General features: G+C 36.7%; 12 protein-coding genes, 1 long non-coding RNA gene and 1 other non-coding gene across 16 annotated transcripts in view; 8 read left to right on the forward strand and 6 right to left on the reverse strand.

Moving 5' to 3' along the window:
- Positions 1-1,403: 1,403 nt before the first annotated feature.
- On the forward strand, positions 1,404-11,143 carry LOC145219124 (leucine zipper transcription factor-like protein 1). 2 transcript variants are annotated; one of them, XM_080086508.1, is made up of 7 exons: positions 1,404-1,580; positions 2,678-2,802; positions 4,813-5,007; positions 5,907-6,180; positions 8,811-8,954; positions 9,988-10,115; positions 10,576-11,143. In XM_080086508.1, the coding sequence occupies exons 1-7, from the start codon at positions 1,545-1,547 to the stop codon at positions 10,592-10,594; spliced, it is 921 nt and encodes a 306-aa protein (XP_079942634.1). In that variant the 5' UTR covers positions 1,404-1,544; the 3' UTR covers positions 10,595-11,143. The 2 variants fall into 2 exon arrangements, with proteins under 2 accessions (XP_079942634.1, XP_079942635.1); XM_080086509.1 differs by lacking the exon at positions 1,404-1,580 and adding an exon at positions 1,611-1,900.
- On the reverse strand, positions 11,113-15,815 carry LOC145219125 (uncharacterized). Its single transcript, XM_080086511.1, has 5 exons — positions 15,633-15,815; positions 15,188-15,301; positions 14,504-14,609; positions 13,648-13,746; positions 11,113-12,702 (listed from the first exon to the last, which is right to left on the reverse strand). Exons 1-5 carry the CDS (start codon positions 15,736-15,738, stop codon positions 12,546-12,548), a joined length of 582 nt encoding a protein of 193 aa, XP_079942637.1. The 5' UTR covers positions 15,739-15,815; the 3' UTR covers positions 11,113-12,545.
- Positions 15,816-17,234: 1,419 nt separating this feature from the next.
- On the forward strand, positions 17,235-24,142 carry LOC145219123 (ankyrin repeat and SOCS box protein 1-like). The gene is made up of 6 exons (XM_080086507.1): positions 17,235-17,388; positions 18,062-18,264; positions 18,712-18,995; positions 19,661-19,939; positions 23,475-23,598; positions 23,691-24,142. The coding sequence occupies exons 1-6, from the start codon at positions 17,269-17,271 to the stop codon at positions 23,704-23,706; spliced, it is 1,026 nt and encodes a 341-aa protein (XP_079942633.1). The 5' UTR covers positions 17,235-17,268; the 3' UTR covers positions 23,707-24,142.
- Positions 24,143-24,396: 254 nt separating this feature from the next.
- On the forward strand, positions 24,397-42,102 carry LOC145219121 (sodium-dependent proline transporter-like). Its single transcript, XM_080086504.1, has 13 exons — positions 24,397-24,504; positions 29,706-29,982; positions 31,585-31,739; positions 32,420-32,565; positions 33,442-33,580; positions 34,535-34,669; positions 34,731-34,834; positions 36,041-36,278; positions 36,992-37,123; positions 38,022-38,121; positions 38,769-38,884; positions 39,966-40,142; positions 41,637-42,102. Exons 1-13 carry the CDS (start codon positions 24,490-24,492, stop codon positions 41,796-41,798), a joined length of 1,896 nt encoding a protein of 631 aa, XP_079942630.1. The 5' UTR covers positions 24,397-24,489; the 3' UTR covers positions 41,799-42,102.
- Positions 35,723-35,796, forward strand: Trnas-gga (transfer RNA serine (anticodon GGA)). Its single transcript has one exon. It is a non-coding gene; the product is annotated as a tRNA-Ser (tRNA).
- Positions 42,103-42,511: 409 nt separating the features above from the next.
- LOC145219122 (acyl-CoA-binding domain-containing protein 5-like) lies at positions 42,512-55,098 on the reverse strand. 2 transcript variants are annotated; one of them, XM_080086505.1, is made up of 11 exons: positions 54,938-55,098; positions 53,429-53,622; positions 52,627-52,662; positions 50,583-50,703; positions 49,641-49,712; positions 48,216-48,431; positions 46,088-46,133; positions 45,525-45,595; positions 44,936-45,063; positions 44,417-44,521; positions 42,512-44,109 (listed from the first exon to the last, which is right to left on the reverse strand). In XM_080086505.1, exons 1-11 carry the CDS (start codon positions 54,999-55,001, stop codon positions 43,933-43,935), a joined length of 1,230 nt encoding a protein of 409 aa, XP_079942631.1. In that variant the 5' UTR covers positions 55,002-55,098; the 3' UTR covers positions 42,512-43,932. The 2 variants fall into 2 exon arrangements, with proteins under 2 accessions (XP_079942631.1, XP_079942632.1); XM_080086506.1 differs by lacking the exon at positions 52,627-52,662 and having other exon boundaries at positions 54,938-55,096.
- A 4,350-nt stretch (positions 55,099-59,448) lies between these two features.
- LOC145220205 (uncharacterized) lies at positions 59,449-63,769 on the forward strand. The gene has a single exon (XM_080087481.1). The coding sequence runs from the start codon at positions 59,720-59,722 to the stop codon at positions 63,365-63,367; it is 3,648 nt and encodes a 1,215-aa protein (XP_079943607.1). The 5' UTR covers positions 59,449-59,719; the 3' UTR covers positions 63,368-63,769.
- Positions 63,770-67,468: 3,699 nt separating this feature from the next.
- Positions 67,469-68,210, reverse strand: LOC145218768 (uncharacterized). Its single transcript, XR_013857729.1, has 2 exons — positions 67,843-68,210; positions 67,469-67,765 (listed from the first exon to the last, which is right to left on the reverse strand). It is a non-coding gene; the product is annotated as an uncharacterized LOC145218768 (long non-coding RNA).
- Positions 68,211-70,053: 1,843 nt separating this feature from the next.
- Positions 70,054-81,102, forward strand: LOC145219449 (4-aminobutyrate aminotransferase, mitochondrial-like). The gene is made up of 9 exons (XM_080086813.1): positions 70,054-70,104; positions 71,314-71,431; positions 72,078-72,127; positions 72,358-72,600; positions 73,032-73,230; positions 73,579-73,757; positions 78,564-78,735; positions 79,651-80,004; positions 80,835-81,102. Exons 1-9 carry the CDS (start codon positions 70,054-70,056, stop codon positions 80,960-80,962), a joined length of 1,494 nt encoding a protein of 497 aa, XP_079942939.1. The 3' UTR covers positions 80,963-81,102.
- Positions 81,103-84,810: 3,708 nt separating this feature from the next.
- LOC145219450 (protein FAM200C-like) lies at positions 84,811-85,140 on the reverse strand. The gene has a single exon (XM_080086814.1). The coding sequence runs from the start codon at positions 85,138-85,140 to the stop codon at positions 84,811-84,813; it is 330 nt and encodes a 109-aa protein (XP_079942940.1).
- A 6,932-nt stretch (positions 85,141-92,072) lies between these two features.
- LOC145219451 (receptor-interacting serine/threonine-protein kinase 1-like) lies at positions 92,073-93,664 on the forward strand. Its single transcript, XM_080086815.1, has 3 exons — positions 92,073-92,093; positions 92,431-92,603; positions 92,823-93,664. Exons 1-3 carry the CDS (start codon positions 92,073-92,075, stop codon positions 93,550-93,552), a joined length of 924 nt encoding a protein of 307 aa, XP_079942941.1. The 3' UTR covers positions 93,553-93,664.
- A 259-nt stretch (positions 93,665-93,923) lies between these two features.
- LOC145219452 (uncharacterized) lies at positions 93,924-96,057 on the forward strand. The gene is made up of 3 exons (XM_080086816.1): positions 93,924-95,202; positions 95,378-95,460; positions 95,920-96,057. The coding sequence occupies exons 1-3, from the start codon at positions 93,924-93,926 to the stop codon at positions 96,055-96,057; spliced, it is 1,500 nt and encodes a 499-aa protein (XP_079942942.1).
- Positions 96,058-97,350: 1,293 nt separating this feature from the next.
- Positions 97,351-108,948, reverse strand: LOC145217968 (4-aminobutyrate aminotransferase, mitochondrial-like). Its single transcript, XM_080085359.1, has 11 exons — positions 108,788-108,948; positions 108,103-108,185; positions 106,534-106,563; positions 105,946-106,063; positions 104,971-105,020; positions 104,507-104,749; positions 103,544-103,738; positions 102,851-103,003; positions 101,016-101,183; positions 98,983-99,241; positions 97,351-97,727 (listed from the first exon to the last, which is right to left on the reverse strand). Exons 1-11 carry the CDS (start codon positions 108,867-108,869, stop codon positions 97,600-97,602), a joined length of 1,509 nt encoding a protein of 502 aa, XP_079941485.1. The 5' UTR covers positions 108,870-108,948; the 3' UTR covers positions 97,351-97,599.
- Positions 108,949-130,110: 21,162 nt separating this feature from the next.
- The window catches only part of LOC145218246 (stAR-related lipid transfer protein 3-like), a 16,706-nt gene continuing 4,043 nt past the window's right edge, over positions 130,111-142,773 (reverse strand). Inside the window, exons 4-12 of the mRNA XM_080085647.1 lie at positions 142,266-142,412; positions 139,334-139,454; positions 136,520-136,648; positions 135,601-135,773; positions 134,479-134,577; positions 133,716-133,775; positions 132,183-132,370; positions 131,595-131,688; positions 130,111-131,079 (exon numbers count right to left, since the gene is read on the reverse strand). Coding sequence (XP_079941773.1) covers positions 130,984-131,079; positions 131,595-131,688; positions 132,183-132,370; positions 133,716-133,775; positions 134,479-134,577; positions 135,601-135,773; positions 136,520-136,648; positions 139,334-139,454; positions 142,266-142,412 — 1,107 coding nt within the window. The 3' untranslated portion in view covers positions 130,111-130,983. The remainder of the gene's footprint in view (positions 131,080-131,594; positions 131,689-132,182; positions 132,371-133,715; positions 133,776-134,478; positions 134,578-135,600; positions 135,774-136,519; positions 136,649-139,333; positions 139,455-142,265; positions 142,413-142,773) is intronic.

Below are 142,773 nucleotides of genomic sequence, written 5' to 3' on the forward strand. Positions count from 1 at the left end.
CAGGGCGTTCACTAAATTTGGTGATAAACTGGAAATGGTTGCATGTTATATGTTGAAAGAGCATCAAAATGTTAGCTGGTAATAATTGCTTTTCACTTCTTGAATATCGGTTTTAAAGAATTGTGTTTCAAGCCCAAATGGCTGTTTCCTATGCTTACTTCAATCTTGCTCAAAAATTAAATGGTCCAAGGAATTAGTTTTACTGGGCCGGTGGTCCATGGCCTAAAACGAGTTGAGAACCACTGCACTAACCAAAGGTTGCAGTTTTTAGGAACGTTTTGATGCTATTTCGCCAGCACGTTATAGCTTGAAGCATTTTATTCCTATTTTTCATTAGATTTGAAGATATTTCGCCAGATACCGCGTAATAAAACAAAATATTCACACCACCCCGCCACCACCTGTTCGACGCGCATGAAGGACCTCTTTGAGTTCAAGGTAGTTTTGCCCATTTTCATTAACAAGCAACCAAAGCATGGTGCACAAAATAGCAACCGCATTCGGTCTAGGACCAAAAATCCAATCCCATTGTTTGGGTTGGGACATCGTGAAACTACAAGAAAGACCCATTTTATTGTGACGTGACGTTATTTGCTGCTAACAATCTAAGCCTGTTTCATCACAATAGGGTTTAAATATTACAATGCATCTTTTTTTGTCGACTATGAAGAATGATTTTAAACAAGTTTTTTAACAAGTCAGCTAATTTGAAACGTCGAAGCGTTTTTCTTTTTTTTTAAATCGCGATTTCCTCTTGTTGTTCGCGAAATAAGAAGTTGGGTAGCCTACTATAAATTTTAAAATTTAATTTATAATATTACGTTACCTAACCCTAAAAGCCCCAACAGTCAGCGTACCATTTTAAAGAGATGTTTTTTGCTCTTTGCGCTACCCGTATAAACGAACGAACGTTCTAATCTAGAGCATAGGTGTGCAGCCTTTTGCATGCTCTGGCCAAAAAGTATTGATATATTGCTGCGGCAGGCCGCAACGATGATCATGCAAATGCAATAACATAGCAGTGCCAGGCAAAGTCAAACACACAATGATTTTGTCTTTGTACGTAAGAATGCCTCTTCTTAGTAACAAACACAACTATATCATGTTTCATGTAACATCCCTTTGGTATAAAGATGGGCTTTAACACATACATTACGTCCGGCCGACCAAAATAAAATACGAGTCGCGGGCCGCTCAAATGTTTATCCCTGTTCTAGAGTAAAAACAAAGCTGAAAAAGTGGTGTATATGTGCTTTAACGTTATTTTTGTGTGTGTGTTAAACATTTAGTAAAAGTATTAATAAAACCTAGAAGTAGAAATTTCTCTCAATCAAATGTATGTGGTAGAAATAAATTAACACATACTGACTGTTTAAAAGTTGCCAAAAATGTTAAGTTTTATGTTGTTGAACCATTCTTAAAAGTTTGTTAGTATGTTATACTGGACAGTAGTTTTTAAATTCCTAAGTCAAGTCAAGTCAAATTTTATTTGCATTACCACTATATCCAATTGTCATTGATGAACAGTGTGGAAGTAGGAGGTGATGGCTGTTCTCGTCCCAGGTGGCAGATCTAAAAAAGTAAATCCTACGGCAGTACTCATTTTATGTGTGACTACGTAAATAGGTCAAGTGTATGAAAAATCGGAATGTATGGAGAAGGAAAAGAAACCAAGGCTATGAATTAATTGTTCATAGCCTAATTTTAGGCTGTTATGGAATTAACACTGTTTTCTTTACCGAGAAGAAAAAAATCGAATGTTTCTCAGTACAAAATCGTTCTCTTGTAGTCTCCTTTAAAGTGTAAACTAGCAAATAGTTTGTTAAGGAAACCAAAGACGCCGGTTAAATTTGTTAAATTTCTTGTTCATTGAAATTGGTTGTTTTTTTGACTAAAAATGGTAAGTAATATTGTTTAATAGTGTGAAACGAGCCAAATGTTATTGTTAATTTGTGTTTTTGCAACTTAGGAGTAAAAATACCAATTTGATTTGTTATTATGTTGAATGAAAACTATTTCAAACAGAAATTTATCCCTTCAAAAACTTAAAATAGGCTAAAAAGTTTCAGGTCAATATTCGAAATATTGAAAATGCACAAAGTAGTGATGTGCGGAATGAAGTTTTGGTTGGCCAAAACATTTTGGTTGAATATGCTGTTTTTCTATGTTTTGGCCCAAACTTTCTTGAAATTTTGGCCGAAACCTGATTTCATGGAAATAGTACCTGAACTGTTATTTTTGGCAAAACAAAACATCATAAATTAACTATTTGTAGTATCTATAAAATAGCCAAGGTTGTCTGCAGAGTATGGTAGCTGCACGCGCGATTTAAAAAAAAATACTTTTGCATGCCAATTTTTTTGGGTTGCACGCAGAAATTTTGCCCCAAAAGCATTCAAGTGTCCTGTCTTGACCTATATATATCACTTGTTTTTCACCTGCTGAAAAAGGTCGTGTTGGTCCTGCACGCGCGAGGGGGACATGTCGGTCCTGCACGCGCAAGATCTCATCGGGAACTGCCATGTTCTGCAGACTGGTGCATTGTGAAAGTGATTTTGGGTTTGTCATAATTGAGTTCACTTGCCAGAAAATAATAGACTGTGGCTAAATTGTGGCCTTTCTTGCATGATAAACCTAAATTTTCAGCTGAAAAATTATCACAATAACATTTTTTCAGTCGGAATTAGGAGTAAACGATCACCACCATCAACATGTTGTCAACTTTATACGATTTTGTCGATTTAAACGGGTGCAACGGTTGAAAGCTGTGGATCACTGTTTTCAAGACCTCAAAGACAGCAGGTATTTTACCATACTTTATTAGTTGTGTAATTGCTAAAGAAGCTAGCTAATGACTATTCATAATGTGAGTCCCTGCCACATATGGCTTGTAGTAACTGTGTAACAACGTTTATTATCAATTCACTAATTAAGCCCCCCACTTTTTCAATAATAATAATAATATATGTTTCAATAATGTTTCACCATTGCACAGCTATTTCCGGCTTGGTGATTGTTTTAGTACAGGGGTGTACAATCCAACCACCAAGCTATTTAGTGTGGCCCTCACCGACCCACTGATTCAGAGAGAAATGCAATTCTTCTGAGTGTTCAGCAAAATTTTCCACTAGTTATGGGTCCCCTTCCCTGAAGGGGACACATATTGATTTTACTCGATTTTTTTTTTTTTTCTTTTTATTCTTTTTTTTTCTTTTTTTTTTCGGCCTAAAGTTTGTCCACCTCGTTTTGCCTTGAAATGTTTGATGGATTTGGATGAAATTTTCACAGATGGTAGATATAGTTATGTAGATGTGCCATTTGTTTAGTTTGACTCGATAGCCCCAGTGTTTACCCCACTAGCCCCCTAAAATGGGTAAATTTTGAACAATGTCCGAATTGGATGAAATTTGAAAAGTTTGTTCATTGTGCCATTTTAGGGCATCATTTGTTGTGTTTTACCCTGTAGCCCCAATATTTACCCCACTAGACCCCTAAAATGGGTGATTTTTTAAACAATGTCCGATTTGGATGAAATTTGGACAGTTTGTTCATTGTGCTTTTTTAGGGCATCGTTTGTTGTGTTTTACACTGTAGCCCCAATATTTACCCCAGTAGACCCCTAAAATGGGTGATTTTTTAAACAATGTCCGATTTGGATGAAATTTGGACAGTTTGTTCATTGTGCTTTTTTAGGGCATCATTTGTTGTGTTTTACACTGTAGCCCCAATATTTACCCCAGTAGACCCCTAAAATGGGTGATTTTTTAAACAATGGCCGATTCGGATAAAATTTGGACAGTTTCTTCATTATGCCATTTTAGGGCGTCGATTATTGTGTTTCACCATGTAGCCCAATATTTACTGCTTAAGCCACCTATTTTTTAAAAAACGGCCGATTTGGATGAATTTTTGATAGTTTTTTTGAATTTGGCATTTGTAGCTGTCGAATATTGTGTTTCACCCTGCAGCCCTATTATTTACCCTACCAACCCCCCAAAATGTGTGAATTAATCAACAATACATTTTGACAGTTTGTATAATATGCCATTTTGAGATAAAAAATGTTGGCTAATATAGGACCCAATATAAATAAATATAGAGAATATATTACAGTTTGCAGAATAGGTTGTAGTGTATATGCTATAGTAAAATGTGCTAAGCCACCCTTCTAGTTTTTGTTAAATCTCTTTTGTAGTTAAATCAGCGTTTTCCAACCAGTGGGCCATACAGCAGTTTGCAAGTACACAATAATTCCCTTTGTCCAGTAAACTATTTTGTTCCCTAGTAAATTATTTTGTTGTGAAAGTCAGTGTTGTGGCAAAACTCTGTTAAAAATAAATGTATTGGTGCTTAGGAAGAATTTCAAATTTATTGTGTACATGAAAAAAAATTGTATGGTCCTCACTTAATGTTCGAAATTTCTTATATGGCCCACAGACAAAAAAATTGCATACTCCCGTTTTAGTGCAATTGTGTTACTATGTTGTCTTTTACCAAGTAAAATGAACTCAAAGTTTATTTAGTGTGCAACAAAACCAATTACATATAAGCTATTGCTGACAGGCATAATATCAAGTTTGTAGAGCTCTTCTGCCAGCTGTATTTTTATTCCAACTTTTCGACGTCCTATACAGGTCGCCTCCATTTGTTTATCATGCACTGTACTAGTCGCATTCAGTGTTGTTTACCCTGATGAAGGCGACCTGTATAAGACGTCAAAATATTGGAATAAAAATACATTTGCCAGAAGAGCTAAATAAACTTAAAATCAATTATATGTGCATTAGTTGACATTTGTGTTTGTTTTTTTAGATTATATGAAGACACATACACCCAGGATGAGGTCACCGAAATGTTGGACGGACTTCTAAGCATGGTTCGGGGCGAAATGGAAGTTGAACTGCTCAACGGAAGCCATACAAGTGTGCTGTTACTACGACAACTGATGACGCAAGCTGAAAAATGGCATTTAAAACTCGCAGCTGATATCTCTGAACTCGAAAACAGGTGACTTTGCAAAATATGCCAACGTTAAAAGTCACGTTGGAGAAACTTTGGTATGAAATTTGGTGCTAAGACTGCAGTGAATATTTTTACACAACATGCAAAACCACATACATTTTGCTACATGTTTTAATCTTTGATTTGAAAGGGTATGTTAAAGGATGCATGTAAAAAATATAGGATCCCTTGATGCACTATTTCCTCATAAAGAACTACAAAATTACGTAAAGTGCAGCAGTAATGGTATGGTACACTAAATGGTGGTAATATACATATACATTTTTGATGCATTGTATTAGAGATGGGCCAAAACTGCAAATGTTTGGTCGAACACCGAGTATCTCATTTTAATACCCGGGGCTCAGCCAAGCATGTCTGATGCATTGTGCTGTCACAAACATTCCCAAATTCATGCTAGTTTGGTTGCTTTTCAAGGCCCCTTACTTTACCAGCGGTGTATCAAGTTGCACAGGTCCAAAAAGTTTGTGTTTTCACCATCTAATACATTAAAAAAATCTTGAACACTAGTTTCGTATGTTAGCAGGGCATGAGTATGCAAATGTATTGCTTGGGTTAGTTTGTGCAACTGCTCGGCCGAGCACAGAGCAACAAAAACTGCGATGCTTGGTACAGAGTACTCAGGTTCTGGTTCGGCTTAGCCCATCCATCTGTCATATGTTGAAAGTAAAAATTTCATGCATTAAATACAACCTCAAGGGTGGTTTAAAATACAAACTCATTTATCCAGTTATTTTGCATTTTACACACTTTTAAAAACTGGTCCCAGCTAGATTAAACAATCCAGGTTTCAAATTACAGAACTAAGTAACACTTTTATGCAACTATTAATTTGAAGAAACTGGCTACAGAGACGCCAAAAATTGTCAACATTGTATTTGTAGAGAGCTGCTTGATCAAATTGCAGACTTTGAGGAGCGTGAATTAAGTCTCGGCGGTGCCTCTGACCCGTTATCATGGAAACAAAAACTTGAACCACTCAACGAGCAAGGAGGCGTCGCATTACTGCAAATGGAAATTGAACGCTTGCAAAAAGAAAATGGACAGCTACGAGAAAGAAGTCAGTCTATAGAAAAACATGTCACCAAATGCTTGGAAGATAATCAAATTTTGCAACAGCAGATAAAAAGCTTAGGAGCAAAACCTGCTGTTGTTACGGTAAGTACAAAACTCCTATTTTATAAAAAAAAAATTCGATTTTTGATACACCTTTTTTTCGATTTTTTGTTACCATAATGGATGATTTGTGTAGTCCAGGGGTCAGAACACCTGGCATGTGACATGATATGTCATGGCATGCCAACAGATTTGCATGTGCTCACATAATTTAAACTCTTATGTTGCTCGAATTTGGTTTGTTGTGATGCAATTGTCCTAAAATGAAGGAGACGCATATTGTTTTGTCAGTATTTTTTCTGTCTAACGCTGGTTTGTTATACGCGTTTGGTAAAAAAAGAGTGCTTTAAATTTATTCAAATTTACACAGATGTTAGTTATTAATCCAAATCTAATCCTCCTGAAGTTTGATCTCATGACCCAGCGGTTCACCCACAGGCCCCCAAAACGTATTTTTTCAAAAAAACAGCTGTACTGAGTAAAGTAAATGGTCTATGTGTTTCATGCTTTATTTCTTTGTGCTATGTAAGGTATTCTGAAGAATTTTATAACTTTTGATAGTATTTACCCATTTTTCACCCCTAAACCCTGAAGTATTCGTTTTTAGCTTTTCCAGTTGTTTGGGTCAGAAATACAAAATTTTAAACAAACTGGCCCTAAGTGGTTGCCAAGCGCATCATGTTCACAAGATTTCAGGTTCTAATTCCTACTTGGCCATTTGTTTTTTCCTGAGCAAGAAACTCAAACAACATTTTGAACTGAATTGATAACAACCCAATCTAAAAAATTTAAATAAAAAATGATGAAATAAAACAGGTACATCAACAACAAACTTATTGCCACTATTATGCATTCAGGCATTGCCCACCCAGATAGGGCAAAATTATAACAAACAAACAATTTGACCGCCTTATAAACAATTTATGAGGTAACAATGTAGTAACACATGGACTGCAAAGCCTTGTACTTTATGCCACATTTTTCATTGACAAAAAAAAAACCTTTATCATATTTTTGAGTTTCAGATTCAAAACCCAATGATATGACTAAAATTGATGATTTTAAAACGCTTCGAATACTGATATTTAAAAGGCATTATTGACAACTGGCATTGGACTTATTCTTTACTGGACTGTAAGTCTTTTGTTAAAACATGGCTGAAATGCTTCACTGAGCGTGAAAAACAATAATATTTTGGCTGTTCTCCATTGTGCCAGTCCTAAGTTCTGTTTTAGTCCAATTTTCTTTTCTTTGTATACTGTAGGTTTGTTTCACATAGTTGATCAAGAAAATATCTACTTTTAGATGATTTCAACATTTTCTTTATCACTCCACCATTACACACAGATATGCATTTGTTTCTATCTTTACAAGTCAAAAAGGCTGAAAACCGAGGGTGCTAAAATTTCAAACAATGTTGGTTGTATGACCAAGTATCCAGCAGTTTTATTGTAAACAATCGACGTTTTGACGTCCTATACAAGATGCCTTCATCAGGATAATGACATAACTTGCAAGACAAATTTCTTTTAAAGCGACAAAATGCAAAACACACACATGTAAAACAGCGATAACGAGAATCCAGTTCGGGTAGCCATTTAACCGCAGGGCCTCATTTACCCTGTGCAACTCCGCCTGAAGCAAAACAGATGTTCTAATGCCGATAAATTATCGGTCGCTTTTACACCACTGAGCTTGTTTTATCGCTACGGTGGTGCGAGTTTGCAGCCGCGCGATCTCGTTATCGCTGTTTTACATGTGTGTGTTTTGCATTTTGTCGCTTTAAAAGAAATTTGTCTTGCAAGTTATGTCATTATCCTGATGAAGGCGTCTTGTATAGGACGTCGAAACGTCGATTGTTTACAATAAAACTGCTGGATGAGCAATACTTGGTCATACATTATGCCTGGCAGCAATAGCTTATTTAATGTTGGTTGTATGTTGTGACATTCTAAGCAGTTTGCAGACCGAGCATCAAAAACAGCAGTGCTCGGGCCGGCCATCCCTATTATTGATCATATAACAGGGAGGGGCACAATTGGTACATCATGACTGAACTAGAACAAATTATAAAGTGTTAAATAAAAATTAGTTATGCTATTTTGATAGAACTCTTGTCAATTACATTTACATTAAACCAGAGAACCTTTGCATACTAATAGGGTTGAGAATACGTATGTGCAAATAAATTATTAAACCTTTTTAACCGATATGAGCAATGCACGCATATAGGTATTCTGTTTTTTTAAGGAGTTTTCAAATTTCTCCAGTGGTTTCCCAAAATTTGGAAATGGCTATTTTTTGGTATTTAAATGAAACACTTGCGGTCTCTTAAAACTACTTAGCGGTCACCCAAACCAAACCTTAAAAAAAACCTGGATTCATACAAACAAACAAAGTTATTTGTGAAATAACTATACTTTTTTTACTCAGAGGAATTCAAAAAATACTTTAAAACAGTAAAATAGTAATTTAAAAACATTTTCTTGTACTTTTGTACTAAATTTTTGTACTACAAATAATTTGGATTTTGTTTTCAAATCTGCAAAATATTTTTTTTTTTCTTGACTGTCAGTTTTGCACTGCAAATAATTTAAAATTTTAGTTTAAAATCAAACTTGGTTAAACCATTGCATCCTAATTTATGTTTTAAAAATCGAGTTATCATTTAGGACAAAGCATCTACAAACGAACTGGAAGGTCAACTTTCGCAACTAAGAGAAGAATTTGATTCCAATCTACAAGTAAAATCAACAGAAAACGAAAATCTTTTGAGCAGTTTAACTTCAACGAAACACGAACTGCTTAAAGTCCAGGTAACATTCTTATTCTGACTTCCGCAACTAAGACACCAATGTTGGAAAAATATCACAAAAAAACTATTATTTTAACTGTAGGACTAAAGTATTTTCTTAAATCATTTTTGAAGTGCACAATTAGTGGATAATGGCTGAACGTGCTGCAGCTACACCGTATTATAAAGCATTATGTGACTGGGGCTCACAAGAAAGCGAGGTCGGCGCATTGTGAGTAAACATGACTGGGGGAACACTGGTGGTACCAGTCCAGGGGGGCCTAAAACTAACTAACCACCTGTGGTAACCACTAACAATTTTAGGTAGGTCAAGTAGATTTTATTTTTGCTTGGTGAAAAAATCCACCCCGACACAACAGCATTGAACAATCACCAAGCTGAAAATAGCTGTGCAATGTTTAAACGTTATGGAGTGCAAACTGTGAAAGGCACAAAAATGTGGATAATTGCTGAACGCGCTGTAGCTACACTGTATTACAGGAGTCGGCAACCCCTGGCATACATGCCAAAGTTGGCATGCGATGGTTTTTCAACTCGCCAACGGATTTGCATGTTTATTTTAAAGTAACGATTTAACCTGTTACACTGCTTGTTTATAGTTTTTATCAATTCATTGTCTTAAAGTTGAGCCTTGCATGCAACAAACACTCTGCTTTCTTTTTATTATTGATATCTGCTGGTACCAACCACTATTATTTACAAAAATCGTTGGCACGCAAGGTCATTAACACATGGAAATAACAAGTAAATTTGAATTTGTTGCCTAAAAGGTTGCCGACTCCTGCTGTATTATAAGGCCCTGCATGACTGGGGCTCGCAAGAAAGTGAGGTTGGTGCATTGTGGGTGAACATGACTGGGGTTAACTTTGGTGGGACCAGTTGAGGGGGCCTTAAAACTAAAAACTCAAATAGTTTTAATGATAATGCACATAGCCAACTCTTTTGAAATTGTACACCAAGTTTCTTCATAGGTCCAATAAAAGGAATATTTTGTTTAAATTTACAAACATAATGTTATGTGATGATTGTTGCAGGAACAACTTGATCTTGCTGAAAAGGAATTGGACAAGAAATTTCGAGAAACTGCTGCCTACAAAAATCTTAGAGACATGTTGGCTAAGAAAAATGAGCAACTCAAAGAATTAAGAAAAAGGATTGGAAAGTAAGTAATTTTTTTTTTAATTCTACTGTTCGTTTGAAAACATTTTTGAACCTATCTTTAAGACATTTTTTCCAAACCTTTTTTTTGTTATAAAACAAGTAACTCTTGTGTATGGGCAATAATCTGTAAAAAGGTTTTTTTTTTGCTGTGCAATAGACACAACAAAATGTACCCATTTATTTTGTTATGAAAAATTGTGTATTTTTTTACTTATAAATATAGGTATATGGGTATTTTATCCCCTATTTAAGTAACTTAAATCGATTTTTAAGGCATGGCTTTCCAGCCTGTTACTCCCAACAAACTGGAGTGCCGTTAGATGGCTAAATTAGCTAATACCGCCTATCTCTTGTCAGAAGCTGGACTGATGAGACCTTACTAGGTCGAAACAGTGTGCACTGTCTACAGCTTACTGGCTTGACACTTTTCAAAATCTAAATTCTTTGCAACTTTTTTTCAGGTATGAAACCACCGATTGATCTTCAGCAAGAAGTTGCCATCAGTCCGAACCAAAGTGTATATAAAACACATAAAAGTTTCATAAAAGAGCCATTTTGTGTCCAAAATAATACAGCGCGTGTAAGAAAAACACATAATTGTCTGATTTTTACACAATTACAGACATTATTGCAAATTTGGCCCAATTAAAAAAAAAACATTTGGGTTAAACGTGGAAAAATTAAAGATTTAGCTTGCAATATTAGGCTGAAATGTTCGAACCAGATTTTTTTGTCTAATTTGGCAAATGAAATTCAGGTTTAAGCTCTCCAGTTTGTAAAAATCAAACAATATGTTTTTCCCTGTAAAAGCTCTATTATTTTGGACACAAAATGGCGTCCATGAGGCTGTATCGCAAAAAATGGGTTCGATATTTTGTGTTTTATATAAACTTTATTCCAAACTAGTTTGTTGTATCGTTCACTTGCACATGTTCTTTTTTGTTCCGTAGCAAATTTGTAGATATATATACCACCTGCAGTATTGTGGTGCTACTGCGCAACAAAAACAAATAAATTTTATTTGCCATGTTTTCAACACAATTTTTCAAAACAAAACGCTTCATAGAAATGTAGATAATAGGGGACTGGATATTAGATTACAAACTAAGTTGGAAAATAAATTAGCCTGACTAGCCAGTACAGACTACATCGGAAATGTAAAATAATGATAACAGGATAGATTTGAAAAATATGTTTGTGTGTCATGGCTAAACAATGAATAAATAGCTTTTTCAGAATGAAAATCATAAAACTTAATCACTTTTCTGAGAAATAGTTGCATTATGTCCAAATTTTGGCAATTTGACATGATTTAGAGTGAATATAATTGTTCCATTTTTCTAGGAGACACATGTAGATTGTTTAAGAAAATTTTGGGCTAACCTGTGAAGTTGATAAAATACCCAATTTTATATGTTATGGTTTAGCATCTACTATGTAGTATTATGGAGAGGAATGAAAATGTTTTGAATTGTTAATGGAGGAATTCATTAATAAAGGTTGGGAACCACTGTGTCAAGGTTTTGAATAAAAGAGAAAAGGTTTAAAGCCGGTGTACAAATGTGTCAAACTTTGCCAAAACAACAATCAATAAAATTGCTTTTCATTTTGCTGAGACATGGACTTGAAAAATCTAATTTGCTGTGGGAATTCAAACCCATGACAAGAGCCATTTTATGACTTTACTATGTAGGCCAATAAAAAAGAAATGATTTTAAATCTGAACTTTTTGGTTTGCAAGCGTACACTATGTTACTCAAAGTCTAGATAAAACACAAGTTGTTCAGTTCAACCCATTGTTATGCGATAGAGCCTCATTTATGCCATTTTGTGTCAACAATAATACAGTGGGTATGGGAAAAACACAAAAATTGTCAATTTTTTACAAACTCAAGAGCTTGAATATGAAATCAATTGTCCTAATTGGAAGAAACTTTTGAGTTCCAACAATTTAGTTGATCAAATTTGCAGTAAAGCTCTTCAGTTTGCAAAATCAGACAATTTATGTGTTTTACTCGGTATTATTTTGGACAGAAAATGACGTCCATGAGGCTCTATATCGTAACAATGGGTTGGACAACTTGTGTTTTATACAGACTTGTTACTGCCAGCAACGTTAGAAATTTAGACTGGACCACCATATGAAATAAAGAACCATTACTTTCTGTCAGTGGTGGGATTCAGTTGGTTCGCACCGGTTTTATAGAACCGTCTGATGAAATTTTGTGAGATCAGCGAACCAGTTAGCATTACTGGTTTCTGTCAATGGACTTTTTATCATAGAACCGGCTGAAAAATATGACTTTTGTGATAGAACCAGCCGACAAAAAATTTGAATCCCACCACCTCTTTCTGGCAAAAAATAGTTAACAAACAAATTGACACAAAATAAAAAGTTCAGTTTCAAGAAAAGAATTAAAAAATGGGTTGTTTATGTCGTTGAAGTCTTTTGCTGAAGAAGGATTTCATCATATGCATCTAAATCCCCATTTTTTGCAAATTGTTCTTTAACAGCCTTGTAATATAATACTTGGTCTTCTTCAAGAATATCTTCTATCGGTTCATTTTCTCTAACCATTTCCTTAATCCTGTGGACAATATACACAAAAATATTCATAAACTTAGTTTAAATCATACGACAGACCCTTTGAAAGCGTTAAACTGAATCAGCCGGTCACCAATTATTCACATAAGGCAGTGGTTCTTAAACTGTGGTACATAGACCATTAGTAGTATGTTACAGCTTTTCAGGTGGTACATGATTAGCTTTCTGCTATGCTTACTAAATTCAAAAATTGCAGCTCAATTGACCCAACTGGTCAGCACTGTTTTTTTTGCAGAACCAATGTGTAGGACATTTTTAGGAATTGCTAACATGCTGGTTTCATAAATTAGCTAGTGTAGTCAAGAAGAACTCTTGGTCTACCCATTCAAACATGATTTAGGTGGTACACAGCGATAGAAAAGTCGCCAGGTGGTACACAATCAGTATAAGTTTGAGAACCACTGCCATAAGGCATAGGCTAGAACAGAGGTCCCAACCTTTACTATTCAAAGAGCCATTCAGACCAGTTTTGCACGGTAAAAAAACACTGGGAGCCACAAAGCTATTTTAAAGCCACTTTAAAAACGCTTTTTTGTCTCGACTCTTTGTTGCTAGTTTGTCATTGCGTATTAGGCAGACTTCATGTTTCTTGGCATAGAGGCGGTTGTAGTACGGTTGCACTAAAATTTTATTTTCGACTTTTGTCTTTGGCATAATCGTCACAGAATTCAAAATTAACTGTTGTAAACATTTGGTAATTTCTAAAACTGAGTCGCATGTGGCTCCGGAGCCGTGGGTTGGCAAACCTTGGGCTAGGAAAATCAAGCTACTGACAGGAGTCTTTCCGGGACTCTCGCTATACCAACTGAGCTACAAAGGCTCAATGGTAAACCCGTCAAAAAATAAAGACAAAAACAACCAAACAATATCCCTCCTACCTTCGGAAAAAAAGACTTTTGCAAAATAAATATAAAAGTGTTGTTCTTACTTTTGTCTTGATCTTCTTTTCACTTTACATTTTTCAAAAAGAGCTTTGTCGTGGAGATAAAGTGCCTTACATAGTTTGTAGTAATCCTCGTCCAAAAACCTGAAACAAAATACAGCGTACAGTTACAATCATGGTTGCAACTATAGTAGGGTTATCATATCTGTGTGAGCAAAACTCCGGACAGTTTTAATAACTATGTTTGGTGACACCAAGTTCCGTTACAATGCATTATACTGTACAGCATGTTGTTACATGTTACCAACCTAAGCAGTACCATCATAGATAAAATCATTACTATCACAGAGATAAAAGCATAGCTTTGTATCAAAATAAGTTACAAAACAGAAAATTTTACAAGATCAAGGCCTTTTAACAAAATATTGTTAGCTTACAAGAGACTTAGTTTTCCACGAATCTACTCTTTAGGGTGCATTGTATATCAAAGTTAGCACAAACAACAGTTATAATGTAAACCTTCTAGCCCTCCCACAAAATTATGAAAACTACTGGAGGTTAAGCTACTTGGTGTTAAAACTCCGGACATTAGAGTGTTTTTGAAAATTATTTTCGGACACAGCTTTTTTGTCAAATTCCGGAAAATGTCTGGGAAATTCAGGACGTCCAGTAACCCTAAACCCTAAAAATTTTGCCTTTACAAACATAAGGATGGGCACCACATACTAACAAGCAAAAATTAAAAAAAAAATTTAACACTGTAAGCTTGGATTTTAGCACTACACAATTGACTAAATTTGTTTTTGGATTTTGGATATTTAGCGAAACATGCATTTCAAAGGGTCTTTCAGTTTCTTTAGCTAATATTGTTGTCCGTCATCTGCTGCACAGTCAATCTTACTTGCTATTCATGCATTCCATCATAATGTCGCTTTCTTTCTTGCAAGCCCGGAATGCCATCAAACTATGACCTGCTTTGTTTTGAGCCACACAGCAGTCGTTAAATGCTGCAAAAAAATGATCGACTTATGCTACTAACTTGGCATATTATTTAATATTAAACCAATACGCTTGCAGAGTTGGCCCGAGACCAGTACCCGATTTTTCACACAAAAAAGACTGTGATCCGATACTTTATTGGATACATATTAAAGTGCATTGTTGACTTTACAAATCTCATTCACTCTCTGTTCAGGGCTTTTCCATGTTGTATCAGCACAAGTAAATCACTTTTAACTTTATATACATGTGTTAAACATCCAACTAAGGTATCATTTTTTCGCCACTACTGCCATGTACAAAAGAGTACCAACACTGCAGTAGGTATCAGTGCAAAAATAATATAATCAGGTCAACCCTACTTGCAAGATTAAGTTCGGTGTGCTGACCATTCTACCACTTAGTCAACAATGCAATAATTAAAGGTTAAGCACTAAATAACTATGCTAGACAGTAGACTCTCAAAAAAAGTAGAAAAAATGTCAAAAGTTAGATTTTTGTTTTTGTCCCCAAAGTTACAAATTTAATATGGAACAGTAGCATTTCTTGAAACTACAAACGCAAAGAACAAACAAACTTCTCTTACCATCAGTTTCCACTTTACATTCAACATCTCGCATTCGATCTCTCATATATTTCGGAATCAAAACATCTTTTTCAATTTTTCTCAATGTAGGGTCAGGATCTTTTTTGTGAAAACCTGGCAAAAATATAAATAACTTTTTTTTACCAACAAATGGTGTCAATCGATAAATTCACTTGTAGTTTTCACTTTTCAAGTCAAATCTGCTTGAAATTTGCAAAATATTTGGACAAAAAAAATCAGCTTACAATTAAAAAAACAACTGTCCTTTATTATTATGGGCTTCACCAAATCGACGAACAACTGGTGGAAATTGGTAAAAACGTGTTGAAAAAACCCAAATTTTCACTTCCAATCGTCTGGTTTCAGTCAATTTGTTTTTTTTACTTTTTCATTGCAAACCAAAAAATCAAACTCTCCATATTTTTGTCAAAACAAAGTATATTACCGGTTGATTCTGTTTGTCTTCTTGCGTGTTCATAAACACCAACTCCGAAAAGCACCATAGCACCCGTTCCAGTCAAAAAATATGGGTTTATTAATGTTTTTAACATCGCTAAGTTATTAATTTCACCTTTACATGATCAAAACAAACAAAACCAACGATGCGTAACGAACCATGTGCTTAAGTTGGCCGCTAGGTTGTGCTAAAACTAAGAGATATTATTTTTTGGGTGGGAAATGTTGGGACACAATTTCATTTGCACTAGGGAGACGAGCCGCTCGTCATATAGGTTTAGTTTCAGTTCAGGTTAAAAAATATCGATTTTTTGGTTCGGATGTTGTTCCGTTTTGGCAAATTAGTTTGTTTAAACCGCATTTTGGTCCGGTTTAAATATTCATTTGTTTATTTATCATTCTACCTATTATTTGCACTGTCTTGGACAAAACAAAAGTAATTTTTGCCAAACACTGCGCGACCCTTTAACCCTATAGTTGAAATCTCACATATTATTTAGTACGTTTTCTAAAAAACAATAATTTTTGTATCGGCAATCCCCAAAAAACGCTATAGAACAACCGCAAATATCTGCGCAAAGTTGAAACGTTATGGAGTGCAGAAAAAAGTGCGAAAAGTGCACTGTAACTACACCGTTTTACATTAGAGGGCACATGCAAAGGGTTGGTGGGAGAGAATATTCTTTTAACTTACTTTCGCCACTGCTTATATGGTACAAAACATCCAATTATTAAACACAGAAAAAAGACGATGTTAGGAAATTTGCAGAAAAAACTTTTCTGAAAAAAACTAATCTTAGTCTTAAGCATCCAACAACTACAGAAAATATTAATATTAGCATTTAGAAACGAAATCCTAAAAAATTGAACTAGATTCGATTGTATTATTTTGTTTTATTTAATACTGTTGCTTTTTGCAAAAATATTTAAGATTCCATGGTGTTAGTTAGGGTTTCTTTTTTAATAATCGCTGTTTAATTGTCATTGATCAACCATCCAGGTTTTCAAATCCAGTCGCGTTGCCTTAAGGTACAACTTTTGCGCATTTTAACATTGTTCCCTGCCCAATTTGTGTTATTTTTGCTAATTTACAACCGCTAGATTTTTGCAGCTGTGTCATATATTTTCCATGCCACATTTCCATAATATATAAACGATCTATTGTTCTATAAATTAAGAGCAATACTCGTTTATACTTTATACAATATGTCTGTACGTTAGCAAAATACAAAGCATTTTAATACAAAAGATTCCATTACACTTAAGCACTTTATAAAACATCCTAAAATATTAATTAATGTTTATGTTTAAAGTTTTGAGGCTTTAAAGCATTAGTTGGCTGGAAAAGTCGTGTTTCAGAACCAAGTTTATTTAAATAAATTGATTTGTTTCATTTTACCCAACATCAGCTGTTGTATTTACACATTTGCTGTTCGACATAATTTGTTGCACTTTCGCAAAGAAGGCAGTTGTGCTCACTCGTCCGTGACCTTGCTACAGTGACGAGACTGTCACTTTCGTTCTGGAAAGCGTCAGCTGTCATTGTGACGTCATACACAGCGTACAGCTGGCTGTCAGCGAAGATAAAATGGGAAAGAGTGGATGGTTTGGTGGTTTAGTACACAATGGAGACTTTGAAAGGACGGTTTGATATTGCCAGCGCTTTGGCTGAAACTTTTAAAGGAATTTCCACATCGGTTGAAACGAATTTGCACAGGGCAAGTCGATGTGGAGACTGCGAATGGGTGAGTATTATAGCTATAGTTTTTTAAGGCAATTTTATCGAGCTCATAAAATGCTTTTGTACCTAAAATCTTTGTACACCTAAAGCGGGTTTCCTTACGAGCTTCTTGCAGAAAATTATAGCGCTTGTTGTATACACTAAAAGTGCTTAAAATAGGCCTTTAAATAGCTTCATGGTGCCAACCACATAGTGATTGCTACATACAATATATTCGCCTTAAGTGGGTTTACTAGCATTGTTAATTCATTCATATAGCTGGTTACATGCATAAAATTCAGGTTTTGTTTTCCCCAAGTTTGACCGTGAATAACCCAGCCCTAGCCCTAGGCTAGGCCCCCAAAACGTACAAGTCTACAAACAATTAAAACCAAAAAACTCTTTTGGTGAGCTATGGTTCCGTAACGCTTTATAATACGGTGTAGCTGCAGCGCGTTTAATCATGATCCACCAATTGTGCCTTTCCACTATTTTGTGCTGCATAAAGTTATAACGTTGCGCAGTTATTTCGGGCTTGGTGATTGTTTTAGTGGATTTGTGTAACTATATATTCACCAAGCAAAACAAACTCAACTCAATTACACAATATACACTGCCAGTGTATCAATATTTTTTCTTGTCGAAGCTTTGGGACTTTTTCTGTTAAAATTTTCATAACCTTTTATTAAAACTTATAGATGCGGGATGTTATGGAAGGACGCCGTCCTTTTTACGAACCCGCAGAAGACCAAAAGTGTAACGCCAGAATTAAAGCGACGAACACCAAGGCAACAATAGAAATGATCAACGAAAGGAACAAGCTTGGAGCAACTGCTATTTGGTTGGCTGCTGTCATGGGTCACGTGGAAGCAGTCAAGCTTCTTATCCAATCAGGAGCCGAGTAAGAAATATTTCAATTAAAGTTTTTTAGGGGGACCGTGAAAAGGTTGAAGTAATTCTGTAATCTAATTTGACGTCAGTTTGTGCCACTAATTAAGTTTAAATCAAAGTAGAATTGAGAATCGACTGTCTCCATTGCTAAACAATGGCCTTTATTGAATGACAACTATCAAAAATGCAATTGTTCGCGCACAATCGTAATGTTTTTTGTCCTGTTTGTGATGTCACATGCTGTCTTTAGATGATTGTTATGCGCAATTTTGCATAACTAGGTAAAATCCTGCAATCAACTTTCGTTTTTATGAAATACACATTTACGCTTAAGGACCGCGAGCCCTCGAAATAATGGCAAAGGGACCGTTTTGAAAATAATATGAAAACGATTGGGAACCACTGGTATAGAGCATATAAAATGGAAACATAAAAATATTGCAACATTTTTGATCAGTTTGGAAATATCGGACATAAAATCCCAAACACCGCTTTACGCCGCAACGAAGTTTAACCACTTGGAGTGCGCGAGAGCACTTCTGGAGGCCGGAGCCAACCCTGAGGGGTGTGACCGAAATTTGACCACGCCCATTTATATTGCCGCTTTGGACAATTATCCCGATATGATGGAAATGTTATTGCGTCATGGCGCTGACGTCAATGGACGACGCAGGACTGACGTCAGAAGTGATAAGGGAGAGAACGAGTTTAGAGGAAATTTGCCAGTGTACATGACTTTAGGTAAGAAAAAAAAATTCGTGTTTTTTCATTTTTGTTTAATGTGTTAAGTACAAAATGAAATTAAGATATCAAAAATGTTGGAAAAATTTGTTTTTGAATCAGCTAAAAATTTAAAGAATTCAGAATGTTTTCAACACGAAAATCTTACTTTTATGTAAAAAAAATATGCAAATGTCCTAATTTCATCACTTTTTTAAAGGCAATGTTACCAATATTTGGTAATTATTTTTTTTAAAGCTAAAGAGATTGTCTAAATGTTTTTTTTTAATTTCTTTACTTGGTAAATAGTGACAAACAAAGTGAAAATGTGGAAAATTTCTAATTTTTAACGTTAAAAACGTTAATATTTTGTTTTTAATGAAAAAATGTGATTAAAACGGCCTTAATTAGGAACGTACCTTTTTTGTTTTTTTTCGCTACTGTCTGTTTTTGCATTAATAGATAAAACAAAGAGAAAATTATGCTTTTTTGAAAAGTATTGTTAAAACAACTTGCAACCATATTTTTTGCAATTTTAAAACTATGATAATCATTTTTAAAAGTAACATTTTTTTCAAAAGTGTATTTTGTACAAAACATTTATCCGTGTTTTATTTTTTGGGCAAAATTTGTTAAAAACACAAAAAAATCCTAAATTTGAAAAAATATATTTTATTACGTCACAGTGTACCGTCACTTCGAGTGTTTCCGCCACCTAGTGTTAGGGGGTGCAGACCTTTGTTTACCCCCTAGCATTAACGGCGCCGGGTGTTCTACGTCACTCCTTAACGCCGTATTGCGTTACGCCTGTGACGTCAGATACATGGAGCTATTAATCCTGAGCGGAGGAATTCTGGAAAACGAGAGAAGAGAAGTTGCTGAATTTGTTCAACTCTACCAGAATAGAACGAATGGATTTGTTCATGCTAGAGAGAAATGCTTAAAGTTTTTGACTCAATGGAAAGGTGAGAAATTGTTTTTAGATAAGAACAAACAATTTAGAATTTTTTTTTTTAAAAGGGAAAAAATTCGTGAACTACGTTAGCACCTAACAAACAACTCGTCTTTGACAATTAACTCAATTTAAAAGCATAAAAAACAGAAATTTCTTGAGAGAAATAATCTTTCTACCTAGCCTACTTTGTTGCAATAAAATTGAATTTCAAAACAAACACCTGTTGTCAAAAACATACTCAAAAAACGAATCTTTGAGGCAAAAATAGTCTAACCACTAATCCAATGCTCTATACTTTATACCAAATGGTTCTCAAACTTTTTCATATTTTTTTCAAAACGGTCCCTTTGCTATTATATCGAGGGCTCGCGGTCCTTAAGTCTGAATGCGTATTTCAGAAAAACGAAAGTTGATTGCAGGATTTTAGCTAGTTTGCCAAATTGCGCATAACAATGATCCAAAGACAGTTCGTGACATCACAGAAAAGACACAAACATTACGATTGTACGCGAACAATTGCAGTTTTGTTAGTTGTCATGCAATAAAGGCTATTATTTAGCAATAGAGACAGTCGATTCTCAAATCTACTTTGATTTAAACTGATTAAGTGGCACAAACTGACGCAAAATAAGATTTATAGAATTATTTCAACCTTTTCGCGTTCCCCCCAAAAAATGCCTCACGGAACCCTGAAGGACCGCGGACCCCAGCTTGAGAACCGCTGCTGTATACCCAAGTGTATACCACATCAAAACTAGGGTATACAACAGAATAGTGCGAAGGGAATACAGCTTGGTTCAGTGAGTTTATGATTTCTGTCAGCAATTCAGGCAACGTAACCTGGTCAATGTGAAATTGACCTGCTTATTGTGAACATTGTTGCGTCAGTTTGGGATTGTTGCGTTAGAATCATGAAGCATAAACTAATGAAACCAATTATGATGCAATAGGCACATGCACATGTCCGGACTTACTGAACCTAGCTACGTTGTTGTGATGAAATTGCTTGATAGAATTAGCACCTGATGTCAAACAGTTCATTTTAAACATAAGGTTACAAAAATCTTTCTAACTAACCTAGCTGTTTCGTTGTGATAAAATTGCTTGTTCAAATTAGCACCCATAGTCGAACAGTTTATGCTATACCAGTATACCTGATAGACAAAAAAGAGTCAGAATTTACTATGTCTTTGTGCTGCGCTGCTATCTTGTAACTTTTTGCTTATGAAGTGTATTACGATTACGTCATGGAGGACGTCACAAGTATTGATGGAAAAACATATTTTGTATAGTATAGGCTTACAACTGGGTCTAAATTTTACCCCAGAGGATAAAAAAAAAATTTTTTTTGCGGGGTAGTTCGATACTGAGAAATGAAAAATAGTATACCTGACTCTAATTGTGTTGTTTTCACAATTCCACGCCAGCAAGCCAAATGTATATTGCCCTACAGGTCGTTAATTAGTGACTTAGTTAGTATTAATTTTGCAACTGTTTTGGTTAATGAATAAAAAAGCGACAACGTTTTCAAACCAGTAAGTCCAAATGACTCTTAAAACCGTGAATTTAACCCTTGAAAAGCAAACTGTTTTTCCAATAATTGGTGGTAATAAAGGGCTTAACAGTATTTTAAATACCGTTTAATAGACCATAAACACTATTATTAGGTTTGAAACGGCATTGTATTTTGACAAGCCGTTCCTTGTTAAACATTATAAAATTCGTTAAAAATTTGCAACGTAAGGTCACGTGATAAAAACCACGGGGTTGTTAAACTGGTGGCAAAGTTTTCAAAATTTTCCATCAGTCACCAAAAGGCATGGTATTCGTGTTCAAATAGTTTGGTCGTGTTTCAAAGGGCTTGTTTACATGAAATGGAAGCCACACGAAGTATACATCCAGCGCCTGTTGGGCTAGCAATTTGCTTACAAGTGTTACATAATTTACCACAAAAAGCATAGCATTCTGAACTAGTGTCGTTTTCTATGTTATATCTTAACATTGGAATTAGGAGTTTGACACATGATGTTTTAACCAAACTATTTGAATGCTTGCAAACTGTTGTTGTTGTTTTTTCTCACAATAACAACAGAAGCTTGCAAAACTTCCTTGAAAACGTTTAAACATTAAGTTTTTTCGAACAAAATTTTTGAATGATTGCAATATTTTATTGTTGTTTTAGTGTGCAAAACCTCTTGAAATTAAAGGCCCGTTTACACTATGCGTATCGCCCTCGCTCAAACCTGCGTAAGTTTGTTTGTTTCATTTTTTCTGTCTGGTTTCGCGCTTGACTGATTTCGGGCGCTCAAGTCTCGTAGAAATGAGCGAGCGATCGCCTCCCGAGCGTTTTTCTGCGTATCAAGCTGCTTGAACCTGCGCAAACGGTTTGTGTTATCGCTGCTTGCGGGTTTGTAATTGAAAAAATTTGGTTCATTTGCCGAAAATAAATGATGGTGCGCTATTTGCCTCAAATTTAATTATTTATTACATTGTTATGATTGTATGTTGTGTTTTTTTGTGTTCAAATATTGTAATTAAGTGCATTTAAAATGTACATTCTACCCAGTACAGGGGACTACATGCTATAAAAACATGAAAGTGAGATAAACATGCCATAAATCTATACAACAACATACTAAACAATCCTGTATGATTACCGAAATGCAAAATCATGTTTACTAACAAAACATCATTTAATTTAGATTCATAAAAATCTTTTTCGAATCTAAAATAGGTAACAATGAATTTATGTGATGAATTATGGTCATCGATAGTTGCTGTGAGCTAAAAATTACGTCGGGTATGTTATTTAGTACACTTAGGCACGCGCCGAAAATCGTAGTGTAAACGGAAGGGGTCGCAAGGTTAGGTTAGGTTAGGCGCCGCTGAGCACAGTGTAAACGGGCCTTTAGCCTCATTGCTTGCATTGCCATACACTTCGGTTTTGAGTTCTAATTATGGTTTTAAACTTCAAAACGTTGGACCTTACACACAATTTGAAATAAAAATGCAGTTTGGTTTAAAGTCAACAATTATTGTGGAATTTCATTTATGTGTGTGTTCTTTCTTCAGGCGCTTAAAACTATCCGGCAGGGTTCCTTTATTTCTTTATTTTCCTGTCGAACCCCATCGTCTTTGCTAGCACTGGTTAGGTCCCACCAACGTCAATACCTAGCTATACTTGAAGTCTTTTAGGAAGAAAAGGCCAAAAACGTTCAGAATCTCCAAATTAATGAAAATTCCAAACAAATTTTGCGATTTTGGCACAAAGTTTGTGAAACTCAGATTAGTAAGTTGGTCGAAACCCAAAAGTTTAAGCCCTGTTTTAGGTTTAAACATTTTTAAAAGCAATGTCCTAAATTAGACCCGTTTATTCAAGTTTAAGCCAAAAATCGGCATGGCCTTCGGCATAACTTTGGCCGAGGAAACTGTTTAAAATCTGTCTGTTTTTTTTCGTGGCTGTCAATTTGACTTTTAACATCAACGATTGAAGATGTAGATTCTACCGCTTCAAGCGCAGATTTTTCAAAACTTTTTTTGTTCAGATCATCCAATGCGTTTAAGTGACATAACGCGAATTCACATTCGTCGCAAAATCGGGCAGAAGAGAATTCGAGAGATCCCAGAAATGGAACTACCGCGCCGGATTAAAGCTTTTCTCTCTTTCAGGTTTTTCCTTCTTCCTTTTTCTCTTTGTTTTACTTTAAACCTTTCCTTTACATTTCTAACTATCCTTGTCTGTTTTTCGCTTTTCACACAAGGCTTCTGGAATTATGACGTCACACGAGAGGATTATGACGTCACACGAAAGGATTATGACGTCACAGTGACGATGACATGGATACCAAAAAGATTTTAAAAAAATTGAAAAGAGTCTTTCAAAAGATCTTGTTTTGTCAGAACTAAGTGATGACGTCACATATCATCGGAAATGATGACGTTAGATCGATTACGTCAAAAATAATGCCTCGTTTTTTAAAATATACTCTTTTTCTATTTATTACTAAATTCTTTTCTGTAAGGTCGAAATAACTGTGTCTTATACTTTATTACGTCATATTGACGTCAGAATAAAAAAAATCTATTTTTTTCTGCACATAGCGATCAAATTTTTTAGTATAGTGAGTCGTTTTAATGAGTCATCGCTTTGCGACGTTTTGTTTGAACAAACTTTTATCACCTTTCAGTTCGCAAATAAACAGAAGTCAACAAATTTCGTGAAGTTTCCAAACCTATTTGACCCAAATGACTCAATCAAAATGTTTTCCCAAATCGAATTCCTCAACGAATACGAATTTTACAGTCGAAATTGCAAAAAAAACACTTAACCCAGTACCAACAAGTCTGCTTTTCATCTAACTGAAGGTCGAATGCAAACAAACAACTTTAAGAGTTTGTTTTTCGTGGCTTTAGGGGCGAATGCGTTTCATGAGAAAAAGGCAAACGAGCTATTAAACCAGTTTGGAAGGCACTAATTTCAACATTCGTTACAATTTGCTCAACTAGTCAATTACTAAATGTCAATACGTTTATCAGTTGTGTGCAAGTAACTTATTCAAGATGGACAAAAAAGAGGTAAGGCATATGTATTTTAGTACAGTTTTTGTACTACATTGTTTACAATGACATAAAACATTATTCTACAACGTTATTAAGTTGTATAGAGAAAGTTTAACAGGTTAACGCCGTTTTTCGGCGAAAAATTTATGTTTTGTAACTTAGAAATTTTGTTTGTACTTTATCCAGTATTTAATAGGCAAAAATGTAATTTTAAATACAAGAAGCCCTTTTAATATAGCTTCATTTTGAATTGCAAACACATTAATAAGCTTTATTGAAAAAGTTATAACATCTTTGTAAATAGTGATACTGCTATCATGAAATTACCAAAAAGTACCCAAAAATAATTTGCTACCTCAATGGGCTAAATTAGACGGCCTTTTCAAATTTTTTTTTAAAGTCAGGACCGAATTCAGCCTATTTTAGTCAAATTTAAGCCTTTAAAATACCAACTTTTGCAAGTTTTGACGAAAAAAGGGTCAATAATGTTAAATACTATAAGACTTTTGTTGCAAAACCTACCATATTCGAGAGGCCAAATTACAGTAATTAAACAATACAGTATTATTACGTAGTGCTGTACAGGAAGCATTAAAAATTGAAATGCGTTCGTTTCAGCATAAGCGTATTATAGCTATAGCGTGTTTACAAACAGCTACTACATCGCTATAACTAAAAACGTAGTGACAATGTCAGTTAAACTCTCAATCTGTGATAAAAAAAGACTGCAGTTATAAAAGCGTTCAAGAGATGGTATATTTTATCTAGTAGTTTACAAAGTTTTAGGCTGACTTTAATATGAAACCAGCCAACAAGAGTTTGACAAATTAGAACCCGAACCCGAAAGCACAAGCCCGAAACCCGGCCCGAACCTGAATCGTTTTTGAGAAGCCCTTTTAGGCCCGAAAGTTTGATTGACAGGCCTACATATTGAAGTGTCGGTAAAGACCAACACAACAAACACAATCGACAATTGGTCTTGAACAAGGCGTTTTAGGGTTGTTTGACATTGGGTCAGGTCTAGCATCTAGCTAGTTAGCTAGATAAATTTATGTAAAAAAAACTGACACAATGTGTAAAGTCAGGCCCGTTGTTTTTTCGAAGAAACCTAAACCCGAACCCGGCCCGATTTACAATCCTGTGACACACAGCAGACATTTTCACAGCATTACTAAGATTGTGGCTTTAATTCGACAACACCGGTTTCCTATTTAAACAAGTCAGGGCTTGTAAGAGTTTTGACAGAAAGCGCACTTGACTTACAAAGTACACAGGGCCCGTTGAGTCATGACGTTGTGTAATTACAATCTATGCCATGTATGTTACGTCTGTAAATTTGAATACATGAAATAGTTAAGTGGTTTGATCTGCATGTGCGTTTATGTTGAAAACAAATTCATCCCAGTTTTGTGAGGTAAATGCATTATACATACAGTGGTGGGATTCAACTGGTTCGCACCGGTTCTTTAGAACCGTCTCACGATATTTTATGAGATCAGCGAACCGGTTAGCATTACTGGTTATTGTCAACGGACTTTTTGTAACAGAACCGCTGAAAAATTTGACTTTTGTGATAGAACCGGCTGAGAAAAAAATTGAATCCCACTACTGTACCTTATGTACTAAAAACACTGTTTTCCTGAAAATTTAACCGGTGTATCTTTAAAATACGCGTTTTTAATGTGTTACCACACATATATGTGGCAATACCAACCTAGTTTATATATAGACTAGCGATTCTCAAACTGAGGTCCTTATATCAATTTGGCGAGGACCTCCAATAGCTTAAAGTATTTCTACAATCTTAATTGGTGCCAATTCGTGCTACTGCATAAGTGAAAATCAAAGAAGTATTCAAGAAATGCAGTTTCAATTCCTAAACATTTTTGTGTGAAATGTTTTAAAGTGTACGATTTTTTTATTTAACACTTTTAATAGATTTTAGGAATATCTGAGTTGCTTTATGTTGGCCTTTTAAGTACCTTTTTGGTGGTTTGCCACGAAAAAAAAATTGCAAAAATGGCCGCAATATATAAGTAAGGTAATTTATCATGTAAAGGCAATTGCTTTTATTTCGACTTAAATTGCTACAAGATGTTGTTACGTCATATTTTGTGTGACGTCATTACAGCGCTTGCATCTTAGTTAAACAAAAAATACCTAAAAAAATAAAAACCGTTTTTTTGCAAAATATTGTTGTAGATTTTCTCCGAAAATTAATGAAAATAAAAAAAAACTTTTTAGGCGATTTGCAGGTGTCTTTATTCAACAATTTGTCACGCTGTGGGCATTTGAAAGACGCATTCGTTTGGAAATAACTTTTAAACACCTGCTGAAAGGCACAAGAAAAACGGATTACCTTAAAGCTATGGGGGGGGTCCATTTGTCAACAGGCAGCACACATTGAATGGCATTTTCTATAGAACTTTCAACTTTTGGAAATAGGTCATTTTGATTGATGGAGTTTGGACCTGTTTAAAAGCTCACAGCAGTCACCTATTGTGACATCACAATCACCTTTGTTAAACCTTTTAAAAAAGTTTCTGGCAAATTAGGAAAGACAGCTAGACGCATAGTACTAACATACAAAATATGTTTTTCTTATCGATTAAAAAGTCCTTTCAGACCAGTGGTTTTCAAAAACTTTTTCATTATTTTTTCGGTCCCTTTGCCATTATATCGAGGGCTCGCGGTCCTTAAACCGGAATGTGTATTTTAGAAAAAGTAAAGTTAATTGCAGGACTACGCATAACAACGATCCAAAAACAGTTTGTGACATCACAGAACAGACAAAAAAAAACATTACGATTGTGCGCGAACAATTGCATTTATGTTAGTTGTCACGCAATAAAGGCTATTATTTAGCAATGGAGAAAGTCGATTCTCAATTCTAGTTTGATTTACACTTATCCGGTGACACAAACCGACGACAACTTAGATTATAGAAGTACTTCAACCTTTTCGCACTCCCCGCAAAATTGCTTCACGGACCGGACCCTACTTTGAGAACACCGGTTTTAGACCAGTTTTGGAAGTCAAATAAAGAGAATCAAAGTTTTTGTCAATAAACCTTTAATCTATATTTTTTCAATGTATTTGGACATCCAACACCACATAATGTATAGCAAAGCCTTAATTTATATACCTTATTTATTCTAATGTAAGTCGCGGCTTACAAAATTATTTGCCTACAGGTTTTGCGGTTTAAAATTGAGGGTGGCTTACATTTTTATGTCATCCCAATATTATTACTACACTCCTGCTTTTTGATTCATTTCGCATTCCAAATTCGTTAGCATATTTGCTTTACACGTCAACATACGCTCTGCAGGGGTACAATAATTATTTTCGTGACTAACAATTCTTGACAAATAATTGTACTCAATGGTGGAATTCAAATTTTTTATCAATCGGTTCTATCACAAAAGTCATAATTTTTACCCGATTCTGTTACAAAAAGTCCATTGACAGTAACCAGTAATGCTAACCGATTCGCTGATCTCATAAAATTTCGTGAGACGGTTCTATAGAACCGGCTGAATCCCACCACTGGTTGTACTCAGTAGCAACATAAAGAAGTATTATTAAACAATAGTACTTAAAACCATCAAATGCGGCTTACAATCAAAGGGCGGCTTACATAATTTTATTTTTCGGTTTCCCATCGAGTAAATGCAGTAGTTGATTGCTTAGAAGGCGTTACACCAACAAAAAATTGAATAAAAAACTACATTCTGTAGCCACCCGTTTTCACAAATCTGGCTATAACCCTTTACAACCAGATACTATGACGTATAGGTCGAGTTTCTGACGTCATAAAAAAGGAATGAAGTGCATTGTGTTTTAGCAATTTATCATTTTACAATGCAAAAATTCGATTCTTTTCAAATGTTTCTGCTTCATTTTTCAAAACTACCATTCATATAGAGGTTAACACATTAAATATTGTGGGTTTTTAAAAGTTTAAATGGCCTTTTCATGCGTCAGAAGGTATTTGTCCTTAAGTGAAACCACAAAAGGTACAAAAAACCATCCATTTTTACTGCTCCTTTAAAACTGTCAACAACGAAAGCGGTTTTAACAAACAACTTTTGATGGTTTTGTTTGCTTAGGAACAGAATCAAATAGAACCAAAATGATTGATGTTTACAACCAAAGCCCAAACAGATGGAATTTAATTGTTTAAGTCTTAAAGCCTGGACAATCAATCTACTAGTGTAAACACTGTATAAAATTCCAATGACAAAAGCATTTAAATCCCCTTAACTTTTGACTTTGTTGACATTTTAGTAGGTGAATTACGGCTTAGAATAAGACTATAGGATTGTGTACAAATTTAAACAGAGTTTTGGAATTACACATCTCAAAAGTGTATTTAATCTTATTTAAACTGCTTACGACACTTTATTTCTATTGTTACGTCATATAGGTCAATGACGTAACAACAAAAACAGAGTTCGAATCTTCTATGCATTGTACAACCCAAAATAAAGAAAAATGGGCTGTTTTACGGCGCTGTTAGGACAACAAGATTAGGCAGAAACACAAAATTTTCGGTACTCTAGGCTTATTAAAGAAATTATACCGAATTTCAGTTGAGATGAACATAAATTCATACCTGGGATCAACCTTGAAGCGTCCATGTAGACCAGCGATCACGGGACACTCATATATATAAATCATATTAAATCAGGCCTATTGAAGACGTCATACTGAATCAGCCGGTCACCAAGCATTCACCACTATATGGCAAGGCATAGGCTAGAAAAATTTAGCCTGCGGTGGGATTCGAACTCACGACACGAGCCTATCCTAGCGCTCTACCAACCAGACTTTTATGTTGGTTTGGTCACTGGTCTGCTTAAACGCTTTAGGACTGATCACTGTGACAAAAACCTATTTACACAAATCATAAGAGAGCACAAGTTCCGTAAATGCACTTGTTGTAGGTTCGAATCCCACCGCAGGCTAGATTTTTCTTTTCTACGTCTTGCTATATGGGAATTCTTGGTGATCGGCTGATTTAGTATTACGCCTTCAATGGTCCTGGCGTACTATTATTTATTTTTAATTTAACCAATCTTTAAAGCAAAGGCATAAGCTAGAAAAATCTAGCCTGTGGTGGGATTCGAACCCACGACAGAAATTTATCATAGCGCTCCCCCAACGGACATATTTCGATTCACATTTCAACACTGTTTTCTGTGTCTTTTTAGGTAGAAGCTAACGAAAAAGACGACGCCTTAGATGGGCGTGAAAAATGGGGTGGTCAAGTCGAATTCCTACTTTCTTGCATTGGTTATTGTGTCGGCCTGGGTAACGTTTGGAGATTTCCTTATTTGGCATACGAGAGTGGCGGCGGGGCGTTTCTTATTCCTTACGTCATAATGTTGATATTGTGCGGGATTCCGCTTTTTATGATGGAACTCTCGTTTGGACAGTTTGCCGGATTGGGCCCTGTCACCGCCTGGAGAGCCGTGCCGGCGTTCAAAGGTAAGCGTGACGTCATGATTTATGACGTTTAAAACGATTTTTAAGTCGCAACTTAAAAATATTGCCATTATAATTTTCTAATAGTTTTCAGAAAATGTTTTTTTTGGGACACCTAAGGTAGCTTGTGACGTAGAAAGATGACGTCATCGGTTACGTGAACAATTCCATGTAGCACGAACGGTCAATAGATAACTACAAAAAACGCCATTTTTAAAAGTTTTTTGATATCAATCTTTTACGCAAATTTGTGGCTATTTGAATTTTAATGTGACATCGTTCAATGCACGAAGCTGGTTGGTAAACCATCTTTGAGCACATAATTGAATCAATGGTTCTCTAAAACGTCCGACGAAAATGGGTGATCAAAAATGAACATTGCAAATTTATTCAGAAACATGCCTCAAAGTGAACCAAACGGTCAATTTTGTTCAGTTCAATGTTTCCATTAGTAACAAAATTGCCACTCAAATTTGGAACTTTCAAATTATACATAATAAAGTACGAATTGAAAAGCACTATCATATTTCTCGTCAGACAGAGACTCGGTGTGACTCATCGGCGCTCTCTAGCGGTCACATTTATTGCTTGCAAAATCTCGAAAATAGATGTGGTATGTTGAAACTTGAAAGGGCACAAAATAGAGAAAATGTTGTATCTGATGCAGAGTTGTGAGTTGGGTCGGGATTTTGGGCTCGGTTCGAGTTTGGGTTTTTGCAAAAAACGGGCCTGACTTTACACTCTGTGTCAGTATTTTTTAAAAATAAATTTAACTAGCTTAGTAGCAAGTTGCTGGACCTGACCTAAAGTCAAACGGCCCTAAAACGCCTTGTTTAACGCCATTGTGGGTCCAATGTGGGTCCGGAGGTCCAATGTATAGGTCGGTAAATAGAACTTTCGGCCCTAAATGGATTTCTCAAAAACGATTTGGGTTTGGGTTGGGTTTCGGGCTTGTACTTTCGGGTTCGTTTGCGAAGGCTAAATTGGCTGAAGCTTTATGTGAAAAAGCGCGCTTTATGTGACAGGAGCTTACAAAAGAGCATATTCGGCAAAAAATTACCTATTTCGACTTACTGCAAAGTTGGTAATTCAAGACATTTCCTCAAGACAGTTGATCCGAAAATATAGTGTTTAATGGTTCAAATTTTGAGTAAAAAATACTTTTTGGCTATTACCTGCAAATATTTGAAAATCTTTACTATTGTACGGCTACCAGCGATTAACAGCTTAATTTTGTCAAATAATTTTTAGTTCAAATGACTTGTTTTTATGGTCTAAAACTGGAATATAGCTCCCGCCTGGGACATCCCTTTTTCCCTTGTTTTACTCTTTAGTACTGTTTTATTCCCTTGTTTTTTTAATACTGTTTTTATTCAAATTTGAACATGCCATAGATAGGTATCTGAAATTGTGTGCTGTAAATTTAAACCTCCTTTGGCCCTTCGGTTCAGCCAGTTGCCCTTTATGTCATACTTTTAACACGGTAATAAGCATGACTTAAGAACCTTAGGCACAAAAAAAGAAAGGTCTATGTCACTTACTGACAATCATTTACCAGGGCCAATCAAGGGGAAATGTAATTCAATTAAAATGTATTTAATTTAGGAATTGGATTCGGAATGATAACAGCATCTTTGCTGGTCTGCATCTATTATAACGTGATTATAGCGTGGGCTCTGTTCTACTTATTCGCCTCATTCCAAGCTGTTTTGCCGTGGACTTTATGTGATCAATGGTGGAATGTCGAATCACGATGTGTGGTGAGCAGTTCGTGATTTGTAACAGATTCATATGAATGCATCCTTATTTTTCACATGAATAAAGCATTTTTTTGCAAAAATCGATTATCTGGGCAAGTTCATTGCAATATTTTGAAATGACATGCTACGTGAAATGACTAGTGATTAGTCGTGAGGCAATCACGAGATTGTGTATGATTTTCATGTAAATTGGAAAAAAGATTTATATTTTTCATAATATCTGTACACTTAGTAAATAATTTGTTTTGTAACATGAAAAAAGAAGTTTAATTGTGAGACAATCACATGATTGGAATTCTCTTTGTGTTAGAGGTCCTATTTCTCGTCTTGTTTATGTATTATTTTAAATCCATGTAAATTTGTAAACAAAATAATGTAGCATGGAGCATTCATATGATAGTAAAATATATGAAATGTCGGTTTACTAACAGGAATACCATTGAAAAAATAATTTCGTGAAAGATGGGCCAGTCGTCTTGACAACCATGATTCATGAGACATTCATATGATCGTATTTTCAACCGAACGTTTTCATATTCGCATAAGTATTTTTTTTCAAAACCAGATTTCGTGAAAATTGTTGTGAAAAATTACGATTCACAACATAATCCCGATTTTTTGAACACCATTTAAATTACTCGTTTTTTCTCTTTTTTTTTCTACTCTTTTTTTCTCCACAGAACGACACCCTTTCCAACTCTACAACGCCTCTAGTGACAACCGCTATGTCAACGACAACTGCTGACGTCACAGCTGGCACTACGTCGTCACCTAACGTCACAGCAAATGCGTCACGACTGGTTAGCACGTCAGAGGAATATTGGAAGTAAGTTATAGTTTTAAAATAACATTTATAAAACAGATAAAGTAAAATAATACTAAATACAAAAAAGGCATTCTTAGTTTCCACTTTCCACCTTATTCAAATAGAATAGAGAAAAAACTATTTTTGTTTTAAAATTAAAACAGAGTTGTAAGTCGGGCCGGGTTCGGGCTTAGGTTTCTTCATAAAACCAGGCTTGATTCGGGCCTGACTTTACACATTTTTTGAATAAATTCAATTAGCTAAGTATAGCCAGCTGCTTGACCTGACCTAATGTCAAACAGCCCTAAAGCGCCTTGTTTAAGACCAATTGTCTATTTTGGTTGTTGTCTTGGTATTTCCTGTGGCTTTAATGTACAGGCCAGTCAATCAAACTTTCGGGCCTAAACGGGCTTCTTAAAAACGTTTAAGGTTCGGACCGGGTAACTTTGGTCCAACACTTTTTTAAAATTTCGAAATCGCAAGAAAAGAAAAATCAATTAATGCCATACCTTGCGGCAGGCCCATGTTCAGAGAATTTCCTATTGTTGACGATCAGGGTTTTTATGTCTGTATGAGGGTGAGGCGCGCCAGACCGTTCGGCCAAGTTCCTGCCCCACCTAGCCCTCTTTAGCTGATAAATAAATGATTTAGCTTTTTGCGCTACGTATCGAAATTTAGCTAAATGTGGGTGTGCCGTGAGGTATGGTGTTGGCAGCTCTACCTACAAATTGATGCCATTTTTTAAATAATTTAATACTAATCTTCGGTGGGATTCGAACCCACGACTGGAGCCTATGAAAAAATGTCAAATTCATAAAAATACACAAGTCAACCTTAAAAATCAAAATCTACTAATTTCAAAAACTAGGTCAGTAACTAAACGTTGCATGTTTTTAGATACCGAGTACTGCGAGTAGACAAGAGTAGCGGAGTCGGCGACCCGGGTGCTGTGTTGTGGGACTTGGCATTGTGTTTGCTACTCGCATGGATCATCGTATATTTGTGTCTCATCAAGGGAGTTAAGTCAACTGGCAAGGTAAGACTATATTAAAGCAATAGTGGTTATTATACATGTCTTAAATATGGTTTTCCTAACGAGCTTCGTGAAGTTAACCATAGCGCTTGTTACATGTACGACTTTGTACGCTTAAAGCGGGTTTCCCAACAAATTTCGTGCTGTCAACCATAGCGCTTTTTTCATGCACAAATTTGCTTACTTAAAGCGGATTTCCTAACGAGCTTTGTGCAGTCAACCATAGCGCTTGTTTCATGCACGACTTTGTACGCTAAAAGCGGTTTTCCTAACGAGCTTCGCGTAGTCAACCGTAGCGCTTGTTACATACACGACTTTGGACGCATAAAGTGGTTTTTTCTAACAAGCTTCATGCAGTCAACCATAGCGCTTTTTTCATGCACGAATTTGCTCGGTTAAAGTGGGGTTTCCTAACGAGCTTTGTGTAGTCTATTATAGCGCTTGTTACATGCACGAATTTGCACGCTTAAAGTGGTGTCCTAACGAGCTTCGTTCAGTTAACCACACCGCTTGATTCATGCACGACTTTGCATGCTTAAAACGGGTTTCCTTACGAACTTTGTGCAGTCTATTATAGCGCTTGTTACATGTACGACTTTGCATGCTTAAAACGGGTTTCCTAACGAACTACGTGCAGTCAGTCATATAATTTCTTTTTAAAAAATCGACTTTAAACAGTTTACAATTTTCAGTTTGTGGAAAGTTTTTTTAACCCGCCTTTGTGTATGTGGCATAAATTTGCACGCCTGAAGCGGGTTTTCTAACAAGCCATCAAATTAAACAAAATCGCTTGTATTATGAAAAAACATGTTTAAAATAAGCAATTTCCGTCGTATAAGTGTAAAAAAAATCATTTTTTGTGTACAACTCGTAACACCCAGTGTATAGCAAAAACGTTCAGGCATGCATTATACGTAATAAACCAACAACAAAAAAATCAATTTATTATTTTTGCAGGTCGTATACTTCACCGCTACGTTTCCATACATAATCCTTATAATCCTTCTTATCCGAGGTTGCACATTAGATGGGGCTCTAGACGGCATCATTTTCTACGTGAAACCGGACTTTAACAGATTAACCGATTCAAACGTACGTAACAATTCTTATGACGTCATAATGGTGACATCATCACCTATTTTGTGCCTTCTAGGTATGGAGCGCGGCAGCAACGCAGATATTTTATTCGCTTGGTGTAGCCTTTGGAGGCCTGCTTACTTTTGCTTCGTATAATAAGTTTAACAACAATTTGTTCAGGTAAGCAAAATTTAAATGGTTTCATGTTTTCAAGAGTAAAAGCATCAATTAACGTTTTTTTCTTGTTATAAATCCTAGTAAATTGATTCTGGGAATTATTCCCTGTGCTTTTGCTATTCTTGCAACGATGACCAACTTTCATCATCATCATCATATATAATATATCACAAAGTTGGGAAATCTTTATTTCCAGGTTAAAATCATTTGACAATCTAATAAAAAAAAACGAACAAATATATTTCGCTTAAAAGCACTTCCAGAGAATTGTTCAAAAAAAAAATAAGTCAAAGGGATCGTATTTGTGTGTTACATCTATTTGAAAGATGCTTTTTAGCAAAATATATTTGTTTTTGTTAAATTGTCAATTGATTTTAATCTGGAAATAAACATTTTCAGCTTGTGATTTACGCTAGTTACAAATAAATAAACGTTGTATAATTTATTTGCTCGTTTTGATTATATTCGAATCCCACCCTCTTTCCCTAACACGGATGGTTAGACTTTCGGCCCCTTCGACTGGTCTCACCACAATGCGCCAACCTCACTTTCTTGTGAGCCCCAGTCACATAACGCTATGTAATACGGTGTAGCTGCAGTGCGTTTTGTCATGATCCACCAATTGAGCTTTTACTGTTTTGCGCTCCAAAACATTTCAACGTTGAGCAGCTATATTTCAGTGCAATTGTGACGCTATGTTTTTTTTTTTTTCACCAAGCGACATAAACTCAACTTAACTATTCATTATGACACTGACATTGCGCATTATGACACTGACAAGCGTTATACCGAATCAAGCCGGTCCCCCAAACATACTACAAAACTGACATGTGTAACATACAAGTCAGGCAACGGTGCTAATGATTCGACTTTCGGCGGGTTCACCACGGAGCCTGAGTGGCTCAGTTGGTAGAGCGCGAGTCCCGGAAAGACTCCTGTCGTGGGTTCGAGTCCCACCGCAGGCTAGATTTGTCTAGTCTGTGTTTTGCCAGATGAGAATGCTTGATTTAGTATTACGCCTACATTAGGCCTGGCGTAATATGATTTACATACGAGTGTGCCGTGATCGCTGGTCTGTATGGACGCTTCAGGGCTGATCCCAGTTATGAATATATTCATCTTAGCTGATTTTTTGTGTTTAAGTTTTAGAGCACAAACTAGTTATGTTTGGTCGTTTTTTCTAAAACCAACTTTTTTCATTTTCCACAGAGACACATTGATAGTCTCAATCGGCAACTGTACTACAAGCGTTTTCGCCGGCTTTGTTATCTTTTCTGTGATTGGTCACATGGCTAAGACTCTGGACCAACCAGTAAGCAGTGTCATCGACCAGGGTCCTGGCCTAGCGTTTGTTGCTTATCCACAAGCCGTAGCCCTTCTACCAATACCACAACTATGGTCCATTCTATTCTTCTTTATGTTGCTTACTCTTGGTTTAGACAGCCAGGTAAGAAGGTTTCAAACTAAAGGCATAAGAATACCGGTTTTGCAGTTTATGTTTGATGAAAAGATTTCAAAAGTAAAATTAGTTCAGTTTTCATGCAAATAATCATATTTTGTTTTTTAGCGTTCCTAGTTTTTCTATAGGTTTACAAAAAACGCATTTTTGCATGGCAATTCGTTTTGGTATGATTTAGAAATTAAAGAGAGACTTGTCAGTTTTGTTTTACAAACCACTCAATTTTGTTCAGTAAAGAAACAGATTTGTAGTTTTAAATGTGGTGAACCAAAAACAATTATATAGTTAAAAGACCATTCAAACATGTTTTGAAAAATGTTTAATGCCGTTAAGTAAAACAAATTATTTGTAGACTTTTTAGGCATTCAGATTTATAACTTTACCTTGGATTCCTAAGATAATAAAAAAGCGCTTTTCGAAGTTTTAAATCTGTTTGACACACGAATAATGTCTAAAAACTGACGAATTTGGTGATAAGAAATTTCGTTTTATTCCAATCTCAAACTGTTGTCGTTTATTAGTAAGATATATTTCAGATCAATGCATACAGCTTAATTACAACAAATAGCTTAGTAAAATTTCGGGTAAGAGCAAAATCTGTTTTATGGCATACCAAATATCAGGGCATTTTGGATAAATGCATTTTCTGGGTAATCCTAATAAAAAGCTTAATACACACTTTTTTTGTTTCTGTTTTTCAGTTTGCAATGTTGGAGACTGTGGTAACTGGTTTAATCGACGAATTTCCAAAACATTTGAGAAAACGAAAGTCTTATTTGACTCTGGCCATTGCAATATTTTGTTTTCTAGTCGGCTTAATTCTAGTCACTGAGGTAAATCCTATAGTCATAGAAAGTTGTTTTTGGATATTTTTAAAATAGCAAACAAATTAGCCCTTTTTGTAATTTTGTAAAAAGTAAAATGCATTAAAATTTGTTGAAAATTTATTTTTTGGCGAAGCCTGTTTATGAAATTGCAGACAGTGCACACTGTTTCGACTTATAAGTTATCATCAGTGCAGCTAAAGAGGCATCGCTTTTTAGCCTGTTACTCCCAACAAACTGGAGTGCCGTTGGATGGCTACACTAGCCACTACGGCCTATCTCTTGTTACCAGCTGCACTGATGAGACCTTATAGGTTCAAACAGTATGCACTGTCTGCAGCTTATGTATCATTTATTTGCTTAATCCATTTAGGTACTTTGCATGAATTTGTTTTGGGAATTGGTAGTTTTTTCTATTTATCATCACAACTTCTTAAGGTGTAACATAAGACATAGGGACAACAGAATTTTGTAGTTTCAAGATATTTTGTCATTTATTCCCATAGCTTAAAAATCTAAACAACATCATTTTATGAACAGCTTATGACTCCTATAGTGTACTGCAATGAAAATGTTAAAACTTGTTTATGTATGTGCCGTTAGATGGCTGCACTAGCCAATACAGCCTATGTCTTGTAACCAGCTGCACTGATGAGACCGTATATCTATATATAGATCGAAATATTGTACATTGTCTGCAACTCATTTATGTATCATTTGCAGATAAGGCAAAATATGTAAGAATAATATATATTACGGTATAACAGCTTCAATGGGCCTGGCGTAGTATAATTTATATATTAGTATGTCGTACTTGCTGGTCTGCATGGACGTTTTAGGGCTGACCGCAGTAACGAATATGTGTTCATCTTATATGGTTTCAAAAACATCATGCTTTTTAATACAGGGTGGAATCTACTGGTTCAACTTGTACAACTATTACTCAGCATATTATGGAATACTTGTACTTGCACTTATGATGTGCCTTGCATTAAACTGGGGCTATGGTAAGTTTTCAAGTGTAATTTGTTCCTGCACAGCCTACTTGAGGGCTCGTTGACTTAAATTGATTGACAAAAAACTCGTTTTAGGCTCATTCAGTTCATTAACTGTATATTTTATTTAATTAGCCTGCGTGTAGCTCAATTGGTAGCTCAAGTCCCGGAAACGCTCCTGTCGTGGGTTCGAATCCCACCGCTGGTTAGATTTTTCTTGCCAACGCTTTGCCTAAGAATGCTTAAAAAACGGCTGATTCGGTATACGCCTTTAATAAGCCTAGCGTACTGAGCTTAAAAGTTCATGCTAAAAAGAATTAGTATTACTACAAACTTATTATTACCACAAAACAAATAAGGGATTACGACACTTAGAGGTGCAGTCGGCTAAGAACTAAAACGGTTGAATTAGTATTAACAAAATATACCGTCTATAAAGTTATTAGTAGTTATCACAATTCGAAAATCTAGGTTATTTTTGGCTCATTATGACGTAACAAAAGGTAGCAGTTGTTACAGAATGTTTTAAATCGCCCGGAATATCAAAAATTTATTCTGTGTGCCACGTTAACTGCAACTGAAAAAAAAAAGTTAAAATAAAAGCACTAGAAAATTATATTATATATTTTGTGTCTAAAAATTGATTTTTCTATTTTTAGGATATTTTTTTACCACTCCATGGAGATTCAACAAAGACATTAAACTGATGTTAGGTTTCGAACCAAACTGGTACTTCAAGATAGCTTGGTCCTTCGTAACCCCTGCAACCATACTGGTACATGGAAATCTTATTATTTTTTGTTGAAGGGGTTTAATTAATGACAACATTACAGTTAAACACAAGAAGCTTTTAAAGAAGAGATCAGAGATTTTTTTTTATATATTTAAAGCAGATTAGACAAAAAGCGTTTAAATACATCAAAATTAAAATATGTCTTTTGCATTAGAAGCAACAATTTCTCAATTAATAAGAGTGTAATGAATAATGCTAGTTTAAAAACATGTTTAAATAATCAAAATAGTAATATAGTTTCATATAGGAGTCATAAGAGGGTATTTTGTGTAAAAAAACATACTTTTGTAGGGTTTAATGCATTAAAAAAGTAAAAAGAAAACCGTTTTAAAGTGTAAATAGTAAATTTAGTGTTCTTGCATTTTAAGATAGGCTACACGTCTTTTACTAATTACAATTTTTACGGTTAACATACTTTAATCTAGTTAGAAACCTCTAAAAGATATGATTTGTTGCATTTTGAGGAAATACCACAAAATTAATTACTTTAATGACATAATTTTACGGCATAATGCTAAAATCTACTTAGGAAACTTTTTAAAGCTTGCAAAAGGGCATCAACACTTCAATCTAATTAGAAAACGTATTTTGGCATAGACACAGGGCAAGAAAAAAGCACTTTTTTAATATTTTTTATCATAATCTGGTTAGATAACTCTCTCAAACATGTGAAAAAGGTTTTGTTTTTCACTTAAAGGACAATTTAGATTATCACTGAAAATCACATAATTTAAGCTTTATGGTTGATTTTAGTTAGAGAATCCGTTTAAAGAAGAAAAAAATGACAAGTTTGATGATGAAAATAACGGCCCAAATAGATGTAAAAAGCGACAAGCTTTATTGTTCAAACATTTCGGCAAATGCTCATGCCATCATCAGTGATACGAATGCCACATCAGCTCCCGTTTATATTCACAAAAAAAAACAATTTCATGCATATTAACACATAGGGCCAAAATTATTCCGCAATTTTTCGCAGTACAAAAAAACGCACAAACAATATATATGCGATCCTCAAGACAGAAGACGAATTCAAATTTAAAAACAATATGTTTTTTTACAGTTTATCTTGATCTATTCTGGGATGTACGCCACCACCATTACCTACGGCAGTTATGTGTATCCAAAATGGGCCGATGACTTGGGAATTTGCATGAGCTGTGCATGCGCAGTTACTGTGCCAATCTACGCCATAGGACGACTGGCTTATGGTTATTTCAAAGGCGAAGATTTATGGCAGGTATGAATGATTGTTTATGCTCAATTTATAACACTATCATGGCCATGAGTTTTGTTTATTTCGCTTGGTGAAGGAAAACATAGTGACACAATTACACTAACTAAAACCAAGCATAAAGTCGGAAATAGCTGCGCAACGTTGAAACGTTACGGGGTGCAAAATATTGTAGGTTTGGGTGTTGGGCTAGGTTTAGGGTTGAGCCTTAAAAAATGCTTTATTTGGGCCTCACTTCACACTAAAGGCTACGAACATGAAAACCTTATTTAAAAGCTTTGCTTGTTTCAAATAGGGGGCGCAATAAGCACAGTTATTATAGATTTAGGAACTAAGTAAAAGTCAGGACTTAGTTTCGATCTATAAGGTTTTTAAGTTAGTTTTAATGGTATTTTCATTATAAAACCCCACCCCAACCCAAACAGCCTTAACCGTTAGCAATTTCACACATTTTTAAAAGAAATATTTGTTGATAAATTAATTAAGCTGAATTTTTGAATTAGCAGTTAAACAGGGGTACAAATATGAAGTAATTTTTTTTCTACAATTATGCCCACTTTTGATGATTTTTCTGTACAAAACCCCACCCAAATGATCATCATATCATCATATCGGGCTAGTTGCCCGGGCCAAACTGACTATGCTCCTCCACACCATCCTGTCCGCCATTGCACCGCTCAACCAAATGAAAAATCCCCAAATAAGCTAAAAATGCCCCATAATGCAAAAAGGGCTTTTATGAAATAATACACATAGAAATAGTACACAGCATAGAAATAATAATTAAAGATGTACCGAATATTCGGTTTGCCGAATTTATTCGGCCGAATCGGCCGTTTTTTTAAAGATTCGGTTTCGGCCGAATATTTTGTTGCGATTCGGCCGAAACCGAATCTTTTACGAACACACATTTATAGCGTTAAACATGACTTTTCTGCTTTGTACCAACGAAAATCGCGTTAATTATCATATGTTTTACCACATTATCGTTTTTCCCACTCCAGACGAAAAATCCGTAATTCATTGGCAGGTTGGCAATCATGCTTGAAGCAATGTTAAAACCCACAGAACTAAAATAAGTACGAAACACAACCATTCTGCACTAATTGTCTGGTACATAAACTTATGTTTTCATGTCAAACGCGTTGAATGCGACTTCGCGTGACGTCATAAAAGATTCGGTTGATTCGGCCGAATTTATTCGGCAAAACTGCCGAATATTCGGTTTCGGCCGAATCGAAATTTCGCCGATTCGGTACATCACTAATGATAATGCAACAAAACGAATAGAATTATTTATGAGCGTTTTCTGGTGTATGATACATTGTTAGCATATTTACAAATAAAGGTTAATAATTTTTACGGTTATAATTTCGCTTCAAAAACCTGGTGCAAAAAAGTCTTCTTGATTTTTTCTTAGTTCTCAAATGGGTGCATGTCTATAACATCCATATATCACATAAAATTGTTTTTCATAAATTTGTATTTAATTTATTCTAGCTAATTTTACCGAGTGAAAAATGGGGTCCATCCGACCGTTCAATCAAGTACGAGCAACCACATCGACACCAAATGGATATTTCAGCGGTTTATACAAACCCTAACTTTGCTGGAGACGATATGCCGAAATTCAATATCACAGAGCACAAGACAAGACTGTAAACATATTTTTTAGCACTTTTAGCACAGTTGCGATGTTTAAATGCTTGATAGTTTGGCCAATATTTGGCTATATGTGTGTAGTGTTTTTTTTAAGGTGTTCCCAAAATTTGCCAGTAGCCTAATAAATAATTCGTAAATCGTAATAAATAATTGCAAATATGGCTATTTTTTGGTATTTAAATGAAACACTTGCGGTCTCTTAAAACTACTTAGCGGTCACCCAAACCAAACCTTAAAAAAAACTGTTGTGTGTAGCAATAACTTATAAAGTGTACTGTAGAAAAATAAATTTAACACCAAACAAGTGCATTTTTGTTTTTGAAAGTTTGGTCCTTAATTTGTTGGTTCAACAAACCAAACGTTTTTGTAATTGGTTTAACCTTGGGTTACCAGATGTCCGAAATTTTGACGTAACATCCTGTCTGGACGATTTCGCTTGGTGAAAGAAAACAGTGACACAGTAGCCCTAAAACAATCACCAGGCCGACAATACCCGCGCAACGTTTAGTGGAGGGCACAATTGATGGATAATAGCAAAGTGGGCGGCAGCTACACCGTATTATGGAGTGTTATGTGACTGGGGCTCACAAGAAAGTGAGGTTGGCGAATTGTTGGTACGCACGACTAGGGGAAATTTCCGTGACATCACAAATGACCTGAGTGACGTCATAGTTCAATTAACCTCCTAAACGGCTGGCATTTTTGAGATCAAATGAAATTTTTGATAAACTTTATTGCAACATTTTCGCGACACGCAAAACGACAATTTCTGGCACAAAAAATTACTTAAAATTTGCAGTTTGTTCAAAAGCACATCAATAAAAACGCAAAACTATGTAGTTTTAACACTGCCTGATAAGATTTATTTGCTTCGTTCATAGGTCAAGTTTTTACAAAACAATTTTTGCCTCCTTTTAAACGAGTTCGGTGTATACAAACATTAAGAGTTTTTGAAATAATGATATGCAAGAAAAAAAACTCGAATTTACCACTTGTATGCTTCACTAAAACGAAAGTAACCCACTTTTTTACTGTATTTTAGGATGTTTGTTGTATAATCAGTAACAATTACTACACATAGATTACCTTTGCATACTTAAGCATCGAAAAAAAATAACAGTCGCAAAAACTATTTAAGTATTTTGGCTTCAATTAAAATTTACATCACAAAATAATACACCCTAAATTGGAAACAATTTTACCCTTTTATTGTTGACACAGTAGTAATAAAATTTGATATTTAACCCCTAGGAATAAGGGGGCACAACTTAGGGGGGCACGATACCCCCCCCCCCCAACCCAATTGATCCCGAAATGTAGATAATGCAAAACAACAATTAGTTTAGGCCAGAATTTTTCTTAATTAAAATCCCAATATTTTGAGGTACATTTCAATGCTAGGTACCGTTGGTTCGCTCGGTGCATTTTGGTCCAGGCTTTTTAACGGTGGTTGCAAGACTACGTAGAATTTAACAAACTTTGAATTATAGCTTATTACCAAGTGGACCGAAGTACCTGTCGTATGGTACGGGCGGTCTTCATTTTATAAATTAAATGTCGGGTGCATTTTACTCTATTGGACTGAAAATGTGGCTCCAAACAAAGTAAGGATACATAAGCTATTGCTGCCAGGCATAATATCAAGTTTATAGAGCTCTTCTGGCAATTGCATTTTTATTCCGACGTCTTATATGCGCATAGTACAGTGCATGTTGCGTTGTGACGCGGTTGCGGGCAATTCTTTTTTTATCGTGCACTGTTCTAGTCGCACTCAGTGTTATTTACCCTGATGAAGGCGACCTGTGTAGGACTTCAAAACGTCGGAATAAAAATACAATTGCCATAAGAGCTCTATAAACTTGAAAATAAAGGTACCACCGGTCCATTTGGTGGAAATGCAGTAATGTAACACAATTACTCATTTACATGACAAAATGGACTGTGCGATTCGATGGTAGCTTGGTTCTACCAGTTCGTTCGGTACAAATGGTGCCCATGTGTTGCAGATAAATTAAATTAATTTAAACTATAATTTCGACAAGGTTCCGAGCGAACCGTAGGTACCCAGCGGCCCAAAACCATTTTAGTTCAAAGTAATAATCAATACCTCTTAAAACGAACAAAAATTGAATCTCTAACGGCGTCTACGGGCATAACGCCTCAAAAACATCATAATTATTCTTGCCAGAAACGGCCAAATAATAAAGAACAATGCAGTTTTCGGGTGAATATCTGAAAATGGCCACCAAGAAGGCTGAGTTGTTTTGCCGTTGCTTTGGTGTAGACAACAGTGGTGACGATGCTGAGAGTCCTAAAACGAGAAAAAATCGTTTTAGTTTAGTTGAAACTGACAGTATACGAGGCAGGCAACGGTGCTTGTGATTCGACTTCCGACGGGTTCACCACTGACCCTGTGTAGCTCAGTTGGCAGAGCGCGGGTCTCGGAAAGACTCCTGTCGTGAGTTCGAATCCCACTGCAGGCTAGATTTGTGAACCCAATATATTATGCCTTGCCAAATGGGAATGCTTGGTGACCGGCTGATTCGGTAAAACGCCTTTAATGGGCCTGGCGTGTTACATATTGTCCAATAACCAATGTTTTTAGTCCATTTAAATACCTGTTGCCTTGCCATGATGATAGTTTCCAATGTAGTAAGTCTGTTTAACACACTATGCATGTCTCGTTGAAGTTGGAGCAGTACGACAGCAATTCTTTCTTCAATCTGCAAGAAATCAAGTTTGCACATTATGTGGTGACTTTAGGGCATTTTTTTAGTTTAAATGGCCCGTGGGTGAACTGTTGGTTTAACCCAAATTGACTGGGACCAACTTTAAATAGGTATCTATTACATATCTAAATTTCAAAAAGCTTGGACCACTCTTTCGTGACCAAACAGAAAAAAAAATCTTAGACGGTAAACAAGAAAAGGGAAAAGAATATATTGCCTACATGTGATTTACTTCTATTACTTTCACAACAAAACAACAAAATTTGGTCTCAGGTCAAGTAATTTTTAAAGGATTTTACTCAAGTGAAGCCCTAATACTCAAGTCAAGTCATTTTTAAGGATTTTACTTATATTTATAAACTATGACTCAAATTGAATAAAGATACAACACTAAACCAAAACAATTACCTCAGCGTGCTTGTCGCCATGGTTACGCCATGGTTCATCGCTCCCACCAGCCCCACCTTGGAGGGGTAATCGTGATGGGGTGTCATGTATTTGAGGGTAAGTTGACTCGCTTGGGGTTGACGTTGTACCTGTAACACCAAAAATTGTGTAAAACTTGTTCATGTAAATTTAGAACATTTAGAACCTGAGTACTCAGTACCGTGGGTCACTGTTTTTTATGCTCGGTGCTCGGACCATTTGCACAAACCGACCAGAGCATTAAATTTGCATAATATAGTGCTGCTAATATATGTAACTACTGTTCGAAAGGGTATCCAAGAACAAAAATGACTGTCGTTATAAATGCTTAGATTGTGGAAAACATGAACGTCTGGGGCCTGTACAACTTAATACACCGCTGGTGATGTAAAGGACCTTGCAAAGCTAAAATCAGCAAAGAATTGGGAATGTTTGTGACGGCACAATGCACCAAGCGTGCTCAGTCTAGCATCAAGTATTAATGTGAGATGCTCAGTGCTCGATCAAACAGAACATTTGCAGTTTTGGCCCACCACTTACGATATAAATGTCTATTAACAATCTATTTCACCTTCAGTATGTGTTGATTTTAACCGATCTACTCCTCTAGCACCTCTTTCTCCGCCGTCCATTAAAGGTTGGCTGAAATATTTAAATACAATTTAAACCTTTTGCGCAATAGAGTGGCTGCTAGATATAATACAAGCAGTAGTGGGATTTAGCCGATTCTTTTGAACCGTCTCACAAAATTTTATTTTATGGTTACTGTCAATGGACTTTTTGTAACAGAACCGGCTGAAAAATATGACTTTTGTGATAGAACCGTCAGACAAAACAATTAGAATCCTGCCACTGAATACAAGTGATACACTGATTGAGCTATACTAGCTTCAGCCAAAATCAAATACAGTACACATTGGTTAATACAGATCTAAGTGTAATTTCGACAAAACTTGAGGTACAAATGAGATGTTATGTGGTAAGGTTCAAACTAATAGACATTGGTTAATCTGGATCTTCGCCTAATCCAGACAAAACTTGGGGTACAAATGATTTGTAATGTATTTGAACTAATTGACATCGGTTAATCCGGATCTTCGCCTAATCCAGAAAAAACAAAATAATAGAGCCTACCTTTCATCAAATCGCAAAAGCTGTTCCACAGCAGACACATTTCCATCTAAAACAAAAAAGCATTTTATCCTTTTTCGGTTTTTGTAATATATGTTCTCCAATCAGACAATATATAGGGAAGTAATTATATACAGTTGCATGAACAAATTGCTGGGTAAAAATTTCTATATATTTCCTATTTATATTTCCATGTCCTTTTCATCAATTTAGAATACACACCATTTGACCAACTAACGCGATTGTTTTTACAAGCAAAAATAAAAGGGAATTGGTTACATACAGTATAAAATAGTCCGACTATTTTTAGATTCTTTAAAACAAATTAGTAGAAAGCATCAACCCAAACTTAAAAAGGTTATATTTCTATTTTTTTACATCATTATCTTGAAGAAATACTCCTAATTCTCTGAGAATTTAATCTTGCTCTGACCTCGATATTGCTGTCCTAAGCCAGTTTTAAAAAAGGTACCCAGATGGTATCACAAAACCCGGACAGTAAGGAAGGAAATACCGTAATTTTCCAAGTATAGTGCGCCCCCGAGCATAATACGCACCCTAAAAATGGCATGTCGATGCTGGAAAAAAGACTGTACCCATGTATAATACGCACCCAAATTTTTACTCTTAAATCCGTAAACGTAAAATTATTTCAGAAAAAAGATCATCTTTTGAAACAACCGGATGTTATTCTGCCGGTCAGTATCACTGCGCATGCGCTCGCAAACTCGATAGCGAAAAATGTTTAGGATATGTGTAGGGTACATCGTGACAGCAAACGAGATCTTACTGGTCACGTTTAAGCGGAAGCGATCTTAATACTTGCAGAGAACATTTTTATTTTTAAAACACAAATGAAGTTTAATATGTATCAGATTAAAATACCTAAAAATCAGAATAATTAAATTCAAACTTATATACAAAATTTTAGTTCGATCCGTTGCATATCGGCAATGATATCACCCCATTTACGTTGTCGCTAAATGGGCAGTGTGCAGTATTTGACAATAACACACCATCAAGGATTGCACCATCGCATCAAACGATGTGTCGTCAATTATGAATTTTACTGACTAAGTGTGCTGGGCAGGATGGCTAAATGTGATGCGCGATTGACAACAAACAAGAAGAAAGGTCTGATTTCAAGTTTTATTTCGAGGCAGATTTTCTTCAAAATTTTTTGTACCCATGCATAATGCGCACCCTGGATTTTAGGACAATAAATTAATTAAATTTTGCGCATTATACACGGAAAATTACGGTAGATTTTGAAGCAAGTACTGATACTTGTACTAAGTATCATGTGTATATCCCTTCGATACAGAGTACCGACTATGAGTACTTAAATATAGTGTTGGACTTAGTTGTACATCACTGGCTAATTTATCTGCCATCGCAGAGTACATGTGCGCACACTGACATGCCGAAGCATGTAGAAAATTGTGATTTCCACATGATAGTGAAAACAATATACGTAACCTGGCAGAACTTTTTTCTAATTTTGTGCTGTCCGAAGCAAATATTGTAAACTGGCCTTCGGTATTGAACGCTGGAGTTGAAAACTGAGGCAAATATTTTGATTAGTGATGGGACGATACCAGGTTTTGAAGCGAGTACCAATACCAAGTACGAGTACCACATGTATATACCTTTGATACCGAATACGATTACAGAGTACTTAAGTGTAGTGTTGTACTTGTTGTATATCACTGGCTAATTTATCTGAAATAAATTACAGGCGTGCACACACACATGCCGAAAAATGTATCTCCATGTGATAGCGAAAAAAGATATACGTAAACTGGCAGAACTTTTTTCCAATTTTGTGCTGTCCGAAGCAGATATTGGCATGAAGTTGCCCGTATGGTGTAAATCTGCCTTCGGTACTCGCATGTTGGTATCGAAAACTGAGACAAAATATTTCGATACTGAGTACAAGTATCGATACCACTGAAATCGTTCGATACCATCGATACCGAGTACCGGGTACTCATCCCATCACTAATTTTGATACCAAGTATGAGTTTCGGTACCACTAAAATCATTCGATACCATCGATACAGAGTACTGGGTACTCAGCCCATCAACAGAAAGGCACTATAAAACCTTTTAAAATGTATCGTATTTTCACCTTTGCTGGGAGTTCCATTTAAACTTTCAGTACTCAGGGACGAAGCCTCAGAATGGCTCAAAGAATAATTTTTCGTTACGACCGCAACATCAGTGGAAGTGTCACAAAATTCATCATCACTTTCACTACGTACTTCTACTTCTTGTTGAACGCGGTCATCCGCAACGATGACATCATCAGCGGTGATGTCATCATCTGCTTCAACATGATTGTGACCTGACTCAGAAAATTATTTTCATTAACATGTTTCCTGTGACTAAAATTTCATGACATGATTCATGTAGTTAAGGAATTTTAGGCGTTGTGCATAATTTTGCTGTTTTGTTTGCCAATAGATTTGTTATTTTTTGTTTGTGGTAGTTTTGTAGATTTTTTCAACCAAAATTGAGTTTTATATTTGCAATTATGTGACTATGCCTCCTGTATTTCATCCCAAACCTATTGCCATCACAGTCTTTATTCCAATTTTTAAATGAAAAATAGATGAATCAAAATAAAAAATCATTGAAAATAATTTGCAATGTACCAACCAACAAAGTATGAAACTCCCTGGTCATGTACTTTAGTAATTATAGCAGTTTGTAAAATTTCACTTTTTGGGGGCCTGTGGGTGAACCACTGGGTCATTCAGGGTCAAACTACTGGAGGATTAACTTTGGATAACTACCTAACATGTGTGTAAATTTGAACAAGTTTAAAGCACTCTTTCTTGACCAAATGCAAACCAGACCAGAATTGGACAGAAAGAAAAAAAAAAAAAAACGAACAAAAACAATATGTATCCCCTTTTGGTAAGAGGGACCTTCAATTAACTTGTGTAGGCCAATGTTTTAGGTGATATATATTACAGTTAAATGGAAAATTCATTTTTAGTGAACATAAACAATGGATCCAGGCTTTCAAAATTGTTTTATAAAAAGTCAAGCTATGACAACATTTAACATGCTTTGAGTCATTCAAAATAAGAATTTAAAAAGCCTATGGTGCAATAGACTGAACAGCAATTCTACTGTTAACAAAGACGATTTCATTATCCTCTATCCCGAACTGTATACCAGATATTTTATTCAGTCTTTTTTATTCCCTTTCGTTTTTACAAAAATCTATACCTTGTTTCTTGCCGATTTTAAAATTTTAAGGGTAAATTTATTCATTAAACTTTTTCCAATTTATTTAACACTCGGAAAAATGATTTCTAAATCTATAGCTTTTATCGGCAGAAAAGTGAATCAACAATAGTAGATGTATATAGTTTATGTTAGTTATAATGTTGGCAATAAACTTTTGTCAACAAATATAAGCATGCTTATCACCTGGTTGGCCTTCGAATAGTTTACGCAAACCAAAGTTTGCCAACAACTGTTTTGATAGTACAGTCCAAAGTACAGTGTTTTTTATAGAATTTAATATCAGACTAGAACATACCATTGCTCTGCACATGATTTCCATTGACTTTGGGAATAGGTGTTTCATCATTTTCTTTGTCTCCGGCATTACCTAAAAAATCGCAAAACAGTAAGAATATAATAAATGTTTATATTGGGGAAAATAAGAGGCATGCCAAAAAACAATAAGGCAAGTAGATTTGCAATACACAGAATAGGCTTAAGATTTTTCTCTATATATACATATATCACACATATGTGATATAGCTATATACTTGTCAACATAAAAAGTTTTTAATTTCGTTTTTAACAAATTCGCAAGCATTCCCACCGAAAAAATATTGCCCTTTTTGCCAAATATAGACAGTTTAAAAGCTGGGGGTGTATGGTAAAAAACACAGCAATCAATACATATACAATATGATGTATGGTTAACTAACAGCCATTGCTTTGGTAACTACTTTTGATTATCATTTTTGTTTGGTTCATGGTGCACAACCTGCCCGAAATAAGGACAACCAAAAAACTAATTTTTATATGAATTGAAACTAACGCTTTTGAGACATGACACGTAACCAGAATCAATCTGTTTTATAGCAACTCCTAGTTTGAAAAAAAATACTTCATACATCTCACAACAGCTAAGGTATAAAGGTTTACTTTTACTTGTAGCAGGGACTTGACTTGTAATTGTTGAAAACAAGACAAAATAAGGACATTAGTCAAACAAGGACATTTCTTAGGACAATAAATTCTTGTAAGACACATCCTTTAAAAAAAGGACAAATCTTAGAAATAAGGAGAGTATGGCAATCCAGGATATAGGGCTTTTGGACTCTTTTGAAATGGCTATTATGATGTTTTGTTTTGTTACAAGCCTTACTAGTCCAGCTGCTAGACTTCTTATTTGGGTCAGTGGCAAAATAAAAAAGGCTGTTTTGTAACAGGCAATACAGAAAAAGGTCATTATTTTAATACAAACCTGCAGCAAGGCGTTTTAATTTTTCAACGTCTTGGTTTTTAACGTCAACAACTTCATAGAAGTTTCCAAGGGTTTGAATAAAATTTGCCGATTTGTCACTCGCTGGTAGCACTTCGATGATCTAAATAAAGAAATCATAATATAACGCTCCAAAACATGCGATAAGTCAAACATTGTGGAAGCTATGAGTTAATTTTTAAGCAGATACTTTGTTTACACAATTTTGCACAACTGCAAACACAATTTCCTAAATGTGGCATGGACATTCTTTGTGGTATCAGTATGAATTTTGCAATAACTTAAACAGTACGCTTAACACTTAAAGGGGTATACACACTTTTCCTAATTATGGCGCGGTTTCTAACATTTTTTGTGTGTACAAAAATTGGAAAATGAACCTAAATTAGAACCTTATGCATAAAATACAGCTAAATACAGCTAATTACAGCATGAAAATTGGCCTAAACTGTAAGTTCCCGCATTGCCATTAACATAATGGTATAATTGTTTTACCATGCTGCACATTTTTTGATGTAATATAACAAAATATATATATGTTTACTACCTATATTACTACTTTTTGTCCTAAATTATTAAAAAGACCCAAAAAATATTCTTGTGGCATTTAATCCAGTGGTTCCCAACCAGTGAGGAATTTTAAAGCTTTACGAGATGAATTCACTTTTAATTTTTACATGTGGTTGGTAAATAGACACTTCAGCTCTGGGTATATGACCTGTGAAGTTGATAAAAGACCCAATTTTTAATAATCTTTATGTGGTTTAGCATCTACTACAGGGGTGGGCAACATACGGCCCGCGGGCCGGATCCGGCCCGCGACGGGATTTTGAGCGGCCCGCAGACGGTTTCTGGTCTTGCATGATAATGTGGCCCACGGCCACAGTCTTCCGCAATCCCCTACTACTTGCTTACTGCGTCAAATTATAGTTGTAACGGACAGTAACGCTCCCCACTAGCAAAAAAACTTTCCCGCCGTTGTAACCATTGCACCATACGTCCATTGTTACGACATAACTGCCAACCTTGTTTGGCCTGCTTTCTCGGTTTTCTTTCTTTCCACAGGTGTAGCCTAGTTAGTGTTTCAGCAGTACCTAAGTCTGTGGTGTATGCATTAAATTTGCTGTGGTGAATAATTTTATGTTATATCAGTTAGATTGTTTGGACTTTATTGTATTTGTGATGTTCTTGAATGTATTTGGTTAAGGTGCTCAAAAATCCGTTTTAAATCACTGGATAAATACGCGATTAATATATCGATTCAGGAATCCGGCCCGCCAAGTACTTCATTTTCCCATATCAGGCCCGCCGACTGGAGAAGTTGCCCGCCCCTGATCTACTAGGTAGTACATTAGGGAGGAATAAAAATGTTTTTAATAGTAAAGGGAGGAATTCAAAGTTGTTTCAAAAAAATATAATCACTGCAAAAAAAACAATCTATAACATGCAAAACTTCACAACTAACAAGCAAGTTATGTAAATTATATAACCCTATTTTCACACTAAATTCAAAAAACTGTAATTTAAACAGAATAAGGAATAGTTGAAAAATTGAATACTGTAATTATTAAATATGGACAAAAAGTCAATGTGAAAACCAAGATTTTTATATCTACTTAAATATTTTGTTTTTAATTTGCCGAAAAAATTCTGCCTGTTGAGTCAAGAATTAGAAAACACACTATCTGGCTTTATAAATAGACTTTTATGTTCTCACAGATAAATTCTACATTTTTTGCTAAAAAATTCTATGTTATTTTAAAGTAGATTTACCTACATAAAGGGCATTGCTGTTAATATTCATGTTTTTACATAAGCATTTCTTATTTATTATGAGGTACTGACAAAAATTGTGCAATAATTTTCCCAGAAAAAAATTATTCAGATTTGAAATTATTGCATTCGCGGTACCATAATCAAGCATGCAGACTTAAGTAGTATTAACATTCATTGTAATCACATATAAGCATGGATTAGTCTAAATACAGCATGATTATTGCCAAATATAATCACAAAATCTACTGACTTGGTCATCTGGTATTCGCGGTGTGTCTTGCATTACCTGACATTATGATATGCAGTTTAAGTACCAGATTTAAAATGGCATAACATTTTATGTACATATGTAAACTACAGACAGTGCACACTGTTTTGACTTATAAAGTCTTATCAGTGCAGCTGGTGACAAGACATTAGCTGTATGGGCTAGTGTAGCCACCTTACAGCACTCACGTTTGTTGGGAGTAACAGGTTTAAAAGCCATGCCAGCACCATGGTTGCTTGTCATGATGCTTTTATATTATTTATAGTGATGGGACGATACCAGGTTTTGAAGCGAGTACCGATACCGAGTACGAGTACCACATGTATATACCTTCGACACCGAGTACGAGTACCACATGTATATACCTTCGATACCGAGTACCGAGTATGATTACCGAGTACTTAAGTGTAGTGTTGTACTTAGTTGTATATCACTGGCTAATATATCTGCCATGGTCGGGGTACAGGCGTGCACACACACATGCCGAAAATTGTAATCTCCACGTGACAGCGAAAAAGATATACGTAAACTGGCAGAACTTTTTTCCACTTTTGTGCTGTCCGAAGCAAATATTGGCATAAAGTTGCCCGTATTCTTATGTTGTAAATCGGCCTTCGGTACTCGCACGTTGGTATCGAAAACTGAGACAAAATATTTCGATACCGAGTACGAGTATCGATACCACTGAAATCGTTCGATACCATCGATACCGAGTACCGGGTACTCATCCCATCACTAATTATTTACATGAATATGCAAATGACCACATGAGAAATGAACTTACTTTGGTTAACTCCTTAACATAGTTGTCCATGGCTGTTTCTTGAGTCATGTTACCAAGTTTATTCCATGCATCCCATTTCGCCTTGTTGATAACATCGAAAGACCAAGGCTTCGGTTTATTGCATGGGCCCTCAGTTGCTTGTTTGTAGTAAGCATAGAACATAAGTAACATGTTCGGTGCTGGTCTGTATGGACCTACACAAGCATTGAAATAAAAACTGTTTGTGAAATGATGCCATTGTAATGCTGCTGCAACTACGCATAACATAATAATCAAATGCTTTTGTTAGATGAATTGTAATATGTTTTTTTACCCAAATTCGAAGAATAAAAAATCAAGAAAAAGAAAAAAATCTAAAGCTGTTGTTCTTTAACATAATATTCTGTTCAGTTTTCCGCATAGTTTAGGTAAAAACTTCACATGCTTTTCCAATTTCCCATAAGTGCTATTTTAAGTGTATCACAGTATCTTGGTTTTTTTCATCGTGAATATAACAAGCAAATAAGCCAGATTATTGCTAGGCTATTTGAAAGTGACACATAAAATATATATACCAAGGATAATTTGTTGCCAAGAGAGTCAAATGAATGGCGCAAATGCTTTACAAGGACCTACACAATCCTGGCAAGCAGCAAAAAACGGCTCCAGCAACCACACAAAACATAGCATAACTTTTGTTGTGGAACAGGTAGAAAGGTGAAATTTTTGCATCTGTACTAAGTCAAACATGCAGAATTCAAAAATGCAAAAAAAATTCTTTCTGTGACAAAACCCAAAAAATCGCATCTGAATTTAATCCCAATTTGTCTGCAGAGTATAGCAACTGCAAACACAATTTTTTGTTAACCTATAGAGCAGTGGTTTCTCAAAGTATGGGTAGCACTGGGAATGATAGGAGGTTCATCATACGAAACTGAACTTAGCGTTTAAGGATGATACCTATTCATAAAAAAATACATTTTTGTTGTTTGAGTCTTGGGTCGCAAGATGTTCATCAAGCTCAGATTTGGGTCGCGGTCAAAAAAGTTTGAGAACCACTGCTATGGAGGCTGGCCATGTGCCCATGTGCCTGACCTGTAAGTTTATGGGTAAGACCAATTTCAGCAGGCGTAAAGCAAGTACAAGAGGTCAAGGCAGGACAATTAAATGACTCTGTGCGAAATTTTCGCTTGCACCCACCAAAAATGGGATGCAAAATTTTAAGCAATTCTGCTGCAAACCAGCATAACTTAAATTAAATAGGTTAAACTAAATAAAGGTTAACAAGTGCAAAATTAAACACAAAACAATCACATTCAGGCATTATTCAACATATTTGAGATAATACAAAACAAACGTTATAAACCACACAAAACAAAATTATAGAAGAAAAGGCTCTACAGTGTATGTTTCTATTTTAGAACACTCTCGTTTAGTCCATAATTGACTGAAAAAGCGACTAATAAAAAGTAAAAGTCTTTTTTTACATGAACTTTTCTTTAAAAACTTTATCTAGGTATTTTAACTTACCATCTTTGGGTAAACTTTGTATTACATCCAATGCAGCTTTAAATTTCGTCTGAACATCCGCCATTTTGATCAATGGTCGTTAAATTGTCATTTAACAATGGTTGTTCATTGCAGAAAATCGCAATATTGCAAAATTTCACTTTCAGCTCAATTAGTGTTACGAGTATAGAAATCATAAATATAATATTTATTTTTTGCCTTTCCAAAGGACCAAACAATATTCATTTCTTATAAGTCGAAACAGAACTGTCTGCTGCAGATAATCATTTATTGCCTTAATGCTTTTACATGATTAATTCAGTTTTTTAAACAAACACTTGTTGGGGTTTAAAGTGCCATTAAAGTTTATTATTTTTGTTGTTTATAATGTCAAGTAATAGGACAAATTGTTATATAAGTATCATTTCAAACTTTCTAATATTAAAAGCGCCAAGCTCACTTCTTTGTCACCTCCAACATATTCTTCATCTCCTTTATAGAAAGTTATTTACAGATCATGGCCATTTGTTTCACTGGGCAGAGAATAAAATGGCCATTTGTTTCACTGGACCAAAATTAACTCAAATCAACGGGAATTAAATTTAAAGATTAATATGTTGATTTTATTTTAGAAAATCTTGGTTTTACACCTGTTGTAAAAACAATGCCACATAATGTGACGTTTTATTTGCATATGAGCAACTTTGTTGCATTATTACTGTGACGTAATAATGTCTATTATGGGCGAACATTGTTTTTGGAATAAAATTGTTCACAGACTTGAGAGAAGTTTAGTTTATTTGCTGTACATCGTGGCAGAATAAAGTGCTTTTAATGCTGCCTTTTATTGTTGTATATGACAATTTTGGAGACAACCAATGTTAAAATTAATGCCGACTTGTACAAGCAAACTGAGTATCCTGTATTTGTCGGTAAGTGTTTAATTTAGACTTATAGTTCAAGATTATTTTAGGGTTCATTTGTACGACTTACAGGGCTTGTTTTTTTCATCAGTCTGCATTGAATGTTTTATCCGTAGTGCTTATATTCTAATGCAATAAACAAATGTTCTGTTACTGACCCGTGTAGCAAAATACTTATTCAGTTGGTTATTGCTACTTTTTGTCAATTGATGGCCCGTATCAATTTAATAGTTCGAAAAAATCGGACAATTTAAGCGTTTTTTTCCATACCCGATGCATCATTTTCATTTTTGACATAAAATGGCGCCTATACGGCTCTTTCACGTATAACGATGGGTTGGACAACTAGTATTTTATGCAGATTTGATACCAACAAGAGCCAACTTGTTTAGGATAGATCGGATGTGTGTTACAAAGTTACAACCCCTTTTGCTGGGTCAAACCTTTCAGATCTGTTACAATTGTATTTGTTTGCAACTATGTGCGGAGAATCCCTGTGGTTTTTGCCCAATCTTGACAATTCATAAAGATATAAAGTGCGAAATTCCTACAAAAATGGGCCATATTGCAAAAAAGAAACCCACATATCAATCAAAACAAACGTTTTTGAAAGTAATGGAAAAGTGTCTGCAATGTACGGTCAAAATTCTTTTGGAGTCAAATAACGCCATGCAGATGATGGACAAAACCCAAATTAATCAAAAGGGGATTGAACCGGTTGAAAAACCGCAAGCCAAATATATTGTTTCAAAAACAAGTAATCCTGTTTACAAACCACAGCCTGTGAAATAGTTCAATCTATTAGCCATAATTTGGTAAACTTGAAATGCCATTCGTATTCAAATATCACATCCTATGTACGTGCCTTTTGTTTTAGTGAAACCGTGCGAACAGAGTTTAAAGAAAGGTCGAAAAATTCCAGCATATTTATAATTGTATAGATAGGATATGGTAATCTGTGAATAAAATTAGCATTCGCGGTATAAAAGCCAATAATGCCTTCGTAAAATTTCGAGTTGTAATGTTGAGTTATTCTGCTGTGAGATAGAAACATAGCAACTGGATAGGTTATTTTCCAAAATATGTATAGGCAGTGGTGGGATTCAGCCGGATTGCACCGACTCTATAGAACCGTCTTCCGAAATTTTGTGAGACCAGCGAACCGGTTAGCATTACCAGTCACTGTCAATGGACTTTTTGTAACAGAACTGGCTGAAAAATATGACTTTTGTGATAGAACCGGCTCACAAAAAATTCGAATCCCACCACTGTATATAGGTTGATATGTTGGTTAATGTCTTGGCAAGACAGATGAAGTTTAAAATCTTCCATTTGACGTTAGGCAATTAGAACGCAATGCTGGTTCTTAATTGAAAAAAAAAGTTTTTACTAAGGCGTTGAGTACAGGTTTTTTTTAAGGTTTGGTTTGGGTGACCGCTATGTAGTTTTAAGAGACCGCAAGTGTTTCATTTAAATACCAAAAACTGTAGTTGTAGTTGCAAGTCCAAATTTTGGGAAACCGCTGGAGAAATTTGGGGGACCGCAAAGTTAACATGTCATCGAGTTTGATTTGAATAAAATTAGTCCAGAAAAACTTGTTTCCTCCCAAATCATCAGTGAATAAAATATTGTTTGGTACATCAAGGCGATATACTGTATGGAAATAGTAAACATGTTGTGGTTATTGTTTCTCCTGGTTTTCGTCGGATGCGTGGAAGGTGAATGTCCGGGTGAGGATCTCAATCTCGCCCCACGACCTTATACAAGTAAGTTTGCCTATTAAAAACAATCTAAAGGTTAAAAGCACAGGCCTTTTGTGAGCCTTCGACTTCCCAAGGCAGAACGAAAGTTTTGACACCAATAAGATGCAAAAAAATACCCTAATAAAGGTTCACGCGAAAATCGTATGCAAATTTTGAACCTAAAACAAAAAGACTGACTGTAACTGCTTACCGCATATACCCAGAGTTTAAGTCAAGTAGCACGGCCTCATTATGCACTGTGCTGTTTTCGGAACTAAATTCTAAAAAGTCCGTAAAATTCTTAAAAAATGTGCAACTATAATCGTTTAATAAAAAAAAGCAGCAAGAGAGGTTTAGGTTGATATTATATACATAGCGACATAATTGCAATGAACGATCACCAAAAAGGAAATAGCTACGCAAGGTCATAACTTTTTCGGCGCGCAAAAAGTGCGTGGCAGGTCTAGTGAATATAGCTACTGTAACAGCGCTTTAGCTACACCTTAAAACCAAGACTTCGTTGTATTTGTAAAACTCGAAGTAAATTAATACCTTTTTGAAGTAAGATTCATCCCTTTTGCAACACAACAGGCGGTTATTGTGTACAAATTGTAAGAAAAAGAAATGTTAAGACAAGAATATGACCATCAACAGTTTTGCTTGGGTGGCGGTTTTCCCGCCCAATTAGACTTGTTTTGGACATCGAGTTGCGAGTCCATTACATAGATGTTGTTGCCTTTTTAGCGGATTATCAAAAAGATACACACGTCTTTGCAAGCAGTTGAATGACCGTAAAATTGCGTCGTTTAAATTTACTTCGCAGTTGCGGTTTTTTGGCTGGTTTTGACAAGCAGACTGCCGATGTTTGAGAATTTGACCGGATAATACTAATCCTAACCGGGCCCGACGACTTTTCTGAAGTCTTGTATTAGGTCCAGACGTTTTCCCAATGTGAAATTACGGTTAAGCTCTTTTATAGATTGTTTTCTTTTCAATTTAAGCCCGAACCGAAGTGTCAATAATTTAACTATTACCATTCAAAAAGTCACGTAGCTTACTGTTATGGTTACACCCAATAAGACGGATGTAGACTATCAGAGTTGTAAGTCGGATCGGGTTTTGCCACTTTCCCCTAGTCGTGTATTACTCACAGTGCGCTAAACCCACTCTCTGGTGAGCTCCAGCTATACAACGCTTCATAACACGTTGTAGCTGCAGCGCGTCTAGTCATGATCCACCAATTGTGCCCTCCACTATTTCGCGCTCCATAACGTTTCCTTGCTGCGCACCTATTTTGGCTTGGTGATTGTTCAGTGCCGTTCTGTTGCTATTTCACCAAGCGAATAAAACTATCTCAACTTAACTCATTAGATCCGTGGAGGCCATGCAAAAGAAGACTACGGAGTAGCTAATTACTAAAGCGTATTGTTACGTTATAAATTCACTACATTTTCGGGCCTTTTCGGGCTATATTTAAGAAAACATAATGGGTTCGACCTTGTACCTTCGGGTTCGAGCCCCAATTTGCCCCCAAAACTCGAGTTCGAGCCCCAAAGTCTCTGACAAACGCTTTTACTGAGGAAAACTACTCTCAGAAAACCAGGTACACTCTCGTAACAGCTGGTGGCAGAATTTGGTGACTTTGGGTCGGTTTAATGAAAACTTGTTCGTGATAATTTAATGAGCTCCCTGTTGAAAGTCATTTGTATAAGTTCATGTGCTACGTCGAGCATCGTATTTCTGGTTTAGTAAGATGGGTGTCCTTCAGATGTGTCCGTCAACTGGGCTAATGCTAAACAAAACACTGGTTGCTTTTTGAAAGAAGGGGGTTTTCGCTTGTGTGCTCGCAAATATTCACCTTAATTGCTCTTAACGAGCCTTACCGTTTTGGATGGGCGAATAGCTCAGCAAAATAGGTTACTAAAAAGCAATTAGATTTTGTTCAGCATCACACCAGTTGAAGGACACATTTGTTATAAATGCAACCTGGTGGACGAAACCAGACATATACCGAAATAAAATATTGTGACCAGTGGTAATAGTTGTCCATTCAACTTGCAATATTATTTACAGAACCAGAAAATCTCTCGGTGTGCGACTTTCCCTATATTGGCCCCAACTGCACTTGTCCTTCTCCAATGTTCGAATGTGCTTGTCACAAGTTCGGTCGGTGTGGGGTCTATCCGGGATGTATACCAAAGTTACGGGTAAATAATGGGTTAAGCGAATGTGGTGATTGGAGCGACGAGTTTAGTGAAGGATGTCAGGAAGACAGGTTTCAGTGTGACTGCTTCAACACTACTTGTAAGGGTTACTTTGGATGCATACTATCTTACGAACAATGTGACGGTTTGATAGATTGCTTAGATGGAAGTGATGAAGCTCATTGTGCAGCACCGGTCAAAATGGTGAAGTGCAACTCTTACCAAACAAATAACACTTCTAAAAATGCTTGGCGCGTACGTATAGATGAAATATGCGATGGAAAAAATGACTGTGGAAATTGGAGTGACGAAGTTAACTGCACTTGTCCAGCTAATACGTATGAATGCCCATGTTACAGAACTAAAAACTGCACATCTGGCTACGGTTGCATTAGAAACTTTGCTGTATGTAATGGAGTAAACAATTGTGGAGATTGGAGCGATGAGTATAGTTGCTCTTGTCCAGCTGATAGGTTAGAATGCCCCTGTCACAGAACAAAGAACTGCTCATGGGGCTATGGTTGCATCCACAAACACTGGCTATGCAATAGAATTATTGACTGTGGAGATTGGAATGATAAAGTTAATTGCACTTGTCCAGCTGAAAAGTTCGAATGTCCTTGTTACAAAAGAAAAAACTGTGTCTTTAATAGTGGTTGCATCAACAAAAAATTTCAATGTGATGGAGTTAATGACTGTGGAGATTGGAGTGATGAAGTTAATTGCACTTGTCCAGCTGATAAGTTTGAATGTAACTGCTACAAAACCAAAAACTGTATTTCTCGAAACGGTTGCCTGAACAAAAATTTTCAGTGTAATGGAAGGATTGAATGTGGAGATTGGAGTGATGAATTAAACTGCTCTTGTCCATCTAGTACGTTCCAATGCAAGTGTATTGGTGAACAAATATGCGTTGTAATGTACGGAAATTGCATTAATCCATCTTTATTGTGTGATGGAAATCGTGACTGTTTCGACGGCAGTGACGAAACATATGAAACATGTAACAATACTGGCCTTTATGCAAGATGTCCATGTAGTTTGAATGACACTAAATGTCTTTCTGTGGGTGGATTTATAGATTTTGACAAGCTGGGTGACAACGTTAAAGATTGCTCTGATGGGAGTGACGAACTTTGTTCAGTTGCGAATTTCTATTGTGGATATTGTACAATGTTTGCCACAATTTGTACGAGTGAACAACTTGCCAGGTATCTCATACATACCCCAGTTCCAGCAAAGTGCAATACAGTAATTCAACCATCGTGTGCTGAAGACACTAATAACTGTACTGCTGGGAAAGTTATTTGTGTTTCAACTGCATGCAAAGCCCCAGAAAGCTTTTGTTGGGATTTGCTTTTTTGTAAAAATCAGCAACTCGTTAAAAACATTGATTTCTGTAATTTTGTTCCAGACTGCAATGACACCAGCGACGAAATAAGAGAAGGATTCGGTTTCAAATGTTCAGGATCCTCAAGACAAGGTGTTTGTGTTTTGCCTCAAGCAAACGTCTTCGATTCAGTGGCTCAATGTTCTGATAAATCTGATCTTTGTTTTGTCAACGGACAGTTTAGATGTTTTCAGTGCTTTGATAAAAAGATTATTATATCTTCCAAGCAAGTTTGTGAGGGAATAGTGGATTGCTTTGATATGTCAGATGAGTGTTTGTGTTTAAACCGAAACTTGTGTGACAAAATAATGAAGAAAAATAGCTTAAGCCGGAAGAACTGTAAAAATAATTCTATCTGTGCACAACAAAAAGAGATTATATTCAATTCAAGCATGATGAATGTCGACAAAATGAATAAAGAACATGGTTTATTTGATAATTACTTGGAAAAAGATCAATGTGTACTCGATAACCGTAGTAGTTTCGGGCTTGACGAAATATTCAAGTGTGCAAGAACTGACAACAAATTGTTAAGAACACGATTTCAAAATCGTTTGAACCATGGTGAGGAAGTTAAATCTTTGTTGAACTCGATATGTGATGGAAAAACCTCTAACAGTTTCAAAATGCTCGGTGAATTAAATTGTCCAATAATGTACTATTGTTTCTCACAGCAAGAAATCAATATAAAATACACTCAGGTGTGCGACGGAAAAGTTGATTGTGACGACAGTTCAGATGAATTTTTAAACCTTTGTTACAAAACTAGATATTATTGCAAAACAAACGGTCAAATTTCCATAGACAGGAAAACTGTTTGTGATGGAATTATCGATTGTGACAATGAATCTGATGAAAGCAGATGCCGCTGTAAAGAGGAAAGGTTTTTTTGCACAAATAAGGAACCATTGTCAATAGAATGGAAACTGGTACAGAATGGAATTCAGGATTGTTCAGACGGAAGTGACGAATGTGTGAACTTAGCTAGGGACGCGTTTGCAGATGTCAACGAAATGATTGCTAATCCAATATACCGAGCAATTTTCTGGATAACAGCTTTTCTAGCTATGGGAGGAAATTCGTTTGTGTTTATTGCAACTGCTCAGAGCTTATGGAAAGCCGACAGAAACCAAAACGTGTTTATCAACACCAATGTTTTCATCCTTAACCTCAGCCTCTCTGATTTCCTCATGGGTGTCTACCTGTTTGCTATTATTATACAAGCAACTCAAGTTTCTGGATCGTATTGTCTTCACGATAAGGAATGGAGATCAAGTAGTTTGTGTTCAGGACTTGGAGCACTTGCAATTGTATCGTCAGAAGCTTCAGCATTTACTATGACAGCAATGACCACCTTTCGCCTTGTATCAGCCTTTAAACCATTCCTTATTCGAAGTGTACGAGTAGGTAGAATTGCACTTGCTGAATTGTTTTGCTGGATTTTAGCTGTTGTTTTGGCAACTGTTCCTTTGCTGCAAGTCACTTCGGAATATTTTGCAACTGATGTTTGGTTTCCAAACAACTTTTTCGGAACCGATTTTGTCTCGAGAGAAAACATGTCACTTCTTGCAGAAAGAATTGTAAATGCAAATCTGGCTAGTTGGAACGATGTGAAATTAACTATCAATAAAGCATTTCCTCGTAACTCAATCAAAGGAGAGTTTGGATATTATGGAAAAACAAGTGTCTGTATGCCACGTTTGTTTGCCACAACTGGTGAATTTGTTTGGGAATATTCAACTTTCCTAATCACAATCAACTTCCTCATGTTCATTTACATGGTGATTGCATATGTTCTTGTCTACAAACAGAGCAACCGGATGAAAGGATCTAGAAGCAATGACATCAGCTCCAAGATGCAAAAAAGAATCTCGAGGTTGATTTTGACCGACTTCTGTTGCTGGATTCCAGTTTGTGTAATGGGGTATTTGAGTGTTGGAGGAATCGAGATGCCACTAGATGCTTTTGTGTTAAGTGCTTGTCTGTTGCTTCCAATTAACAGCGCTCTAAATCCTTTGCTTTACTCGAAAGTAATAGAAGATCAACTTACCAGGGCAAAGAAATGGCTAGTGAAAAAATTGTCCTCCTTACGGGCATTTGGGAATCGCTCATCAGATTTAGCTGTTAGATACAACGCTCACCGAGAGGAAGAAGCCGGCAGAGTGATTGAGATTGTTGAAACAAACAACTGATCCACGTATTGGTTCTGGCCAATTTACTGTATTAAGGACAAAAAAAACGTTTTTAACCAGATTGATTTAATGTGTTTTCAGCTTTTTCTTTTAAATGACCTCATTTCAAAATAACCACAGTGCGTTTGTTAAACTAGAATTTATACTAAACTTAATTGTGTGTGTAGTGTGTATTGTATACAGTTTCTCTTATTTATATGAACTAGTGTTAAAAATAACCACAATGCGTTTGATTAAAAAATATGAAGTTGTGTGCAAGTTTTTTTTTCTTGTTCTGTATAAAGTTTGATCGATTGTGAAGCAATTTGAAATTATAACTTACTAAACCTAATTGTGATTGTATTATATACAGTTTCTCTTATTTATATGGACTAGAGTTGAAAATTATATGACTAAACAATTTTCGGTGTCAGTTTCAAATTCAATAAAACACTGAGGTTTATCAGGTCATCGTTTCGATATTTTGACAAAATAAATGAATACTGTAACAAAATCAAGTAATTAAGAATCAAAATTTTTTTTTGCATGGTATGCACATACTGGTATTGGTAAAGACTTTAATTTCAAATTGGGGTTTTAAGAACATGAAAGTTATATATATATATATATATATACGGCAGAATTTCGTTTTACGAAGATAAATAGAAGGCAGTGCAATAGCAAGATTAACAGTTACAGTGGCAAACAAATACAATAAGTACATAAATTGAATCGCTGCTAACAACTTATGACGCAACAATTAAATTTTCAGACAAACAATAACAAAGGGAAAATTTGTAATTTTGTTCGTGTAATTTGTTTTACGCTGTTTGACTGTACTGGTTTCTTTTGTTATATTGCCATGTTCCTTTTTTGGTACTATCTTTGTTGTTTATTGCATTTTGTGTTTTGCCTTTTTACAAAATTTCGTGAGACGGTTGTATAGAACCGGTGCGAACCGGCTGAATCCCACCACTGCCTGTATGCCATAAGCCTATTGTCACATTCCGGCATTTTCTTTACTGTAGCAAAACAATAGGGGAATTTGAAACGTTTGTCCTATTCTAGCAAAACAGGAAACAATTGAAAATTTAACCGACAGTGCCTATAAGCTACGCGCAATGCACAACAATTACTTTAGGTGAAGCGTTTTGCATATATTGCCTTTCGCTGTACATTTTCGTCTCGCCAACTGTGGTTTGGCTATATTATCTATATGTATGTTGAGTTGAGTTTACTTCGCCGGGCAAAATCGTAGCAGCACAATTGCGCTAAAATATTCACCAGGCCGGAAATAGCTGCGCAACGTTCGGACCTTAAAAAGGGCGACAATAATGAGGACACAATTGGTGGATAGTTGGTAGACGCGCTCCAGCTACGCCGTTACTACAAGCGTTATGTGACAGAGGCTCACATTGGAGGGTGAGGTTGTCACCTTTGGACATAAGTTGTGTTCAATTAGTTCGGGAGAAACGAAAATATTGCATTAGAACAGTTACCAAGCCGGAAGCAGCAGTGCGACATTAAAACATTGCGAAGTAAAAGGTGGAGAGAGCACAATTAGTGAATAAGGTTGAATTGAACAGGCTGTAGTCACAAAGTTATTACAAGAAGAAACAAGAAGTGATTAAGGTCGCATGGGTTAACTTAAAAGTGAATTTGAATTACTTGCCGGTTGCCGCCCACCTTCGTAACTTGGTGTTTTGGTTGATTGGCGCTTCCACACTGACCTCAAATAAACCATTGGTTGTTTGGGTAGTGACTGAAAAAAGGGTTTGTCTTAAAAAAGGATGGTTTGCATTCTATTGCACTCAATTAATTGTTAGAGTTAATTTCAATTGGCCCCAAAAAGCTGCCTAGGAAACCCTGCATGCATTTAAGTTGGTGCAAGTAGTAAGCATTAATCAAAAGTGTTTTTATAAATGCTCGAAAGACATTTTTATGAGTCAAAGCAACAAAAATATTGCTAAAGTTTTGCTTCTACGAGCACGTTTCATTGCTTTTGTTGGTTTTGTTCAACAGACAATTATAAAAGTGAAGCTGATATGTGTCCAATTACTGGCCTTTATGTTAATTTTGCTGAATTTTTTATCTGCTTTTAAGAATTTGTAAAATACCTTTAATGTCCAACTTTTGCATTTGGGAGATGTTATGTCAAGCGTGACGCTTGGTAAATATTGATGCGCTCGGCCAACTTTTGTTTAATTTATAGCCAGACTTTTTAAAAACGCATAAATTTTTATCCAGCGATTTAATGCGAAAGTTTTTTTACGAATTTAAAGTGGATTGCGTATTTTAGAGTAAAATACATGCGTTTTTCATTTCTTTAGCAAGAAAAAAATTACAAATTCAGTAAAAATTGCGTTTTGCATGAATTTTAGCCATTGCACTGAGGCGTTTTGTTGGAATAAATTCAATTGCATGGTTCGAATGGTGCATTTCTAGTAAGAAAGATTCGGGTATTTTGAAGCAGTCCGCTTTTTAAACGCATAAATTTTTGTAAAATTGTATTTGTATCAATTACAGCGTAGTTTTGTTTGTAAGTCATATGGTAGTGGTAGACTCTACCAGGTAGAGGGACTAACAAGAACTCAAAACAGACAAAGGCTACATACTGATAGATAGCGTAAATAGCACAGTTATTTAATTAACAGTGAGACTGAGACAGGATTAGGAACTAAATGTAGGGTTTAGAGCTATGTTTAAGTTGGGTTTATTGCTATTTCTATTATAAAATCTCACCTTAACCCTAATAGTCCTAATCGCCAGCATATTTACACAAGTTTATTTTAAATATTCTTTAAAGCTCTGTATTTTTTGGAAAACTAATATATATTCGTGCCGTGTATTAGATTTCCTAAGTGATTAAAAACTCATTTTTTCTTCGCCGAAACAGGACTAGATTTCTGTGCGTATTTACTGACAGCATCGTGCGAAAATGTAGTCCAAGATGTCTCATGGAGTGAAATACGCAAATGTTTTACGCCGTGGGAAAGCTATTTCGCAATCTGCAACTAAACGTAAGTTGTTTTTTTGGTTTTTAACCTGGAAAATTAATAACTTATAGACGGTTTTGGATTCTAGCCGAAACTGAATTTGGGTAGGGTTGCCGACTTAATTCGGCAGTTCTGGTTGGCGAAACGTCAGCAAAATTAAATTTCCTGAAGAACAACTAGTATTTTGTTTAGCATTACTCCAGTGAAACGACGAATTTGTGAAATATGCCACCTGGTGGACGAAACGCTTGTTCAGTATTTTTTAATTCGACAGGATACCCAAATCCTTTGCATCGTAACGTAAAATCCTTAGTTACACTTTTGACACTAAAACGTAAGTTTTGCAGTGAGGCAAACAGTGATGTTATCACAACAGGAAAATTGTGTTACATTTTCATCATAGTTCTTTTTTGTGTGTACGTTACTTTGTTGTTGCCTGACATCCCTTACATATATGTTTGAAGTAGTAAAAGGGAGCCCGATATTCTGGTCGGGTTTGGGCATAATTTGAAAAAAAAATCGGGTTGGTTAGGGTTTCGGGGTTGGGCTTGCATAAACTAGTAAAAGAAGGCATGTTTTAGCCACGGAATATCAGGTGTTCGTTGGCGCTTATTGGACAAAAAACACAACAAAAACAAAAAACATCTGGTTGTTTAATTCAATGGTCGGCAACCGCTGGTCCGCGGCCTGGTACTGGTCCACGAGGAGTTCGTTACTGGGCCGTGCAATTTTTTTTTAAATGCTACAAAACAATTTGCCCATGTATCCCGGAAAGGCCTTTCCCAGTCGGAAAATTATCCCCGAATCACACATTTAATATATAAGTTCATGTTTGTGTTACGTACGATTTTCTGGTGACAATCATAGATATATAGGGTTGTTTTACACGGAAAGTTAACTTCGGATCATACATGATGCTAAGGTGAAGTTCTTACATGATTTTCTGAGAATATACTCGCATAATCCGTACATATACCTGCGGTTTTCTGATGTTAAACTATGATAAACCTATCGTGATTATCTGAGAATACACTCTCATAATCCCTACCGAATGTATAGTTTTCTAACATTAAACTATGATACCCCTATCCTGGAACGTCATCGTTTCACAAATTTCACACTCATAAAGAAAGAACATATTTTTATGAACAAAAAGCCATCAGAATATATAGGCGATTATAAACATGTCGCAACAAACAAGTTGTGGGTGTTCACATTAGGTAATTTATGGGCGACCACAAGGCCCAGTTGCACTAAGCCTCGTCCTCAACGAATGATGCAATATAGGTTCTGTTACAAAACCACTTCCGCTGTCGGTTTAATTTTGCCGTTGTCCCATCGGCTGCGTCCACCTGAACAATGTTGATGTCGTAAACGATTGTTTTGTTCTTTTTATTCTTGCATTCAATGAGTGGAGTAACATCTATACAAAGTCAATTAAGTTGTTATTTTGTTTTGAAAAAGCTTGTACACGTCTAAAATAATGTAAATTCTATTTACTGCGATGAAGTGAATACATTTTTTTAATCCTTGATGCAGATTTCGAGTGCTGTCGTTTGGGCCCCAATCGTCAGTTTGTTGCATCAGACTCAGATGAATCACTGTCTATATTACCAACTTCTTGCCTCTTTTCTGCCATATTACTATTTTTCATCAGCTAGGCTTTCCGTCTTTTTTCATCAAATGGTTTGTTACATACGCTAGTAGGATCCGGCATTCTTAATTCCATTATTTCAAGTCTTACCTTAATCCACCTAATGCATACAGCAGTCTAAATTAACCCAAATTTTGCGTCAAAAACGCTGATAAGTTTAAACCCGTCTTCAAATCGCTTGAACGTCTGTGTGAGCAATATAATTTTTTAAATAGGCCAATACCGCCTAGACAAAATCGCTTTTCACGCGTCGCAGCGGATTCATTGTTGTCAAACAGGCCGAAGTCTTTCTCTCGCTCTAATTATGATTAGATAATTATCTGTGGGGGTCGGGAAGGGAGATAGCAGCGGGTCATTGCCATGCGATCTCTTGGTTCTTTTCACCTAGAAAATTTAAAAGAAATGTTTGCAAAAGAAAAGTTGAAACAGGACGTATACTGCAGGAGATTACTGACATCGTTGTGCGGTGACGCGCAAGTCTATTAAAAAGAATTGCAACCAATTTTCACATAACGGGACAAGTGGTCTCATGTAAAAAAATAACTCGCCACTATATCCTACATCAACACATTCCACTCCTGAATTTGTATGTAGCCTAAGCGGTGATTCTGAAAAATGCTTTGCGAAAAACACCCAAGAATTTTTTACATAACCCTTACAAAAATCAAAGAAGAAAACAGCGGTTCATTTCAAGTGTGAATGTTCATTGAAATATCGCAGAAATTCGTAGGTTAATGATAGAATTACACTAGAAAATCGAATGTACTTGTTTAACAAGAACTTCTGTGATAATCGCACTATATTTCTGGTATATCATGTATGATTCGGAGATAGCCCTTGGATAAAGTTCGACTGGGGGGCAAGCTATAACGTTTTTATTGCTTGTATTTGTAATTTTTTGAAGACTCGTTCGCCATAAAATTTCACTTTCAAAAACGGTCCGCAGTCCAGAAAAGGTTGCCGACCTCTGGTTTAATTGATAACCAGTAATTATAATTATGATAAATATTATTTCTGTTTTTTAATGTTTATTTTCCGATTTTTATTTTATAGATTCAAGATTCCAACATGCTAGCGCAGCAGTTGAACCGAAAGCACCAACTGTAAAAACTGCAGTCCCTGGCCCTAATACAAAGGTGAAAATAATATAGCGCTTCTTATATTATTTTTAACAATTGCTAATTAAATAAAAAATTAACTTGGCTTTCACAAATTTACGCATTGCAATTACAATAAGTTAAAAATTAAAAGCGAATTTACTTTTAAGCTATATCAAAAGTGGGCAAACTTTTCAGTGCAAAGGTCACATTCAAATGTTCCCAATTTTTTGGGGACGCATAGTAAATTAACCATAGTATGTTTTAAGCTACACGTATAACGTTTGTTGTGACTTCATTAATCGTACAAACATTGGTTGAAACGCAACAATTGCAATTGTTTCAAAATAAACGGTAATTTATTGCAACATATGCTACACTTGAAAAATAACTTTAGCATCATTTGGCACAATAACACCCTACAATTAAAGATACATCTTCTTTTTAATAAACACGCCAACATTAAACAATACAAGTTGATTTAGTATCAATCTTTATATTTTCTGCGTTAACGATTCCATAGCCGTGTTTAATGTCCGTTTGCAAAGTACTGCAAGAGCCTAAAGTTGATCCTAGGCGATCAAAGTTTTGGCGTCAACAGTTCAAAGTAGTCTGTTCTAAAAGACGTACAGTAAACATCCGAAACCGAACGAAGATCAATTGTATCAAGTGACTATTTGCAAACTATCGTGGCAGAAACTACAGGCTAGGACAGGGGTCGGCAACCTTTTTTGCACTGCGGACCGTTTTTGAAAGTGAAATTTTATCGCGGACCGGTCTGTGAAAAACTACAAATATTTAGCAATTAAAACTCATAAATTAGTTTATCATCCTCGGGATACATGGGCAAAATGTTTTAGAGCATTTAACCTGAAAAATTATACGGCCCGGTAACGAACTCCTCGCGGACCGACCACTGGCCTAGGACACGTAAAAAGTATCTGTGTTTAGTCCCAAAGTATGGCCCAAAAACTCTACGCCTATGCTCATGATATTACTTGGCGTTGCTCGGTAACTTTCTCTTTTTACTAACATTTGGCAGGTCGCATGAACTCCTTTGTCGGGCCGTAGTTTGGCCACTCCTGGGCCATATCAATTACTTTTACCGATACCCATGTTTAAACTCACTTAAACAAAATTGTAGTTTAAAGTCTAACAATAGTTGATTCAATTGGCCACGCCATTTAAATTTTAGTGTCCTTAAATGTTTCGCATGCCCAACGGTAGCGTTAAATTTTACTGTTTACCAACTAAACTTTATAGTTTTTGCATTTTCTGAAGTTTGATAAGTTTACTGTTTTACTGCCAACCAAGGTCCAACAAAGTAGTATTTAGAATATTTTCCAATTGCGAGACTGACAGTCAACCCAATTTAATAACCTTAATGACATATCTAGGCTTTGAAATGTTGCAAAAAAGGGTTGCTTGGCTTCGAAAATGACACAGGCAAAATACTTCGTGTTTGATAACTTTTGCCTCTATTCTAGAGTTTGACCTTAATGTCTTTATTAATACCGATTCCGTTGCTTTTGTGAGTTTGAAACAATTCTGCTATTTGATTCGCTGGTCTGGAAATTGCTTTTTTATAGAAAGCTGTGATTTGCAAACAGATCGGCGGTGTGTAAAGATGTAAAACACTAAAAACACACAAAAACATGCTTGTGTGAACGTGTTTTAACTTATTTCGGAAGTATATTCATTTTTTGACATAAACAATTAGGAAGAATTTATTTCACAACAAGTATTCTAGAAATTTACTGTTAGAAAGTTAATACTTTTAGTTCCCTTCTGATCAAACCGTTTCGTCGAAAAAAAAACGGGTTATTAAGTTAATTAAAAAAATCCATACAAAATGCAATTATGAAACGTTTTTTTTTTTAATGAAAACATTTACCGATAAAGCCCAATTATAAATATCATTTTTTCTTCGTTTTTGTGACAGAATCTTATTCAAGAGACCAACAATGAAGCAATAATCAGTTAATCAAAAATATATTTACTTAGCGTTAAAAATTATTTTAGGTAAAATCAACACATTAAAATCCAAAGCTGTCTAAAACAATGTCTGCATGACATAAAAATTGTCACACAAAAAAATTAGGCTACTGCTTACAATCGAATAATACGGTACTGTATAAGCTAGTTTTATTCACCACCAAATTATACAACTTTGTATATAATTTATGTTGTTAAACGTAACATTTTTGTTTATTTTTTTAGTCTGCACAAGCCGTCGAGCTATTTTGTAATTTCGAAAAAAGCCAAGGCAACTACTTGGTGGATGCTGACGAAAACGTTCTGCTTGATTGCTTCCAACAAATCTCCTCATTGCCTTTGGGTAAGCATGTTGTTTCAAGTCTTGTCACCGGTGAGTTTACTTAAAATGGGCTTAATCCGTGCGTCACTTCACACTTATTTCGGACCTAATTCGTATTTTTTAAACATACCGGTTCGGCCCGGGTTCTGAGTTTGTTTTTTAAGCCTGTTCGGGACCCCAATTTTAGGCCTAGTTAAAGCTGGTCCAGAAAATATTTCTTCCATGGGTTCGAATCCCACCAGACTTAATGCAGCATAACAATATTACGCAACTACCAAACTAAGTATTAGAATACTTTCATGATATTCATCGAATTTTGGCTTAATATACTGTTGTAGTTAGTTAAAATCGTACAATGTGATGTTTATTTCTATCTCGGCTCTACAAAGGTAAAAGGCCCACCAAGGAACTACAAACCCTTTTAACAATCCTATACAATAATGAAAAGTAGATTTCCATGCGTAACACTGCATGTAATTAAAACAGAAACTTTGAAACTACGTAAAGATTAATATTGATTCAATTTTTGTACTCGGTTTTAAGTTTTTCAGTTTTCTAATAGCATATTACCTTAGCTAAGATGAACATATTCATACGGGGATCAGACCTGAAGCGTCGATGCAGACCAGCGATCACGTCCAACAACAAATATTTTTTATTGTTTTAGGTTATAATCACCCTGAACTGCTAGAGACATGCAACACTACTGCCGCACAGGTATACGACTCGTGTCGTGGTGACGTCATAAACACCACAGTGACCTCAATTAGCAAACGTGGTGACGTAAGGTTGTCTACCTAAATTCTTTAGTGTGGTAACCTAAACAATTGTTTTCGTCGTCATGATTTGTGACGTCATGAGTATTGCGTATTGCATGACGTCAACATACTTTTTTTCCAGTCAAAAAATGTCTATTGCGAAATCTAACTTAAAATATTTTTTCGCAGTCCGCCATGATCAACAGACCTGCAATGGCGAGGTTCCCTTTCCCTAACTTTCCCGCGCTCATTAATAAAACTTTGCTCAAAGTCGCACCACGTGGTCTTGGTCAGGTGATCACGATGGCTTGCGGCAGTTGCTCGAACGAGAACGCCTTTAAGTCGGTCTTCTTCTGGTGCATGAAGAAAAAACGGGGGGTCGAACTGCCCCCCTTGGGCGACCCGGCCTACGAGTCATGCATGTGGAACCAGGTATGACGTAACAGAGAGTGGTGTTACGTCATTGAAAGATTTTATTATTAATTTATTCTTACCGTTAACGCAACGTGCTTTCATTTGAACCATTTCACCCCGATTGGTCAGTTTACCCACAGGCCTCCAAGGCGTGAAATGAGAAGTGTTTTTTTTTTTCAAATTAAAATACGTCATTGGTAGGTATTTGACGTTATGCACTGTGACCCCAATTGACCCAGCGGTTTACGCTGAAAGTCCAATAATCTGCAACATTAAAAGAGGATATTATTAGGATATTGTTTAATTTATTTGATCGAATACCAATTAGGCTCCATTAGTTAAAAAACGTGCATAAAATTTGTATTATATTTTTGTTTATGTTAAGTACAAACTTTTTCATGCAGTTAGCATTGAAAATAGATCATACAACGTATTATTTACTATTTTAGCCACCAGGTGCGCCAAAACTCTCAATCCTTTCATTCGAAGGGGCGTTTCATGGGCGTACCCTGGGTGCACTGTCCACCACTCATAGTAAACCAGTTCACAAAATAGACGTGCCAAGTTTTGATTGGCCAATTGCTCCATTTCCTAGACTCAAATATCCATTGGAAGAGTTTGAGCGTGAAAACGCTACTGAAGAGGTCAGTTTAAATTTGTGTGACATTTTTGTCCACATTCTTTTAAAGAAGTGAATTTGGGGACAGCACATAGGTTAAACCTGATTCGGTCAATCCGGATCTTTGCCGAATTCGGACAAAACTTGAGGAACAAATGATTTGTAATGTGGTAGGGCTTGAACGAATCGACATCGGTTAATGCTTGTTTTGTTCACACGACTGTTCTAAACCTTGTCAATTTTTCGATAAAGTATGCTAAAAACGGACAAATAGATAGATTTTTGAAATTATTAATTTTTCTAATGATTGTTAACTCTTATTATTGACACATTTAATAAAAATAAAACTTGAATGGAATTTGATTTTTTGTTTTAAGGGGCACAAATCTTACAAGATATTTCTACAATATTTCTTGAAGTAGCCGAGGACTTAGTGGAGCAGTGGAATACTAAAGCTCCGGTAGCTGGCTTAATTATCGAGCCAGTCCAAGCAGAGGGCGGAGATTTCCATGCGTCTGGAGATTACTTCAGAAAACTTAAAAAAATGACTGAACGAGTAAGCTTAATAAAATTTTCAAAGTAAATAAAGCATAAATAAATCACAGTACGCCAGGTTAATTAAAGGCGTTGTGCCGATTATGCCGGTCACCAAGCATTCGCCACCATATGGCAAGGCATAGGCTAGAAAAATCTAACCTGCGATGGGATTCGAACCCACGACAGGAGTCTTTCCAGGACTTTAAAACATCAATAGGCTAAAATATTGTACCCGTTTTTTGATGCTTAAATTGTCAGGGTAAATACATAAACTCCAGCTGAATGGTTTATCTATGCGTTAGTTAAGTGAATCACAGTACGCATGGCTTTTTGCAAGCATAATGTCGGTTAAATATTTCAAGCAGGAAAACATACGGTAAATATGCCTTGTATACGGTTTACTACAATGCGCCAGCCTCACTTTTTTTGTGAGCCCCAATCACAAAACGTCTAAAAATACGGCGTAGCTGTAGCGTGTTCAGCCATTATCCACCAATTGTGCCCTTCACTATATTGCGCTCCATAACGTTTCAACGCTGCGCAGCTATTTCTGGCTTGGTCATTGTTTTTGTGCTGTTGTGTCGCTATGTTTTATTTCACCAAGCGAACAAAACTCAACTCAACTCTGGCCTGTGGTAGGATTCAAACCCGCGCCCGGAGCGTTTATATGCATAATAGGCTTTTCAAGTGAACAACGGCTGTATAATGCTTGTTACAGACATTTGATAAAAAATGTAGCCTTTGATGGATGAAATTCGCTTAAATGTTTAATATTCCAAAAAGCAATCTCGACAGTGCCTTGCGCAACGTTCGCACATATTCGTTGGGCAGGGGTTCTTGCTGTGTAGGTGGAATGAAATCTCCTGGAATTGGTATGGTTGAGCCGTACACCGATTCTGCACTGGAGGTCTTCAGATCTTCTTTGGGTAAAGTGCGTATACCCAAAAGCACCCACGGTAACTCGTCGCACAAATTTACGTCTGTAAGTCGTGTAACTAATGAAGTCTTGAGGTGCCTGTGGAAGCGTTCAACCAGGCCATTCGACTGTGGGTGAAAAGCGGTAGTGCATTGATGTTTGGTGCCCAACATTTGGCAGACTTCCTTCCACAGATTGGACGTAAATTGTGGTCCTCTATTTGATGTAATAAGACTGCCATTCGACTGTGGGTGAAAAGCGGTAGTGCATTGATGTTTGGTGCCCAACATTTGGCAGACTTCCTTCCACAGATTGGACGTAAATTGTGGTCCTCTATCTGATGTAATAAGACTGGGAATTGTGGTCCTCTATCTGATGTAATAACTGGGGTTGTGGCTTCTGCTATCGGAATTGCCTCCGGCCATCGGGTATAGCGATCTATTATTGTGAATAGATACTTTGCACCTCTTGATTCAGGCAAAGGTCCGACAATGTCCACGTGTATGTGACTGAATCGTATGTTTGGAACAGCAAACTCTTCCAGTGGCGCCTTCACGTGACGATGAATTTTCGACCTCTGACATTCGATGCATTTCTGCGCCCATAAGCGAACTTCTTTGTTAATTCCATGCCATGCAAATTTGTCGGACATATTCTTCTGTGTAGTACGCACAGATGGGTGACATAATCCGTGTATAGCATCAAACACTTTTCGCTTCCAGCTTGAGGGAACTATTGGTCGGGGAGAACCGGTGGATGTGTCACACAACACAGTAGTTTGCGATGGACCAATGGGAACATCTTCTAAATTAAGCGATGTCACAACTGTGCGATATGCTTCAACTTCGTCACAATGTTGAGCTGCTGCTAACTGGTGATAATCCAAATCGATGGTTTGTTGTCGGACTGATGCCATGTATGACCAAGAAAGGGCATCTGCTACAACATTGTTCTTGCCTTTTATGTGCTGCACATCAGTTGTATATTCAGAAATATTAGTCAAATGCCTTTGTTGTCGAGCTGACCAAGGTTCTGCGGCCTTTTTGAAAGCAAAAGTTAATGGTTTGTGGTCGGTGTATGCTGTAAATGCTCTTCCTTCCATAAAATAGCGAAAGTGTCGAATTGCTAGATGCAAAGCGAGTAGTTCTCGGTCAAACGTGCTGTATTTCTTCTCAGCTTGTCTTAATTGACGACTGAAAAACGCAAGAGGCTCCCAGGAGCCATTAACCCTTTGTTCTAGAACCCCGCCTATAGCATGATCCGATGCGTCCGTGGTTAATGATACAGGTGCTTGTTGCTGCGGGTGAACAAGTGTAACTGCTTTAGCTAAAGCGCTTTTCGCCTCATCAAAACTGGACTGCAGTTCTTTTGTCCAAACCAACTGTTTAGCCTTCTTTGATAGAGCTTTATAAATGGGTAGCATAATGCTTGCGGCCGAAGGAATAAAGCGGTGGTAGAAATTTACCATTCCAGCAAATTGCTGCAGACCTTTAATTGTGTGTGGGCGTTGAAAGCGTTGAATAGCTGCTACCTTGCTTGTCAGAGGTTTGGCTCCGTTTGCATCAATGTGATGACCAAGAAACTCAATGTGAGTTTTCCCAAATAAGCATTTATTTAAATTGACTACCAGTCCATTTGCAGACAAATGCTGAAAAAGCTCCTCAAGATGAGAAAGATGTTGCTTCTTGGATTTACTTGATATCAGAATGTCGTCTAAGTAAACAAATGCAAAATAGAGCGTCTGGCATATGCTGTCCATTAATCGTTGAAAAACCTGCGCGGAATTCTTCATACCGAATGGCATTCGCAGAAACTCGAACAAACCAAAAGGCGTTATAACTGCCGTCTTTGGAATATCTTCTTGTGCTACTGGAACTTGGTGGTAACCCTTGACCAAGTCTGTTTTGGAAAATATCTTTGCGCCAGCCAGACCTGCTGAAAAATCTTGAATGTGTGGCAGTGTGTATCGGTCTGGTTCTGTTATTGCATTTAACCTGCGATAATCGCCACAAGAGCGCCAGCCTGTACCATCTTTGGGAACCATATGTAGGGGCGAAGCCCAGGGACTAGCTGATCTTCGAATTATTCCCATGTCAAGCATTTTTTTGAATTCTTGCTTGGCTATAGCCAGTTTTTCAGGAGACAATCGGCGAGCCCTTGAATGCACCGGTGGTTCTGTTGTCACGATGTGATGTTTGACGTTGTGTTTTGGCGGCGTGGAAGGTAGAGTGGGTGCTGTAATCACCGGAAATTTAGAAAGAAGCTTCGCGTATGCGTCTGTGTTTAAGGCAATGTTGTGCAGCTTGGGGGCAGCTTGCTTGGCGGCATGCAAAGGAATGCTCGAGAACAATTTAGCATTCAACAGGCAATTGTGCTTGAGGTCGACAATCAAGGAATGCGCGCGCAAGAAATCAGCACCAAGGAGTGGTCTAGAAACTTGCGCCAACGCGAAATTCCAGGAAAACCTTCCAATTGTTAAATCCAACTGGAGTTGCTTCTTGTCGTATGTTAAGATGCGGGTGCCGTTGGCTGCTTGAAGTTCTTTACCACGAGAGCAATTCCTACGCTGAAACGCAGACGCAGGATAAACACTAATCTTCGCCCCTGTGTCAACTAAAAAGCGTTGACAGGTATTTTTATCCCACACATAAAACAAATTGTTGATTTGGCCGGTCGCTGAAGATGTTAGGAGCGACCCGCTGGTAAGTTTCCCTGCCAACTGCAAGGTTTCTGACACTTTATAGCTTTTTCACCAAAACGCTCGTGATAAAAGCATAGTCGAGACTGCTTTTTAGACCGGAACGTGTAGTTTTTGGGCACTTCTTCATCCCGTTTGTTGATTTTTGACAATTGCAATTCATGCCCTTTCGCCTGCCAAAGCACATCAGCTCGTAGAGCAAGTTTCCGAGGATCATCAAAGCTTTCTTTTGCTAGAATCAAACGTATATCTTCTGGCAAAGCTTGCAAGAATATAAATTGAAACAAAAAGCAGTTAAGATGACCACACATCAGAGACAGCATCTCATCCATAAGTTGCGACGGCTTCTTATCTCCGAGATCGTTTATACGGAATAATTTTGTGGCTCTTTCATATTCGGAAAGACTGAATACACTCAGAAGTCGCTGCTTAATCGTGGTGTATTTTCCTTCTTCTGGCGGTTCTTCTAATAAGTCAATCAACCTACTTGCTGTTTGTTGATCAAGTGATGCGACCACATAATAGTACTTGGTTTGATCGCAGGTAATTTTCTTTAGGGCAAATTGTGCTTCGGTTTGTTGAAACCAAATCCTTGGCTGTTCTGCCCAAAAAGTTGGCAGTTTAATAGACACAGCGTTTTCTTCGTTTGTCATCTTTGAAGCAAGATAAAACGTATCTTGTAGTCGGCGGTCACCAATATGTAGCGAAGTTGCTTTTATTAAGCGTGTCCGGTTAACAATGAGCCTGGACACGCCAAAACGAGAGACGAAAACAAAACGCAGGAAAAAAGGCAAAACGAGAAAAAAGGCGTTTCTTGCAAACGTAATGCGTGTCGTCACCACAGTACACTGTCTGCAGCTTACCGAATATTGCACGTACTCATTAGTAAAATATCTGCTTGCTCTTAGTAAAATGTCTGACAACCGACCAGAATTATAGATTAAACGCTTGGGAGACGGACTTGATTCGGTATGACGCCTTGAATGGGCCTGGCGTACTATGAACAAGTAAACAAGTGTGCCGTGATCACTGGTTAGCATAAAGACGCTTCAGGGCTGATCCCAGTTATTAATCTATGTTCATCTTAGCTAAATAAATCTCTTTCTTTTTCCCCCCGTAGAATTCCAGTTAAAAAAAATATAGATGTAGGATTCTCTTTAACACTACGCCTGAAAAATAAGGATTCCCTTTAATATCACGTGATTTTACAGCAAGAAATCGCATTCATCTGTGACGAGGTTCAAACCGGTATGGCGGTAACTGGCCGCTGGTGGGCGCACGAACACTTTGAGATGGAAAGTCCCCCGGATGTGGTGACGTTTGCCAAGAAAATGTTGACTGGCGGTTATTATTTTTCTGATGAGATAAGATGGGATATTGTAAGTAAAAATTAATTGATGAAACAAATTATGGGCAAAAGTTCTGTTTTTAAAATTTGTACATTTTTAAGTCTTAAATAGAAGAAATGAAATTGAAAAATACTCGAGGTATAAAGCTAAAAGAAATTATGTGAGTCCAGTAGCTGGAAATAGTGACTCGAGTAGAGCATTTAAAAAGAAGGATTCGAATTGTTTTGTTAAATATTGTCTCTATTTGAGTATTCGAAAGCAATAACTCGTGAAAATATTTATTTGACTCAACAAGCGACTTGTGATCCGAAATACATAGTTGGCAAAATTGAATCAATTAGAGCAGGGGTTCCCAACCTGTGGTATGCGTACCAGTAGAGCTCACGCAGGTTTTTCAGGTGGTATGCGAGTAGCTTCAGTTTTTTTTCACAAAAACCTGGATTCACAACTTTATATTTGTTCGATCAATTGATGGACAGTAAACAAAAACAAAAATCTTATTAAATTTAGTTGTGGTGCTTTAGTGTTATTTAGTAGGCCAATAATCTTCTTCTGAATAAAATATAATTCGATCAAATTTGTTGTTCTGCAAGAAGTGGTTCGCGTGGCAGTACAGAGCGTGCAAGTGGTACGAGATCATAAAAAGGTTGGGAAACCCTGTATTAGAGTGTTCGAAAACGTTCATTTGAGTTTAATGCTCGAAAACAGTGACTTGCGTAAAGTATTTAAAACAGTTACTTAAGTTTTTTAGGAGTTAAACAAATGAAGTTGAGTTGGGTAGTCAAAAAGAAAACGATTAATTGAGGTAAGTGCTCGAAAATACTTACTTGCGGTTGAGTAGGTGGAAATGGTGAAAAGAATTGAACGAGTAGAATATTAAAAAATAGTGTCAGTTAAAGAACACACAACTATTATTTAATTGAGTAATTTTAGTTAATATGATAAATAGGAGTAAAACTAAACTTTCAAGATTTTGTATTATTTGCTGATGCAATGCACCAATCGTCATCACATTACGTCACTTATGACGTCACACTTTGCAGGGCTACCGCGTGTTGGACACTTGGATGGGGGGACCCGGTCAAACTTCATCTTCTGAAGAAAACCCTCAAAGTGGTAAATCGGGATAATTTGGTGGAGCATGCCGAAAAAACGGGAAAACATCTAATTGGGGGCCTAAAACAGCTGGAGAAGCTTCATCCAGGGCTGGCGAATGGGGCAAGAGGCTTAGGTACCTTCTCAGCGATTGATATTCTGGGTGATGGAGTAAGGGATAAAGTCCACAAGCAGTTGCTACAAAAAGGTAATTTGTTGGTTTGTTCACAAAAAGCCAGGCTTTTTACTCCATTATATCGAATCAAGCAGGTTTCAAAAGCATTTTTTTGGCAAGGCTTTAATGTGCGGCTTGCGGAGACTTTTAAATAAAGTGTGTGCACTTAAACCATTCCTTTTTCAACGAATTCCTCCATTAACATCTCAAAATATTTTCATTCCTCCCAAATATACTATATAGTAGATGCTAAACCATACAAAGGTCATTGAAAATTGGTTATTTTATCAACTTAACAGGTTATAAGCCCTGAGCTAATGTGTTTTTTTTACCGAACACGTGTAAAAATTAAAAAAAATTCCTTTTCCTCAAGTTTCAAAATTACTGCCTTAAACTATTTCAAAGCAGTACAGCAAATCTGACCTAATTTCTTTTTAGTTTCCAAGCCCAATTATAAAATGTTATAAGCTGTAGACAGTGCACACTGTTGCGACCGAAAGGTTTCATCAGTGCAGCTGGTGACAAGCAACAGATTTGGCGAGAATTGACTTTCCGTTACTCCTAACAAACTGGAGTGCTGGAAGGTGGCTACCCTAGCGAATATGGCCTATGTCTTGTCGCTAGCTGCACTGATGAGACCTTATAGTTCAAAACAGTGTGTACTGTCTACAGCTTAGACAAAAATCAATCTAAGTACGCTTTGAAACAGTTATACAGGTAGCTGTTACCTCAGTAGAAGCGTGTTAGGTACGCAACAAAGTAAAAACATTTGTGTTGTATTTGCACTAGGCCTGTTCATGCTACACCAGATTCATAAACGCTTTGGGTCAATGCACAATGTATTTTTTAAAATTTTTAACCAGGTGTTCTGGTGGGCGTTTGCGGAGCGGATACCATGCGATTTCGTCCTTGTCTTCTTTTCACACCGACCCACGCGGACATGTTGGTCGACAATCTTGATCAGGCGATTCGTGATGTAAAGAAATCCTGAAGTGGTGTGAAAATAATCCGTAGCGATATGAAGGTGTAATTCGATCGAAGTATATAAACGGGCATGGCTTTTTTCTGTTGTGATATGATGTCTATTTTGAAACACTTTTAGCTTTCGCACTGATACACGTTAAATAAGCAATTGCAATTGTGGTCAAATTTTATGTTTCAACCTTGTTCTTGACCGTTGCTATGTTGTACTGCTTGAAATACACCTAAATGTTCAAACACGTGAGAGTTTGGAACATTATATACGGATCTGTTCATAAGTTTACTGGTGAAAATAACGGCCCAAATAGACGTAAAACATGCTTTATTGTTCAAACGTTTCGGCAAATGCTCATGCCATCAACAGTGATATGAAGGCCACATCAGTTACACCCGTTTATATACACTTTAGTCGCATAAAGGAATGATAAAAAAGGTTCGAAACAAGCGTCGCATGAAAACGATAGATGCGCAGAAGCGAGGTGTAAGCCATGATGGCATGAGCATTCGATATTTTCCTGAAATTGATGACGATGAGCGTGATTTAATACGAAATCCATTCACATTGTTGGTGGAAACAGATGAATTTTTAGAACTCCAAACGGATTCTTGCGCAAGAGATTTATTCAGGAAAAAATCAATGACTAAATTTTGGCCACTGATGTGTAATTCCTATCCCAAAGTGGCAGAGAGAGCTATTCGAAGTATCCTTCCGTTTGTCTCCACTTATCTATGTGAATTAGGTTTTTCAACTCTTTTGCAAATGAAAACAAAACAGAGAAACAGATTGAACGTGGAGAATGATAAGTTATTTTCTGTGCTCTTTTCAATACTCTTCCACGCATTCATGAGTTGTCGAGACAAAAGCAATCACAAGCTTCACACTGACTGTTAAATGCATTGACTCTATAATTTAAATATATTCTTTGAATAAAATATTTTTTCAGTTAATATTAGAGGCCTGTATAGAGCTTATAATCGATAGTTTAATTTCTCTTCTAAGAATTTTCTAAATGTTAATCAGGTAATTGACAGGTAAATGAGTCTACTGTGGCAATATTAAGGGGCCATTTACTTTATTTTCAGTAACAAAAAGACGATTTTTCACAATTCCATTATTGTTGAAATCTCTCTTATCAAACGACAAATGCAGATACGATATTATCCATCAGTTTTTGTCAGGTTTGGTTGTGTAACGTAGTAGAGTGTAATGTTTATGTATTATTTAATGTTTTATTTAGAACAGTTTTACAACTGAGCAATGTACAGCCGTTACAATAGACGGTAAGTCACATAGAAAAAAAAGGAAGCAAGCTGTCCTGTTCGCTTGCCGTGCAAGTGTAACACGAGTCAAATCGCAGGAGAGAGTTTGCTACAAACAAATAACTTTACTTTTGCCTACAGTAGTCTAAACCAGTGCTCTTCAACCGGGTATACTGTATACCCAAGTGTATACCACATTAAAACTAGGGTATACGACTGAAGAAAGCTATACGAAGGGAGTACAGCTGTAGTCAGTGTTAAAAATGCAGGAAGACATAGAATGCTGGTGACCTATGTGAGACTGACCTGCTTGCTGTAAATATTATTGCGTCAGGTTGGGATTGTTGCGTCAATAAGGTGAATTATGAAGCGAATAAGCACATACCTGGGGTATCTGTTAAGGTTGAACAATGTACTTTCTGAAATTTTGCTTTTAATATCCCTGGAGTAAAGGATTGCGAATACAAAAAAATTGTTTTGAGAACAAGTCAACACGACACCACATGTCCAAATCGCTGAAAGAATGTAGCAACAAGCCAGCCATTGAATCAACTTCTTAGGTTTACACACTTTTGTATGCTAAATTTCCTGGACGTAGCACAGGGGGTGCACAACCTTTCCGCTGTGACGGCCGCATCGTAAATCCTTATTAATAGTGCCTGATAGCCAATTTAAATTCTAGCTTGTTACGTAGAACAGTCTAGGGATCAGACTTTACTGTTTATAACGTCACCATCGAAATTGCGACGCTAATGATGCCTGTTTTCACATTGTTTACCCATAATAGGCTTACAAAAAGTCTCAAACATGCGGCTTCTGGGCTGTTAATATTTTTTCCAACCCCTCAAACTAGTTATTTTTTTTTTAAATATTTCAGTTTACATGTTCACGGCCACAGGTTGTCTACTCCTGGCCTTGTATAACAATAATTCATGCGACCAGGCAAGTACCTATTGGCAGACTGTTACTTTCTGTGCACAATTATAAATTGCTATGTGTAGGGTATACAAAGTTGCTTACAAATTGTAAAAGGTATACAACGGGAAAAAAGGTTGAAGAGCACTGGTCTAAACAATATTTATCACCTAGCTGGTGATTACTTTACGTTTCGTTTTCAACCATGCTTGTAATAACGGTCTTAAAAAAAAAATTTTGCCCTAATTTATTTGATTGGTTTATTCCTTTGTTTAAGCCTTAAGGAATAATGTTCACATTTCCTGTTTATTTGAATCATTTTCAAAAATTTTGTATTATTACGCACTCTTTGTTAAAAATTCTAGTTATGTTTTTTATTTGACATTACGCATGTTACAACCGGTAACAACAATTAATTGTTATAGGTCAGGTGTCGCTATTGAGGGTTGTTTTGGTGTTGACGTGTAGTAGGTGGTGGTTGTCCTGCTGCGGGTTAATGTGGGTTGAAGTTGGGAAAAGCAACTTGGCCTAAATAAATAATACTCTGTTACTTGAAACAATACCAAACAACGTTGTTAAAAAAAGTTCAAAAAAATGTTGTTCAACTAAGCCAGTGATTTTCAACTTGTGGGTCGTTTGCCATTTTACATTTTACTGCGGGTCCCGATGCTATTAATAAACATTAAAAAACATAATATTCATCAGAAACATCAAAGTGAAAACATTTTAAAGCCAAAAAAAAAACAGTCAATTTATTTGATTTAAACTTATTTGGAGTTCGATTTTGACCAATACAAAACAACTGTATTTTAAAGTCACTACACAGAAGATAACTAAATGGAAGTGCCACAGCACTGCAAGGGTAAACGAACGTCAAAAAAGACTTATAATCGACGAAGTATAATTTCTGTATGAAAATTGAACGGACCAGCAAGCTTAGACCTTTTCTCTTTGCCCAGAGTGAAAAAAGATATGGAAATTTAAGAAAGGGAATGTCGCATTATATGTGGTTGCTAAAATGGGTCGCGGTATGAAAAAGGTTGAAAACCACTAAACCAAGCTAAGCACAGACAGCATTGAACTATTTTCTGACCTTGATTTTGGGGCGGCTGACGGTGTTGAACTTCTTTAGTAACCTTAGGTGTAACCTGAAGAAATGTATTATGAATTTAAAAAGTGCAGCAATGGTTTAATTTACGGAAAACAAAAAGCGATAAAAATTATTAGAAACCAGCACTGCTTCTGTAACAGAGTATGTCAACATATTCTGTGCCAGAATCTATATTGTTCTAAAAAGCATTCTTTTACCCATATAAACATCGTTTGGATTTTTGTACAGAAGCACTGCTGATTTATCATAATCGCTATTACGTTATAACTATACAAGTTAAACTTTTATCTATTTAGATCACACTTTTTTAATTACACGAGAATGTAAACAGAAAAAAAAAAACAATTTGACACAAGCTTTTTTCTAAAAAAGGATCCTACCTGCTGATTAGGGTTGAAGGATGGTTGCTTCCCCTGCGGACCAATAAGCAATTTTTCAGTTTAAAGATAGAGCAAAATTAACATACCTTTGCACAAATTTATTTTTTTAAAACCAACCAATGTAAGTATAAGATAGATGAAACTGTTAACTGTAACATGTAAGATCCACATAATCGTTTTGCAAAAGGCCTACTAAAAGCAGCGAAGGGCAGCGAAGCCTGATTTGTTTCCAAGCATGGCAGGTGCACCATCGGTGCAAAGTGAACCGCACAGGTCAAGAGTCATTTCATGATTGAAAAAGAACTCCTTGACGATATTAAATACGTCAATTGCCTTTGTGGTTGTTGTCAATGGTTCACAAAATAAGAATTCTTCCACTACTTCTTTATCTTTCACATACCGCACAAACACTAATAACTGACTACAGCAACTGACGTCTGTTGACTCATCCAACTGTAGACTCACTTTGATAGGACTGGATTTGATATCGGCAATCAACTGCTGCAAAGTATCTTCGCTCATATCACGAATCCTGAAACCGATGATGTCATTTGACAACGGTACTAAACTTGGGTTTTTTTTCTGCTTCAGTCCCCAGTACTGTTTTTGCCATTTCCATTGCGCATGGTTTCACTAACTCTTCTGCTTCTGTATGTGGCTTATTATTTTTGGCACACAGAAATGCAACTTGATAAGATGCTAGCAACAATGGTTTTTCAATCGGTAAAAATCCATGCTTTGGTAAGGTACCACTCTGATGAAAACGTGCCCTTATGGTCTTCACAGTATTTAAATCATTTCCTGACTTTTCAACCCCATGCTGATTATTGAAATGCTCATTAAGCCTTGAAGGTTTGAGATTTGCATTTGCGAATACTTTGCTGCATAATATGCACTGCGGTCTCTCAGTTCCATCTTTTTCCGTCGTGCAAGTGAACCCATATTTCACATAGTCTTCATTCCACTTACGTTTTTTAGATATTTTTAGACGTAACTTGCTACACACTCTTTACAATTATGATTAAATAGGGCATTTTTTCACACTGCATCTCGTACCCCCTGCTTTGGTGCTTCGTACCCCCAAGGGGTACATGTACCCCTGGTTAAGAACCCCTGGTTTAAGGAATAATGTTCACATTTCCTGTTTATTTGAATCATTTTCAAAATTTTTGTATTATTACGCACTCTTTGTTAAAAATTCCAGTTATGTTTTTTATTTGACATTATGCATGTTACAACCGGTAACAACAATTAATTGTTATAGGTCAGGTGTCGCTATTGAGGGTTGTTTTGGTGTTGACGTGTAGTAGGTGGTGGTGGTCCTGCTGCGGGTTAATGTGAGTTGAAGTTGGGAAAAGCAACTTGGCCTAAATAAATAATACTCTGTTACTTGAAACAATACCAAACAACGTTGTTAAAAAAAGTTCAAAAAATGTTGTTCAACTAAGCCAGTGATTTTCAACTTGTGCCATTTTACATTTTACTGCGGGTCCCGATGCTACTAATAAACATTAAAAAACATAATAATCATCAGAAACATCAAAGTGAAAAGATTTTAAAGCAAAAAAACAAACAAAACAGTCAATTTAATTGATTTAAACTTATTTGGAGTTCGATTTTGACCAATACAAAACAACTGTTTTTTAAAGTCACTATACAGATGATAACCAAAAGGAAGTGCCACAGCACTGCAAGGGTAAACGAACGTCAAAAAAGACTTATAATCGACGAAGTATAATTTCTGCATGAAAATCCAACGGACCAGCAAGCTTTGACCTTTTCTCTTTGCCCAGAGTGAAAAAAGATATGGAAATTTAAGAAAGGGAATGTCGCATTATATGTGGTTGCTAAAACGGGTCGCGGTATGAAAAAGGTTGAAAACCACTGAACCAAGCTAAGCACAAGGCAGCATTGAAATATTTTCTGACCTTGATTTTGGGGCGGCTGACGTTGTTGATCTTCTTTCGTAACCTTAGCTGTAACCTGAAGAAAAATGTAAGTGCAGCAATGGTTTAATTTACGGAAAACAAAAAGCGATAACAAATTATTAGAAACCAGCACTGCTTCTGTAACAGAGTCTGTCAACATATTCTGTACCAGAATCTATATTGTTCTAAAAAGCATTCTTTTATACCCATATAAACATCGTTTGGATTTTTGCACAGAATCACTGCTGATTTATCATAATCGCTTTTGTGTTATAACTATACAAGTTAAACTTTTATCTATTTAGATCACACTTTTTAAATTAACAAGAATGTAAACAGAAAAAAAAATTTGACACAAGCTTTTTTCTAAAAAAGGATCCTACCTGCTTAGGGTTGTATGATGGTTGTTTCCCCTGCGGACCAATAAGCAATTTGTCAGTTTAAAGATAGAGCAAAATTAACTTACCTTTGCACAAATTTATTTTAAAAAAAACAACCAATGCAAGTATAAGATAGACGAAACAGTTAACAAAAAATACTAGGCTTGATTTTGCTTTTGCGTTTTGTGAATCACCACTGATGTAATAATTGGGTCCATACAGTCACTTACGATAATTACCTTAGCAGTTTTATTCAACTTTTTTTTACCATCTTGTTAACACCTCTTCGGTTACCCTACTTTTTGAATTGGTAAATTTGTGATTTTTTTATAAGATCTACATAATCGTTTTGCAAAAGGCCTACTTTAAAACGATGATTTAAATAATAGACAAACTATAAACAAATTTACAAGTTTTTTGTTCGGCCACGCTGCGTAACTTTTTTCCCGCGTTCTTACCCCACTTATTACTTGTCCTTGTGATGTTCCTGCAACTTTTGGGATCGTATTTTTCCCTTTTGATCCTGCCCCTGCAACTTTTGGGATCGGTTGTTTTCCCGCTGAAACAAATCATTTTTTTAAAACAATAAAATACAACTAGATTTTCCGGCACCCCAGCAATGTGATGTTATTAACCCTTCTAAAATTATCGTCTATTTGGATTCAAATTGTTGCACCAGAGTTTTAAGTCGGGGCGGTCTTTCCGGGTCGGGTTTGGGTTTAGGTTTCTTAAAAAAAACAGACCTGATTCGGGCCTAACTTTGATTAAATTTTAACTAGCTAAGTAGCTAGTTGCTGGACCTGACCTAATGTCAAACAGCCCTAAAACGTCTGGTTTAAAACCAATGGTCTATTGTGTTTATTGTCTTGATTTTTCCTGAGGCTTTTATGTCTGGGCCTGTTAATCAAACTTTCGGGCCTAAACGGGGTTCTCAAAAAGTCTGGTTCGGGCCGGGTTTCAGGCTTATCCTTTGTGGTTTGTGCCGGGTTCAGGCTCCAATTTCAGGCCCGTTTACAACTCTGTGTTTCACTCATCCGGCAGGCCAAGCTGTAATTACTGGTTTAAACCACGTTGTATGTTCTTTAATCAGATCAACTTTTTAAGTTATTTACAAAATTAAAATTTATGACTATATTTATTCAATGTCTTTAAAATCATGCTTTTATGTGTTTGTTAAAGTTTTGTTACATTATACACATCAATTTCCTACAGTGCAGTTAGTTTCATAGCATGAATATGCGTTCTATGCTTATGCTCTGTCTAAAAATGGTTGGTGCAGGCTAGCGGTAACTTTAAACTATACGTGTTTTATGGAGTGATTTTCAGACTAGTAAAGCAAGGTGATAAAACTAAAATTAGTAGTGGCTAGGTCATCTATGAGGTGTTGCATGAATAACTAAAATGTTTTATGCTACATTACTGGTGCATACCCTTGCAACACAACTAAAATGAAAAAAATGAAGATCTGTATCAAATGTGCATATCTTGCACACTTCGATGTGGCTTTAGGGGTTTAGGACAAGCAATGGGCTCCACTTACCTAATGTTGACTGGAATATGGCAGTAATGGACAAAAACAGTAGAAAGGGACTGAAATTATTAGAAAGAGTACATAACTAAGTTATTAAGCGATCTGAAAAATTTGGTACGAAAATTAGTATAAAAGCTACACTTCCCTTAAAACGTAAGGGATATAAATGATGAGAATTAAGCTGAATTGTTCCAACAGGATAAAACGAAACGTGTCTAAACAATGTGGTCCTGGCTAACAGCTGTTGGTCAATTAAACGGGACGATATTGCTGCCAGTCATTTCCGAAAGTTACAGAAGTACATGTGTAGGCCTATACCCGATATACCTAAAAACTTACAAATTTGAAATCAATTTTTTGTTTTATGTGTTTAATTTCGTTGGTTAGGAGTGTCCACCTGTTACATTTAAAATTTTGTTCTTGCAATAACGTTAATTCCAAATAAAATACTCAAAACCAGTTTCACTATAATGTATACATATAGATTGTTTTTCAAACATGGATGCACCATAACAGAAAATCTAGACGTGATACAGATAAACCGATTGCATTTTTGAAATCAGGGCACTAGAATTAGTCAAACTCAGTTAAAACATTCTAGACACCAGTAAAAAAATATTTTTTTGTTGCCCAGTGAATCTGCAACTATTCCCAGTTTATAACCAAAATGCAGTGGACCACCGAAAAAGTTATCATGTCAACTTATAAATAGTTAAGAACCACTAAGCTAAGAGACTGGATCAATGTGCTGACAAAACACTTACGTGGTTTACCCATCTTCTTCAATATATTTGAATTCGTTCTTGCAAACTTGTTTAAAGATGATGATCTCAAAATAATTCTGATTGAAATGTTTTCAACTGTGAACAAATAAAATCCATTAATAAAGCAATTTATTTAGGCTGTACAGCTAACAAATAAGACTGATCGCGCAGTGAGTGTTGTATTTCTGCGATCGCGTTTAACCGTAACACCGCCCTTACCCGTAACGCTGCCCATACACGCCAAACATTTCTTTGTTTGTGGGGCTATATTTCAAGGAAATGCCAACGAAGAGGTACGCAGTCACTGTTTGAACTAAACTCGCTAACGAATCGCCATTGAATCGTCCCAGAATTTAAGTATACTAGTAAGCTTGAAATAGCTGCGCAACGGTGAAGCGGTATGGAGCGCAAAATACTGGATGTTTGTGTTGTCAAGGCTGATACACAGTGAGTATTATATTTCTGCATTCACGTTTAACCCGTCACCGCCCATACAGATACACGCCAAACATGTCAAAAGTGTGCTCTTTGTGTGTTATATGTTATCTGTCAAGGAAACATCAACAATGAGGCACGCAGTGATTGTTAAAACTAAATCACTCTCCAGTCTCGAACCGCTATTGAACTGGGCCCAAGTCACAAATGTTAATCTGCAATGGGTCGCCAACCTTTACCACTCTAAGAGCCATTCGTACTATTTTCCCACACTAAAAAACTCTGGGAGCCACAAAGCTGTTTGGAAATTTGAAATAAATTGACACAGACGCTGATTTTTATTTATTGTTGGCCAAATATAAACAAACAGATATTGTTGCGTTCGTGCGCGCACAAACTGCAAACCGAAACACTAACCTCACATTTTGTGTTAAACTGGGCGCCAGTTTGCGTTTTTAGAATGTACATTTCATTTATTTGCGGTTAGTTGTAGCTATAAGAAGCGGGTTCGCTCATGTTATTGCAATGCAATTTTTATTTTCGACTTTTATGTTCGGCATAATCAACACATAGTTTGTAATCAAAACATTTCGTAAGAGCCGCATCGGAGGGATCAAAGAGCCGCGGGTTATGGTCTAGGTCTAGGTCAACCCAGCCTAATCTGGAATAGGTCAACCAGGCCTACGGTTAACTCCACTGCCACTTTTAACCCTCAAGTACAGATTTTAAGTATACTAGTAAGCTCGGTGCACATTTTGTTGGGCATAATGACTGACAATAACTGTTGCTTCTGTTACGTTTTTACTTTGGTATCGTTTTATACAACATAAGTACCAAACAGTAACATCAAATCCATGTGTGAAGAAATTTAGGAGCTTCTTGGAAGGGTTCTATACGATTTCGTCTTTGATGTGTTTATTTCAAACCAACCCATGCGGATGTTGGTCGAAAACCTGGACTAGGCGTTCCCAGAGTAGTAAACGGGGCTCAAATTGAAGCCCAAACCTGACCCGAACCCGAAAGTGTAGCCCGAAACACGATCGGAAACTAAATCGTTTTTGAGAAGCCCGTTTAGGCTCGAACGTTTGATTGACAGGCCTAAACATTGAAGCTTCAGGAAAGACCAACACAGCAAACACATTTCTTATTTATTTGAACTATTTTCAAAATTTTATTATTATTGCGCACTCTTTGTGAAAACTTCCAGTTATGTTTTTTATTTCTTGCTTGGTTTCTCAAAAAAAGCATAATTTGGGACACATTTTTTTAAATAATTTTAACTAGCTAAGTAGCCAGTTGCTGGACCTGACCTAATGTCAAACAGCCATAAAACGTCTGGTTTAAAACCAATTGTTTACTGTGTTTGTTGTCTCGGTCTTTGCTAAGGCTTTAATGTATAGGCCTGTCAAACAAACTTTCGAGCCTAAACGGGCCTCTCAAAAACGATTTAGGTTCGGGCCGGGTTCCAGGCCTGTACTTTCGGGTTCGGGGCTGGGTTCGGGCTTCAATTTCAGGCCCGTTTACAACTCTGCGATCGCCTGGTCCAGGTTGTAGACCAAGATCCGCATGGGCTGATGTGAAATAAACACATTAAGGACGAAATCGTTAAGCGTCCTCCTTAGAAGCTCTTGAATTTCTTCACACATTGATTTGATTTTCCTTTTTTTGGTACTAACAGCGTCAAAAAACGATGCCAAAATAAAAACGTAACAAAAGCAACAGTTAATATCTGTCATTATACCCTACAAAATGTGCACCAAGCTTACCAGAATACTTACATTAGGTACTTTTAAAAAGCGCATTATCTATTTTTATTCTAAAAAAATCAGCGTAAGGTTAACCTGCAGCAGTTTGTGTCTTCCAATCAAGTTACTTAATTATTTTTACTTCCTCAGACATTTTTACTTTGCTGAGCTTTTTAGTGGAATAAATTTGAGATAACCTATCAAACTGCTTCCATGAAGTATGATCTTATTACAACGCCAGAACACTAGGGTAGTTATAATGTACACTATGACGCAACGACGAAGGGCCGTCATCGTAGATGTAATTGATACTTGTTGTTCCCTGGCCTGTGGACCGTATGTTGCATACTTCTGTGTAAGACCAAAGGCACAAACAAAGAAATATATGTTTTACTTGTCCGAATCTGTATTGTGACGTTTAACTGTCAGCACAAAGGACTCTTTTACAAAGAAAATCATCGAAGTCACGGGATGGTATTGATCCCCTAAGTTATTGTGCTCTCCTACTTCCTCTTTGAAATGCGATTTGATGTAAGGCTTTAGGTACATAAATCTAAACACGATTTTAGACAGACAGTTTGAAGGTTTTGTAAACTAGTTTCAATTTTTTTGTGTTACTTTTAGGAATAGGTATATTGCAATGCAAAAAAGTTCGATAAAAACACAAGACTATGGAGCAAGAAGGCATCCAAGTAAGTACAAGCTAAGCTGCACAGGCAGTACAGTATGTATTGTATTATGAGCACCATGTACGAAGTGCCACCGCGCAAAATACCTTGGGTTGTTATTTTTTGATTTATTTTTTGTTGCTAAAATATTAAACTTAATGTAACTGAAATATAAATTTAAAAATCAATTTGATTAGAAGGCCAATAGCGTAGTTTAGATTCTATGCAAATTTCTGTAACACCAAAAATACGTGTGTATATAACAAGGTATAATTCACTCTGGACATGTACTTATGTTGATGTCAAATTCCTTTTGAAGCAATAAATGATATTTCCGATGATATTTTTCAAATTTTTTCAGTTCAAAAAAATTAACGCTGCTGACATTGAATGCGACCTTGATGATTACGAGGTTGGTGCAGGTTCATTCGGAGATGTAATATACGGGTATCACAAAAAGGAAAGAAAATATGTTGCCGTGAAAATCTTTTCTGTGTCTGGGGGAAAACGAAAAAGGGCAAAAGTCAAGCAAAGGTAACTGATTTTTTTCCCAAAAAACATAATTTTGCAACAAATAATAATCTAATAATTGCTAAAAAAGTTAAGTTTATTTTTGTTTCTTACTTGGTGTGTAAATTAATCACAAACTAGCGTTACATATATACTCAACTTGTTACTGATTTTAAACCAGAATCATTCCTTCTTTTAAACAAGATCTTACAAGATCTGTTTGTTTTATCGCTGTTTTTACAGACTTGCCGAAGAAATGGGGCATTTAATAAAAGCTAACCATCCAAATGTAGTTCACGTTCATGGCTACGTCGAGTGGTCTTTTGCCATGGGAATCGTGATGGATTACTACCGCGGCGGAAACCTCCAGGAGTTTTTTCTCGCCCCTGACATCATTTTGAGCATCGCTTTCTGTGTTCAGATTTTACTCGAAATAGCGACAGGAATTGAGTTTGTTCACAACTTGCCAGGAAAGCGTCTCATTCATGGAGACGTAAAACCGATAAACATAATGCTTTCTGAAGTTCTGCAGTGCAAAATTGGCGATTTTGGTGCCGCCGAACTGGCAACTTTAAGTGGGGAAACGACTACAGTGGATGGTTTAGGAATGAGTAAGAAAGAAAAACCGCAGTTCACTGTTCACTACGCCGCCCCGGAAAAGCTTCAAACACCGACCATGAAACCAACAAAGGAACTGGACATTTATGCTTTTGCTTTGGTAATTCACCTGGCACTCACTCGTGAATCTCCCTATCCACATGCAGATGATAACGCTTTGCAAAGATCAATTATAGATGGTAGAAGACCAGACTGTAAAAAGATAGAGGATAAGATATCTTCTTTAGAAGTTGAAGACCGAAGAATCGTGGAAAAACTTTACCAGTTGATGACACAATGTTGGCACCAGGATCCCTCTCAACGCCCAGATATGACCACAGTCAAACGCACACTAAGAGCTTTCGAGGCCTGTTAGCGATGCTGAGAAGCGTGCATTGATGCAAACGATACCAGAGGAGCCCTCTCAACGAAACAAGAGTCGTTGCGTCCCACTTTTCCATTATTCAACACGCTATAGGGTTTTTTCAAGTAAAACAAAAACTTGTGTACAAAAAGTTACGGACATATAAGAACTAATTTTCTTGCAAAAACTTTAGGTGAATCTATTTCCTCATGGGTTGCCGGAAGACCATCAGGTGTGTCCCAACCACGTCCAAGGAGATTACAACAAGATCAACCCGAGCACTCAGGTAAAATACAGCAATAGGTTTTAATTATTATAGTTTTTTGCCCCGCAGAGGAAAATATGATATCAATTAATGACATCCAGAATTACCATCTAACGAGATGCAACCACCAACAGAAGATGCTCGAACATCCAATGAGATGCAACCATCATCGGCAAATGGGCCACCATCTAACGAGATGCAACAACCATCGGAAGAAGGACCACCATCTAACGAGATTCAACAGCCATCGGAAGATGGGGCACCATCCAACCAGATTCAACCACCATCGGAAGATGGGCAACCATCCAACCAGATTCAACCACCGTCGGAAGATGGGCAACCATCCAACGAGAATCAACCATCATTGGAAGATGGGCAACCATCCAACCAGATTCAACAACCATCCAACGAGATACCACCATCATCGGAAGATGGTCAACCATCCAACGAGATGCGACCACCATCAAAAAATGGTCAAACATCCAACGAGAGTCAACCCCCTTTGGAAGATGAGCAACCATCCAACGAGATTCAACCATCATCGGAAGATGGGCAACCATCCAACGAGATTCAACCACAATCGGAAGATGGGCAACAATCCAACCAGATTCAACAACCATCGGAAGATGGGCAACCATCCAACCAGATTCAACAACCATCGGAAGATGGGCAACCATCCAACCAGATTCAACAACCATCCAACGAGATACCACCATCATCGGAAGATGGTCAACCATCCAACGAGATGCGACCACCATCAAAAAATGGTCAAACATCCAACGAGAGTCAACCCCCTTTGGAAGATGAGCAACCATCCAACGAGATTCAACCATCATCGGAAGATGGGCAACCATCCAACGAGATTCAACCATCATTGGAAGATGGGCAACCATCCAACCAGATTCAACAACCATCCAACGAGATACCACCATCATCGGAAGATGGTCAACCATCCAACGAGATGCGACCACCATCAAAAAATGGTCAAACATCCAACGAGAGTCAACCCCCTTTGGAAGATGAGCAACCATCCAACGAGATTCAACCATCATCGGAAGATGGGCAACCATCCAACGAGATTCAACCACAATCGGAAGATGGGCAACAATCCAACCAGATTCAACAACCATCGGAAGATGGGCAACCATCCAACCAGATTCAACAACCATCGGAAGATGGGCAACCATCCAACACGATTCAATCACCATCGGAAGATGGGCAACCATCCAATGCGGAGCAACAACAATTATCGGAAGATGGGCAACCTTTGAACGAGCTTGAACCACAATCGGAGGATGGACAACCATTATTGGAAGCTGGGCAACCCACCAACGAAATGCTACCATCATCGGAAGATGAGCAACTAACCAACGAAATGCAACCACCGTACAAAGATGGTATGTGTGCTATGTCAAGAGCACTTTAGCCATCATGTATCTGTGAAACCATTTGTTGGTTGTTAACTCTTAGTACCTATGACCTATAAGTTGTTTACCACTAATACCCAAAAAATGTGGGCCACTTTCTTGTAAACCACACGATAGAATTATTTATGGCATATTTCTTATTTAGCTGATGTTGACAATCAAGGACAAAAAGATGAACAAGGTGACTGGCTCTGGCAAGAGTGGTTTAGAGCATGGGTCATAATCATGGTGGGTCGTAGATGTGTTTAGGAAAATATAATATTTTGATTTTAAAATCGCCCTTTTTTTATGTACCTCATCAGAAGCTATATGTTCAAGTTAACAACTTTGTGCTGTTTTTGCAACTTTTTAACTTGTGCAAAAAGGAGAATATTTTCCTCTTTTTTGAGACACCTTCAGAGTAAAATGCAACTCAAAAACAGTAAACCAAATTGTTGGTTATTAAAACATGTTAAATGTTTCGAACTTACAGATTCTTTAACCGCCTGCATTTTTTAGGGGAAATTTCTGTCAGTAATCATGTAGTAAATGAGTTATATCTTAACAGTTTATATTCCTAGACTGATTGACCAAATTGCCCTATAGATGTCTTTCTAAACTAGTTTCTTCCTGTTAACGGAAATAGGAACAGCATTGAAGATCACAATTGTGGCGAACGATATTTTGAAAAAGTGCTTTTTGCCATAGGTCGCCATCCTCATCTTTTGGTATCTCTACGAGGAATTTAAGAAGAAACACATCGCATATCTTCTGTTGGATTTGGAAACATTACAAACTGAGAGTTTAGAACAGGAACCAATTCAAAATGAGAGTTTAGATAAATGATCAACAAAATTTTAAAATAATAGAAAAAAATTGAACTATAATTTTGTTTGGTGCCTTTTAGATGCTTTTTGTTTCTTTTAGTTGCTTTTGAGTGCTTTTTCGTTTCACCATTCCTAAATCTTTTCTTATTGTATACATAATGTTTCCATAGTATTTGTTTTTTTTTGTTCCCGAATGTTATGCGCGTCAGCATTTTTTTGATTGGCCAAACCCCTTTACAAAAATCACGCTTAAGGAACAGTGGTCGCGTTGTACATATATAAATGTTGTTTTATATGGCGCTATAAATTTTTGCTCCCGTTTTAACGGTATACGTTTGCTTTATTGAATCAATTTATCAGTATCTTAGATACGCGCTTTTTTGTAAATACAGTAATTAGTCAAAGTTGTGAGCTTCAAAGCATGTTTTTAGGGCAAAAATCAAACACAACAAAAAGATATATGTGTAAGTAAAAAAACTCACATTGTAGTTTTTTTCTAGTTTGTAGCCTGATGTAAGGAAAAACTTTATGATAACGTTCGCTCATTTGGAAATTGTTTAGTTTATTGCGTATATAGGTAGCAGAGATAAAATGAACTATCTGTGATGTACAAGGGGTTTAAAGGTTTAAACATTTGCCGCCTCATTAGATCCCCGACTCGATGTGACTTACCGCGGCGGTGTACGGAGGCATGCGGGGCCGCTGAAATTTTAGCAAGATGTCGGGAACCCAGGTTCACGAGTCTGATTACTGTCTTGCTAAACAAACCATAACGTTTTGAGCTAATACAATACTATAATATGTTGTTAGTGAATTTTAATGGTTGCATTTAGTTGTTTTCGAAGAAAAAATATTTTGGAGGGCTTTCACGAAAGTACAGTTTAAAATATCTGACTTTGCTGGATGACGCAGCTAAATAGGTTACCGGCGCTGTCAGATGCGGTTAAATATCGTCGAAAATGTCGCACAGAATTCAGGGACGTATGGTAGGCCTACGTAAAATATCTGCGTATGCATTTTAAAAAGTGTGAAGTTTTCCTTTTTGAGTTAGTGTAACCACTAAGAAAGCGGAGTGGTTTGAGAAACCTTCTGGCGATCATAACGTTGTCGGTCCCAATTCCGTCATTTTGAAAACGTTTCCCTGGGCAAGAAACTTAAGCGACATTTTTAATTCAGTTGTATATTATAGCTTGAATAAGGACCAAAACTTGATTCAACGGACTTGCAATAAAGCAGGCAGCTAGACTACGGACTCATTATGAGCATAACGCATACAAGCGCTGCACGCCCACAGAAAATTGCAAACCAACGATTTTTGAAACAAATAATCACTCGTTTAAACATTTTGGTGTTTTTCAGGCATACAACACATAGCAACTGTTATAAACAACGTTGCAACATAAAATTTGATCACAATTACAATTGCTCATTTAACGGGTATCAGTGCGACATCTAAAACGTTTAAAAATAGACATCATATCACAACAGAAAAAAGCCAGGCCCGATTAAATTCTTTGACCGAATTACACCTTCAAATCGCTACAGTTATTTTCACACCACTTCAGGATTTCTTTACATCGCGGATCGCTTGGTCCAGTTTGTCGACTAGCATGTCCGCGTGGGTCGGTGTGAAAAGAAGACAAGGTCGAAATCGCATGGTATCCGCTCCGCACACGCCAACCAGAACACCTGGTTAGAATTTTAGAAAAACAATACATTGTGTATTAACCAAGAGCGTTTATAGTTCGAGTATAGCAAAAATAGACCACGGGCTGTATATGCATACAACACAGATATTTTTACTTTGTTGCGTACCAAACACTCTCATCCTCATACTGAGGTTACAGGCAGGTTTTTTTTAAGGTTTGGTTTGGGTGACCGCTAAGTAGTTTTAAGAGACCGCAAGTGTTTTATTTAAATACCAAAAAATAGCCAAATCCAAATTTTGGGAAACCGCTGGAGAAATTTGGGGGACCGAAACGGTCACCTTAAAAAAAACATTGGTTACAGGTACCTCAATAACTGTTTCTAAGCATATTTAGATAGATTTGCTTCTAAGCTGTAGTCAGTACACACTCTTTTGAATTACAAGGTCTCATCAGTGCAGCTGGTGACAAGACATATGCCATATTGGCTAGAGTGTAGTCATCTAACAGCACTCTAGTTTGTTAGAACTAACAGGCAGAAATCTCATGTCTCGCCAAATCTGTTCAATATCACCAGCTGCACTGATGAAACCTTAGATTTCGTAACATTGTACAATGTGCACTGTCTGCAGCTCAAAACATTTTATAATTTTGCTTGAGAACTAAAATAAAATTAGGTCGAGATTTGCAGTACTGCATTGAAATAGTTTAAGGCAGCGGTTCCCAACCGGGGAGGAATTTGGAAACTTGAGAAGAGCAATTTTATTTAATTTCTACACGTGTATGGTAAATAGACATATTAGCTCAAGCCTTATAACCTGTTAAGTTGACAAAATAACCAATTTTTGTTGACCTTTGTATGGTTTAGTATCTACTATGTAGTATATCAGGGAGGAATAAAAATGTTTTGAGAGTTTAGGGGAAGAAACTCTCCAAAAAAGGTTGGGAACCATTGGTTTAAGTTTAAGGGAACACACTTCATTTAAAATATATAGTCTCCGCAAGCCGCACACCAACGTCTTGCCAAAAAGAAATGCTTTGGAGGCCTGCTTGATTCGGTACAACGTATTGATATAGGCCTGGACAGTGGTGGGATTCAAATTTTTAGCCAGCTGGTTCTATCCCAAAAGTCATACTTTTCAGCCGGTTCTGTTACAAAAAGTCCATTGACAGTAACCAGTAATGCTAACCGGTTCGCTGATCTCATAAAATTTTGTGAGATGGTTCTATAGAACCGCTGCGAACCGGCTGAATCCCACCACTGGGTCAGGCGTACTGCAAACAAATAATCAAATTACCTTTTTGAAGCAACTGCTTGTGAACTTTATCCCTTATACCTTCACCCAGAATATCAATCGCCGAAAAGGTACCCAGGCCTCTAGACCCATTTGCCACCCCTGGGTGTAGCTTCTCCAGCTGTTTTAAGCCCCCGATTAGATGCTTTCCCGTTTTTCCGGCCTGTTCAACCAAGTTATCCCGATTAACCACTTTGAGGGTCTTTTCCAGAAGATGAAGTTTTACCGGGTCTCCCATCCAAGTGTTAAACACGCGGTAGCCCTGCAAAGTATGACGTCGTGAGTGACGTAATGTGATGACGATTTGTGCATTGCGTAGGCACAACATACAAAAAGTTGAAGTTTAGTTTTACTGTTAGTTACCATATATAAACTACTCAATTGAATGATATTTACTTAAATTCTTATCATCAATAAGGTATACTCAAGATCAGTCCATTTTTCCAAATACTCAATTAACTTTTCGTACTCACTAAATCAAGTAACTGTTTTCGAGTACTTAGTTATATGGCTATTTTCTAATACTCAGCTTGAGTCACCATTTCGACTACTCAATTTATGTCAATTTTCGCAACTAATCAACAATTTAAGTAACTGTTTGCAAGCACCTACCTCAAGAAACCGTTTTCGAACAATCAACCCAAGTGGCCGTTTTTAAATACTCGACTTGTATCACACATTTTAACAACTCAACTTAAAAATATTTTCCCAACTACTCAACAATTTAAGTAACTATTTTCAAACATTTAACTCAAGTAAACGTTTTCGATCATTCAAATCAAATGCCTGGTTAAATCAACATTTTCGACTACTCAATTCAAGACCATCTTTCCAACTAATCAACAACTTGAACGGCTTTTTTTAATGTCCTAACTTAGGTAACTTTTCCAAACACTCAACTCAAACGAACGTTTTCAAATGCTCAACTTGAGATAACGTTTCCAACTACTAAAGACGAGTGACTTTTTTAAGAGTCATTGCTCCCTTAAACTAAACACTAATTCTGACTACTCAACACGACTTACCACTTATCTCGAGTAAGTGTTTTCCAGTTGACTCGAGTCAATGTGTTTTAATCCTCACCTTAAATCATTGCTCATACCCAACTCAAGTCAGTTTTTCCGACAAAACAATTAGATTTAATCTTTCCAAATATTCAAGTCGAGTCACAATTCCAGCTACTCGACTCAATTAATTTTCTTCTAGCTTCTTACCTAATTTGCTGTTTTATTTCATCTATTTGTGTCAGTGGTTCCCAACCGGGGAGGAATTCCTCCCAAGGGAGGATTTTTAAAACTTAAGGGAAGGATTTTTTTATGATTTTTGCACGTGGATTGTAAATCAGTGCTCTTCAACTGTTTTAGTGACGCGGAACCCTTAAGGTAGTTTGTCAAACTTTGCGGAACCCCCATAAAATAATTTTAATGAATGTAATACAAGTAGGCTACATCAAAGAAAAAAGATTCATACATCCAAAGCACATCACAAAGGTTGAATTGAATTAAACGGTTAACTGAAACACATTGCCGTGTTATTTGGATCGGTCGTTTCTACATTAATCTCGCAACTTAGCTAGAGCGTAACAAGGTTGTATTTATTACGTCACAATTGATCAATGGTGTAACAAAGGTTAACAATATTGCACAGGCGAGCATTGCTGTTCGAAACAATGATACTATGAATCATTCGTGTTCGAATTGCTACTCCCCGTGCAACCCTTAAAGGTCACGGAACCCCTGAAAGGGTTGTACGGAACTCTAGGGTTCCGCGGAACCCCGGTTGAAGAGCTCTGTTGTAAATAGACACTTAAGCTTTGGGATTATGAACTGGGAAGTTGATAAAATACCCATATTTTAAAAGATCTTTGCATAGTTTAGCATATATGTAATATATTAGAAAGGAATGAGAATGTTTCAAATTATTAAGGAGGGAATTCATCGAAAAAGTTGGGAACCACTGATTAGAACAAACATTTAAAAATCATAACTTCCAAACCGTTGCTCACAATTTATTTCAGCAGATTAATTTTTACTTACAATATCCCATCTAATCTCATCAGAGAAATAATAACCGCCGGTCAACATTTTCTTGGCAAACGTTACAACATCCGGCGATTTTTCCATCTTAAAGTGCTCGTGCGCCCACCAGCGGCCAGTTACCGCCATACCAGTTTGAACCTCGTCACAGATGAATGCGATTCCTTGCTGCAAAATCACGTGATGTTAAAGGGTATCCTCATTTTTAAACAGTGATTTTAAAGGCAATACTACATCTATATTTTTTTAAACAAGGGGACAAAAAAATAGATTTGTTTCGCTGGGATGAACATACATTTTCATAACTGGGATCAACCCGGAAGCGTTCATGCAGAACAGCGATCACGGCACATTCATATATAAATCATAGTAAGCCAGGCCCAATAAAGACGTCATACCGAATCAAGCCGTTTACCCAAGTAGATTTTTAAGGTTTAATCTATAATTCTGGTCGGTTGTCAGACATTTTACTAAGAGCAAGCAAATAGTATGAGCATGTTCCATATTTAGTAAGCAGCATACAGTGTACACTGTTTTGCTTTAGTTCCCAAAGAGATGTTTGGTTAACAAATAATCAGCTTTCCGTGGCTTTGGCCAAGTTGTGGCATTGAACAGATTTGAAACGTCATGTCTTTTCAACATGTTACTCCCCAAAATACATGGGTACCATAGTCTTGCTAGACTGACCTGCACTGATGACTTATACGTCAAAACAATATGCACTGTCCAAAACTTACGTATTCTGTATTTAGGTTTCGAAAACTTCTGAAATACTAAACATTAAAGCGAATTTCATCCATCAAAGGCCACATTTTTTATTAAATGACTGTCATCATATAGCCGTTGTTATTTTTGTTATCAAATTTGTTAACAACAAGCAGGGTTTTTTTAAGGTTTGGTTTGGGTGACCGCTAAGTAGTTTTAAGAGACCGCAAGTGTTTCATTTAAATACCAAAAAATAGCCATATCCAAATTTTGGGAAACCGCTGGGGAAATTTGGGGGACCGTTTCGGTAGGCACGTGCCTACAGGCCAGTCAAAAATCCAGGCCACTTTAAAATCAGTAGAAATTTAGTCAGTATTTGGCAACACTGATAATTGTATTTTTTTAGTTGGCAACCCTGATTTTCGGGCCACTTATAAAATGTGCCTACAGACCCTTAATCCGGCACTGACTAAAACAATCACCAAGCCGGAAATAGCTGCGCAATGTTAAAACGTTATGAAGCGCATAAAAGTGGAGGGCACAATTGGTAGATAATGGCTGAACGCGCTGCAGCTACACTCTATTATAAAGCGTTATGGGACTGGGGCTCATAAAAAAGTGAGGCTGGCGCAGTGTTGGTAAACCGTATACAAGGCTAATTTACAGTATGCCTTGCTGCGTAAAATGCTTGCAACACAGACACTTTGTTTGTATTAGGCCAGGCGTACTGGGGTTAACTCAATTAACACGGAGATAATCCATTCAGCAAGAGTTTATAAAAAGTCCTAGCAATTTAAGAATCATAAAATGGGTACAATATTTTAGACTGATATGGTCAATGGGGCGATCCCCTGCTACGAAGCTGACATGTGCAGCATACAAGGCAGGCAACGGTGCTTGTGATTCGACTTTCTACGGGTTCACCACTGAGCCTGTGTAGCTCAGTTGCAAGAGCGCGAGTCCCGGAAAGACTCTTGTCGTGGGTTCGAATCCCACCGCAGGCTATATTTTTCTAGCCTATGCCTTGCCATGTGGTGGTGAACGCTTGTTGACCGGCTGATTCGGTACAACGCCTTCAATTGGCCTAGCGTACTGTGATGTATTTACTTTGAATATTTTATTAAGCTTACTCGTTCTGTCATTTTCTTGAGTTTTCTGAAGTAATCTCCCGAGGCATGAAAATCTCCGCCCTCTGCTTGGACTGGCTCGATAATTAAGCCAGCTACCGGAGCTTTAGTCTTCCACTGCTCCACTAAGTCTTCAGCTACTTCAAGACAACGCGCCTAAAAATTAAGATGTATTATTTTTCGTACGAAATTTTTTGAAGATAATGTAACTAATAGAAACTTTTGATATCCATGCATTTTTTCGACTGATTTGCGTAAGTCCAAAAGTCATGGGTTCTAATCTCAAGGAGGGTAAGTATTTTTACATTCAAATCTGCCAAATCATGTTGAAGACACATTAAAAAAATATCAAAATTTTGTGCCCTTACGATCAAATAGAAGTCTTATCAGTTTAAAAAATAATATTTTTAAAAGTTGATTCAATGTTATTTTTAAAAATAAAAAAACGGTTATATTTCAAATTATAGAGTTTTTCAGACTTTTGACACTTTTTAAACTTCCCACAATCTGTTCAAGAAATGAGTTAATCTACGTTAATTCGGACCCGTTTGGACCAAAAAAATTGTCCGGATTAGGCGAAGATACGGATTAACCGAATCCCATTTACCCGAGGTATTTCGTATTAGCATTGTCCCAAATTCACAACTCAGAAAATAACTTAAAAACCAAAAAAATGTTACCAAAATTTAAACTGACCTCTTCAGCAGCATTTTCCCGTTCAAACTCCTCCAATGGATATTTGAGTCTTGGAAACGGAGCAATTGGCCAATCAAAACTTGGCACGTCTATTTTGTGAATTGGCTTACTATGAGTGGTTGACAGTGCACCCAGGGTACGCCCATGAAACGCCCCCTCGAACGAGAGAATGGAGAGTTTTGGCGCACCTGGTGGCTAAAATTTGAAATCAATATGTTATAAGATTTCTATCTACTGCAAAAAGTTTGTATTTAACGTTAACAAAAGTATAAACATTTTTTACCTAATGGAGCTTAAATGGTCTTCGAGTACCAAAAACAAAATAATTTAGTTTGTGAAATAGATAAATCTAACTAAAAGTTACAAAATGCTTTACTTTGCAATGCAACCTCTTAAGAACCTTTTAAGTGAGGTAGTAAATATAGCCTCTTTGTTTCATATTCTATGGTTCTCTTAGTAAAACGCTGGGTCAAACGGGGTCAAAGTCAAAGTGCATAACATCTGATGCCTACCAACCATGTATTTAGTTTTAAATAAAGTTAAATTTTTAAAGAACCACTTTAAATTAAACGATTTGATGGCCAGTAGGTAAAATGATAGTTTAGCTCAGTGATTCTCAAACGCGGATCTCTGGGCCGCATGTGGTTCCCAACTACTTATTTTGTGGCTCCCACCAAACCTCAGAAAACCACAAAAGATTGCTATTTTAGCTTCCAAGTTAATAATCTTTAGTGATTTTCTCAAGGTTTCATTTTTTGCGGCTCCCTACACACCTAAAAACAACCATTTGGCCCTGATAACAAAAATGTTTGAGAACCACTCGTTTAGCTACAGATAAGTGCTTTAAACACCCATATAGTATGTCATATTTACGCCATACAAACGAAAAGACGTTGTTTAATAGTCAGAGTGTAACAATTGATCAATTCTCTCAATGACGTAACATCATCTGTGACGTAATACCTGGTTCCGCATGCACGACTCGTAGGCCGGGTCGCCCAAGGGGGGCAGTTCGACCCCCCGTTTTTTCTTCATGTACCAAAAGAAGACCGATTTGATGGCGTTCTCGTTCGAGCAACTGCCGCAAGCCATCGTGATCACCTGACCAAGACCACGTGGTGCGACTTTGAGCAAGGTTTTATCAATGAGCGCGGGAAAGTCCCGGTTAGGGAACATCGCCATTGCTGGTCTGTTGATCATAGCGGACTGCGAAAAAATATTGTTAGTTAGATTTTGCAATAGACATTTTTTGACTAGAAATAAAGTACAGTGACGTCATGCAATACTCATGACGTCACACAACATGTCGTCAAAACAGCTTTTTTAAGCGCCACCTTTTGAAAACGTAAGATATGAAACGTGATGTTTTTGCATCTGAATGACGTAAGCACGTATGTTAAATGACGTCACCATGACATGTGTCGTACCTGCGCGGCAGCAGTATTGCATGTTTCTAACAGATCAGGGTGATTGTATCCTAAAACAATAAAAACATTTGTTACAAGGTAATATGGCATTAGAAAAGTGCAAAACTCAAAACCGAGTATAAAAATGGAATCAATATTAGCAAGTACAAAGTTTTTAAGCAGCACATAGTGATGTATGTGGAAATCCACTTTGTGTACCGTATTTATTCGATTGTAAGCTACGGCTTAAAAAGTTTTTACAGTTTGTGTGGCTTACAATTTTACCGGTATTATTTCCCCACCTCTTATTTTTATTATATTTCGCGTTCAATATTCGTTTGCAAATTGGCTTCACACGTCAACATACGCTCTGCTGGGTACAATTATTTGCGTTACTAACAATTGTTGACAAATAATAGCAACGAAAGAAGTGTTATGGAACGCTAGTAACCAACATCATTGCATGCGACTTACAAATCGATGCTTACATTATTTTATTGACACCTTAACAAAGGGCATACACTCGAGTAAATACGACGGTTGTACAGGAGTTTCTAAAATGTGTCTAACGCTTTTGTGGGATCCTTTACCTTGATGGCTATCATCATATTGTATACGTTTTTAACCCACTACAACACTATTATAAGTAAAAATTCGATAAATATAAGCAAATGTTAACAAACTAGTTGCTAGAAACTCTTATACTGCCATTGGCCTGGTGGGATTCGAACCCACGGCAGAACCTTATCTTGGACTACGATATTGCCGACTAAATCAAGGTTATCCAGTTTTAAGCAGGCCTGAAATTGGGGTCCCGAATAGGTTGAGAAAAACCCCTAAACCCGGGCTGAAACGGTTATAAAAAAAACGAATTGGGTCGAAAATTGGTGAAATTGCGACAAAAATTATACTAAGCGTGACGTCAGACGCGAATCAAGCCAGTTTTAAGTAAACTAACGCCAGAACCCGCAGCATGACTTTAAACAACTTGATTACCTAATGGCAATGAGGAGATTTGCTGAAAACAGTCAAGCAGAACATTTTCGTCAGCATCCACTAAATAGTTGCCTTGACTTTTTTCAAAATCACAGAACAGCGCGACGGCTTGTGCAGACTAAAAGAATAAACAAAAAAATGATATTTTAACAACATGAATTATATAAAAGTTGTACAAATTGATGGTAAATTAGACCATAAGTACAGTTATTCGAGCAGTGGCCAAATTTCTTGACAACCGTTTGAGCGGCTTACATTTTTAATGTTATGTCGATATTTCTTTCAACTGCCCAGCATTTAAATACCAATTGTTTAAATGCGTAGAATTACTTTACATATGTAGGCCTGCTTATTACTGAAAATAGTTTCTAAACATTACAGCACGCGGCTTATTTTTAGGAAAATGCTGTGCTTAGTTTAAATCAAAGCATATATACTTATTAAACTGAAAATATTCAAATGAACTGTATTTTTCTATTTTATTTTTTAATTTGTTTAAAAATTATTAACGTTTGCTTACTGTAGACTGTCAAATGCAACCAAGTTTAAAGAAACGTTTTAAACAAAAACAACCATAAAATTGCTAACCTGAATTTTGCTTGTTTCTTGTATAAGATTCTGCAACACAAACAAAGAAAAAATGTTATCAAAATTGCATTTTGTCGGGATTGTTTTTTATTAAACAACCCGGTTTTAACCAACCCCACCAAAAGATTTTCCCAGAAGGGAACTAAAAGTATTAACTTTGAAACAGTAAGTTTATTGGTAAAAATAACGGCCCAAATAGAAGTAAAAAGTGACATGCTTTATTTTTCAAACGTTTCGGCAAATGCTCATGCTATCATAAAAACATCATAACTGATGTGGCCTTTATGTCACTGATGGTGGCATGAGCATTTGCCGAAACGTTCGAAATATAAAGCATGTCGCTATTTACGTCTATTTGAGCCGTTATTTTCACCATTAAACTTATGAACAGATCCGTTTATAATGAACTATTTAATTATAAATTATTTGTATTGAAGTAAATTCACTTCCAAAATGAGTAGAGTTGAAGCAAGTTCATACACGTTATCGAACCATGTTTTTGTGTGTACTTAATGTTTTACATCAACACGCCGCAGATCTGTTTGCAAGTCACTACTTTCTATCAAAAAGCAATTTCCAGACGAGCAAATCGATTAACGAGTTTTTCATCGATTTTCCCGCCAAACCCTTGTCCAATCACGCTCGACTTCATCAATAATTAACGATTGTTTGCAAATAATTGACTCAAAATCCATGTGATTATGTTGAACTAGTGATTTCCTATGGGGCAGTGTTTCATTATAGCTAAGACAAAAATCCTTGTTTTTTCTAGTTAGGGCATGGATGAACAGCTGGGATCAGCCCTGAATCATCGATGTATATACCAGCGATCACGGTACACTCGTATCCAAATCATAGTCATTTTGGAATAATTAAGCGTTATAGCCGAACACCAAGCATTCACCATATATGGCATGATAAAGGCTAGAAAAATCCAGCCTGCAGTGGGATTCGAACCCACGCTGATTCGGTATAACGCCTTCACTATGCCTATGGATGTTTATTCCACCGGTTTAATTTTCATTTAGACCGCGAATACAGATTTTAGATCATAACAATACATTACTGACAAATAAGTTACTCGGAAAATATTGGTATGTATTCTGAAGTGACTTAACTTCTAGAAAATGACTCAAGACTTAGCGAAGGACGTCTAAGAGCAATGTAATTCGGAACAATTGCAAAAAATATACTAGATTTGTGACCTAAAAGGCAAGCAGAATTCTTTTAAAACCCACTAGAGCAACTAAATCGAAATCAAAAGAAAACATTAAGTGTAAAACTCAACAATAGATGCTTATAGTTATTAAACACGAAGTATTTTGCCTGTGTAATTTTCGAAGCCAAGCAACCTTATTTTACAACTTTTTCCAAACCTAGATATGTTACAAGAGATTTTGGATTAGATTGACTGTCAGTTTAGCAATTGGAAAGTAAATACTAATTTGTTGGACCTTGGCTAGCAGTAAAATAGTAAACATATAAACAGTAAAATTTAACGCTGACTTTAATTCGTTGCATATGCAAAACGTAAATTTAGAGGCACTATGACAGTTATAATCCTGGTACCTTTGTATTAGGACCAGGAACCTCCGTTTTTACACTTGGCGCATTTGGTTCAACCGCTGCGCTTGCATGCTGGAATCGTGAGTCTGAAAAAAAAAGGAAAATAAAACAATAAAAAGCGGAAATCATAATTATTGTTCATTAATCAAAATATTTGTTTTCGTTTCGTCCAGTACTGTGACGGGTTTTATGCAAAACTGGGGCCCGACCCGACTTTTGCCAAAAACGAAACCCGTTTGTAAAATCAGGACCGAATCAAGCCTGTTTTATTTAATTTATGCCCGAACTCGTCTATTCGGCTGCCCTTTACAAATATGGTTTTACCTAATTACGTACTACATAGTATTCAAAACTGCGCAGAACTAACATTACATCAACTACCACTAAAGCATCATTGTTTTGTCTAACAGCCGTCAAAAAAACATTAAATAATTTGCAGGCTGGCAACAGCCTTACCCCAAAAAGACACAAAACTAAGATAAACACACAATTTTCCTGTTGTGGTAACACCACTGCTTGCCTTGTAGCAAAACGTTTAATATAATGTCAATAATTCGATTAATCCCCGAATGTATTTGGCAAAACTGCCGAATATTCTGTTTCGGCTAGAACCCCATTTTTCCGATTTTGTGCACTCTAGTTTGAACTGTGTTTTATTTCTGCTGGTTGAAAACCAAAAATTACTTACGTTTAGTTGCAGATTGCGAAATAGCTTTCCCACGGCGTAAAACATCTCCGAATTTGACTCCACAAGACATCTTGGACAACATTTTCACACACTGCTATCAGTAAATATGCCGCCTGGCGCACTAATCTCCCTGTTTCTACGAAGAAAAAAAGGGGTAGTAATTCACATGGGAAATCAAATACACGGCTCGAAAATATATTTGTTTCCCAAACCAACTTTGTCTAGCCAACCGTAGCGGTTGTTATACACGATTGGGAAATTCTACTGACGTATATATTTTCTCGCAAGTTTACTAAATACCGATGGACTGCGCCAAGCATTAAACAATATTTAAAATAAAATTGTGTACACATGGTGACGGTTAGGGCTATTAGGGTTGGGGTGAAGTTTTTTAATAAAAATTGCAATAAACTCAACATGTAAACTTAGTTACTAACCCTACAATCAGTTCCTAACTCTCTCCTAGCTCACTCTTAATTTAAATAACTCTGCTCTTTACGCCATCTATCAATATTTAACAAACTTTGTCTGTTATGAGTTCTTTTGCTAGTTAGCTCAAACACCATTTCACGACACAAAAAGCGCGCTTGTTTCAAATGCATTTTTTCACCTTTAAAAACGTATTTGTTCGTCGATCTTTGGGAACACACCGATTGACATAAAATCTACCAAGCTTTGACGTATATTAGTCGTCATAAACTGACCCAAAAAAACTATTTTTTCTAGGACAATATTTCGACTAAATATATCTGTCAAGTAGACGCCCAAAACTGACCCCTGAGATTTGGCCTCATGTACACCAAAATTGTAATCCCTGCAATACGTAGATTTTTAGGACAGAAAGCGACTATTAGTCCGAATTCGTCGATAGGACGTCACATGTCTGCTGGGGGGTTGCTTTAAAATACCCAATCTACCCAACTAGAAATGCACTATTCAAACCACGCAATTGAAGTTATTCCAACAAAATGCTTAATCAGTGCAACAACTAAACTTTATGCATACGCAATGTATTCCAGTAACTGAATTTGTAATTTTTCCGTGCTAAAGAAATGAAAACCGCACGTATTTTACTCTAAAACATGCAATTCACTTTATAAAATGTAAAAGCATGTGAGCCATTAAATGATAAGCTGCACTTTAAATTAGTAAAATAAAATGCGCACTTTAAAGCAGATTGCATATTCTTGGTAAATCGCTGAACAACAATTCATTGCGTTTGTAATATCTCTATGGTTAACAACGTTTACCATGCAATTGTAGTATCACCACAATGTTGTGTGTGACGTCATAATTGGTTGTGGTGCGTTGGGTTAACTGTGCATTTTTTTGGCATTCTATTTTTACACGTGGTGTAGTGCGCTGAAGTGAAACAAATTGTTAAAATGTTGAAATATTGCCTTTTGGACCTACGCAAAACCAGTAGGTAAGTGTTGCTTATTTGGAAAACTTGTTATTGATGCTGTTGTACGTATTTTGACATTGATTTCGTTTATTCAGAAAACCGTATTACAAATATCTCTAAACCTGTGTGGTGTAAAGAGAGGATGCGAGTTTAAACTGAAAGGTCGCGTGAAACAAAACAAAAGGGATTCAAAAGCGTTCACACTTCAAGTCTAGCCATTGTATACTTCAAGCTCTATTTGCCAACAAAGTCAAGAAAAATTGGCCAAGCGCATCAATATTTACCAAACGTCACGCTTGACATGATATCACGCAAAAGCAAAAATTGGACATTAAAAGATACTTTACCAATTCTTGAAAGCAGACAAAAAAATTAAACAAAAATGAGACCAGTTGTTGGTTTTTAAAAACACATATTAGGTTAACTTTTATAATTGTCCGTTTAATAAAACTAACAAAAGCAATAAAACGTGCTGACATAGAAGCAAAACTTTAGCATTATAATTGCTGCTTTGACTGATAAAAAAAGTCCTTCAAGCATTTATTAAAACTTTTGAATAATGCTTACTACTTGCACGAACTTAAATGCAAGTAGGGTTTTCTAGCCAGATTTTTGCTGCCAATTATAACCAACTCAAACACTTTTTTAAGTGCATTAGAATGCAAATCACTCAACCGTTAAGACAATTTTTTTAGTCACTACCCAAACAAGGCAAGGGTTACTTGAGGTCAGTCTGGAAGCGCCAGCCCATCAAAACACCATATTAAGAAGGTGGGCGGCAACCGGCAAGCAATTCAAAAGCACTTTTAAGCTAATACATCCACCTTAATCACTTCTTGTTTCTTTTTGTAATGAATTTGTGAATACAGCTTGTTCAATTCAACCTTGTTCACTAATTGTGCCTTCACCTTTTACTTTGCAACGTATTAATGTCGCACTTCTGCTTCCCTCTTGGTGACTGTTCTAATGCAATATTTTCGATTCTACCAAACTAATTTAACTCAAATTATGTCCAAATGTACAAATCTCACCCTCCAATATGAGTCCCTGTCACATAACGCTTGTAGCAACGGTGTAGCTGCAGCGCGTCTACCATCTATCCACCAATTGTCCCCCCAACTCTGTGGCGCTTTTTAAGGTCCGAACGTGGCGCAGTTATTTCCGGCCTGGTGAATGTTTTAGCGCAATTGTGCTGCTACGATTTTGCCGGCGAAATTAACTCAACTCAACTAAATTTACTAAACTTACAGGACAGATCAATGCACCACCGGGGTTAGATTTCAAATTTAATTTTAGCATTGCAATTTGAAAACAGTCTTTTAGTAACTTCCTAAAAGTTAAAATGGACTGTCTTGATTGCGTAACCTTATTTCGAGCCCTGCGCAAAGAAAGGTTCTTTGTCACGGTTGGCTAGCCCTGTCGTTGCCGATTTTGTTTATTTTAGGTTTGCAAATGGCACTGGCAAACTTTTAACTTTCTGTTTTTACGACTAATTGTTGCTTTTTTATTGATTTAAGTACTTTACAAAACGCTTACAAACATAATAATGATCATTTGTCTATGCTGAGTTGCAAGACTGGTTTTAAAAGCGTAATCAAACTAATCTAATTACTGTTTTGCGCTACTGCTGCTGTACTAGTTTACTGTGTAACTCCAAAAGCTGCTGCGTTGTTTACACAGGTAGCTGTTGTTTACACAGTTGTGGGCGTGTTGTGATGCCCAGACGAAGTTAATCCTTTTACCGTATTGCGTTGACGGTATTTTTTCACTGACATTCTAAACGTTCGGTGTCAATTTCGCAACTTTTGATGTGTTCCTGTGTTGACAAAAACCGTAGACTGTTGCACTACCAGCAGGCCTGTACAGCAGCTGCCTTTTAATAGCTGTCAAAACAACCAAGTAACTATCAATATGGTTCAGCTGCAGCGCATTTAATCAAGACCCACTTATTGTGCCATCCATTTTTGCGTCCCATATTCTCTCAACGTTCGACAGCTATTTCCGGCTTGGTGATAGTTCAGTGCAATTGTGTCAGTATGTGTTCTTTCACCAAGCAAAATCAACTTAATTTAATAATATCGGCTTGGTGATCATTTGTGCGTAAATTGGATGCTACGTGTAGTTTTCACTAAATAAACTCTTATCATCACCACAGTATAAACATGAACACTAAAACTACAACAGCTAATGAAACTTTTGCAACAGAATGTATTCACTGCAAAGTGTCTGTCAGTATTCATGAATATACTGTTAAAGTCTTAGTCTAGACTCTAGAGGTCCTAAAATTAAGACTAAAACTGAATGTCAAGGATCTAGTTGAACTCTATATCTGAGTCAGCAGTAAACGTAGTGCACTGCAGACCCGACAAATTTTTACTATCTGCAAACACATCCTATGTTTGCTTTGAGGTGCACAAAAGCTTTTGAGCACTTTTGAAGGCTCAAAAATCTGCTAGAAAGATAGGTATGTCACTGAGTACACAAAATATTGTCAATATACTATTTTAGTCATACAGTACCACAACCGGAAAAAATGACTACAGTACCATAACCGGTTTATTTTTTTCAATGTAAAAGCAGATTATGACTTAAATGCCTGTATATAAAGCCTAAAATTAAGTCTATTCTAGCCGTTTTATGAATAAACACCACTACTAAATGATTCTTTTAGTCATTTTTTCATGTAAAAACCTCTCAAATAAAGCTAATCTAACCGGTGTAGCGGTCATGATATTAATGTGCACAAAGTTTATGTTCAACGTTAGCATGTTGTTTGTAATAATGTTGCACAGCATATAGGGGAAGTGTTTAACCTCTTTATAACTGGATGTAAGTGTTGGTATTTCCGCTCTCATGCAAGTCATAAGATATTTTGAGTCATTTTGTTATTCTAGAACAGTGGTTCTTAAAGTATGGGTCGCGACCCAAACATGGGTCGCGCAGGGTCACAAAATGGGTCGCGCTGTGGTGATTCAATTCTGCCCAAACGAACTTTTTACATTTCAATTTTTAAGTATTTTCAATTCTCAGTCATGACTGAATTATTGTATCATAGCCATTTTATGTGGCTTTATCTTAGTAACCTTGGAGTATTGCAGCATAAGTAAGTGGTTTTCTGAGAGTTTTGATAGCATCGTAGCCAAATACAGCCTCACTCGACAACGCTATACAGCAAAATGAACCAATCATTATAACATACAGACATAGCCTTCCAATTTTCTATTACGCACACGGCGATTGTAACACGTTAGCACGGGGAATGCTAGGAGGTTAATCATATGAAACTGAAATTGAAAAGTAACAGTTAGCATTTAAGGATGATAACTATTCATACAAAAATAAAAAATACATTTTTGTTGTTTGGGGCTTGGGTCGCAAGATGTTCATAAAGCTCAGATTTGGGTCGCGGTCAAAAAAGTTTGAGAACCACTGTTCTAGAACGTTCTGCACAAACATAAGGTGTTTGTTCATCATTTCGCATACTTCCCCTTGTTTATACTGTCGTTTCCGTTCAAGTTTGAAGTAGGACACAGCCGCTCGTACTTGAGAAGAAGCATAGCAGCTCGGTCGAGGGCGCTATGACTTTATAAATTGCACCTTTGCCATAAAATGAATTCTATAACTTAAAAGAAAAAAGGTTTCACGCAATAGCCAATATTTTACTCTACTGTGTATAGCTTATTTTCTACTTTGTCGCCGGGGAATTCTGGGTCTATTCTTAGACTATTTTTAGTCATTTGGTAGTCTATATTCTTCTATTTTGCTCCCTTTGGGGATGTGGAAGCTGATTTAATCGTTCGCCTTTAAACGTTTACTCAAGAATACAAAGAAATAAGAGACACTGTGTGGAGCTGTTATTGAGATGCAAAGATCAGACTCACCAAACAATTTGCAATGAACATTATAGTTTACACTGTAGTTTACACAGATGTCGCTTTAAATTGGTACCTTACGAGCAAGGTTCGGACAGCACGCTCAAAATGATGCCCCGAACGGTTCGAACAAGTCGTCATTTGGACAAGGGTTACTTACAGATTGGTGCCCTGACATCCGATCGAGCTTACCAGAGACTTTTCGAGTAGAAGCAGGTATTTTGGTCATCTACAATGCCACCGAGATCCTATTGGAATCAGAAACAAAAGAGGAGGAACCATTCGACTACCATGATCACGAAATTCGCGCCGATGGAGACGTGTTTCTTTTCTTATAAGTAAGTGCGTGTGAAATCTGCGCTTGACAATTTTCTGTGTTGTAAAATGTATATTTTAGTCGCTTAGTAACACTTTTCAAGATAAATTAGTTATGTTTATTCATCGATGTATGTTGCATGTTAAGCTATGTGCATGTATATAACTTATAATTCAGTAAAAATTGATATAAGAAAATATTTTGCTAGTGTCAAACTGTAAACGTGTGCTTCGATGTGTCTCACCGTCAATTTATGTTTCACGTTTCATGTCAACGGTTTTGTCAAGCCGGAAACGTTCTTGTTTTGCTGCTAGCGCTGCATGATATGTATTAACTCCCTGGCTTGAGCTGTTTAATAGAATCACACATTTTCCACACACAAATATAACATGTAAACGACCAACCTGTCAAAAACAAGTGAGCTCAGTTACGCTGGGGACAATTGCCCAAACCCAAGAAAACAAGCACGGCTTCTCCTTTTTTCAGCGTTTACTTTTGTACCGCCATTTTGCTTTTGTTTTCTGTGTTGTTGGGAAACGCTTTTGTTTCGTTAACCTATACCTTTCGTTCATCCGTATCAACCCATCCGTATCAATTTGTTTTGTTTATATTAATTACGTATATTGTGCGACAATTTTCGCCAATAAACAAACATCCTAACCGAAACACGACGTCGTTCTACGCCATATTTGTCTGCATGGTGCATACCACTTTGAGCATCGAGCTCCATCTGTTCACAAGTCTACAAACAGACATTTCGAGCCACGAGCTTCAACTATTCACAAGTCTACAAACAGACATTTCGAGCCCAAGCTCCTACTATTTACAAGCCTACAAAATTATGAGCCAGCACGAGCGAACGATACTTTCTCTCAAGTGGGTACCAACGTGCAACAATTGGCACCAACTTAAGTATTTGCAAACGTCATATCCATGACCAGTTTTTCAGTGCTATTAATCACCTTTTTTACCGGCCACGTCATCACACACGTGACAGTACAAAAACAGAGGAACTCAGACGTCAAACAACAACAAGATCAACAGGAAGCAATTCGACGACAATCAGCTAACTTAGCTTTTCACACGGCGTTAACATTTTAGCCAGCCCTTTACTCGTAAACAGATTGACGCCTACAGGAACCTTGTTCACGCATACTCTTTTACTTAACTTCTTACAAAGATTCTGTTAAGATTAGATTCCAAAATTTTAGAGAAGAGTCAATGTATATCTTAATGAATGTCACTAACGTTTTGCATGAAACCGTTACATTCTTTTATACATTGTTTGTGAACCTTTTCGCCTTCCATTGTTAGTCAAGTGCAGAATTTTCCATATTGCCTCGCTACCCAAAATATGTATATATTGTATCATACTTAATGAACGCAGTGTTAAGGTAAACTTCGTGGTTAAGGCAATAGCGCAACTTACATTTTTGTATGTAGTTATATTTACGTGGTATATATACATACGAAAAAAAAGTAATGGTGTCCCTGTTTTTAACCATTTTTGCTCGTCTATATTTCCATATGTTATGATTGTCGTCATATTCACTGTTATATTCATTGCATTTTCGTTCATGCTACCATATCCACTACAAGAATTGCAGAGTCAATACCCATATTTGACAAGAATTTATGACATTATTTATCATTGCAACGCAAAGTAATTGCTTCACTCCATCGTCACCCAGCGTTTTTAGTATGTTTTTTTGTCGCTTGTAAAGTGTCGCACGAAAATTTTGTAGGATTTCGAAATGTGTTTTTCATTCAAACACATTTAACACCCTTTTGGGGGGGAGATTTTGTAGCGGTCATGATATTAATGTGCACAAAGTTTATGTTCAACGTTAGCATGTTGTTTGCAATAATGTTGCACAGCATGTAGGGGAAGTGTTTAACCTCTTTATAACTGGATGTAAGTGTTGGTATTTCCGTTCTCATGCAAGTCATAAGATATTTTGAGTCATTTTGTTATTCTAGAATCTTCTGCACAAACATAAGGTGTTTGTTTATCATTACGCATACTTCCTCTTGTTTATACTGTCGTTTCCGTTTCAAGTTTAAAGTAGGACACAGCCGCTCGTACTTGAGAAGAAGCATAGCAGCTCGGTCGAGGGCGCTATGACCTTATAAATTGCACCTTTGCCATAAAATGAATTCTATAACTTAAAGGAAAAAAGGTTTCACGCAATAGCCAATATTTTGCTCTACTGTATATAGCTTATTTTCTACTTTGTCGCCAGGGAATTCTGGGTCTATTCTGGGTCTATTCTTAGACTATTTTTAGTCATTTGGTAGTCTATATTCTTCTATTTTGCTCCCTTTGGGGATGTGGAAGCTGATTTAATCGTTCGCCTTTAAACGTTTACTCAAGAATACAAAGAAATAAGAGACACTGTGTGGAGCTGTTATTGAGATGCAAAGATCAGACTCACCAAACCATTTGCAATGAACATTATAGTTTACACTGTAGCCGCCCTTTACAAGTCGTCATCGAGGCAGGCGTGCCTACACCGGTCAAACTGCCACAATTGCCACAAGAAAATATACAGCCAAAGGCTATGAATGTAAAACGCTTGACATGAAGTGGTCGCTACGCATTGCTAGTAGCCTACAGGGCCTGCCCGTATACAATTTCAATTGTTTCCTGTAGTGCAGGGGTGGGGAACCTACTTAGTACTGCGGGCCGCATGAATTGCACAACATTTCCGGCGGTCCATTTTTTTTTATTCCGTATTAAATACCCAAAGCACTCAAGTGGCTCAAAATTTCAACGCTCCTGATTTTATTTCTATTTGCTGCTACATTTACAACAAACAAGGCTTACAGGTTTATCACTAATTTCTACATAAAAAAAGAGTTTGCCCATTTTTTGGAACACACTAGCTTCATCACCGATCTTTCTGTTTTTCCAAGATTAAATTTTAAATAACAATATAAGGATTCAACAATTTGTACAGAAAGCTAATAGCTCTAAAATCAATTTAAAACTAACACTACATGGCAAATGATTTGTTACTGCAAGGAGAGATAACCGAGTGGCTGTTGCGTCACAAGTATAGCACGTGGTTGAATGTATGTCATTTTTTATGAAAGTTTGACGTCTTAATGTTGAAAGGGGAGATATTGAAAATAAATCACCGATTATGCCGAAGTCATTCATAGAAATATATCTGTACATCAAAATTTTATTCTTTAGATATTTTTGTACACTTTAACAAAATTGTGACGCGGGCCACATTAAAAAGGTAAGCGGGCCGCAGGTTCCACACCCCTGCTGTAGTGCTTGACTGGACTAAACGTTTCAAACGTCCCTATTGTTTTGCTGTTGTAGAGATAATGCCCGAATGTGACAATAGGCTTACGACGTACAGATTAACTTTTGTATATGTTTGAAAGCTGCTGTGCATTTCAAAAAATCTTTTAAAAGCAATGTTTAACATTAACTAGTTGTGTTTTGTTTGTTGGTTATTGCGTTATTCTTACAATAGAGTCCGCCTTTTAAATGCCTTTGTTATTGCCTTTCCGTTGAATCTTTTCTTGTTTCATTGTTTGGCCAATGGGATTGGCAACATTAATATAGTTCAACCTATCAGATTCCATTAAATTCGAACAGTGCTGCTCAGATTCGTCGCTCAGGGAAAAACAAGTGGCCGAGACTTGAGAGGAAGCATAGCAGCTCGGTCGAGGGCGCTATGACCTTATAAATTGCACCTTTGCCATAAAATGAATTCTATAACTTAAAGGAAAAAAGGTTTCACGCAATAGCCAACATTAATAGGATTAGGTCTAACAACCTGCTGAACACAATGCAGCTGCCGCTTCAGTTGCTGATCAATGTCAAATGTTTTTTCAGTTTTCCAGTTTTTCCAGGTCAAATTCTCAAAAGCCGTTACTTTGCTTGTCAAAACGAGCCCAAGATCTGTAGCTCTGTTCTTAAAACCAGCCCAACACGACAACCCAATTTGTGTTAAAACTAGCCCCAAAACCGCAACTTTGCTGACAAACCCCAAATCTTTAACTCTGTTTGTCAAAACTAGCCCAAAGCTACAACGCACTTTTTTCGAAACTAACCCCCAAACCGCAGCTTTGTTTGTCGCAATTAGCCCGAAAGCTGCAACTTTGCTTGTTCAAACTGTCCAAAACCGCGAATTTGTTGTCAAAAGTAGCCCAAAACAGCAATTTTGCTTGTTTAAACTGTCCAAAATCCGCAACTCTGTTGTCAAATCGAGACCAAAATCCGCAACTCTGCTCGTTTAAGCTTTGAATTTGAACAGTCTTAAAGCTGCAACTGTGTTTGTTACAACTAGCCCAAAAAACACAACTCTGCTTGTTTAAACTATAAAAACTGTCCAAAAGCCGCAACTGTTTTTGTCAAAACTAGCCCTAAAACCGCAACTCTGCTTGTTTAAACTTTAAAAATAAACTGTCCAAAAGCCGCAATTCTTTTGTCACAACTAGCCCTAAAACCGTAACTCTGCTTGTTTAAACTTCAAAAATAAACTGTCCCAAAGCCGCAACTGTGTTTGTCAAAAGTAGCTCACGACGGCGTCAAAACCAGCCCAAGAAACCACAAGACAAAAACACCCGCAGCGGAACCCTCAACTTATAAAACAACCATAGGTGCCGAGTTTTACAAAAATGCAAGGTGGCGGACATAAAATATGACGTCACTAATGCGTGGAACTACAAGAACTCAAATTCAAAGCCAAACAAACTTTGCATAGAATGCAACATTCGTCACATTTAGAAAAAAGATGTTTAAAACAATGTTTTGTTGGCAATTTCAACATCGTTGCTGTAACGTTTATCATTGGCTTAGCAACTTTAAAAAGGTTAACCATTTATTACAACACATTTGCACACAACAATGGCCCAACATTCACTGGTAGACAATTGTGTGTTTGACTTGATAAACAAGGCACTAACCAAAACTGTTTGCAGTTTGAATCTGGAAGCTCTGGAAAAATCTGGAAATCTGGAGTTTGAATCTTGTTGCTGATGTATCGCAAGCAGGTTTGTTTAAAAGCCAAATTGTTCGAAATTTTCTTTCGATTTGACGATATTTTGTACGTTACAGTATCATAAACAAACCAAAATATCCACGGTGGCCGCCACCTTGCTTTAAAAACCCAAGGTGTGGCGCCACCCCGCCACCGAGTACTCGGCGCCTATGAAAACAACCACAACTCAAAATGAAAAATGAGCCTAATACGCCAATACTGTACTATCTTGTCGCCTTAATGCAACAACCATAGGCGCCGAGAATAGGCGGTGGCGGGGTAGCGCCGCCACCTTAGGTTTTTAAACCACGGTGGCGGCCACCGTGGATATTTTGGTTAGTTTGCAGCGGAAACGTACGAAATTTCGTCAAATCTGAAAAAAAAAATGGAACAATTTTGCTTTTAAACAAACGTGCTGGCAATACAGCCACCAAACGTGAGTTAGTGCTTTGTTTATGACGCCAAACATACAATGGTCTGCCAGTGAATTTTGGGTTATTGATGTGTACAGTGCAAATGTCATGTAACAAATAGTTAAATTTGAAACGTTGCTAAGCCCATGATAAATGTTACAGCAACGTGTTGCAATTGCGAACTAAACATTAAAGTTCGTTTGATTTTGATTTCTTGTGGTTGTACGCATTAGTGACGACAAATGAAGTGACATAATGTTTTATGTGCGCCACCTTGCATTTTTGTGAAACTCGGCGCCTAAGGCAACAACCATTATTTTTAGTGTTTACGATTTAAGTGTTTAAGAAGTAAAGAGCGCGAGTCCCGAAAAGACCGCGGGTTCGAATCCCACTGCAGGCTAGATTTTTCTAGTCTAAACCTTGGCATATAAGAATGTTTGGTGAACTGCTGATTCGGTAAAAACCCCTTAATGGGTCTGGCATAATGTGATTTATATTTGAGTATGTCGTGATCGCTAGTGTGCATGGACGTTTCAAGCCTGATCCAAGTATGAACGTATTTATCGCAGCTGGTGCCTGATGTTTAGTCACAGAATTATCGCCTTTCTGCCTTTCTGTTAGTGGATTATACTTGAATAAGGTCGAACCAAGGTTAAAATAGTTTTATTGCTGGTCAGGGTAGAAATTTGTTGCTGTTAATAAGCTTTCGAAGGCCAAATCAACTTTTTTCGCATATTTGTGAAAAAACAGAACTTTACAACTTGGTTAAAAAACATGACTTGATATAAGTATTTAAACCAGGGGTGTCCAACTCGATTACACCGCCGTGCCAATTTTTGTTTTAAATCAAGTGCGAGTAAACTTGTTTATGATACTCCAGAAACCTTTTATTCTGTTTATGCGACACAAGATACGAATAGTTTGCAGGGGCACTGGCGTAGAGTACTTTGTGTAACGTCGAAATCGCATCTTTGTTCAAGTTACGTCGGTTTTAAAACGTATTTCCAACTAACCACAAATGCGTTTGTAGTCACGTAATTAATTGAACTGACATCGATTGAAATGCAACAATTACAATTGTTTCGAAATAAACGGGCATTTTATTGCAACATAAGCATGGCACGTACACTCACGTTTTAATATTGAAACGTGAATTGCTTTCAAAAATGCAATTTAATCAGTGGGTTGTATAACTTTACTAATGATCATCTTTACCAAAGTTAGACTAAAGGCCAAGAGGAATCAATACAAGCAAATTTAATTGCGTAACAAATCCTAATGTTTACCATATGAATGTGCAAAAGCTCGCGTGCCATTTTCAAATGCTCTGCGTGCCACTTTTGGCACGCGTGCCACGTGTTGGACACCCCTGATTTAAACAATTTTGAATCTTTACAGGGATTTGTGTTGTGTGCGTGCGTAATTTTTTATTCAGTGTGCGTGCGTAATTTTTTCAAAGTGCTGCATTCTTGTGTTTTCTCCTTTGAAGCGAATTTTTACGTTTATGAAGTTTTTTGCACAATCTTATATTCATCATAGGTCGAAACAGTGTGCAATCTCTGCTGCTTATCATTTATTGGCTCAATGCTTTTACGTTGATACTGTGACACTGAGCCGACTTCACTTTGGTTCCTAAGCAGTTGTTTGGCCATTGTGAGCCAGTTTCCTCTGCGGTGTTTGTCCAGTTGTGGCATCGCACAGACCAGGTGAGGCATGGGTCTTTAAACTGTTACTCCCAACAAACTGGAGTGACGTTCGATGGCTACATTAGCCAATACGGCTCATCTTTCGTCACCAGCTGCAATGATGAGACCTTATACAATGAAACAGTGTGCACTGTCTGCAGCTTATCATTTATTCCGTTTAATATAGAAATGGAAAATTACTTTTGGTACATATTTCTAAACACACACAAACAATTTCAGATAAACGAGAAAGACTACAGTTTCATAAGGTACAAAAACAATTTAAATCTAGGGATAAAATGACCATTACGGCGTACATTTTGATGAAATGCTTTAGCACAATGTCTATCAATACAGCTGTAGTATGAATGTTGTTATGATTGTACTAAATGCTATAGGCAAAATCCGTAAATTTATTATGTGTTTGATCCAAAGATCTCAATCACTCTGTCGCTTTCCTTCTTTGCACGAGCGTTGTATCTCACAGATAGATCCGATGACCGAATCGTAGATGCCCGTAGAGAGGACAATTTCTCCACTATCCATTTCTTTGCCTTGATAAGTTGATCTTCTATTGCTTTTGAGTAAAGCAAGGGATTAAGAGCGCTGTTGATTGGAAGCAACAGACAAGCGCTCAACACATACGCATCTGGTGGCATCTTGATTCCTCCAACACTCAAATATCCCGTGAGACAAACCGGAATCCAGCAACAGAAGTCGGTCACAATCAACCTCGAGATTCTCTTCTGCATCTTGGAGCTGACATCAGTGCTTCTTGATGCTTTCATGCGGTTGCTCTGTTTGTAGATAAGAACATATGCAATAACCATGTAAATGAACATGAGGAAGTTGATTGTAATAAGGAAAGTAGAATATTCCCAAGCAAATTCACCAGTTGTGGCAAACAAACGTGGCATACAGACACTTGTTTTCCCATAATACCCAAAATCTCCCTTGATTGAACTACGAGGAAATGCTACATTGATAGTTTGTTTCACATCGTTCCAACTAGCCAGTTTTGCATTTCCAATTCTTTCTGCAAGAAGTGACATGTTTTCTCTCGAGACAAAATCGGTTCCGAAAAAGTTGTTGGGAAACCAAACATCAGTTGCAAAATATTCCGAGGTGACTTGAAGCAAAGGAATAGTTGCCAAAACAATAGATGAAATCCAGCAAAACAATTCAGTAAGTACAATTCTACCTACTCGTACACTTCGAATAAGGAATGGTTTAAAGGCTGATACAAGGCGAAAAGTGGTCATTGCTGTCATAGTAAATGCCGAAGCTTCTGACGATACAATTGCAAGTGCTCCAAGTCCTGAACATAAACTACTTGATCTCCATTCCTTATCGTAAAGACAATACGATCCCGAGACTTGAGTTGCTTGTATAATAATTGCAAACAGGTAAACGCCCATGAGGAAATCAGCGAGACTGAGGTTAAGGATGAAAATACTTGTGTTGATAAACACGTTTTGGTTTCTCTCGGTTTTCCATAAGCTCTGAGCAGTTGCTATAAACACAAAGGAATTTCCTCCCATAGCTAACAATGCTGTTATCCAGAAAATTGCTCGGTATATTGGATTGGCGATCATTTCGTTGACATCTGCAAATGCGTCCCCAGCCAAGTTCACACATTCGTCACTTCCGTCTGAACAATCCTGAATTCCATTCTGTACCAGTTTCCATTCTACCGACAATGGTTCCTTATTTGTGCAAAAAAACCTTTCCTCTTCACAGCGGCATCTGCTTTCATCAGATTCATTGTCACAATCAATAATTCCATCACAAACAGTTTTCCTGTCTATAGAAACCTTCCCGTTTGTTTTGCAATAATACCTAGTTTTGTGACAAAGGTTTAAGAATTCATCTGAACCGTCGTCACAATCGACTTTTCCGTCGCACACCTGAGTGCTTTTTATGTTGATTCCCTTCTTTGAAAAGCAATAAAACGTATTTGTACAACCCAGTTCCCCGAGTAACCCAAGATGAGCACTAACTGTTCCGTCACATATGGAGTTTAACAGAACTTGGGGCTCGACCTCATGGTTGTCTACATAGCGTTTGAACAAAAATCTCAATAATTTGTTGTTGTTTTCTGTGCACTTTAGGAAATTGTCCAATCCAAGACCTTTTTCGTCTACACATTGTTCATAACTTTTATGATTCGTTAAGGTTTTCTTGGTTGTTTGATTACCACATTGAAAACTTGAATTGGACAGTTTCGAATATACAGACTTATTTTGACCATGAATCTGATCGAACTGACAATCACCCCTCTTGCCATTACAAACACTGTTAATAAAACATAAATGTTCATCTGACTTGTCAAAGCAATCTGCTATTCCGTCACAGACTTGCTTGGGAGATATAATAAACATTTTATCCAAGCACTGAAAACATTTGAACTGTCCGTTGACAAAACAAAGATCAGATTTGTCAGAACATTGAGCCACTGAATCGTAGACGTTGGATTGAGGCAAAACACAAACACCTTGTCTTGATGATCCTGAGCATTTAAATCCAAATCCTTCTCTGATTTCGTCGCTGGTGTCATTGCAGTTAATAACAGTATTACAGTAGTTAATACTATTAACGACTTGTTGATTTTCACAAAAAAGCAAATCCCAACAAAAGGTTTGTGGGGTTTTGCATGCAGTTGAAACACAAACTACTTTCTCAGTAGTACAGTTATTAATGTCTTCAGCACACGATGGTTGAACTACAGTATTGCACTTTGCTGGAACTGAAGAATGTACAAGATACCTGGCAAGTTGTTTACTCTTACAAGTTGTAGCAAACATTGTGCAAGATTGACATGTGAAATTGGAAACTGAGCAGAGTTCATCACTCCCATCAGAACAATCTTCTAAGCCGTCACCCAACCATTCAAAAGGTATACATCTGCCAGTAGATGGGCAATGTTTGTTAACAGGATCACACGGACATCTGGCGTAAACACTAGAGCAGTTACATGTGTAATGTGTCTCGTCACTCCCATCAAAACAGTCACGATTTTCATCACATAATAAAGATCTATTGATGCAACTCTTTTCCATACCAATGCATTGTTTCGTCCCAACACATGCACATTCAAACTGGTGAGCAGGACAAGTGCAATTAACTTCATCACTCCAATCTCCACAGTTATTTCTTTTATCACATTGTTTTTCTTTGCTGATACAGTCATAACCTGTTGTGCAGTTCTTGGTTTTGTAGCAGTCGCATTCAAACTTATGTACGGGACAAATGCAATTCAATTCATCACTCCAATCACCACAGTCATTTTTTCCATCGCATTGTTTGGGTTTTGTGATGCAACCATAAGCGGTACTACAATTTTTCGTCGTGTAGCAAGGACATTCAAATTTGTGAGCTGGACAAGTGCAGTTGAATTCATCACTCCCATCAATGCAGTTACTTACACCATCACACTTCAGGTCTTTACTAAGGCAACCAACAAACAAGCAATTTCCGCCCTGGTAACAGTTGCATTCAAAATGATCAGCTGGGCAAGTGCAATTGACTTCATCACTCCAATCCAGACAATCATTCCAGCCATCACATAACTGGTCTTTTCTGATCGAACTGTAGAAAAGGCAAGTTTTGTTCTTATGGCAAGGGCACTCAAACCTATCATCTAGGTAAGTGCAGTTTATTTCGTCACTCCAATCATGACAGTCATTCCATCCGTTACATTGTTGATCCTTTCTTATACGTTCGGGTTGAAGCAGACAGTTCTTTATTTTAGAGCAAGCACATTCAAACTTTTCCGGTAGACTATACAGGCAGTTAATCTCGTCGCTTCCGTCGAAACAATCTATTTCCAAGTCGCATTTCCCCACGACGCATCCGTATTTATTTCTGCATGTAGTGTTGAAGCAGTCACACCGAAACCTGTCTGCTGGACAGTTGTCTGCAAATTCTTGGCTGTAATCTCCACACCAATTTATACCTCTGTTAACCTTCCAAGTTTCAAAACATCCTGGTTTGTCCCCACACCGACCAAACTTGTGACAAGCACATTCGAACATTGAAGAAGGGCAGGTGCAGTTGGGACCACGGTACGGTTTCTCGCACACCGGAAGATTTTCAGGTTCTGTGGGTAAAAAATGGACTCGATCAGACATTTAAAAAACTAGTAGCCTATGTGTAGAATATTTTTAGTGGTATTATAATAATAATAATTAGTTTAGAAATTAAGAAAAGCAGCACCTTAAATTTTATGTTTCAACTCAAATGGCCTGTACAAGCCCCAACATTCACCAGAAAATCTCCCAAATTAGTTACATTCACACAAGTGGTGCAAAGGAATTTGTGCTTATTTAATACCGTTTTTTGGCGAAAGGTTATTTATTAGAAGTACTTTTTAAACCAACTTTTAAAATGCAACTAATGGCCAAAAGCTTACTAAATAATAGTTTCTGCCCCGACCCTGTGTTTAATAATTTAGCTCTTTGCGCCACCTATCGATGTTTAGCAAATTTTTGGGCATGTCGTGAGATATAGTCCACCATGTACATCCAATGCTATGGGTCCCAAAAGCTTCGTATTCGCAATAAAAAGTGAAATAGTTTCGTCAACAAGTAGTCAGATCAAAGTACCCCAGGCCCATTAAAAGAGTTAACCGAATCAGCCGGTCACCACCACATGGCAAGGCGTAGGTTAGAAAAATCTAGCCTGCGGTGGTATTCGAACCCACGACAGGAGTTTTTCTGAGACTCGCGTTCTACCAACTGAAACTGTCAGTGGTAAACCCATCGAAAATTGAATCACAAGCACCATTAACTGCCTGCCTTGTATGCTACACATGTCAACTTCGTAGTAGAGGATCGCCATTTAAACCGTATGAGTTAAGATAAACATAAATTTACAACTGGGATCAGCCCTGAAGTGTCTATGCAGACCAGCAATCACGGCACTGTCGTATATAAATCACAGTACGCCAGGCGCGTTAAAGGTAAGTATGACATGAAATTTACTAAATTTACGTTTTAATCATTCGGTCCTGGCCTGTTAAACAAAACTTGTAGGGCCCTAACGACTGGTTCCAACAAAGTTTTACCCCCAATCGTGTAATACTCACAGTGTGCCTCACTCTCTGGTGAGCTCCCGGCACATAACGGTTCATAATACGGTGTACCTGCAGCGCATTTGGCCATGATCCACCAATAAAGCCATTCACTATTTTGCGCTCCATAACGTTTCGACGTTGCCCAGCTATTTCCGGCTTGGTGATTGTTTAGAGTGCTATTGTAACGCTATATGTGCTTATACCAACTTAAATAATCTCAACTCAATTCGAAAAATCAGGTATAACTACTAACACAGGAATTCACAGCAAGCGGGTTTGCTAAATTTGAATAGGTGACACACTCAAATATTTTAAATGCAGTATGTGTAAAAAATGCTGACGGTTTCGGCTATTAGGGTTAGTCTGAGGTTTTATAATAATAATAACAATAAAATTAACCTAAAAACCTAGTTGTTTATGTTAAATTTAGTCCCTAACCCAGTTTTACTGTTTTTTCACGCCCTCCATCGGTATTTAGAAAACCGTGTGTGCTGTGAGTTCTTATGTTAGTAGCTCTACCGAAAAAAAGGCAGAAAGTGTAAATAATGTGTTTTATGTCAGATAAACTTACTTGTATAAGGCCGTGGAGCGAGACTGAGATCCTCACCCGGACATTCACCTTCCACGCATCCGACAAAAAACAACAGAAACAATAACCACAACATCTTTATGATTTCTATGCAGACTGTTGAATAAAAAATGCTGATCAATCAGTGGTTCTTAAACTCGTTTTTCGGGACCGCATGCGGCTCCCAACTACTTATTTTGCGGCTCGCACCAGACCTCAGAAAACCACCAAACATTGCTATTTTAGCTTTCAAAGTAATAATCTTTAGTGATATTCTCAAGGTTTCGTTTTTTTGCGGCTCTCTACACACTTAAAAAAATACCATTTGGCCCCGACAATAAAAAAGTTTGAGAACCACTGATGTAAATGATGCGTTTTTTTGAGTAAAAACCTATAAACTATACATAACTAATATACATATTTGTTGGATTTAGGCATAAAAACTAACAGTAAGTAGGTATAGATCACAAATATTTTAGCATTTGACCCGTTTTTACGACTTTGAACATACACAAAACATAAAAAAGACTTTTAAAATAGCCCCTGAAACTTCAAAAAGCTTTACTATGTCATATAACTTATTTTCGTAGTTTTATTACGGTGAGAAACCTAGGATGTTGGATCATCGCAAATTTAAAACCGTTAATAAACAATTTGTTAGTACAAAACTTTTAGTGCTATAAAAGTACTTCATATAAGTTAGCCATCACTTTAAATCCGCGCAAAACCAGCATTAAATGCATTAAAAAAAGCAAGAAAAACATATTTTTGAACTACAATGATGTATTTCATTTCAAACAATAGATTTCCTGAGCATCGGCTAGTACTTTAAATATTTCATCACATTTTACATAAGCTAGTACACAAAACTACTGTTGGGCAACTGGTGTTTTATAACTTAGGTTTATGCTACCTAATCGAATACTCATTGTATTATCCATTATGACGTTACAGACAGGTTAGCATTCAACAACTGTACACTACTCTACAATTTTAACCGGGATTTTTTAGCTACTTTACTGGTACTGGCGAAAACAGCTAGTCTACATTACAGACCGTATCATTGCAAATGAAATGAAACCAGTTCACCATCCGAGATTTTCATTTAAGTACTAATAACATGGACAAATTTCATTGTTTTTATTGTTTGTTGATAACTTGTTTAACCTAAGTTAGTAACCAGTTTTCTACCCTTTTAACAGTGCTGGATTAAGGGTCTGCTGGTCTGTAGGCACATTTTATAATTGGCCCGAAAATCTGGGTTGCCAACTAAAAAAATAGAATTATCAGTGTTGCCAAATCATTGTCACAAAGATCGTTGTTGTAAAGTGGCCTGGATTTTTGACTGGCCTGTAGACACGTGCCTACATTGCCTAATGGTTAATCCGGCACTGCCTTTTAAAGTAACAGCTAAACATCTGTGTTAAATCAACTTCCTAAAGGTGCAATGCTTAGAGAGTTAGTTATAATTGCTACTACTTCTTAGTCAAAGTTATTTTCTGCTTTCAAATACAAGTCTTATACAAAATTTTTTTTTTACCTTTAGTAGGTTTATCTAACTCACTTTAAACAAAACTGTTAGACTTAAAAAAAGCAGGGCTTTTATACCATAAACGCTAATTTTATTCACACATTTGCATACCCACTTTATACAGTTTTAAATTAGCTGGATTTTTTTGTCCTTCCTTTTAACCCAGTCAGGGCATTTATAAATACTTGACACGGAGTGAACCGGATTTGGTTTTTGAATACAAAAGGCATGTAAAGTTTATTACAGGGCAACGGTAATTTTTGCACTCTTTTCTTGTCTAAAAAAAGGTTACCAGACGTCCGGAATTTAAACGCCAAATAGCTTAACCAACAGTAGTTTTCATAATTCTTTTTAGGGGGGACTAATAAGTTAACAGTATAACTGTTGTCTGTGCTGATTGTGATGCACGATACTGCTCATTTTCGCTGACAATATTCTGTTAAAACAGGGGCGGGCAACTTCTCCAGTCGGCGGGCCTGATTTGGGAAAATGAAGTACTTGGCGGGCCGGATTCCTGAATCGATACATTAATCGCGTATTTATCCAGTGATTTAAAACGGATTTTTGACCACCTAAACTAAATAAAATCAAGAACGTCGCAATTACAATACAGTCCAAACAATCTAACTGATATAACATAAAATTATTCACCACAGCAAATTTGATGCATACACAACAGACTTAGATACTGCTGAAACACTAACTAGGCTACACGTGTGGAAACAATGAAACCGTGAAGGCAGGCCACACACAAGGTTGGCAGTTATGTCGTAACAATGGACGTATGGTGCAATGGTAACAACGGCGGGAAAGTTTTTTACTATTGGGGAACGTTACTGTCCGTTACAACTATAATTTGACATAGTAAGCAAGTAGTGGCGGATTGCAGCAGACTGTAGCCGCGGGCCACATTATCATGTATGACCGGAAACTGTCTGCGGGCCGCTCAAAACCCCGTCGCGGGCCGGATCCGGCCCGCGGGCCGTATGTTGCCCGCCCCTGTGTTAAAAGGACCAGATTTTGTAAAACTTTCTGTTTTGTAACTTATTCAGAAACAAAACAGCGCTTTTTTTTATCTCTGTGATTGTAATAATACTTATCTAAAATGGCACTTTTTTGGTCGATTGAGTGTAACAACATGCTATATAATGCATTGTTTTTGAACTATGGTGTCGCCAAAACAGCTGTTCGAACCGTCCGGAATTTTGCCCACAAAGATATGGCTACGAACCGAATGTTCGGTACATCCCTATTTACCAAAACACTATGATATAAATTATACCCCCTTTTTCGCTTTTTTAGTGATGTTTATTTCTATGTTTAGTATATTTCAGTATTTTAAAATGTGTTTTTAAAATTTTGTGTACATTAGCTGTTAAGTTGTACACCCTATGCCTCTGGTGACGTAACAAAAGCACTATTATTACGTCACAGGCATTGTAGACACACAACTGTGTAATTTTCGAACACTCATTTTACTACGAACGGAAAGTTACACAAAATAAGCGCAAAACAACAAAAAAGAGTAAAAACGTTCTCACGACATAAACGTAATTCGCTTCAGCGAAAATCCGGATGACGTCATGACACAATGACGTAACAAACTTCGGGTTTTTTCGTCAAGAAAAGAGAAAATGCAGTTTTGACACTTGAAAAAATGTATGTAGATTTTGTTATTTAAATTACCCGATTCGAACTAGAACAGTTCGGAACCGGTTCAGTGTAGTTACGTTATACAAAAAGTCTAACTAGAATACGCAGTAACTAAAATAATTTGAAAAAAATGTTAGTAATAAAGTGCAGGTTTAGTATTAGTCCAGAAACAGTACGAAGAATAAACCCTATTTTGCCTTCTTTCTTTTTCTCTCAAATTCCTTGCAAAAGTTCAACGAGAGAAAAAGGAAAAAGGCGAAGAATTCGAGAGAAAATCAAAAAAGGAATGGCGACGTGTTCGATAAAAACGAGAGAAAAAGAAAAAAAGGGACTTTGGGTACAAAGGCGAGAGAAATTGGAAAATAGTGACACTCTTGAGAACTCATAAAAAATGGTTGGCTAAACGCCGCAAGTAATATCTTCGGACCGAAAATACACAATATGACGTCACACAGACGTTAATGACGTCATAAACCTCCCTATGACGTACCAGGGCAGCAGAAAAGCAACAGTATCATGATTTCCTAGCAGTGCAGAATGGAGAATGTTTTCTTTGCGATGACGACAAATTTTGCGCCATGACGTCACAATTGGACTGTGACGTCACTGAACAGTGCAATTTGCTGATGCGTGGTAAGATTAGGCGAAAAACTGAGCACGGTTTTTGTCCTTCTTTTTAAGTGTATATCGCCAGTCGTCGTCTCAAGGCAGAAACAAAGTCTATGACTGTGGAAGTCAGATTACGATTCACCAACGAACGGGAGAGATTGCCCTGAAAAATCAACAGCAGACAAATGGTTAGCGCAGTGGTTCCCAACCAGGGGGGAACTCCCCATTAGGGGGGACTTTGGTAGTTTGTAGGGGGGAATTGATGTCACAATATTAATCTCTTACTGGTTGTCTGTGCTGTGTGTTGTTGCCGCATTTGCCATACATGAGGAAATTAGATTCTGTAGGTGGAATTAGATTTGCATATCGACTAAAAGGGTGCACAGGACAAAAAAAGGTTGGGAACCACTGGGTTAGCGCAAGGTTGCAGGTTCTAAACCCACCTCGACTACAAAGTCATAAGAAATTCATTTTTCCCGTGGTTCGAACCCAGGACACTCCCGGGGACGAATCCCGATGAATGACTTTTATGTCTGTATATGGGTCAGGCGCGCTGGACCATTCGGCCAAGTTTCTGCCCCAAATTTGTCAAATTGTAATTCTCAATAAAATTGGGAAACACTGCCACCTACCGATGTAACGAAATTCAAAACATGTCTCGTACGAAATTTCACTTACTTTTAGGTCTGTATTCAAAATCCAAACGAAGCTACTCGAATGGGGCCCATCTGTACCTGGGGCTATAATGAAACCAGTGGGTCCGTTCACCCCTCTGAAATAAAAACAGATATGCATAAGACCTAAATATCACAAAAGCCCAATAGATAATTGCACATAATTGTTATAGAACTCCAATCGTTCATAATAATGCATGTAAGAAGCGCTATGGTTGACTGCACAAAGTTCGTTAAAAAACTCGCTTTAAGCGTGCAAAGTCGTGCATGTAACAAGTGCTAAGGTTGACTGCACGAAGCTCGTTAGAAACCCGTTTTAAGTGTGCAAAGTCGTGCATGTAACAAGCGCCATGGTTGACTGCACGAAGCTCGTTAGAAACCCGCTTTAAGTGTGCAAAGTCGTGCATGTAACAAGCGCTATGGTTGACTGCACGAAGCTCGTTAGAAACCCGCTTTAAGTGTGCAAAGTCGTGCATGTAACAAGCGTAATGCTAGACTACACATATCTCGTTAGGAAACCCGCTATATAAACGTGCATGAAAAAATCAGAAAAATATATTTTGGCTTAGAAAAATTAACAGAAAAAATGTACCTGATAAAATTCGTTTTTGGGACAAGTTCTTCACAAGACTGGGTGCTTACACCGGCACTGATAAAAACATCGCCAATTTTGTCTATTCGCCGAACGGTAACAAATTCCCTACTCGGTATAAGGCCTAAAGCGGCTGGACTGGATACTTCTAATGTTACGGAGCTCTTGTCGCCGATTCTGCGCAAAACCTGTGAAAAAAAATAAAAAAGCGATAAACTGAATCGTTTTAATGACTGCATGGGATCAGCCCTAATGCGTCTATGCAGACCAGCGATCACGACACACTCATATGTAAATCATAGTACAGGCCAGAGTTGTGCCCGAACCCGAAACGTTTTTGAGAAGCCCGTTTAAGCCCGAAATTTTGATTGACAGGCCTATCCACGAAAGCCTTGCAACAAAAGTATGAGAAAGAAAAAAGAGAAAGACAACAAACACAATAAACAATAGTAGACAATGGGGTAAACAATACGTTTTAGAGTAGGGTATAGTTCGAAGCAAGAGACTTGTTACTTAGCTGAGTGATTCTTTTCAAACAAATGGCAGACACGGAACGTAAAGTTAGGCCCGCTTTCTCACAAATACCTAAGCCCGAATCCGGCCCGACTCGCAACTCTGGTGCAGGCCCATTGAAGGCGCGGTACCTAATCAGTCTGTCACAAGCAACAAAGACTTCTGTCGTGGGCTTAAATCCCACCAAAGGCTAGATTTTTCTAGTCTGCACCTTGCCATATAGGAATGCTTGGTGACCGGTTGATTCGGTATCACGCCTTAAATGGGCCTGGCGTACAATGATTAAACATTACGCCAGGCTCAGTAGGTAGAGCGCGAGTCGCGGAAACACTCCTGCCGTGGGTTCGAATCCCACCGCAGGCTCGATTTTTCTAGCCTACGCCTTGCCATATGGTGATGAATGCTTGAATGCCTTCAATGGGCCTGGCATACTATGATATATAGGAGACAATATAGGAAAATTAAATATCAAATGCAAACATCTCTATTACAAAGTTTTTTTGTGGCATAATATAAGAGTCACATATGTTAAATAGGCAATTATTTGTACTATGTTATATGAAATATTGTAAATGCTAAGCACTGTAAAACAAGTACAGCTGCAGACAGTGAAGACTGTTTCGACCTATAAGGTCTCATCAGTGCAATTGGTGACAAGAGATCTGCCGTATCAACTAGTGTAGCCATCCAACGGCACTCCAGTTTGTTAGGAGTAACAGGGTAAAAACCCATGTCTCACCTAGTCTGCAGCTTATCATTTAATCGCTTGGTGCTTTCACATTAAAACAAGTTAATTTTGACATTGTTTATTGTTTTCCATATTGTCAAAATTTAAACAAAGCAAACAAGTTTGGTTACATGGACTTTTCTATTTCGTGTAAATCTCGTTGAGTTATGGAGCAAAGTTCAAAAAAGCGTTACACAACCTTAGGTTCAAAGTACACATACATTTATTTAATATCTAACTGAAAAAGTTAGATTTCAAATTGGTCAAAAAATGTTTATTTGTCATTTTTTTACCTTAACGGAAGCAACAGTTTTATTCCAGTCTGGCATTTCTTCTGTTTTTGTGACAATTTCCTGCAAAAACAAAACAGATTTATTTACATCACTGAATTTAATGGTAATGTGTTATTTAACGGTGAAAACAACGGTCCAAAAAGATGTAAAAAATGACATGCACCATTGAACTTATGAACAGATTCATATATAGCAGTGGTTCTCAAACTCGGTTTTTCGGGGCCGCATGCAACTACTTATATTGCGGCTCGCACCAGACCTCAGAAAACCACCAAACATTGCTATTTTAGCTTTCAAAGTCATAATCTTTAGTGATTTTCTCAAGGTTTCGTTTTTTGCGGCTCCCTACACACTTAAAAAAACACCATTTGGCCCCGACAATAAAAAAGTTTGAGAATCACTGATATATAGTGTTACAAGTGTTATCAATGAATTATTTTATTAAATTGAAGAAAACAAAAACTGTTTTTGAACAAACTTTTTTTTGAACTTTTATGTATTTGAAAAAAATTCGACATTTTTTACATTGCATGTTTTTGGGGCCTGTGGGTGAACCGCTAGGTCATCTAGGGTCAAACTTTAGGAGGATTAGGCTTAGGTATCTAACTAACATGTGTGTAAATTTGAACAAGGTTAAAGCACTCTTTCTTGACCAAACGCATTGTACAAACCAGCGTTAGACAGAGAAAAAATAAACAAAAACAATATGTGTCCCCTTGAGAGATAATAACCAACAATTAATGGCAGTCAAGTTTTAAAATACCTGAAAAATGATGTGAGGTGCTACGTCAATTTCAGCTTCGATTTTAAACGATTTTCCATACTCTGGGGTTTCCATACTGTACACTACATCACCATTTTTCTGCAAAATAAAGCATATCATTACCACAAAATAAATTTGTAACAGTTTCTTCTGTGGTTTGTGCCCAGTTGTGGCATCGAACAGAATTGGTGATGCATGACTTTTTAGCCTGTTAGTTCTAACAAACTGGAGTGTCGTTAGATGGCTACACTAGCCAATGTGGTCTATGTCTTGTCACCAGCTGCACTGATGAAACCATATAGTTTGAAACAGTATGCACTGTCTGCAGTGTATTTATCATATATTAGCTTGATGCTTTGAAAAACAAAGTTCATTCAGTTGTGATGCATAACAACAGAGGCTTGACGCTTTTTACTCATTTTTTCACTTCTTTGGAGATGTAAAAGATTAATTTACCCTAATGTTTTACCCACCTTATTCTGTACACCTCAATTTTTTATACTTTTATTCACTCAATAATCAAAAACCTCTATACTACAGAAATTTCAAAACCCTTTGGGGGCCTGTGGGTGAACCGCTGGGTCACTCGGGGTCAAACTTTAGGAGGATCAAATTTGTATCAATGGCTAACATCTGTGTAAATTTTAATACATTTGAAGCACTATTTCTTGAACTAATGTTTTAAACACACCGGCATTAGACAAAAAAAAGGATTAAAACAATTGGTGTCCCATAATATTTAGGTTTGCTATGTTTTTGTACTGTTTCACAACGGGTATTATTGCATCCAGTGGTGGGATTCAGCTGGTTCGCACCGGTTCTATAGAATCATCTCACAAAATATTATGAAATCAGAAAAACGGTTAGCATTACTGGTTACTGTCACAAAAAACGGCTGAAAAATATGACTTTGGTGATAGAACCGGCTGACAAAAAATTTGAATCCCACCACTGTTTGCATCATACAGTTTTACAGACCCGTAGACAAACAACACCATTCTATATTTGGCTGTACACAACAGTACACATACCTATGTACACAATATAAGAGGTAGGTAAACGACCATAAAACAAACTTCGCTTATCTCACAGTCATGTATCCACACAGAAATCATATCATACCAGTTGTTTTTCGGTCTTCCAAAGGTCCCGATTGGTGTATTGCGCCCACAAACTGTTAAGGCCTACAACGCCCTCCTGTATGATGTGGTTGTTCAAAAGCATTGTACGGTTATATCCATGCATTGAGTAGTACATAGATTCAGCGCCTACTGCTGTGTGGCCCGCTTCGGACTCTAAAAAAAGAGTATTATTTGCTATTTAGATACATAAAGTGACATGGGAAAAAAAATATATATTTGTAACAGTGTAGCTGCAGCGCGTTTAGTTACAATTCACTTGTACACTTCACTGGTTTGCGCCCCATGACATTTTAACGTTGCACAGCTATTTCCGGCTTGGTGATTGTTTAGTGCAATTGTGTTGCTATGTGTTCTTTCACCAAGCGATAAAAAACTCAACTCAATTCATTTAATGTTTTTTTCTAGACCAATGGTTCTCAAACTTTTTTATTGTCGGGGCCAAATGGTATTTTTTAAGTGTGTAGGGAGCCGCAAAAAAATGAAACCTTGAGAAAATGAATAAAGAAGATAACTTTGAAAGCTAAAATAGCAATGTTTGGTGGTTTTCTGAGGTCTGGTGCGAGCCACAAAATAAGTAGTTGGGAGCTGCATGCGGCCCCGAAAACCGAGTTTGAGAACTACTGTTCTAGACAGTGCACACTGCTTTAAACTGCTAATCTCATCAATGCAGCTGGTGACAAGACATTGGTTTTATAAGCTAATATATTTGACACTTTTTACTGTTTTTTTTTTTTTTGTTCAGAAGATAAATTATTTCAGTTTACATTTCAATTTTCAACTTTTTTCTAAATTTTTTCTCATTTCTCATTCAAAATTTGGACAGCCATGGTTCAGTAAAATGCTTTCATGAAAACATAAACATTAATAAAAAAATAGAAACGTAAATTTTTTTTTTTTACCTGGAGCGGAAAAAAATGAAAAATGCTCTGAGGCAGCAGTAGATGGAAAGTTTCTTGGCATTATAAGATTTCTATGCTCTTCAGGCATCGTAGATTGATAGGATTGTTGCAAAAACGCTTGAACTGTTTCTATATGTAAAACAATGCACATTAGAGTCAGTACTCGAGTGATTTTTAAACTGTGTGCCATGAAATATTCCCTGGATCAAATTACAAACATTCCCTGGTGTTTTAGGACTTTATGACGTAATACTGGTGCGCATGTCAACATTTCAAGGCTCATATTTTTGTCTTTGGCAATGAAAAGCATCCTTACCCACCAAAATACAGTTGAAAACTAGAAAGCTGTAACAGTTGTGTTACAGACAATTAAAAAGCGATTTGCTGCAAGTGTATACATAACTTTTCATTTAACTTTGTTTCGCAAAACGAGTTTTTCATTTAACTTTGTTTCGCAAACGAGTACCATTGACCTGTAGTAACCTTTAGGGTGTACACACCAAACGACTGTTTGACCTTTTGACACCGTTTTCAATAACACGCCGTCCTTGGTGTTCAACAACACCGTTTGACCTAATATATACATGCCTTGAGTATTTGATTCAAAAAAAAAACAAAAAAACGCTACGTTATGACGTAAGAAAGTTCTGAACTGTGTTAGTAATACCTACTAGTTGACCTTAAGTAACCCGTGGTCATGCAGCGGCCAACCTGACACTAAGCATTTAAAAAAAACTTTTATCTTGCAAAAAAGTCAAGTTTATTTTTTCATATTTAGTTTGTTTAAGAAAGTTTTGCTTGACATATACGAAACCGAAGCACACTTATTAGGTTTAAATCGTCATAGGTGTGAAACCTTTGTCAAAACTGAAAATGTGAGTGATAACTTAATAAAACGACATAGCATTGCTGTGCAAAACAGCTGATTTCTAATCACCGAAACGACGTCTCGTAAAACGTCTGTCCAACGTCAAGCTGAGCCCTCCCGCTCTGTCCTATTATTCGTAAACGTACTCTCTTGGGACTTCTGCCTACAGTGTCTTTCTTGACCAAATGAGCGTTAGACACATTTACGTTTCGGGGGCCTGTGGGTGTGTCGCTGGGTCATTCGGGGTCAAACTTCAGGTGGACCAAGTTCAGATTTATATCTAACATATGTCCAAATTTCAATAAATTTGAAGCACTCTTTCTTTACTAAACGAGCGTTACAAACTAGCATTAAACATTTTACGTTTCGGGGGCCTGTGGGTGAACCGCTGGGTAATTTGGGATCAAACTTCTGGTGGACCCAGTTTGGATTAATATCTAACATATGTCCAAATTTCAATAAATTTGAAGCACGCTTTCTTCAGTAAACAAGCGTTACAAACCAGCGTTAAAAATTTTACGTTTCGGGGGCCTGTGGGTGAACCGCTGGGTAATTTGGGGTCAAACTTCAGGTGGACCAAGTTTGGATTAATATCTAACATATGTCCAAATTTGAATAAATTTGAAGCACTCTTTCTTGACCAAATGCGTCTCACAAACCAGCGTTAGACAGAAAAAAGAAAAAAGAAAAAAAGAAAAAAGAAAAAAGAAAAAAAGAAAAAAAGAAAAAAAGAAAAAAAAATACGGACAAAAAGAATATGTGTCCCCTTCAGGGAAGGGGATAATTAACATTCTTCGAGTTGCAAAGTGTAATGCCACATTACAAAAATAATAATTCTTTGGTGCACCGCATGCTTAAAAAGTTTAAGAACCACTGCTGTACCCGGACGCTTTTCATTCATTTTTTCTTATTATGACATAAATTAGTTTCAAAACAGCCCTAATGTTTTTATAATTAGCTAATGTCACATTGCACACCCTAAAAAGTTGTGCTTACCATTATTTACCACCAAAATTACATAACTTTACCCAGTGGGGGGATTTAAATTTTTTGTCAGCCGGTTCTACCACAAAAGTCATATTTTTCAGCCGGTTCTGTTACAAAAAGTCATATTTCCATTGACAGTAACCAGTAATGCTAACCGGTTTGCTGATCTCATAAAATTTTGTGAGACGATTCCATAGAACCGGTGCAAACAGGCTGAATCCCACCACAGATTTTACCCAAAATACCCTCTGCCAAAACATATATTAAACATGCTACATAAAATATGTACACTTCCTTAAAACAAAGACTGCGTTTTACCTAATTTGTATAAGACTTGGAACTTACTGTAAAAGATATATTAAACATGCATTTCTTAACAAAAACCTTTTTTTTATCTGTTTACACATGAAATGGCTCAATCAATAACTAAACTGACAATAAGATAGCCACAAAAGTAATATATATATTGTATTGATTTGATTAATCAGATGTTTTGAAAAAAACTATTGCCACTATCTGCATGGCAATTATTACTCACTGATAATGGCAATCGATTTACGTAAAGTCTGAATCACAAAATGCATGCGTTTTACGCAATTTATAAGTTCAATTTTATTCTTGAACTTATGATGTGCATTTAATTTTATCCTACGTATGTATTTTTTTTTGAAAAATATTTTGAAAGCTTATAATAATCGACATCGGTTATCTCGGATCTTCGCCTATTTCGGACAAAATTTGAAGTATAAATGATTTGTAATGTGGTAAGACTTTAACTAATCTACAAATCCCAGTATATTCCGGACAATTTTTTTTTGATGTGGGATGGATTAACGGACGTTTACATCTACTTAGCGATCACTCATACAGAAATCATAGAAGGCCAGCCCCATTAAAGGCGCCATACCGAATCAGCCGGTCACCAAGCAATAACCTAGGTTTGTTTAAAGAAATCTTACTTTGAGCGGTCTTCATTTCGCCGGGAAGCACTTTCGAATCAATAAACCACACTTCAATCCAAGTGAAGATAAAGTCAGCCAGTAACAGTACTATTGTCATCGGGACATTGCAATAATGATCCTGTACACAAAACAAATACCTTGTGTTTGTGATAAGGAAATGACAGCAAATTAGCCTTTTTTGTTTGTGGTCCCCAATTGTTTCTATTTGTTAACTAACAGGAAATTACATATGGTTTGAAAAATGAGGTATTACTGACACAGAGCGATATTTGCAATGCAATAAAACGCAATATGCTTGTAAAGGTTTTAAGAAACTAGTTTAATGATGCATTGTGTTACATTTGTATAGTTATGCTCTTCACTTGGTCCAAAAATGTAACAGTAAAATTGTGCTAAAATATGAATGGAGCCAGAAATAGCTGTGCAATGCTAAAAGTCATATAGAACACTTTTCAAAGTTATAAAAAGTAGTGATGTACCGAATCGGCTGAATTTCGGTTCGGCCGAAACCGAATATTCGGCGGTTTTGCCGAATAAATTCGGCCGAATGAACCGAATCATTTATGACGTCACGCGAAGTCGTGTACGCTACGTGTTTGACATGAAAAAATGTTAATCTGCCATGCAATCAATGCAGAATAGTTGTGTTTCGTCCTCATTTCAGTTCTGTGGGATTTGAAATTGCCTCAAGCATGATTGTCGCCCAGCCAATGAATCACTAGTTTTTTTGTGTACAGTGGGAAAAACGATAATGAGTTAAAAAATATAAAAAAATTACACGATTTTCGTTCTGATCTAGTTTGAAAGATTGCGTGGTACCTTACTGAGCTGAAATAACACGTTTAACGCTTTAAATGTGTGTTCGTAAAAGATTCGGCTTCGGCCGAATCGCAACAAATTATTCGGCTGAAACCGAATCTTTGCAAAAATGGCCGATTCGGCCGAATAAATTCGGCAAACCGAATATTCGGTACATCTCTAATAAAAAGTAGATGATAATAAAATGCTGTGGACCTGTGGTATTCATTGCCACAAAAAATGGCATTTAGTCGATTTTTGGATGAAGAAGCCAGTAATATAATTAAATATAGAAAAACGTCTAAGCAAAAAAACTCTAAAGCCCTAAATAAAGGGCACCTTTTTACCCATGGTGGTACATTAAAATTTCCCAAAACGTGTGTACTGAGCCTCAATAAAAAAATGCTAAACAAACACACTAGTTATAAAAGAGGTTCCGACTTGGGGATACAGACCCCCTAGAGCAGTGATTCTGAAACTCGGTTTTCGGGGCCGCATGCGGCTCCCAACTATATACTTATTTTGTGGCTCGCACCAGACCTCAGAAAACCACCAAAGATTTCTATTTTAGCTTTCAAAGTCATAACCCATAATCTTTAGTGATTTTCCCAAAGTTTCATTTTTTTGCGGCTCACCAAACACTGAAAAAAACACCATTTGGCCCCGACAATAAAAAAGTTTGAGAACCACTGCCTTAGAGGTATATATATAATAGTAATATGTCCGCCTTATACGGTTTTATTCAAAATCAAACAAATACTTAAATAATTTCAGAAGGATTTATTTGAACATAAATTAAGAGTCATGATAAATGTTTGAACAAAATTTATTTGTTTGTGACACCTAAACATAGGTGCCGAGTTTTACAAAAATGCAAAGGTAACATATGTAAAATAAGACGTCACTAATCTGTGCAACCACAAGAGCTCAAACTTAAAGCCCAACAAACTTCCACTAGAATACAATTCATCAAAATCATAACGAAATCAAAAAAAAATTTGAAATAATATTTCTGTAACACACTTTGTTTATCATTCATTTAACAACGTTCAAAAACTGTTTGGTCAAGTTATTGTTGCTTTGTATAACCATTTATTACAGCACAATCGCATTGTTAACAATAATGGCCAAACAGTCAATAGCAAACAATTGTGTTTTACGCCATAAACAAGCCACTAACTAAAACAGGTTATACTTTTAAGGCTTTTTTGTTGTTATAACGTCAGCACCCTTGTTCAAAAAAGCAAAATCGTTCCTAATTTTCTTCAGATTTTTTTATGTTTTGTACGATACCGCTACAAGCAACCCAAATTATCCAAGGTGGCCGCCACCGTGCTTTACAAACCCTTGAAGGAAAAAAATATTATGCACTATAAATTAAACGTTTTTTTAAAGCATTCGATTTTACACAATAAATAAGTTTTGTTTTGGCCAAATCAAATTTTGGTTAATAACTAACATCTGACAAAATTTAAACAAATTTGCAGCACTCTTTCTTGACCAAACGCATGTAACAAACCATGTTTTAAAAATTTTGCATTTTGGGGGCCTTTGGGTGAACCGCTGGGTAATTCGGGGTCAAACTTCAGGAGGATCAAATTTAGATTAATAACTAATACTTGTGTGAATTTTATTAAATTTAGAGCACTCATTCTTGACCAAACGCGTTTAACAAACCAGCGTTAGACAGAAATAAGAAAAAAAAATACAGGCAAAAACAATATGTGTCCCCTTCATAGAAGGGGACCCATAATAAGTTTTGTTTTGGCCAAATTTCCTAGAAAAGTTTAGGCCAAAACTGAAACTTGGCCAAAACCAGTATATTCAGCTGTATGTTTTACCCAACCAAAATTTTGGTGCATTACTAGTATATATAATAATTATAAAGCATCTAAGCATGGGGCCAGGATATGGTTTCAAACCACCACTAGAGCCATTGATCTTTAAATATATAAAACTCTTCATAATGACTAATTTATAATGACAAAAAATGGACTATCTTTCAGAAAAATGTAAATCAAATTTCCAAAAACTTTTAACCGATCTTTTTCAATTTGAACTATATTAAAAACCTCTTTTGGTGTAGATTACACTGAAATTGTTAAAAAAACTAATAAAAAAATGTACTTACCACATCAGGAGTTGCGAATGTTGCAAAAATTTTCAAAATGAGTAGAATGTCGCAGACAACAGTGCATATTGCAACTGGCCACCAATGACGGACTCTAAATGCCGCAAATGTCAGTTCCAAAAAGAAAAAACGTACAGCGGCGAGAATCTGAAAAATACATTCAAAGTTTTAATTAAAAATGCCACAACTTGGGGCAACAAATTTTTTGCGACACAATGGTTTCTGTTAAGGGACATAATGTAGAATTATAAAAAGTCACTAGAAGAGTGGCTTTCTGATATACTTCCATTTTATATATTCTAAACGATATTTACCAATTTACTATACACATCATTTGATCTACACATATGATTGTTTTTGTAAACAAAAACTAATGGGTCCCCACACGCGCGTTTGTGCGGATTTACAGTAAACAAATGTTGCGGTGATTTTTAGATTCTTAAGGACAAATTTTTAGAAAGCATTAACCCAACAACAACAAAAATTGTTCGTATTCTTTTTGCACTAT

The sequence above is a fragment of the Phallusia mammillata genome, chromosome 3 (genome assembly GCF_965637545.1).
Source record: "Phallusia mammillata chromosome 3, kaPhaMamm4.hap1.1, whole genome shotgun sequence".
Lineage (NCBI taxonomy): Eukaryota > Metazoa > Chordata > Ascidiacea > Phlebobranchia > Ascidiidae > Phallusia > Phallusia mammillata.

Excerpts from the sequence above, each read along its gene's own strand:
- LOC145219122 (XM_080086505.1), bottom strand. The coding sequence starts at position 55,001 with ATGGCGGATGTTCAGACGAAATTTAAAGCTGCATTGGATGTAATACAA. Across the intron at positions 48,432-49,640 it reads AAATCATGTGCAGAGCAATG|GTCACAATCATGTTGAAGCA; the intron begins GTATGTTCTAGT and ends TTTCTGAGTCAG. Across the intron at positions 45,064-45,524 it reads AAAATCAACACATACTGAAG|GTACAACGTCAACCCCAAGC; the intron begins GTGAAATAGATT and ends TTGGTGTTACAG.
- LOC145219451 (XM_080086815.1), top strand. The coding sequence starts at position 92,073 with ATGGAGCAAGAAGGCATCCAA. Across the intron at positions 92,094-92,430 it reads TGGAGCAAGAAGGCATCCAA|TTCAAAAAAATTAACGCTGC; the intron begins GTAAGTACAAGC and ends AAATTTTTTCAG. Across the intron at positions 92,604-92,822 it reads AGGGCAAAAGTCAAGCAAAG|ACTTGCCGAAGAAATGGGGC; the intron begins GTAACTGATTTT and ends CTGTTTTTACAG.
- LOC145219449 (XM_080086813.1), top strand. The coding sequence starts at position 70,054 with ATGGCCCAAAAACTCTACGCCTATGCTCATGATATTACTTGGCGTTGC. Across the intron at positions 71,432-72,077 it reads AATCTCCTCATTGCCTTTGG|GTTATAATCACCCTGAACTG; the intron begins GTAAGCATGTTG and ends TTATTGTTTTAG. Across the intron at positions 73,758-78,563 it reads TTAAAAAAATGACTGAACGA|CAAGAAATCGCATTCATCTG; the intron begins GTAAGCTTAATA and ends GTGATTTTACAG.
- LOC145219121 (XM_080086504.1), top strand. Across the intron at positions 33,581-34,534 it reads GAGTTAAGTCAACTGGCAAG|GTCGTATACTTCACCGCTAC; the intron begins GTAAGACTATAT and ends TTATTTTTGCAG. Across the intron at positions 38,122-38,768 it reads TGCATTAAACTGGGGCTATG|GATATTTTTTTACCACTCCA; the intron begins GTAAGTTTTCAA and ends TTCTATTTTTAG.
- LOC145217968 (XM_080085359.1), bottom strand. The coding sequence starts at position 108,869 with ATGTTGTCCAAGATGTCTTGTGGAGTCAAATTCGGAGATGTTTTACGC. Across the intron at positions 106,064-106,533 it reads AAGAAACAAGCAAAATTCAG|TCTGCACAAGCCGTCGCGCT; the intron begins GTTAGCAATTTT and ends TTATTCTTTTAG. Across the intron at positions 97,728-98,982 it reads CAAGCAGTTGCTTCAAAAAG|GTGTTCTGGTTGGCGTGTGC; the intron begins GTAATTTGATTA and ends AATTCTAACCAG.
- LOC145219450 (XM_080086814.1), bottom strand. The coding sequence starts at position 85,140 with ATGAGCGAAGATACTTTGCAGCAGTTGATTGCCGATATCAAATCCAGT.
- LOC145220205 (XM_080087481.1), top strand. The coding sequence starts at position 59,720 with ATGTTCGAATGTGCTTGTCACAAGTTCGGTCGGTGTGGGGTCTATCCG.
- LOC145219123 (XM_080086507.1), top strand. The coding sequence starts at position 17,269 with ATGGAGACTTTGAAAGGACGGTTTGATATTGCCAGCGCTTTGGCTGAA. Across the intron at positions 18,996-19,660 it reads GCCAGTGTACATGACTTTAG|TGTACCGTCACTTCGAGTGT; the intron begins GTAAGAAAAAAA and ends ATTACGTCACAG. Across the intron at positions 19,940-23,474 it reads GTTTTTGACTCAATGGAAAG|ATCATCCAATGCGTTTAAGT; the intron begins GTGAGAAATTGT and ends TTTTTTGTTCAG.
- LOC145219125 (XM_080086511.1), bottom strand. The coding sequence starts at position 15,738 with ATGTTAAAAACATTAATAAACCCATATTTTTTGACTGGAACGGGTGCT. Across the intron at positions 15,302-15,632 it reads AAGACAAACAGAATCAACCG|GTTTTCACAAAAAAGATCCT; the intron begins GTAATATACTTT and ends TATTTTTGCCAG. Across the intron at positions 13,747-14,503 it reads ATGGAATGCATGAATAGCAA|GTTTTTGGACGAGGATTACT; the intron begins GTAAGATTGACT and ends ATTTTGTTTCAG.
- LOC145219124 (XM_080086508.1), top strand. The coding sequence starts at position 1,545 with ATGGCTGTTCTCGTCCCAGGTGGCAGATCTAAAAAA. Across the intron at positions 1,581-2,677 it reads CAGGTGGCAGATCTAAAAAA|TCGGAATTAGGAGTAAACGA; the intron begins GTAAATCCTACG and ends ACATTTTTTCAG. Across the intron at positions 5,008-5,906 it reads ATCTCTGAACTCGAAAACAG|AGAGCTGCTTGATCAAATTG; the intron begins GTGACTTTGCAA and ends TTGTATTTGTAG.
- LOC145219452 (XM_080086816.1), top strand. The coding sequence starts at position 93,924 with ATGCAACCACCAACAGAAGATGCTCGAACATCCAATGAGATGCAACCA. Across the intron at positions 95,203-95,377 it reads GCAACCACCGTACAAAGATG|CTGATGTTGACAATCAAGGA; the intron begins GTATGTGTGCTA and ends TTTCTTATTTAG. Across the intron at positions 95,461-95,919 it reads GAGCATGGGTCATAATCATG|GTCGCCATCCTCATCTTTTG; the intron begins GTGGGTCGTAGA and ends TTTTTGCCATAG.